The 118,438-nt window shown below is 40.5% G+C and overlaps 2 protein-coding genes, 4 non-coding genes and 1 pseudogene across 6 annotated transcripts; 2 read left to right on the top strand and 5 right to left on the bottom strand.

Annotated features, from left to right (window-relative positions):
- The first annotated feature begins 8,921 nt into the window (after positions 1–8,921).
- LOC121331150 (gastrula zinc finger protein XlCGF7.1-like) lies at positions 8,922–16,686 on the top strand. The gene is made up of 3 exons (XM_041278363.1): positions 8,922–9,040; positions 10,736–10,795; positions 15,531–16,686. Exon 3 carries the CDS (start codon positions 15,566–15,568, stop codon positions 16,403–16,405), a length of 840 nt encoding a protein of 279 aa, XP_041134297.1. The 5' UTR covers positions 8,922–9,040; positions 10,736–10,795; positions 15,531–15,565; the 3' UTR covers positions 16,406–16,686.
- A 19,074-nt stretch (positions 16,687–35,760) lies between these two features.
- Positions 35,761–47,453, top strand: LOC121331208 (zona pellucida sperm-binding protein 3-like). Its single transcript, XM_041278439.1, has 10 exons — positions 35,761–35,824; positions 38,600–38,772; positions 40,344–40,450; positions 41,212–41,303; positions 41,710–41,890; positions 42,947–43,055; positions 45,262–45,353; positions 46,010–46,098; positions 46,365–46,454; positions 47,131–47,453. The coding sequence occupies exons 1-10, from the start codon at positions 35,761–35,763 to the stop codon at positions 47,259–47,261; spliced, it is 1,128 nt and encodes a 375-aa protein (XP_041134373.1). The 3' UTR covers positions 47,262–47,453.
- Positions 47,454–92,084: 44,631 nt separating this feature from the next.
- On the bottom strand, positions 92,085–92,275 carry LOC121294242. Its single transcript, XR_005946749.1, has one exon. It is a non-coding gene; the product is annotated as a U2 spliceosomal RNA (small nuclear RNA).
- Positions 92,276–96,132: 3,857 nt separating this feature from the next.
- LOC121294245 lies at positions 96,133–96,321 on the bottom strand. The gene has a single exon (XR_005946752.1). It is a non-coding gene; the product is annotated as a U2 spliceosomal RNA (small nuclear RNA).
- Positions 96,322–102,437: 6,116 nt separating this feature from the next.
- On the bottom strand, positions 102,438–102,622 carry LOC121294233. The gene has a single exon (XR_005946744.1). It is a non-coding gene; the product is annotated as a U2 spliceosomal RNA (small nuclear RNA).
- A 5,662-nt stretch (positions 102,623–108,284) lies between these two features.
- LOC121294244 lies at positions 108,285–108,467 on the bottom strand. The gene has a single exon (XR_005946751.1). It is a non-coding gene; the product is annotated as a U2 spliceosomal RNA (small nuclear RNA).
- A 4,699-nt stretch (positions 108,468–113,166) lies between these two features.
- On the bottom strand, positions 113,167–113,347 carry LOC121294239 (annotated as a pseudogene).
- Between the last annotated feature and the right edge of the window lie 5,091 nt (positions 113,348–118,438).

Genomic DNA, 118,438 nt, shown 5'->3' with positions numbered 1-118,438 from the left:
TGAGGAAAAAAAGTTACAAGGAATGGATGTCTACAATTATTTATTTCAGCAATTTATTTTTGCAAAACTCCAAAAATGTTACTTCAAAAGTATTCGTACCCTGACAAAGAACATGAAATGAATAGCTAGTTGAGGCACCTTTAGCAATAATAACCTATTTTAAATGATTAGGATATTTGTCAGTGAACTTTTGGCATGATTCTTTAGTGATGTTTGACCATTCTACAATGCAGAATTGTTCCAGTTCATTCAAATTCTGAGGACTTCTCTTGGGCACAGCCTTCTTCAACTCATACCAAAGATTCTCAATTGGATTTAGATCGGGACTGACTAGGCCATTCCCGAACCATGATTTTCTTCTTCTTTAAACATTCTGAAGTAGATTTTGATGTGTTCTTTGGATCGTTGTTGTGTTGGAACGTCCAATTGCGCTTTAAATTAAGTTTTGTAGCGGAGGGTTTCAGATGATTGGCCAATATATTTTGGTATGCTGTGGAATCCAAGTTCCTGTGCCATTAGGGTAAAAACAGCCCTGTAGAAGGATATTACCACCTCCATGCTTGACAGTAGGTATGGTGTCTTTTTCTTTGTACGCTTCACCAGACTTTTTCCAAATGTAATGACTGTCAGTGTGACCAAATAGCTCGGTTTCTGTTTCATCACTCCACAAAACCGTTGATCAGAACTCATGGCCATTATTTAAATGTTGTTTTGTAAACTTTAAGTGATTGTGACATTTTCCTAAGATTGACTTTTTCCTTGGCCTGCGACCATTGAGACCTTCCCCGTGCAATACTCGACCTTAGGGATGGGTTGGTATACTGGTTTTTCGGTTTACCGCAGTTTAGGTACATTGCAGTATTAATACCGTTTCTTTTATTCTAAACCGCAATTATCGTAATTCGGCTATACACCGGTTAACGCATTTTTTCAACTGCAAACATGCTTCTTCTAAATCTTGCAACCTTAGCAAAATGTCTGAGGAAGATGTTTTTGTGAACTGATACTGTATTTTGCTAATGCTTTTGAAGGAAAAGGTCAACGACACAGAATACATGTTTCAGTTGCTGTGTTCTGTTACCCAGAGCTTGCTGCGCTAGCTGCTCTTGGCCGCTGTATTTCTGACCTCACACGCAGCTTTTAGAGAAACGCCTTCTCCAAACCTTGCAGCGTAGCATACAGTTCAACGTGCTATATTTGTCTGGATTATCAACAGTCAGTTTAATATAATAGATAAACATGAACTTTATTTTAAAATCACTTATCACGGATTTAGTAGTTTTTTTTTTAAATAATTGATTTATTTATTTAATATAGCGTGGACAAGGCTGTTCACGGCTTCACTGTATAATGATAAAATGTTGTTCGCCTCCGCTAACAAGGTGGCAGCAGTAGTTTTAGTGGTTATTTGCATTACGATTAACAGGTCACTCGTGATCTTTGCATCATCCCTTTGGTTCACAGCCACAGCCAGCCTTCCACAGTAACATTTCAAAGCTGCGCTGGGCTGTGCAGAATCTGCACAGATTTCTGTGGGTGTTGAGTGATGTCTACAGCGCATCTCCGAGATTCTGTGCAGCACTGTGGAGAACTGTGGAAATCTGCGCTATAAGAACACGACCGATGTCTCAAACAAAACTAGCACAGACCCACGACTGCAACAGGATAGCCTACTTATTATCAACGTAGTTTTGTTTATAGTAGTTGTAACAGTATTCCAATTTTCTTACCTATGTGAAGAAATCTTTTTTTTTTTTTTTGCAAACTCCACATGTGTAATAATCATTGAAATCTTACTTGTGCAATGTCGTAAATGTAAACCCAATAACACGTTTTTGTATGTCAAACATTTTAGTGTGTCAAATTTACTTTTTTTTTTTTTTTTGCTATACACATTTATCCGGATGAAAAAAATAAAGGACTCTTCTCTGCGCTTAAATAATAACCTGTACGGGTACATGTTTGTGACTTAAGCAAAAGACCGATCATTTCCCAATTCTGTTTGCCATCAGCTAAGCAAAGTATTTGTTTATTTATTTGTTTATTTATTTAATTTTATACGTTAAAATGTGTGATACAGGAAACACTTGCTCCCTAATACCAGCAACAGCTAGTGAAACCCCTTCAGAGCCCTCCACGTCCAGTGAGGTAAATCCAAGAGAAACGCGCAACCTCGGCAACAGGCTCTCTGCTTTCAATCTTCGGGCCGAAATGCATTTTCCATGAGGGAGTCGTCGTAAACATCTATAAGACGGCCACCAGTAAAATCTCCCATCCACAGACGAAGATGCTGTGTAATACACTGTGATTCTGATTGAGGGTGAGCCATGTTTCACAAAAAGCTACACATAGCAAACACAAACACCCGCTGAACAAACTAGTGAACATAAAACTGGCAAAACAGTTGTATATAAACAATGTTAAATATGCTCCCTACCCTTTTTTTCACCCTACACAAAAATCCCCAGTTAGTATGCTCCTGTCAGTTCATTGCACTTGACCAACTACGACTTCATTTGAAGAGAACTTTTTTCATCTTAATACGCTAATATCTGTTATAACCAAAAAGCGTCATAAATGGGGGAAGGAGTGGGGGGCCACTGCGGGACACATAACACTAAAGTACAAAATAAAATAACTCCCTCTCTATAATGCACATACAGTGAAGCAAAAATATGTAACTTTCCGTGAATTGACCACGCATAAAGCACCATGTAATCAATGCTAATATTTTTTAGAAAAAAAACCCCAAAAGGTAACAGTTTTTAAATTGTAAATAGCCTTGCTAAACGGCTGTCTGGAGTTCAGTTCGAAGTGACAGACAAGCAAACCAAATGCGAGAAGGAGACCGGGTCGGGCGAGGAGAAAAGGGAATTATGCAGCAGTCGCAAACCAGACAGAGAAAAACTTTGCTAACTGTACGGTATGAACTTCAAAAACATTTTCTTTTATTTATGTATTTACGTATGCTGTGTCGGCTATATTTAAGCAAAATGTATAAAGTCGTATTTACTATCCAGCCTTGCCTAACTTGTTTTCTTGACTGAGTCATATATTAAATATGTACTGCAGACTCAGCTATAGTGGAAAATTTAAATTTGGCCATTATAACCCCTTTACGGTAACAATAGTCTTCCCTTGGGTCAGTAATTCTCTACCGTAGCCCTCCTCTCCAGTCCATATTTACTAGGGGTGGTTATTGGGACTGAGGATCTGTATTGCAATATATTGTAGTACTGAAGACAATATTGCAGTATATTGCGATACATATTGGAATTCAACGCAGAATGATGTTGATATAAAATTTTTGCTACCAAAATAAATCTACATTTATAAACTGTGCTTTGCCGTTTTTATGGAATTTAAAGTAATGTAATATGACAAATTAAACTCTCACATGAAATGCCCAGTAACTATTTTTTGTTGGATCCAAGTACTAGTATGTGCATGTGCTCCCAATTTGAAAAATAGAAAAACAGTGCTGGTTTGAAAGCTATTTAAAATTCTATAAAAGCATTGATTTTAAATGTAATTTTAAAATTCCAATTAATATATTTACTTTCATTTTATATTAAACATATTCAAAAGTGCATTCTTAAACATGGTTTAAAGCGCTATATATATATATATATATATATATATATATATATATATCAGTCAGTGCAGAGACCCAGGGTTTGGTTTGGAATAACGACTGACCTTGCTTTTAAGATATATATATATATATATATATATATATATATATATATATATATATATATATATATATATATATATATATATATATTTATCGGCTTGTAATAAGCAATGTTATAAACTATTTATTTATGTATCTGCTTTGCTTGTTTTTTTTTCTCACAACTTACAATACCATTATTTTATTTTATGAGGTAAAATGTGGTAGAATGTGGTAGGGCCAGGGAAAAAAAAAAAAGATATTCAGAATATAGTGTAAAATTACCAGAGTTACCAGAACTGTCAGCAGATAGTCTTTAAAAATAGATGGAAAACCAATTAAAATTGCACTGATACAGCTCTTAAATTGGTGACAAAAAAAAAAAAAACGTTTGTGTAATTCATAATTTTAGTGGAAACAAGGGGGGGGGGGGCATTGCGGCGATTGAAGTTCTGCTCAGAAAATGACCTCATAATAGAATAAAATAGAAACAAACATGCATGATAAAAATAGTCAGAAAATAACCAAACCACCAAAGACAACATTTACCTGCTAGATGCTTTACCTGCTAGATGCTTTCAAAACAAGCCAAATGTGGCTGGAAAACCCTCCAATGTGGCAGCACTGATCAAGGGGGAGTAGCCTAAAAGCCGCATGCAGGACGCATGCATTACCTTTTAAATGTTACCTCAAGTTCATTCTACAAATAAAATGTGAATTTGTATCATTTTTTTTTAGAAAAATCATTATTGTAATTGGCGTTCTGGTATTTTAAGAGGTAGGACTACATCACTGTATGTAAGGTCAGTGGTACTGCCTGCATATTTTACTTTCTGTAATTCATTCCCTGCAGCACCATTTTAATATACAGTACTGGAGCGCATGCAGCACAAGGAGTGCAGTCGGCATTTGCATAGAAAGTTGTAGTCCAAACTCAAAGCCCTGAATTTGAGTTGGCTGCACCCCCTGTCAGACTAAGGTTTCTTGGTATCATTTAGTTCCATAATATGTCTAGATTCCGCCTGTTGCCTGTTGTCAGGCTGAATAATTGTCCATTTGATGCAAAACAACCTACTTGGGACATAGCCTTACTGAGCTTCAGACACTAAAACACTGTCATTGCAGATAATCAAACCAACCTTCTCATGTTAACTCGTCACACTTAGCGAACCTCAGTTCCCGCAGGCGGGCGCATCACACAGGGTAAGGCAAGTTAATGTTTTTTTTTTTTTCCTTTGTGTGCCCGTGGATAGAAAGTTATTGTGATTACGAACTCTGTTGTAGATTTCAAGAAAGAGATTTTATTAGATACAGTACAGCATCTGGGTATTCCATTTTCCTTAAGCACAAGTCATAATGGAATCAGCGATTGAATACATGTTTGCATTGTTATACCATTTGTTAACCAATCAGAGTAAGACATTACCCTTTAATGATTTAATTATTATTTCTTAACCAATCAGAAAAAGACATTCCCTTAATGGCGTACATTCTTATTAACCAATCGTACCATTGACCATGTGGGTCCACTTTTGTTTTATTACCTTAAGTGATTGTAACATCAAAACATGTTTGATGTTCCACTCAGGAAACCACAACATCATAAATTTAAGGAAGGAAGGAGATTGTGTGTCTTTTGAAAATTTTACCCCCAAAATGTTATCTAAGAAAACACAGGGTCCCCTTTTAAATTGCCATTTGGTGCACTTCAAAGCTTCCTCCTTACCGTCTGCCTTCCTGCTCCATTAATTAATATTAAACCCAAATTGTCTTCTACGGGGCATGAAGTTAAGGTCTTGCAGGGTAAGGCAATGTTGCCATCGTTGGGCATGAAAATTCAGGGGCACCAAGGCAGTTTTACGGGGCAAAAACACAAAACATAAATCCAACCCAAGGGCACCAAGGTGATTTCATACTCATTCATAAAACACCAACAAATAAACACGTCTGTCCTGTAATTAAAACCCTCTATGCCATGTTTTTCATAATTTAGAGTAAGCAAGTTCAACTGGATTTTATGTAACATGTTGTCTGCTGGTGAAGCGAACATTTGATCAGTGTATTTTTAAATGCTAAAAATAGTATTCTTTCAGAAATTTAGATTTTCACTGAGAATTGGACATTACATGGCACTGGTTCTAATTCATGGAAATTGTGAAATCCATGCAAGTAAGAGATTTTTGTGAAAAAGGATTGATTTTCAGGCAAACTGTCTGAAGATTTACGCATGTCTGGAGTGTAATAACGATGGTGGTCAAATGAGTTATTCGGTCTGCAGTGTGGCTTGCCAACCGCTGTTACAAAACCTGTATGAACAATGTAATGTGGTTTTGAAAAAATAAAATAGAAATAGAAACCTCGTCAGGCAATGGAGAGTGCTGCATCACAATGATTAGAACAGCTGCATGTACATAATGTTAGATGTTTACATTTGAGAGACTATGGTTTCACAGTTCTTGAAATTTACGGTAGCGAAGGATTTACAGTTTTTGTTATGGTGTATTGCTGGACACTCGATTCAGGGAAGAAAAAAAAGCTATGCTGTTTTAAAGCATTCACGTTCTAACCCCTTTCGTGAAAACTGAAATCAATCCACTTCTCAAGATTGTGTTCATTATTATGTTATCTCTCCTACTCTTCATAACTCAGGGAGCTGCTACTTGAACCATGTCATACATAGCTAACTTTTTTTTTTTTTTTTTTGGTGTAAGGATTTGAGCAGAACTAATAATTATCTACCTTCTTGTGTGTTTGTTTTTAATGTTGGTGTTTTGGGGCGGGGATAACACCGGATTACAAAACAGCAAAGGTTATTGTAATGTACTAGCAATGTATATACACTGAAGACATTCTGTTGCATTTTAAAGTATTGCAATTTTAAGCATAGAATCAGATCTCCTTATACCATATATGATCACGTTATATATAAAGACTTATCTACCATCACTTTTTTTATCCAAATGTAGTGCTATAATATGTGAGCCAGTTTTAGCTATCAGCACCGAAAATCATCACAAGCAAAGGTGTGATTACCAACCCCTTTTCTATCCAAACTGGTTTGAGGAGACTACAGCTCCAAGAATACATTGCAAACAGCGCAGGGACCTTTCTCAATAGCACAGCTTGTAGGCTTGTTTCAGTTAAAACGTAGAACAATTATGTTGAGTAGTGCATTAGACATGAGTCTGTTAACATGGATAAAGGGTGGTGGTACAGCAAGAAAGATTTCAGAAGAGGACTCAGAAGTGTCGATTCTTACCCTGACTATAAAAGGATTTCATGAATACAAGGAATGCAAAGCTGCCCGTATCCCCAGTGCCTTAGATCCACTATTAAAGTGATCAGAACCATCTCTATGTCAGCAAGTGAATGTGAAGCGCTTTCAGCTGCATGAATGATATTTTGTCTTAAAAAAGAAATGCTCTACCTGTCAGTAGTCTACCCTGCCTTGTAATTTTAAAGTGCTTGCCAGTCCCTGTCCCTATGTAAATTATTTTGACGGCATTATTCCCTGAGTACTTATTTTTATGATTCCATTTTAAATGTGTTATTACATGAAATACATTTTCATTGTATTTGCTGCAAACGATTAAGATACTCACAATATGGATAAAGGAATATCCGTAACACCTCATAATCCACCTACAAACCACTACATCCCATCAAAGGGCTTCAGTACTGGCACTTATTTTTTTATTTCAAGCACTGAATATAGGGCTTCTTTATTTGAAGGATTTTCATGTGTATGTGAAATAGCAGACAGTGAAGTATTGAAAACAAATTAAATTGCAGCTGCTAAAGAAATGGCCTAAAAACCCTCTGCTGTATTGATATATATATTTTTTGAAACACCTAAATGATCCAAACACAGTGGAATGCAAATTGTGCAAGTGGCTCTTATGAAGGCACAACCAATTTCTGCAGTACTTGATGTAAGTTCACGTTATTATTATTATTATTATTATTATTATTATATTATTATTATTATTATTATTATTATTATTATTATTATTATTATTATTATTATTATTATTATTGTCTTAATCATTTCTTACCTGAACATTAGGTAAATCCTGGAATGCTTCACTGCCTCTTCAGACAGCTCTTCCTCCTTTCTTTTTAAAAATTTGAGTTAGCATGGCGCTCAGACTGAAAAATCACACAGTGACACTGCCATTGAACACGTGTGACTGAAAATTCCTGGAGGCGAGGTCATATTGAGCTCAGTCTAAAAGCGTCCCTCTTTTTGCCCATCATTCAACCAATGGTACAGTACGTCTGTCTCGTGACTTAATGTTGGGAGGTGCACAGTAAGAACGGCAACAATAGTACATTGATTCTCAGTACGAGATTCGACCAAAATCAATTGAATTGTGACAGAACGGGCCAGCTGACGCTGACACTGGTGGGCGGGCGTACAGGCAACTTTTGTGGTAAGCTTTTTTTAATTTGAGAGGCATTGCGGCACGTGGCTTGGGCACTGAGGCAGTTGCTGATGGTGCCGTTTGTTATTTTGCGCCCTGCTTCTATCTAATTAATTCTAAAACCCGGATGAGCGTCCCAAGAAATTGGAGTCTCGGTACAACTGCACGTGAATTAATTTAGTGCAATTTCCCGTGCTCACATATTATTACATATTACCTGCACGTGAAGTGCTGTGCTATCCTTGTGCCTAAACACAAATATGCATTTTAAATCACTCGTGTTACACAGACCCTTTTATATCCTGTGTACCAATGACTGTACACACTGGATACTGCCACACTCTCACAGACAGGCCGCCTTCAATCACACCAATAGCAACCAGGTGATCTTCAGTACTCAAGCAGGGCATGGTCATATCTTTTGCTGCTCTTGCGTTAATTATGTCTTTTCGAATGGCTATTTATACAGATTCTTAACCAACTCATTTTGGTAATTTTAATTCAACTCAAATACCAAACACTGAGCACCTGGCGTTTTTATGAAATCAGATGACTTGACTAGGTATTTTGTTATTCCAAGGAACAATACTACCCACTATTTAAAATGTAAATAGCTTTATTTATGTGCCCAATGAGCTATTGATGTAAAACCTGATGGTTGCGCTTTCATTGTGCATCGATATAGGGGCAATCCGCGAATTGGCCAGGCAAAGTCCAGAGTGAATCACAAAGATCCTTCATTCTTGGATTTGCCTGGGCAGACCTAGGAGTGCCCAACAATATCTGGTCAAAGTCTGAAATGAATCTCAAAAATCTTTCATTTTTTGTTTTCAAGGGACAGAGACAGAGCTACGATTTAAAGAGCTTGTTTAACCCGCCTACCTGAGCAGCATCATTCACTCATAAAAACTACACAGGAAGTCAGGTTTCAGAAAATAAGGTATGTACTGTCAAACCCATTTACAACGTACCTGGGATATAACGTACACACTGATATAAAGAACCAGTATCATGGAACCCAATAAAATCGTATTAAATCCTGTTTAAATTTTCCTTTTAGGCTAGTGATTGTGAATAGGTGTAGAGGTGATGCAGTGTAGAAGAAATCACAAACAATTGTAATCCGATAGGAAACGGGGGTTTTAATTATAATCCGAGTCTGGTGACCAACAAAAGAGAAACGCTCCAGCAATACACAATAATGTGTAATGCGCGGAGCCAAACAAACGGGTTTACAGTCCCAAACAATAAACATTATCTTCCCCACAATACTAAAACACGGTCACCAGTCCCGGGTACGTGTAGTAGTGCTCGTGGTGGGTGATAACAGGTTATTTGGTGGTGCAGTTCCGGCTTCTGCTGGCCCAAAAAACGACAGCTTCGGAGCGTGTTTAGCCATCTAGTGAAACAATAAACAAGACAATTACTAACACTCAAAACAAAAAAACACTCACGAATATTTCTTGGCAGTTTCTACTGCAGCTCTCAGTCCTTCCAGGTTTACATATACAACCCAAGCGAAGGAAAAGATTAGCGTTTCTCTGGCCCCTTATGCTACCCCCCATGATCCCTTGGTAAACGATTTCAGCTGCGTCTATAGCTTTCAGCTGCTACCTCATTTACCTTCCGGGTCAATACGTTCCTGCAACTCGCTTCCATCCAGGCTGACCGACTTCCCGACCTTGGAAACGAACTGTCAGGCCAGCCCGTCCAGATACTTTTCCTTTCGCTATTTAGCACCGTCACTGGTCGAGAGGGAGATTTACAACCAGAACTCATTGTATTTCTGTCACAGTACGTACTCTGATAGTGTATACTTCCTGTTATTACGCACGCACCGCGATGGCACACAGTGGTCTGTACTGCACATATTGCGTACTCGTAGGCCTACTTGCTGTTTAAACTTGACCTTGCTTTTGATTACTGTAATTTATGCTTGGCAGCGCTAAACGATCGTCAATTTTGCTTAAGGACAAACTTCAAAATCTTAAAGGGACGAAAGCAGTCAGAATTATGTTGTCAAAGAGTTCAAGTTTAAAAAGCAGCAGTCGCTGAGGCAGTCGCTACACCTTGTCCACATTTGAGCAAAAAAAATCGACAACCTAGTTCAAAACCGATTTACCTGAACCTTAGCCCAACAATGTTATAGCATCCAAATTGTCATAATGAAACAGAGTTAGTTAACCCAGCTGTTGAAAAAACACTAAACTGGATGACTGTATCCCAGAAACCACTGTAATATGTACACGTTCTTCTTTCTTTTTTCCCCTCGTAAATATTGGTTTATTTTCATTGAACACGGGAGTAGAATGGAGGAGCTACGAGAAAATGCCTAAGTAATCAAAAGGGGAATAATTCGTATGGGGGGAAAAATGCCCATGCCGTAGTAAATAAATGATATGGGCATTGGAACAAAGGGAAAATCAGGGACAGATAAGAGTTTCTTTAATTGAATTAAAAGTCGAAATAAAGACCTTTGACTTGCTAATATGTGATGGGATCTAAGATAATTTAAGTGTTTTGTGTACTACAGTACATTAGCATATCTGACTGTACCAATGGAATATGACAAGAAACAATCCTCCTGCATTTTAATTCAGGCTTGTCTTTTCTTTATTCTCTCTCGTGTAACCAGGGGGATATGGCAATGTACAACCGCAAACCCCTGACATTGCTTGGCTTCCATCATATGCAGGTAGGGTTGTCACAATATGAATATTTTGTCATACGATTATTGTGTGTGTTATTATCACGATAATTGCAATAAACACGATAATTTGCAAAGAACTACAAAAAAAAACCCTTACAAATTTATAAGGTTTACTATTTATTAAGTTATAATAGGTATGAAATCAATATAGCCTAAACTTTAACTAAAAAAATATGGTGCTTACTTATAATACAATAGATATGTATACAATACTCAATATTTGAAATGCAGAACTTTTTGAGTTTGGAGCATTTCCAAACTAAAAATAAGCCTTGCAGAAAGAACTCAGTCATCATCCCAATTGTGTGTTTTTTTTTTTTTTTTTAACTAAAAAAATTATTGTCCAGGCTTTTTCAGTGGTGGTGATCTTTTAAATGCATAAACATATTTGTTGTGTTGCTGCTCTTGCAGAGAACACTAACTCTGTATACTTTACAAATTGGACCCCCCTCTTCAACAATCTGACCGTCGTTATTTTATTAAAACCAAAATAATCCCATATTATTGATTTAATTTGTTTTTTGGGGGGTATAGTTGGTTTCCTTCTTCACTGTCTGTCATCTTGTAGTGCAGTGGCACCGTAAACTCACACGTGATTCAAACATAATTGATCTTACACAGTGGGCCACGTAGCACGACCAATCACAGCATTAGAAAAGTAGATCAAAGTTTCTACATCAGAAAAGAGTATGCAGGATGAAGTATACAGTATGGTACTGGCAGATCACTTTAAAAATTCCATCACTGCAATTTGAACTTATTTGTATGAATAATTTATCATTACAAATTATGACGAGGTTGAGGAATCATAAATATAAATAAATAATTACCGCAATACTGAAAAATATTGACGATGCAATACTTGTCAGAATTTTTAGCACGATTATCTTTTTATCGTCATATCGCAACACCCCTATATAAGGGGTTACAGTTTTGTTAAATGGCTTTCAGGGCCAGGGCCTAAAAACCTTCTTAAAGTAGCATATAGGCAATGATTACTGTACCTGAACTTACAGGTTGTATGGTAATGTTTATTGACTGTATTATTTGTATTATCAGTTTTACTATATCTATAATGTATTACTGTACTGTATTATTTTATTAATTTGTTTATTTTATTAATTACAGTACAGTATTATTCAGTACATTATTTACATGTTTTTTGTTGTTTTTTATAATTCATTTAGATGACCATCTTTATCCAAGGCAACATAGAATTACTGTATTAAATAATTAAAATACAGGATGTTACATACTGTATAGTAATGTACAGTACTAGTTACACTGTTTTATGTTTCTTCTGTAATAAACCTTTATACTGCATACATTGTATATGTACACTAATCAATTAGTACTGTACTAAGTTTTGATTTTTGTGCTGATTTGGTGGGTATGTGCCATTTTACCTGGTTATTACATAACTTGGTTATAACATACTGTTTTTATGGTCCCAAAACAGTACGTTGTGTCAGTTTCACTGTATTTAAAATTGTATTTATTTTTTATTTTTTTGATGACATGACTATAAAATATTTGCTGAGGTGTAAGACTCATTTATTTTAAACAAATTAACATCTAGATATGTACGTACACTATCGCTCCGCTGAGTACAAGCTCCAACTCTTAGGTTGCTTGTCAAACACTGTCAAAGGTGAATCAGCTAATCATTCATGTTCCACACAGTAACTCTGTCAATCTCTCTGATTGGACAGTTCAGTTGTTTTTAACTCTTTACACACAGCCCTATTTCTGCCTATTTTTCACTGTTTTCATTTATGTATGTTTAACTACTGGATAGTTTGTACTGCATGCATGTAACGTATCAAACAAAAGGCCACAAAATTTCCTTTCATATTATGTAAGTTGCAACTGGATCACGCATACTATACATGGTAGAGATGAGAATGAATATATATATATATATATATATATATATATATATATATATATATATATATATATATATTGTAATCGTAAATGGCTAAAAAAAAAAAAAAAAAAACTGCTTCAATGACAGAGCAATAGGCTCAAAACGAAACCAATTTTTAATTGGATTTAGGTTGGGGCTCTGACTGTGCCACTCAAGGACATTTACCTTTTTGTTCCTTAGCCACTCCAGTGTAGCTTTGACTGTGTGCTTTGGGTCATTGTCATGTGGAAAGGTGAACTTACTTCCCAGTTTCAGCTTTCTTGCAGAGGGCAGCAGGTTTTCCTCAAGGACTTCTCTGTACTTTGCTCCATTCATTTTCCCTTCTTTACTGACAAGTGCCATAGTCCCTGCCGATGAGAAACATCCCCATAACATGATGCTGCCATCCCATTTGAAGAATGCAAAAAACACTTCTTTAACCATGTGGCAAAAAGTTTTGTGGTCTGATGAAACTAAAATGGACCTTTTTGGCCTAAATGCAAAACATTATGTTTGGCGCATCACCCAAAGAACACCACCCCTACTGTGAAGCATGGTGGTTTTTCTCCTTAACAGTGTGTGGTATGGTGTGTAGGTAAGTGGGGAAAAAATCCTAATTTAACTGCATGAAACTCTGAGGCACTGACAACTAAATGTGAAAAAAGTTCAAGGGGGTGTAGACTTTCTATAGGCACTGTATCGAGTGGGTGGTGTATAAAAAAGCATGTGTCTAATATAATCCAGCTACAAATAAACAGACCCAAATATGTTTTCAAACAGGATTTAAAAGCGTCAACTGTACTAGTATTCCTGATATGAATCGGGAGCAAGTTCCAAAGATTAAAGGCATTAAAACTAATTGCCATGGCTCCAACAGAGTTCAAACGAATTTTAGGAACTGTCATAGGATTTAGCATTTTCCAATCTTGGGGAAGGACCAGGGACATATGGGGTCAGCAGATCTTGAAGATAAGGTCCAAGACCATGTAAGGCCTAATAGGTAAAAAGAAGACCTTTTAAATAATAATAATAATAATAATAATAATAATAATAATAATAGCATTCAGTAGTTAAACACACCAAAATGAGATGGATGCAGTAATTGTATCAATTAAATATGAGATTTAAAACCAAGATTAACTAAGATTCAAATTTTTAATCGTGAGGTTAATCATGCTGCATTTGTATTCCTGCCAACATTGAGCTTTTCAAAATAAGGGAGCTTTTGAAAACTGAAATCTTAGTGTCCTGAATTTAAATGAATACCTACATAAGACAAAGGCATACAACCATTCCACTTTATTACTTGGTCGAATGATAGACTCTGAACGGTGCTCCTTATAATTGCTTTTAAAAAGGGAATAATGTCAAAGAGAAAAACAACCATGCCATGCCATGCTTCACAATCAAATTCTCTCTTAGCCACTGTGGTTCTTTTTGTACTGTAGTTGTAGGTGGCTGATTTGGCAGCAGCCAATACTTTGTGAACTGGTCAACTAGTTGATTTTGCAGAACAGCAAGCATACACAGTTGGTGTTGTTACTTTCATCACACAACAAACCTTGATCCTTGTCAGCAAAGCAAAAATAAATAAATAAATAAATAAATAATATCCCAGAATATACAACAGAGTGGTATTGCAATGTTATTCAATATACAACAGTGAGGTAGTGCAATGTTATTCATTACACAACAGCGTGGTATTGCAATGTTATTCAATATACAACAGAGTGGTATTGCAATGTTATTCAATATACAACAGTGTGGTAGTGCAATGTTATTCATTCCACAACAGCGTGGTATTGCAATGTTATTCAATATACAACAGAGTGGTATTGCAATGTTATTCAATATACAACAGTGTGGTATTGCAATGTTATTCATTACACAACAGCGTGGTATTGCAATGTTATTCAGTATGCAGCAGCATGGTATTGCAATGTTATTCAGTATACAACAATGTGTGTGGTATTGCAATGTTATTCATTACACAACAATGTGTGTGGTATTGCAATGTTATTCATTACACAACAGTGCAGTATTGCATTGTTATTCAATCGGCTTTCGCACTGAGTGCATGCTCCCTTAGGTCCTAAAGCCTGCTTGACACAGACAGGGATTGCAGTAACCATAGATAGTACATAACACAGTATCCATTTTAGTACCTGGAATGTTAGCCAGAAATTAAAGGATTGCTAACCTAAACAAGTTTTAACAATACAGTTTTTAGCAAAGTATTGGAGAAAACCTGTCCCTGTGTTGTCTGGCAGAAGTGTCCAAAAAAAGGAGAGTTGCATTTGTACCAAGAGTTCACAGTAAACCACAGTGATGAATAAATTAATAGTGTAAGTAATCAGAGGGCGAAATTCAACTAGCATGTCAGCAGGGTGCAAACTTCTGCACGACACACCCAGTTGCAGTCTGCGTGTCAAAACATTCACATAGTGTGAGACTAAAATAATAAATGACAAATTCCTCCCTTTTATCAAAAATTGTAATCCAGTTTATTTATTTTATACCCTGTTTGTTAATGAACAGTTTTATCCTGATGCCTCTTCAGATATTGGATTTAGGACTCTCAACAGAATAATTCTACTGATTTCTAAGTTAGGTTAATTACATTATGTATATTATTGAATTGTCACAAGCACCAATGACAGAGTTAATTGAAATCAAAATGTGATAGAGTATTTATCCTCATCATACATGTTTTGGTTATTTGGCTCATAGTATAAAAGCAACACAGAAATTCATGAGACTGAAGGTGACAGAGAAAAGATAGCAATACTTAACTTTATTTTTTGTTTTCAGGACTGCCTTATCTTGGTGAAAGCCAAGGAACAGTGATGGAGTCTGTTTACATTAAACAGGAGGATGTTCTGGGATTGGTACCCATCTGCATTAAAGAGGAAGAGACTGAACTGGAGCCTATCCACATTAAAGAAGAGGAGACTGAACTAGAATTGGATGATATTGCAACAGACATAGGGGAGCTGGGGGTTATCCACATTAAAGAGGAAGAGACTGAACTGCAGCCTGTCCACATTCAAGAGGAGTCTGCTGATTTGTTGTTTAAGGAATCAATAAAAACATCCCGGCCAAAGACATTGCATCAATGTACTGAATGTGGGAAGCTCTTCAGTCAGTTAGGAAACCTAAAAATACACCAACGAATTCACACGGGAGACAAACCGCATTCCTGTACTGAATGTGGGAAGTGCTTCAATGAGTCAGGACACCTAAAAACACACCTACGAATTCATACAGGAGACAAACCACATCACTGTACTGCATGTGGGAAGAGCTTCAGTCAGTTAGGAAGCCTGAAAAGACACCAGCGAATTCACAGTGGAGATAGACCATACCTCTGCACTGAATGTGGAGAGAGTTTTAGAGAGTCTGGAATCCTAAAAAGACACCAGCGAATACACACTGGAGAGAAACCATATCACTGCTCTGAATGTGAGGAGAGTTTCAATCAGTTAGGAAGCCTAAAAATACACCAGCGAATTCATACGAAAGAGAAGCCACATCAGTGTGCTGAATGTGGGAAGAGTTTCAGTGAGTCAGGAAACTTTAAAAGACACCAGCGAGTTCACACAGGGGAAAAGCCGTATCACTGTCCAAAATGTGGTAGGAGATTTGGTTTCTCCGGTCAAGTAAAGAGGCATAAATGCCAGTGTTAAAAAACTGCTAATGAAACTGCTAAAAATATAAATAAATAAGTATGGCTTGTCCGTTCTCCTGGGACAGTCAGAAAATGATGGAAAACTGCTTCCAATGTATTCAGTGGTCCATATTTTAACAATGAAAGCTGACTCTTCCTGTATTGGTGTGTGCCAGCATTTATTCAGTGGTCCAGTAGCTAAAGATCTTAAGTTGAGAGAACACTTTGTGGCTTTAACATGTTAATTTGGATTCATATGTTGTTTTTTTCTGACTTTATGTGAACGAAAAGACACAAATTTGCCCGTTTTCTCATTGGAAATAGTGATATTTTGAAATTTACCTGTCCTGGTCACAAAAGCAAAGTTTGTGGGGAATAATAGCCATTTTCTATACTTTTGAGGCATAAGCAATTAAGAAATAACACTTACTACCCAGGAAAAAAAATTGTGTTACATAGTGTAGTTATAACGTTAGACTTAGTTGTTGCTCAAAATGTACACATACCTTTAGGGAGATGTAAGCTGTGTGTAGAACCCAAAAAGAGGACATGGCAACTTTTGCTACGTGAGCTTCTCTTTTGAAGATGATTTTGTTCATAGTTTTTGTCGGCAGTGAATCCTGTGAGACCACATACATACTCTTGATAATTATAGGACATAATTTTAAATCCTGTTAGATTCAAAAGTTTATTATCGGATTTAATAGGATAAAAAACATCTTATAGGAATCATTTTGAAGTTCTTATATGACCCTATAGGAATGTTCAATTTCTGAAGGATTCCTATCAAATTTCTTATAGGATTTTTTCACCAGGTTATATTTGATATATAATTTCAATATGTACAGTACTGTGCAAAAGTTTTAGGCAGGTGTGAAAAAATGCTGAAAAGAATGCTTTCAAAAATAGACGTTAATAGTTTATTTATCAATTAACAAAATGCAAAGTGAGTGAACAGAAGAAAAATTTACATCAAGTTAATATTTGGTGTGACCACCCTTTGCCTTCAAAACAGCATCAGTTCTTCTAGGTACACTTGCACACAGTTTTTGAAGGAACTCGGAAGGTAGGTTGGCCCAAACATCTTGGAGAACTAACCACAGTTCTTCTGTGGATTTAGGCAGCCTCAGTTGCTTCTCTCTCTTCATGTAATCCCAGACAGACTCGATGATGTTGAGATCAGGGCTCTGTGGGGGCCATACCATCACTTCCAGGACTCCTTGTTCTTCTTTACGCTGAAGATAGTTCTTAATGACTTTCGCTGTATGTTTGGGGTCGTTGTCATGCTGCAGAATAAATTTGGGGCCAGTCAGATGCCTCCCTGATGGTATTGCGTGATGGATAAGTATCTGCCTGTACTTCTCAGCATTGGGGAGACCATTAATTCTGACCAAATCCCCAACTCCATTTGCAGAAATGCAGCCCCAAACTTGCAAGGAACCTCCACCATGCTTCACTGTTGCCTGCAGACACTCATTCGTGTACCGCTCTCCAGCCCTTCGGCGAACAAACTGCCTTCTGCTACAGCCAAATATTAAACATTTTGACTCATCAGTCCAGAGCACCTGCTGCCATTTTTCTGCATCCCAGTTCCTGTGTTTTCGTGCATAGTTGAGTCGCTTGGCCTTGTTTCCACGTCGGAGGTATGGCTTTTTGGCCGCAAGTCTTCCATGAAGGCCACTTCTGACCAGACTTCTATGGACAGTAGATGGGTGTACCAGGGTCCCACTGTTTTCTGCCAATTCTGAGCTGATGGCATTGCTGTACATCTTCCGATTGCGAAGGGAAGTAAGCATGATGTGTCTTTCATCTGCTGCAGTAAGTTTCCTTGGCCGACCACTGCGTCTACGGTCCTCAACGTTGCCCGTTTCTTTGTGCTTCTTCAAAAGAGCTTGGACAGCACATCTGGAAACCCCTGTCTGCCTTGAAATTTCTGCCTGGGAGAGACCTTGCTGATGCAGTATAACTACCTTGTGTCTTTTTGCTGTGCTCAGTCTTGCCATGGTGTATGACTTTTGACAGTAAACCTTGTTAGCTGAGTTTGACTGTTCCTCACCCAGTTTTATTCCTCCTACACAGCTGTTTCTGTTTCAGTTAATGATTGTGTTTCAACCTACATATTGAATTTATGATCATTAGCACCTGTTTGGTATAATTGTTTAATCATACACCTGACTATACGCCTACAAAATCCCTGACTTTGTGCAAGTGTACCTAGAAGAATTGAGGCAAAGGGTGGTCACAGCAAATATGGATTTTTTTTTAGAGTTTTCTTCTGTTCACTCACTTTGCATTTAGTTAATTGATAAATATAATCTATTAACATGTCTATTTTTGAAAGCATTCTTATTCTATTTATTATCCTTACAAGGTACACAGTATTTGAGACAGTTTAGGTTTCTGTGAATGGAAGCATAAGTGCGCTTTCCATCCAATTATCAAGCGAGTTTATAAGTTACTCTGTACAATTGCTACAAAAATAGTAGCAACATGAGGGTGAAAAAAATGGTTTTCCATCCATTGCAAATTCTAGGGAATAGCCTAATTTGCATATGTTGCTACGTTTTCAGGTTATTCACAAGAAATATATTCACTAAATGATGTTCCATACATTTTTTTACTCGCTCGCTAGTCTAGTGAGTATATTCTACTGAGTTAGATCTCCCAAAAAAATAAAAAATAAATCAATGAACATTGGCTGTTTCACAAAACCAACAATAACATGTACAACCAGCATGGGAAAACTGAACCTACAGTGACTGTCAAAAGTGATGTAAATAAGTGTTGCTGCGTAAAAGGTATAAAACCTGCAGCATTGTTTTCACATATTTTCCCATGAGTATATAGGTTGCTTATTCTATTTCTGCTCTTTTGTTAGAAGTCTTCCAATGTTGTGTAACACAGTGTCGACAAGGATGCATACTACTAAACTGCATAAACAGAAAGAAAAAAAAGTTATAAAGCCATTTAAAAAGTGTGTGTGTGTTTAAAAAGACTAAAGTACAACCTTCCACAGAATACAATTTTATTTTGCATGGATATAAAATCCTTGTACCCCTGTGTCCCTCATAAAGAAACTTTAGAAGCCTGTCAAAAAGCACTGGATAATAGACTAGATAAATCAATACCAGCAGCAGAGGTGCTGAACATGATCAACGTAGTTTTTAAAAACAGCTATTTTGTTGATAAGAATTACGAAACAAAAACGATGGTACAGCAGTAGGATCTAAATTAGGAATGCATTTTGCCAGTACATACATGGGGAAATGGGAAGAACAATTACTTAGAAAATCAGAAAGAGAACCTTTACAATACATTTGGTTTGTAGATTATGTTTTGGGGGTTTGGACACATGGAGAAGAATCTCTCTTCCAGTTTCATAAAATGGCAAATGAAATACAGCGATATTAAGGTGGACCTTCGATGGACAAGAAATATAATTTTTAGATACTACTAAAACTTGAAGGTTCAGCTGAGAATGACCTCTTCCGTAAACCTACTGACATGCACCAGTATTTACACATGTCCTCTGCACATACAGTTCACACTAATAGGGCAATCCCAAAGGGTCTAGGAATAAGAATACAAAGAATATGCTCTAAAAAAGTGACTGTAAAACAAAGAAATGTATTAAAAACAAATTTTAAAAAAGAGGATACAAAGAAAGAATTATAGAGACAGTTAAGAGAAGTGGATAAACTAAAAAGAGATGATCTACTAGATTATAAAAATAGAGATAAAAAGGTCAAAAGAGTCCCATTAGTAATGACTTACACTAAACATTTGCCCAATATTTCTAAGATAGTTTAGAAACACTTGCGGATTCTACATAATTCAGAAAATTTTTAAAAAAGGATTTCTTAAGGCCCCAGTTGTAGCATTCGAAAGAGAAGCTAATTTAGGTGATATTTTAGTTCACAGTAAACATAAAAGAATAATTGACAGAATAGGTTCTACAAATGCACTTGCACTAGTACATGTAAAGTGTGGACAAAAGTAAAAATATAATTAGAACATAAGAAAGTTTACAAACGAGAGGAGACCATTCGGCCCATCTTGCTTGTTTGGTTGTTAGTAGCTTATTGATCCCAAAATCTCATCAAGCAGCTTCTTGAAGGATCCCATGGTGTCATCTTCAACAACATTACTGGGGAGTTGATTCCAGACCCTCACAATTCTCTGTGTAAAAAAGTGTCTCCTATTTTCTGTTCTGAATGCCCCTTTTTCTAAACTCCATTTGTGACCACTGGTCCTTGTTTCTTTTTTCAGGCTGAAAAAGTCCCTTGGGTCGACACTGTCAATACCTTTTAGAATTTTGAATGCTTGAATTAGGTCGCCACGTAGTCTTCTTTGTTCAAGACTGAATAGATTCAATTCTTTTAGCCTGTCTGCATATGACATGCCTTTTAAGCCCGGAATAATTCTGGTCGCTCTTCTTTGCACTCTTTCTAGAGCAGCAATATCTTTTTTATAGCGAGGTGACCAGAACTGCACACAATATTCAAGATGAGGTCTTACTAGTGCATTGTACAGTTTTAACATTACTTCCCTTGATTTAAATCCAACACTTTTCACAATGTATCCAAGCATCTTGTTAGCCTTTTTTATAGCTTCCCCACATTGTCTAGATGAAGACATTTCTGAGTCAACAAAAACTCCTAGGTCTTTTTCATAGATTCCTTCTCCAATTTCAGTATCTCCCATATGATATTTATAATGTACATTTTTATTTCCTGCGTGCAGTACCTTACACTTTTCTCTATTAAATGTCATTTGCCATGTGTCTGCCCAGTTCTTAATCTTGTCTAGATCATTTTGAATGACCTTTGCTGCTGCAACAGTGTTTGCCACTCCTCCTACTTTTGTGTCGTCTGCAAATTTAACAAGTTTGCTTACTATACCAGAATCTAAATCATTAATGTAGATTAGGAATAGCAGAGGACCTAATACTGATCCCTGTGGTACACCGCTGGTTACCACACTCCATTCTGAGGTTTTTCCTCTAATCAGTACTTTCTGTTTTCTACATGTTAACCACTCCCTAATCCATGGACATGTGTTTCCTTAAATCCCAACTGCATTTAGTTTGAGAATTAATCTTTTGTGCGGGACTTTGTCAAAAGCTTTCTGGAAATCTAAATAAACCATGTCATATGCTTTGCAATTATCCATTATCGATGTTGCATCCTCAAAAAAAATCAAGCAAGTTAGTTAGACAGATCTCCCTTTCCTAAAACCATGCTGACTGTCTCCCAGGACCCTGTTACCATATAGGTAATTTTCCATTTTGGATCTTATTATAGTTTCCATAAGTTTGCATATAATAGAAGTCAGGCTTACTGGTCTGTAGTTACCTGGTTCAGTTTTGTTTCCCTTTTTGTGGATCGGTATTACGTTTGCAATTTTCCAGTCTGTCGGTACCACCCCTGTGTCAAGAGACTGCTGCATGATCTTGGTTAGCGGTTTGTAAATTACTTCTTTCATTTCTTTGAGTACTACTGGGAGGATCTCATCCGGCCCAGGGGATTTGTTTATTTTAAGAGCTCCTAGTCCCTTTAACACTTCTGCCTCAGTTATGCTAAAGTTATTTAAAACTGGACAGGAACTGGATGACATGTGGGGCATGTTGTCAGTATCTTCCTTTGTAAAAACTTGTGAAAAGTAATCATTTAACATATTTGCTATTTTTTATTCTACGATATTCTACGATTTTGCCATTTGTATCTCTTAAACATTTAATCTCCTCTTTGAATGTTCTCTTGCTGTTGTAATATTGGAAAAACATTGTGGAATTGGTTTTAGCTCCCTTAGCAATGTTTATTTCTATTTCTCTCTTGGCCTTTCTAACTTCCTTTTTGACTTGCGTTTGCAGTTCTGTGTACTCTTTCTGCGTACTTTCTTTTTGGTCCTTTTTTAATGCTCTGTAAAGTGCCTTTTTTCGCTGAATATTTTTTTTAATTGATCTATTAAACCATTTTGAAGGTCTCCCTTCTGTTTTTTTGTTGATTTCTCCCCCCTTCCTTTCTAGTTTAAATGCTTCTGAACCTGCTCGAGGATCTTTTCTCCGAGTAGACTAGTTCCCTTGTTATTTAAATGCAGTCCATCTCGTCTATACAGATAGTCCTCGTTGTAGAATGTGGTCCAATGATCAAGATAGGTGAAGCCTTCCCGTGTGCACCACGTCTTCAGCCATGCGTTTTGATTAATTATTTCCAGCTGTGCATATGGTCCTTTGCAAGGTGCCAGTAGTATACCAGAAAATACCACAGTTTTGGTTTTCTCTTTTAATTTCCTTCCTAGCTCTCTGAATTTGTTTTGCAGGGATTTTGGTCTGTGTCTTCCAATGTTGTTTGTTGAAACATATACGACGTAAAACATTGTCAATTATGAAAAAAACCTAGTTTCCAGCAAGTGTACTCAAATTTTTGACTGGTAGTGTGTGTGTGTGTGTATGTGTGTGTATTATATATGTGTGTGTGTATTGTAGCGGTGTTTTAGCCTTAATAATCACTTTAACAAAGTTGCTGTCAACCACAGCTCACGCTTCTATAAGTCAGCTTTCTCTTCTCTTTAGCTCTTTCTATCGTCTCTGTTCTTTTCTAAGTCCAACCCCAGGATCCAGCTTTCAGCTTTTGTAGGAGAGATGGAGGGAGGCGGTGCCCGTTCCAGCCAATCCAGAACGGACACCTCACCCTGCTGTAAGGTTCCAGAATGACAGGTGTATGGAAATCTCCCAGCCTAGGTGCCTCATCTGGGGATTGGAACACTCTAGATGAAACAGGGTGGGGCCCCAGCCTGACCGCAGGTAACTTCGCTGGATGGGAAAGTGCTGGCTGAGTTCTTGCGTTCACTCCAGCGCCCTGACCACGCCCCGACCCGCGGGGTGCGCTCTTCCAGGTTGTCAACAAGCCTTCAGCATGCCGGCCCCTCCCATCTCACCAGCCCGCCTCGGGATCTGCTGTTACAATAGATATATAATAATTTATTTAATATATTTTATTTATTTTTTACTTTAAAATGTTGAGGAGGCACTCCTCTAGACCATCCACTGGTATATGCACTATTTTTATTGTCCCTTTAATGGAGACAGTTTGTTTTAAAAAAAATTCAATATTTCAAAGAGTATTAAAAAAGAGTTGGCTACCTATATTGCTTTGTAGTTTGCATCAATAGTCTCCAGGCTTTATAAGAGGATAACTCACCTTTGTAACATGAATAGGATATGCAGGTTTTCTTCAGACAGTAAAAATCTGTTGCTAGCTGTGCCCCTGATGGTTTTCTGTCCTTTCAGTCCAGGTCTTTGTTTCAACCAGATTGTAAATGAATGACTCAACCTTATAAATAATTCAGGACCTCATTGGAAGTGAGGCCTACTGCGCTATACGAATCAGCAGTGAGTGTGAGGGTCCAGTGATCATTTTATAAATTTCATGTGCCAACCTAAAGAGATGTCATCATGTGTTAGTGTAAACGAGAAAACGAGTGTGTGCCAAAGCAATGTCAAATGTGTGCTTGTATTGAAATTCCCAAATTTCTTTTAGAAACCCATGTTTATTTTGTAAAGCTAAACAAAGCATGAATAATGGTAAGCTTTGTAATCATTGTGTTCTTTTAATAAAAGCCGTTTCTCTTTAACAGAACAAAAATGAATCAAACTTGTTCTGTTTGTTTATATTACTTAGAGGTGGGCAACAATATGAAAATGTGACATCAATATCGTGCATGTGTTCTTAACATAAATAAGAATGAATGTGTGCCAAAGCAGCTGTCATATGTGCACTTGTATTGAAATTCTCTGGACTAACACGGCTACCGTTTCATATAAACACAACAGACGTTAACAGATATTTACATAAGAAAAGCTAACTTACTTTAACTTAGTGATCCATTGCTTCATAATATCCATGGAGTAACCCTAAGAACGGCCAACAGAACCAAACTTAATGCAAATAATGTTTGGTTTGGTACCTAAATGCCAATCAATGAAATAGAATGCTTAAATAATACTTTAGTGTGTGGTGTTTCTCCTACGAGACTGAAAGTGATTGTATGTATTGGATTTGTTGTATCTCAATATAAAATAAACTTGATTATCCTGTGTTAGTATATAGCGGTATGTCTCTGCTAGTTGTGCGTGTGTCTATTTATGGAGAGTTCTTGTGCTGGGTGATATTTCCGGTTTTGCTGCGCTGAAAAATGAATCCACTACAGCACTGCAAATTGATATTATTGTTAAAACTACAAGAAAACAGATGCTTAGCTTAGTAGTTAGATACACCATGTTTATTTAAACAAAAGCTCTCAAATTTTTATCAAAAGTTATTGATGAAGAAAAATCCCGCCCAGGGGATTTGTTTATTTTAAGAGCTCCTAGTCCCTCCAAATCCCATGATATCGCAGTAAGGAAATTATCTATCAAACAATATCGGTATCAAAATCGATATCGTCTCCACGAAGCAAGCCCATCTGCCTTGCCTTTCAGTGACTGAGCAATCTGCTGAAGCAGGAGAGGAGTGGAGCTCTAACAAATAATAAAAACAAGTTAGTTCTGTTTAATTATCTAATGTTTTGTTCTGTGCATATTATTTTTACTCGTAAATTTATGCTATAAAAGTCTGTGTAATACACTTTTATATGCTGCGTTTTCCATGGTTTATTTGAGACCATTTTTAAAATTTGTGTAGGATCTTTATCTTACAAGGTATAGCTGCACTGTGACCAAATGTTATTTCAATTAAAATGTTGGTAACCATGGTTTTGTTTCATGTTGAATATGATAAAAGGGGTTTTGCTATTCTTTCTAAAATATACTTCGATATTAATCGTCGATTGGCCAAAAAAAAAAAAAAAAAAATCATACAGTAGCATGCAAAAAAGTCGAACAGAAAAGTCTTGAGTCTAATTTTAAACAAAAAGATTGTGGGAACACTCCTGGTGTCTGGGAAGAGAGTTCCAAAGTTAAGGAACGAAACATCAAAAGGTGCCTGCACCAAAAGGAACTGTCCGAAAAGAAGGTATACAAAATAAGTAGGCATCAACAGAGCGCAGTGCTCGATTTGGGACATAACGCTGTATAAGTTCAGATAAATAGTCTCTTCCTCTTTAATTCAGAAAGACTCCAGTCCAGTCCATCCCTCTTTGATCTAAACAGACTTCATCTTTGAACCAAGATAAGCCAGTTTGTATGTGTTATACTTTTCACTGGAACTATTTTCTTGTCCATAGTGATTTTTTTTACTGTTATTGGAATTTTTTATTTGTTGTGTTTATTTAAATAGTAAATAAATCTACTAATTGTATAATTGTTTTATAGTAGTATAATACTGGTGCATGGTGAGCCAAGGACACCCTGGCTGACCTAGCCTGCTGTCCCTCCCCCCTGGGTGTCGGTTGGCCAATTGGGCACCGCCCCCCTAGGAGCTCCTGTCCTTGGGCGGCAAAGGAATAGCCTGGCCTTGAACCAGTGACGTCCAGAGTATAGGGCACATCCTGCACTCTACGCAGAGCGCCTTTACTGGATGTGCCACTCGGGAGCCCCCAAGTCTTGTTCCTGATGCTATCCTGCTACAAACAGCATTAAGGCACTCTAGGGCTGTGGTACTCAACTGGTCCTCTAGATCTATTCCAGTCCAGATTTTTACTCCAAGCAGGTTCTAATGTAGTTATTGAAATTGTTAAGAGGCAATTTAGGACCTGCTTGGAATAAAGACCAGGGCTCTGTTCCTCGTAGCTGGCTAACTGACTTAGCTGGATAACTCTCAGGATAAACTCCAGCGCAGGCTAATTAAAGTTAGCCGGATCTGTGTATAAAAACTTGTACTTCTACCCAATGAAAGCACTTGACACAACCCTCTAAAATGGCAACGGCCTTCCTCAGAGATCCCATAGATCAAGGAGCAATTTTAATTAGATTAGCTTTTCGTAGGGAAAGAGTATTGAGAGATCACCAAGATCCTTTACATCATTCAGATGTTTTGTATTTGAGCGCTTGTGACAGGATAGCGTGTGTGGGGACGTCAGACCAGAAATGAACACACACTGCACTGCAAGGGGATATGGTGAGTGAAATGAATGTGCTGCTGTGCGGTTTATTAAATACAGAACAATAAATGGTTTGAACAAAAACACATTGTAAAATAAAACGGCACAGTAGCCAAAACGAACAGACAATAAACAGACAGACAAACGAGTACTGTGCTGGTTCTCCAGCAAGTAGTAGCAATTGTAATCTTGAATAAATCTCCTCTCTCCCACCCATTCTCCACACACCGAACACACAACCCTGAGTGAGTGAAAACATACTGCTTTTATGCAGCTGTACCGAGACTCAATTGCTAATCAATCATTCAATTGGAGTCTCGGTGCAACTTCATGTGAATTAATAAAAGTGCAATTCCCCATGCTCAGATATTATTACATTTTACCTGCATGTGAAGTGCTGTGCAATCCTCGTGCCTAAATATAAATATACATTTTAAACACTGGTGTTACACAGACCCATTTATATCCTGTGTAACAATGACTATACACCAACATTAACACACTACACGTAACAGGCAACACAAATAAATAGCCTAGGGGCAGGGCACTTTGCCACTGCGCTATTGAGTTGGTTGGCAAGGTATCATTTACCTAATAAATCTACTTGAGCAGTACATTACCCATACCACCCGACGCAGCCGTGCGTTGACAGTAACACAGACTATAGTAACACAGACATAGGGCTGCGCTTTTTTGCTAGTGGCGCATTCCTACACTCAGTTGGCAATGCTGAAAATATCGGCCCATCAAAGTGGGCTTCTATGCAGTCGCAGATAATTTACTAGGTTATATGCAATTTAATGAATAGGTTATCCCATCGTTATCGTTTATTAAGTAGGCTACATTATTATGCAGAGTTCACCCTCAGGACAAAATGAGGCGGATTTTGTGAACAGGAAATCCTTTCACAGCATTAATGTACAAGTACTTGTGACATTATCACTTACATGAAATTAAAAATGAGCTACAATTCAGCAACTGATGCAAATAATCCAACATTTTAATGACAGTTATACAATGCCAGTGCTAGACAGTAGGTGTCAGACTATGGATAATACTGTATATCATCCATGACTTGACCTCAATTATTCTCAGATGATCTGTGACATCATTGTCGCATGTGCGTTGCTCCACAAATTAAAAAAAAACTTACGCATTTAGCGTATCTGCAATTTTTTTCCATGCTTCCTCTCTGGACTTGGCAGCAGCAGTGTTGCATTTAGTTGTGATAATGCTTTTATATTCCTCAAAACTTTCAATTATAAGCTCTTGCTCAGTCGAGCAAATCGAGTTAACGAGACACTTTTAGCCTGTATTCGCCGTCGAGGAACGGAGATCGCCTGACTTCAGTTATCGGGTTAATCGGATCTGACTAACCTCTGATTAGCCTGAATAAGTTAAACCAGCTACGAGGAACAGGGCCCTGGACTGGAATAGATCTCGAGGGCCAGAGTTGAGTACCACTGCTTTAGAGCAGGTGTCTCCAACCCTGGTCCTGGAGAGCACCTATCCAGCAGGTATTATAGGCGGTTACATCATCAGTGGCTAAAGATCGAGAACACCTGTTAATCTTCACTAATTAAGCCAATAATTGGTTCAATTAAATAACTGAGTGTGATTGGTTAAAATGAAAACCAGCAGCCACAGTAGCTCTCCAGGACCAGGGTTGGAGACCCCTGCTCTTGGGGATGGGTTCACATGATATAACCGCACTCCACTTTGCGTCATCCCTTATATCGCTTAATAGTTTTTCTCAATCACTTGATTACATTTCTCGAAACATTATCGAATTTTTCAAAACATTTAACAAAACCCCCCAAACTGTAACATGTTTTGTGAAATGACACATTTTATTTGCAAAAGGCTCTCAAAACAGCAAATACATGTTACAAAATCAAGTAAGTCCATCAAAACAGTATCATTTGTCATCTAATGAAAAGTTCTTTCTATCAGCCATTTCACAATGGCACAATAAATACTAACTATGAGCATCAATATGACATGGTCAACCCTGAGTACATGCTCTCTTTGTCTATGGTCTGCTTGTTAAGTAAACATTTCACCACAGCATGAGCTGTATTCATGTTCTCTGGGTTGATTTATATCAAGAAGATCAAAGTAGAACGAATTTCACTCAACAGGAAAAAATACTTTGACAAAAGATTTTACTTTATGCACTTACAGTAGTGTTCCTGATACACCTAATGATAAATCAAGTCCACTGAAGATACTCGGGACCAAGCTGGTAGTTATGACAAAAAGAAATATTACATAAAAAAAGCAACACCAAAAAACCCAGTGCAATTGTTTATTTATGTAATCCACTGTTTGCTGTCTGTCAGGCCACATATTCTCATCCACGTCATATTGAATAGTTTCCCTTGCAATACAGTGAGGGAAAAACCTTGTGGCATGTCAGAGCCATCCTTGGCAATCTTCTGCGGAGATTGCCAGACAACCCACATTCATGGCATTGAGAAGCAACATTTTGTCATACGGATGGTTGTCATACACCTTCCATTGCCAGGCCAAAAATAACTCCTCAATGGGGTTAAGAAAAGGCGAAACTTTTATTTAAACAGTATTACATTGTGGAAAGTAATCGATCTGTAACGCCTTTTCTTTTTCTAGCTCCATATAACCAAAGACACAGAACATCTTTATTTTGACTTTCAAATTCTTAACTGTTTCATCCATTCAGTCACAAGGTGTCTTTATATATATATAATATAATATATATATATATTTATATACAAAGTTAAAATAACCTGAAAATTTGGACTCTGCTAGGCTTTTAAACAAGACGCTGTTCTGGTATTTGCATTTCTACACATGGTGAGCATGCCCCTACCAATACAGTCAAACTGACCACAAATTATGTACAAGAGTTCCAGTGATGAGATGGAAGAGGAAGAATTTCAAACTAAATGGTATGCCGTTTACCAGTATGCAGTTCATTTATTAAAGAACATATTGTTCCCTTTCAATTCGAAGATGGCTACCAAAACATCGTTATGGGATATACTCCTGCCTATTGGTGGGTGTCACTGAGCTCTTTCTATCAAAGCTGCTGATAGGCCCTCTCCCCTCTGTGAACCCCTTGGTCCCGCCTACTGAGGGTACTTAACCGTCACGCAGGGGAGACTCGCTTTCTTTTTGCTTCTCAAGATTGGTATGGTAATACCTCTCTGTGTTGCATTGAGCCCTTTTTCTTCTAAAAAGCGCTGCATAAGCTACTGCTAGTTCCCCTGAAAGCCAGCCTTCGCCGCTTTTCCCGGAATCAGTAGTTTTAATTCGTATCCTTTATTCTGTTTCTAACTATCAGCACCTGCTCGCTCCGCGTGTCAGGCTGCTTCCCTCTGCCTGTATGTCTTAGTATGCTAAGTATTATTGTTAAGGATTGTGTGTGTTTTTCACCCTTTCTTACTTGGGAGAGCGCTATTACTCCACGAGGCTGGGCTTGCCTTGTCCCTGTTGTCGAGTTAGCCCACCAGCCACCTGCGGGTTTTTATATTTTAAAACTGTTTTTATATTACTGTGTTGTAAAAGTCAATCGCCCACTCCGGCTTCGGCCCTTTCCCCCTGTTGTACGCTACACGCTGCTCAGGTGTGTGACCACGCAGTCATGGTAGGCACCGTGCATAGCTGCTCCAATGTTTTTTAATACCGCGGTGCGTAAGACTCAGCCCGTGCTACTTCGGTATCATGGTGCGCAAGGTGCTTATTGACTCGCTGTACTGATATAGGCTAGCGTGCCGGTGCTGCACGGTACTCGGTGCACACGTTGCACATTATACATGGTGTTGCACGGTACTCGGTGAACGCGGTACTCGGTGCGCATTAGACCCGGTGTCGCAGGATACTCAGTCCACACGGTGCACATGGTATCTGGCATTAGTGTGGGAACGCAGTGCTGCACGGTACACGTTGTACATAGTGCACAGTACTCTGTGCATGACGCTCGGGTCGCACGGTGCATGCAGTGCACAGTGTTTGGCCACTGCTCAGACCTAGCGCAACAGTGCCTCGTTGCCTCTGCCTGTAGACGGTGCTCCACTCCAGTGTAGGCTACGCGCTGCCCAAGTCGTGTGACTGCACGTAGTCCAGGCTAGACACCACTGTCCAGCTACTTTGCTGTGTTTACTCTTTTTCTGTGTAACAGCCTGCATCGCTTTGTGATTGCAGTCTGCTTAAACCTCAGAGCGTTCGCTGTTTGATGTTTCCTCTGCTATTGCTGTTTAAAAGAAAGAGACGCATGATCGTCCATCGGACCCTGGCTCTGCCGTGCTCTGCTGTGGAGTTGACTCTGCTGGACTGCCTCAGCCGCCAACTCGGTGCGCCGTTTTTAAGTGGGTGTGTGTATATGTGTTTTCTTTACTGCCTTGCAGTTTAAAGAGAAAATGTAGTATGATTTCTACCGGGACCCAGCTCTGCTGCGCCTTGCTGTTGTGTTGCATACGCCGGCTTGTTCAGCCCGCCTACTTGGTAGGCTGCCGTGGTGACTGTTATTTTACCCTCACAATTGCTGCTGGGTGTGTGTTTATGTGTTTTTCTTTACTGCATTGCAGTTTGAAAAGAAAAAGTTGTAGCAACGTGATTCCTCTACCGGGACCCAGCTCTGCAGGGTCCCGCTGTTGAGTTGAATCAGAAGGCTTATTTTAGCCCGCCTATTGGCGTGCTTGGTTACCTGCCTGGCATGGGGAATGTGTTACTTTATTCCTGCATAACTCGCCGCAGCTCCATGAGCCTGTGATCCACTCTGGTATACGCTATGCACTGCCACGTGGTGTGACTGCAGGTTGAAATCCCTGAAATCACCATGGTGCAGCATCGTGTGCTCCCCTGTACTGCTCTCCTGATTGCCTACCACAGTGACTCAAACTACGTATTCACCCCAGTGTGTGATATGCGCTACCCCGGGTTGTGCTGGCTTCACGCGTCTACGCCTCGGTGCTTGGTGCCACAGCACAAGGGTGCTTCAGGGCACCAGTAGTATTCTACCTCATTCAGTGCCCTCTGTGTGTGAGTGCTTCAATACATGGCTGAGCCATCTGGTGGCTCGTCAGACTGTTGGCCTGGTTGGACAGGAAGAACCTGTTCCATGTTCCTATGGGTCCAGCGCACAGGAGGTATCTCCGCTCCGCTTCACAGGGGAGTGTCCAGTTTCCGTGTGGTAATTCGGCCTCTCCTTACCCCCGCATGTTTCAAAGTGCATGGATGCCACCCTCGCTCCCTTGAGGCGGCATTAGCCTATAAGACTGGTTGATCTGCCCAGTCGCAGGAAGGAGCAGTGGTCCACACAGTTATTTGTGATGAAGCATCTGTTTGAGACTGGGTCTCACCCTCAATGATGCTACAACCAATTAATAGCAAGCTTACCTGTCGGACGACAGAGAAGCAGCTCTCCAGCACCAACCCTCCCTGTTTCAACATGGATCGAGGGTGCCCCTTGACTTGTGCAGCAGCATTATCAGCATCAGGCTGGACTTACTGTGTATGCGCCCATAGCAAGCGTGGCTCAATTCCATCTGCATCTCAAGTGCGACAGACACCGTCGGCTGACAGTGTGTCTTGCTTGCTCAGCTTCCCTCCGCTGGTGGAGGGCTTCCTCTCACCTGCCCAAAGGAGTCCGAATAGGAGTAGTTTCCAACCGCGGGACAGTGACGATGGACGGCTGCAACTCAGGTTGGAGTGTGGTCTGCGAAAGCAGAGGAGTCAGTGGACCCTGATCGGGCCATTGGACGTCCCTGCATATCAATATTTTGGAGCTGCAGGCAGAGTTCCTTGCCAGAGAAGGCATCAGTTCTCCTAGTGGCCCCCAGGTCCCAGGAGAATCTGGTTTTCATCCCTGTGCCAGCTATTGAACGGTACGTCCTGGAAGATCCCGCTTCCCCGAGATCTCCTCAGGCACACTTGGCACCCGGAGCCAGGCAGGCTCCAGTTGTGGGTCTGGCCCCTGAAACGGACTGCTGGTCAGCCTTAGGGCTGTCAGACGCGGTCGTGGGTACACTGCCGAATGCTAGGGCACATTCCACTAGATCGCTGTACGCCTATAAGTGGAAATATTTTCAAGATTGGCGCCGTACTTACGGTCATGATCCAGTCTCCTGTCCTATGCCCGTCATCTTGCAGTTCTTCAAGATCTGCTTGAGGCTGGTATCTCACACAGGCCCTGTTTGAGCCTATATTCTCTATTGAGTTGAGCCACCTGTCCAAGAAGACAGCCTTCCTCTTGGCTATCACCTCCGCAAGTGGGTTAGTGAGCTGCAGGTGTTATCTGTGCATATCTCCTACATGCGGACTTGAGATGACGGTAGCAGAATGTCACTGCCTGCTTTTCTCCCCAAGGTGGTTACAGCCTTCCAATGAATCAGTCTGTGGAACTGGAGTCCTTTCATGCTCCACCGTTGCTTCAAAGGAGGACAGGAATTTGAACCTTCTCTGCCGGGTATGGGCATTGAGATGTTATGTGGATAGGACGAGAGTGCTGCGTCAATCTGACCAGCTCTTTATCTGCCATGGAACATGGACCCTGGGACAGCCCCTTTCGAAGCAGCAACTGTTGCAATGGATTGCGGACATGGTCTCGACTGCGTATGATGGTTCTTGCTTACCCCCACCTGGAAGGGTAGCTGCACATTCCACAATCCCTCATTGCCCTCTGTGGACACTAGGGTCCTTCAGGTTGCACGCTTGCACCGCTGACCTTGGTCAGGCAGGGCTAAGCGTCCCTTATATGATGCTATTCTTTTCTCCCTTACGACGGCTCTGGTACACGTTTTCCCATAACGATGTTTTGGTGGCCATCTTCGAATTGAAAGGGAATGTTAGTTTACCTACCGTAAACCTGGTTCCCTGAAAGAGAAGATGGCCACCAACTGTGAGGTCGCATAGGTCGACATCATGGTTTCGTCACGAAAAGAAAGCGAGTCTCCCCTGCATAATGGTTAAGTACCCTCGGTAGGTGGGACCAAGGGGGTCACCGAGGGGAGAGGGCCTATCGGCAGCTTTGATAGAAAGAGCTCAGTGACACCTACCAATAGGCAGGAGTATATCCCATAATGATGTTTTGGTGGCCATGTTCTCTTTCAGGGAACCAGGTTTACGGTAGGTAAACTAACGTTATTTACAGACCAGGAAAGAAACAGGAGGACCTGTACTGTGCAACAGTATGTTTCCCAACGCAACGCTACCTTGTCATTCATGAATAGTGAACATATTTAAATGTTACATAATTGAAATGTATTGCTTCACTCTGTGTTTCAGATGTCTTAGTTTCATGTTAAATAAACGGCAAAGAAAGAGGTGTTCATTTAGTGGAAATCCTTCATTATTTATTTATTTTTTAAATGCCTTATATTTCTGAAAGCTTCATTTCCAACCAGATGTCAAGTACCATGCAATCCCATATCAACTATCCGATTAGTTAGAGCTAGAGTTGCTGCTGCTGGAAAAAAAAAGTCTCAGCTATAAAATTGTGCGCTGCGAAACATTTCCGCTATGCTCGGTATTTTCTCGTCACTGTGAGTTCAGACTCGGCGGGCACTGCTGCACTTCTTCTGATTAAAGAAAGTTGGTGCATGCCATCTAATAGCAGATGATGAGTGCCCTCAACCACCCTTCTATAATATCATCTAGATACTCCACCCTTCTATAATATAATCTATACATCACCCTTCTATAATATAATCTAGATACATCACCCTTCTATAAATTAATCTACACATCACCCTTCTACAATATAATCTATACATCACCCTTCTATAATATTATCTAGATACACCACCCTTGTATAATATCATCTATACATCACCCTTTTATAATATAATCTAGATACAGTACATCACCCTTCTATAATATCATCTAGCACATCCCATTTTTCCACTAGTCTGAATCTGTTTTTCTTTCCAGTTTTGTTTTCCTTTAACTCTCCTTCAATACAATATATATTAATTTATTATCCACCTCCAATGCATTCAAATCATTTATTAACTACCGGCCTATCTCTATTCTGAGTGCCCCGTCTCGCAGCGACAACTTGTGTCAGGACGGATCAATAACAGTACTACATCAATCAATTTAAACCACTTTTATACAGTAACTTTGTTAACCCTTTCCAGGGCCATACACTTAGCATACTATAAGAACATAGTATACAGTTAAGAATGTACTATCCATTACGAAAGTAGAATGACTGTATTTTGTAAACAAATCAAAATAATTAAATATATATTTTTAAGCACATTGATGGTCTCGATTGTATCTCTCCATTTCTTCTAAAACAAAATAAAACGTAGTTCATGTTGTAACCATTTGTGATATTACAATACCAAAAAAATTCAATAATCTTGCAAACTCAAGCTCTGCAGCAAAATTGCGGTGCGTATTTGTTACGCATTCAATGTAAATATCATACCTTATGAATGTGTTTTCAGTGCGTAAAACACTTTATGCGGTTTATCGGGATCGCTGTACATATTAGGCTCCAAAAAAAAAAAGGAATAAGGAAAAAAATAATGAATTACGTCAACCGGGAATCGAACTGAGCATTACGAGAATACTAATGCATTCATTAGAGTCAACGGCAGCCATGGTTTCTAATACACGGTTTAACATAACGCACACAAACGCGCATTCGGGACATTTCAGCGGTGATAAACGGCACACGAGGGCATTAACACCAGTGATTTTAACCGAGTTAGACTACAATACCGGGGAGAGAAATAATACCCCTGTTCCATTGCAGTGTCATCCATTCTAGGCTTCACTACGAGCTTGATTAGCCCAGGGAACAAGCTCAGGTGTCCGATTAAACTCTCAGTAAAACCAGTACCGGCTCAAACTGCTATGCAATAGTGATAGAGGAATCGAATTTTCTTTTTATTACAAAGCTTTCTCCCCCCAAAACCAAAAACATCTGGATATTTACAGATTTTTAAGCATAACCATTTGCTATATTGGATTTTTTTTTTATTACATTTTTTTATTGTATATATTAGATTGAAAGAATCAAAATAAAACGTATAATTTATTATTATTATTATTATTATTATTATTATTATTATTATTCATTGTGGGGGAAAAATTGTTTAAGAATACAACTGATAAGATAACTGAACACCGGAAAAGACCTGAAGTCGTTTGCCATTAAGTTTATTAAGTTTCTTTCAGCTTTTCTGAAATTGACTTTTCAAACATACAAGTGACTTCAGTAGTATTGGGTCGTTTAAAACCCTCGTGTTGAATGCACAATCCCCGTTCGGTTTAATTAGTTTCGCTTTGTCTTCCTCTATAAAAAAGCTCTGGTGGGATCGCGTCAGTGGTTTTCCCAAAATGGCATTACTGAAAAGCGTTCTGCTGTCCCTTTGCTGTGTCCTCGCCACCAGCGCTCAGGACGGTAAGTTATCTTTATAGTGCGGGCATAGGCGGCGCGGGAATTTTTCGTCTGGGGAGGCTAGTATTTCACGCTTTCTCCTGCATCTACTGTACAATAAGATACAATATATATATATATATATATATATATATATATATATATATATATATATATATATATATATATATATATATATATAATTCTAGAGACTTATTTATATTTATTACTCTGTTACCAGCGAGTCTGAATACTAAGTTTCATTCATTGTTTTGAGTTGAAAAATAGTTGGACTGATGAACACAAATAAAAGCTGTAAACAGGATTCATTCTCCTGCGTCTTTTTGAGAAATTATATAATGTATAGCACAAAACAGACCTCGAAACTACTCGGGTGCTACATATATATTTGCCATTATTGGGGATAAAAACAAAGTGGCCAAATAATTTAACATGGCACTAGCTTGTACTTTAAACCGTGTTATGCCCATTTAAGCAAATTAGAACAGTACAGATAAGCATCTTTTTTTAAAAAACTTTAAATCCGTTAACCTGTTCCGCAGTACTATATAAAATTTCGAACACCATTTCCACCACTCCACACCAATTTAAATCAATTATTAATACTGACTATTAAGCTTTTAAACATGCATTTACTATCCTATATAATCAAGGGGCATTTGATGTATTTCATAAGGTATATTTAAAATAAATAAATAACTGCACTCTTACTTTTGAAAACTTTTGATATATATATATATATATATATATATATATATATATATATATATATATATATATAAAATAAATCTATATGGGGCTCGGATCAGTGGAAAAATGGACGTTAAACCAGCCAAGCATGTCTCCTTGAATGACATTGAAATGCAATTAAATCCTGTATTTTGACCCCTGGTGGTACTGCAACAGGACCATCATAGCCTTGTTTACCTGTGTATCTGAACTGTCTTTGGTAAGGAAAACCATGAACTTTCATCAGTATATTAAAATACATTTTCATATTTAGAGTATAGTAAGCAGGCAAATGTGGTTTTCTGCCTTTCTTGCAGACACTTTTTTCAGAAGTTAAAAAGACCCTGCTTTCTGAAAATAGAGTGAATGACTGGAAAACTTCAGAGAAATTCATAATTTGGCATCAGTGTTCTGAAAGGTGACATTTGTTCAAACGGTCGAAGGAAGTATGTTCTGATTGTAGCGTCACGTGCAGTTACAAATTCTCACAAAACGGTGGTGCGTTAAAACAAATAGTATGCTATGAAAATAGTCAAGTTCTGTAAATTCACATGAAGTTGTTTGTATATATAACCGCAATTAGAATAGATGTTCCAGGCAAATGAAATGAGTGAAGAGGAGTTGTGTTTTCATCATCTGCCTCCTGCAGAGGTACGGGGGGGGGGGTTCAGATCTGTGGGAAAAATTGATGTTAAACGAGCACAGTTTCCTCCAATGACATTGAAATGCAACTAAATCCTGTGTATCGGTCTACAGTGTTGATTTTGATATGCCAGCTGCCCTACAGTTGCTGTAGTAGAAACAAGAAATGTTTGACCTGCTTTGCTCGCTAGTGGGGGGGTGGGTGTATCTCTTGCATATTTTTGTTGGTTAGAACAATTTCTTGAGGGTTTGGGTGATTTTATTTTGGGGAGGCTTCCCAAGCCTCTTATACGTGCCACCCATGAGTGCGCCGTTAGCGATGGTCAACTGCTGCTATCCTTTCATGAGTTCTACAGCTTTGTTTGAAAATATTTGGTTTTTATATTAACTTTGATTTTTAGCCTGTTTGTGTGTGACCAGATAGCTTAAATAGTTTATCCTTTGTGAACAACTTAAACTACTAAAACTCAAGATTGCCACCGCCTTATTTATAAAATATCCTGCCCCTATTGACAGTCGGCACGGACTGTTCTAGTATAGTTTTGTGTTCAAAAGCAATGTAAGAAGTTGCAGTGCCCTGTGCACACAGGTCATGAAATTCACAACTATCAGGATTTATCATTGCAGGTGCACAGTACCCCTGTACTTCAAGCCAGCCCAGAGGTGTGCTACTGTGTCCCTGCAGTGCCTGATTGTTCAAACTCCCAGTAACTGATTGTGGTAAAGAGGCTGGTGAATTGTGAATGGGTATAGAGGTGATACCATTGAAATCAAACCATTGTAATCTGGTAGGAAAAGGAGGTTTTAACTATAATCCGGGTGTGGTGACCAAAAAGAAATGCTCCGGCAATACACAATGGAATGCACGGAGCCAAACTAACAGGTTTACAGTCCCAGACAAGTGTTATACGTCCCACAATGCTAAAACGGTCACCAGTCCAGGGTGTGTGTTGGTGCTCGTGGTGGGTGATAACAGGCTATTTGATAGTTCGTGAAGTGCAGTTCCGGCTTGTGCTTGCCCAAAAGTGACAGCTCTTGAAAGTGTGTAGCCGTCTGATTCAACAAACAAGACAATTGCCAACATATAAAACAAACTCGGGAGTATTCTTGGGCAGTTACTGCTGCGGCTCTCAGTCCTTCCAGGTTTATGCACACAACCCAAGCGAAGGAAAAGATTAGTGTTTCTCTGGCCCCTTTTGCTACCCTGCATGAACCCTTGGTAAACTCTTCCAGCTGGATCTATTGCTTGTAGCTTCCCGACCTTAGAAACTGTCAGACCAGCCTGTCCAGATACTTCTCCTTTTGCTATTTAGCACCCTCACAGGTCGGGAGTTTTACAACCAGAACTCCTTGTATTTGTCACACTGATCCATTTCGGTTACTTTTTTTTTTTTTTTCTCTCTCCAGCCCTGACTGTGGACTGTGGAGTTGACAAGATCACTGTTGGCGTCGAGCTGAACTTCTTTGGCTTGCCACTGGACCCCAACGGGCTCTCTCTGGGCAGCTGCCCCGTGTCCAATGTGCAGGGGTCTTCAGCCTTCTTTAGCTACGGGAAACTAGACTGCAGATTTATGCGTATGGTAAGTGCAACACAGAGCGTGTAATGCAAAGCAATATAATGAACAATGTATGTTGGTTGTAATAACCGTAATTGTATTTGCCATCTTGCTCTGTATCTCTATCTGAAACAAATGAAAATGCAAAGTTAAAGTGCCCAGCCATCTAAAGTGGATAGTTTCGAGAAGCCATTGGAGTAACCTTGCCCAGCACAAAGCAAGCAAGCACAACTGTAAAACCGAAGGCAAAATCATTTGAATGGAAAGTTGATTGTCTATCTCTCCAACCAGTATTGAGAGGAAACCATTCTTCCTTGGTCCAATGGGGATCACAATGATAACCAGGTAACCAAAACTGACAAGTAATCGATTTTGAAATTCTGATCGTCCTCCTCAGATGACTTTAAAAAAAATCTTCGTCCCAAGCATCTTGGCTGATTGACTTCATCTTTCAAAATACTGCTTGTTTTCAACTAATAGTCTAGCAGTTTACCTAACCGTTGCAAATTGAAGGTTAAAGGTTCAAAGCCCATGTATACCAAACCGTTTTATTTTTAAAGATCTTTTTTTGCAGGCAAATGTTCCATTTTTGAAACTGAAATAAATCATTCACATAAATGACTTGTAGTGTTTCAATGTTGACAAATGTCACTAAACTATGTCCTGTAATGTACATATGCGTGGATAAGTGCCTGGGATCTGCAAAATTTAATTTTACTCCCCCCCCCCCCCCCCCCCCCCCCCCCCCCCCCCCCCCCCCCCCCCCCCCCCAAGTGAACTACAAATTAAAGTGAAATGGTGCTTTTTTTTTTTTTAAACTTTTGCTGCACCAATACCCTGAATGTGTGAACTCTTTGCTGTATAGTCTGTCAGTTCTCGTGCTTTGATAACTTGGCGCGAGGAACTACCGTTCCCCTCTGTTTTAGTGTTCTGGTCAACTGCAGAAATACTTCAAATTGCAACCCACAATAGGAAAGAAGAGTAATTTCTGCGCTTTTATTAAACTGGAACAACCACTTTACAGAAACTACCATCTCTGTGCATAGAGTGCTGCAGCCTTTCAATATTCTGGATAAATTAAATGCTGTGTTTAGCAATACATTCCAGCAAATGTGTACAAAAATATATACATTTTGTGGAAGATTACATTAGTTAAAATTTAAGACCATTTGGAACCACAGCCCACTCCCAGGTGTGTGTGGTGAGGCATTATCTTGCTGGCAGTGTTACTTGCATTACTTTTGTATAACTGGGGTGGGGGGTTCTTAAATCTGTGTAAACTTTTAGATGGCATAATCTGGCTGTTACGTTAAGTTTCCTGTTAATGCTGTTAACTACTGTCAAGTCTATTTTAAATCTACCTTTGTCTTCCGAGTTTTTACCTTTTAAGGTACATGTATCCCACAAATAAACAATGCTTGTGTGAAGGGGAGGGTGAAAACTTTGCTGTATCAAACACCAAGTCTCCCCTGGTGTGCAGTGGCCTAAAACCTGATCTCCTGAAACAACTTCTTCGCCTGAAGTGCCTTTGTGTTCCCTTGGCTTCCAATTTGTTAATGTGCGGAAGAGTGACTTATTTTTTTTTAAATTTTCAGATAACTTCCAATATCAGTTACATAAATAATGTGGTTTACGAGCCCACGCAAAGAGACGGCTTCTTCAAAACTACATTTGTTGCCCCCGTTTTGTGCATCTACAACAAGTGAGTATTAAGAGCTCTCTGACTGTCAACCTGTTGAGTGCCGTGGGCCTTGTTTTGAGGACAGTTTTTTTTTTGTAATGACACATTTAAGTGATATCTACCTATTAATTCTCAAATTCCTAATTGCAAAAGTTAATTCTAACTTTTTTTTTTAATGGCAAACATCTGAAGCCTGAATTTGCTATTCCTACCTATAGTTTTTTTTTTTTTTAAATTCAATTTACCCCTCTTGAGCTTCATAGATAGTGTAAAATTTCACTGTGGGTGTTTTTACTTAGTTCCACAACTATTGGAACACCCCATTGCTTCTGTAGTTTTGACTGTGCATATGAAGTCAAATCACCAATTAAATCTTGGAATAGTTGGTGAGTAAATTAATGATTATGTAATTGGCCACATCTGCAATCTTAATGCTAAGAAATGGAACACTGCTCAAGAGGTGACTTAAAGAAATTGTTTTAAGATCTAGTTAAAGCACAAAGTGGTTTAGCATTTTACAACTGCCTAGTTCTGTTGACAGAACTATTGTGGTAGCTTAACTTGCACTGTACTATGTTCTATAAAATCTTTCAATATGGGAGTGTTCAATGTAGTCCCCCGTTTTGATGTATGTAGACTAGAGTGACAATCTGTCCCATACCCACTTACTTCATTGTCATCTATTAAATGTATTTGAGATGTGCTGCTAAACCTTGACTCAAACCTAAGACTACTTGAATTCCTCTGCTGTTCTACCTAAGCTTTCCTCTCCCTCCCAACAGACCCTCTGCTTGGCTGCCCCCTGTCTTCAGCCCAGCCACTGGAGATGCTGCTGGGATGGGAAAACTGGAATTCTCCATGAGAATCATGAATGGTCAGTTGCTCCTCCCCGTGCACTCTCTTATAAAACTAACTAGTAAATAGCAAGTTGGTTTGAAATGCTACTAAAAGCATGTTTTGGATCTGCACCTAAATTGTGCAGTGTTAAGTAATCTTCCATAAAATGATGGTTTTGGACTTAGAACTGTAACACAATTTAAATATCTTGGTTTATGGCTTGGTGCTTCTGGCTTTCCTTTTAAAGTTCTCAAAGTGAACCAATTAATAGCTTATTTTTCTCCAGGTCTTTAGCCATTGATTTAAGAATCCCGGACGACTTGCAGATTATGGCTTTCCAGGACCAGGGGCTGGCCACCCCTTCCTTGACACTTGCATAGCAAGTGTGACTGGCCTTTTTGTAGTCAATATCTGGACTGACTTGTCACCTGTTTTTGTTTCAGATGATTTCTCTGCCCCCCGTGTCTCCAACCTCTTCTTTCTGGGATCCCCCATTCAAATCTCTGCCTCTGTGAATCCGCAGTCCCACATGCCTCTCATTCTCTATGTGGATGAGTGTCTGGCAGCTTCTACAGCTGAGCTGAGTGCTTCATCACACACCTACCCTCTCATCACCAACCATGGGTATGGTACATCCATACAGGGATGAATACACCATAGGTGGACAAAGTTGGCCCTTCTACTCCTGGTCTGTTCCTGGCACCTGTTCTAAATCATGTAATTGAATCCATTAAACCTGTCCAGACCAGGGTTGGAGATCTCTGGGGGGAGGGAGGGAGAAGCCAAGTGGGCTTGAAAAAGACAAACAACCCCTGTGTCATATGTAAATTTTACAGGCTGTATTCTAGTCTACCTAGAAAATGTATTACTTAATAGTATCAATGACACATTGAAATTTCATTGTACACAGTGAATATGTCAATTTTATATTTAAAGGATTATATATTGTATTTTAGTGATGCTTTTCACATGAAACTGGGTTATGCAAGCAAACCTTTTCGTTTCAATAATTCAGATGTCATTGCGGAGAATAATGGAGCTATCTTTGTTTTAAAATGTGCTGTATAAATGTAGGATGAGTAAGCGTACAAAGTTAGTCTTATTTTATAACAAGTTAGTCCACCTGAACAGGATCATCTCGAGTCAGATTTGGTATGCTGCAATCATGGTCTTAGTCTGATTTTAGCGGATGAGCTACCTGTGGTGGTGATAGTCTGGTACGATGCAATCTGGATTAACAAGTGCAAGTGGACTAAACCTCCTTAACCCACTAGTAGGATGTATCAAAAGGACTAAGTTTGGTATGCTGCAGTTAACCCCCTATGTCTTAAGGAGAAAACGATGAACATGATTTGGAACGGTGCTTGAATCTCCAGTGCATAGGTAACCATCTCAAGTGTCAAACTCTCGGTGAAACAAGGAGTGGCTCAAACTGCTGTGCAGCAGGCATCTTCCCACTGATGCATTGTAATTACAATCTTTAATTGCTACTGTAACTGCATTGCAGGGATGGGAATAAAACTCCTATTGCAAAGCAGGTTTTACTTTGCGCTTAATTAGCCCCAGTGTATAGGTAACAAGCTTGGGTGCGTTTTTATTGAACTTGTAAAATCAGCAGTGGCTGAAATTGCTGTGCAACGGGTATTTGTCTATGCTTTCCTGTTCACTGTCTTGTTGCAGATGCTTTGTAGATGGCCGGACAGCCAACTCCAGATTCTTGCCCAGAATCCAGACCTCTGAGATTCGCCTTTCTGTACAAGCATTCAAATTCACGCAAGGTGACTCTGCTGTGAGTATTGAGCAGACTCCCCATGACATTAGGCATCCTGACCTGAGGACCTCTAAACAAATGAGTACTGTTTGTGCTGATGGAAGTACTACTGCTTTGTGTTGTATGTATCACCTGTTTGAGAAACGGCTCCATAATTCCTGTACTCTGAACACTGTGACTGCAAATGCAACATAAACTGCCAGTAAAGACTACAGGGAGTAATATGATTTTATGTAGGAGGAAAAAAATATACAAGTACTATAAAGTGGCAGAAATCCTATCCATTCTAGTTTGGCTAGACGACAGATGTTAAAGTGCATTCATGCAATTGGCTAGTCTCCTTACAATCTCCCTGTCTTGTATAAAATGCTGTTTGTGGAAGTGTATGATAAGTGCTGCCAACTGGGTGGCTTTTTATTGTTTTGTGGGAGATGCTAGGCGGGTTGCTTCTCATTGTTTTGTGGGAGATGTAAAGTTTTTTTTTTTTTTTTTTTTTTATGGGGGGGGTGGTTTTAGCAAATTTCTTCAGTTTTTTTGTGTGGGGGGAGGGGAGAAAGGATAGACAAAAGTAAAGCTCTTGAGTGATTTAGTAAGATGCTCTTGGGTCCACCAAGAGATGTTAATTGTGGGTGAAATATAAATGTTGCATCCTGTTTGAGGAAGGAGTTTTTTTTTTTTTTTTTTTTTTTTTTTTTTTTTTTTTTTTTTTTTGTTTAAGGGTGAGGATTTGTCTATTGGCGTGTGAACAATGTACAAGATCTGGCATTTCATCGGCTACAACCTTACTAACACTGGTTTTACTTGATTTGTATTTAGAGTGAATGTTTAGTAATTGTGCACAATGCAATAAAGTACAATTGAAAATCTAGCTGCTATTTGTTTACAATGGAGAACAGATGTAATTTACATCATAACTTGATCATGATTGGGCAGGTTTTTGTAATGGTTGACAGCCCTGATTGTGTTGCTGTAGGGCAGAAGAAATGGACTTGAAACAAGAAATTGATGTGGTACCTGTAGAAGAGTAACATCTATTTTTTTGTAAAATTCTTCAGAAGCATTTTGTATGCTATTGTCTATGCTAGAAAATATAAATTCATGAAATATGTAGGTTACACACATTTGACCGATTCACAAGAGTCAAATTGCAGATCCTACTCGGTGTAGGTTCATTGAGTGCTCTGCTACTAGGCAGTACACGCTGACGAAGTGTCTGCACTGTCCTTACTGATGGTCTGGTCCCGTCATTGATGAGGTTAAAGGCTCTAAAACCTGACTGCAGATGAACCTGGCTCTCTTGCATGGTGGGTAAGACTCTCTTGTGGTGCATGGGGCTGCAGGTTCATATCCAGCCTCATCCCTGTTGCATAGGGAAGTGTAAATCTATAGAGCACCAAAGAACTTAACCCATTTATTTGATAAACAAGGTATATAAATGATGGACATTGACAGGCTTGAGTGACTAGGACTGAAGCATGTGCACTTAATGAGACAGTTGATTGAATATGGAGGGACTTCAGCGGTTTAATTGTAAGCTTCAATAAAAGCCACGTCTGAGCAGTGCAATCGGCATGTTGGAGGCTGGACTAGGCGAGCGTACTGTGGCTCGCTGTCTTGGGTGCTTACAGCCAGAAACTTCAAAACTGGCGATGGTATAACCAGACAATCTGTCAATAACAGGCACTAAACTGGGAGACCAAGAGTCACAACACCTGTCCAGGATTGATGGATCCATTTTGTATCTTTGTGATGTCAATTAATAATTGGCACAATAGTCACTGCACCTGCTCTAAAAGTGTTACTTTGATCAATTTGTTGTGAATTTTATCCAAATATTTCTTTTAATGCTCTTAGTGAAGCCAATCTTTTAGGCTAAACTAATTCACAGGGAACTCTTGGAGCCATACTGAAAATAAGACTTCAGTTTACTACAGTGCTTCAGTAGTCTTGCCCTCATTCACGGTTGCAGGCTTGTGAACACTAATTTGCTGTATTTTGACTACTACAGGTTGTCCTGGCGGTGTCTTCAAATCCGTAAAAATAAATCTTATGTTGCCACATGACTCCAGCACAAGGTCTTGATCAGCCCAGGGCTATAGATCCATTTAGTGCAGAACAATGGCTATATAGTGCCCTCTAGTGGTGCTGATTTGATGTGCACTAAAATGCTTTGCCCGCCCCCACCCTGTTGCATGTGCTAAACAGTGATCTCTTTGCTCCTTAGGTGTTCATACACTGTCAGATTCTCGCTTGGGACCCAGCCCAGCTTCAAGACCCCATGATGAAAGCCTGTTCCTTCAACATGCAGACCAATAAGTAAGGACTGTGCTCTCTTGTACTCTTAATCTTGCATGTCCTCTCTTAAATGATTGCCAGTACTAGCACCCTGTAGTGTAGACCCTTCCATATAGTATAATATGGAAGCCTCTTTTGAATCTATTCCAGCTCCTTTTGTCATTTTGATTAACATTGAAGTCTGTTGGTCAATTTTAAAATAAGCTGCAAATTTTAAAGTTGTCTTAATTTCAAGTTCCTTCAAAGGAATAGACACCAACCCTGTAGATGTCTGATTCTTCCATGACCATTTTATTACATGCTTCTAATTATGAAGTTTATGTAATCTTATTTATCATGCTTGTGAAAATAATGTGCTTGAGACAATTTTGGTATGTTGAACATCCCTTATCAAGAGTTTTAAGACTAACAGTGGTGGTACTTGTAAGCTTGCTTCTATTTTGTGATGTCATTTACTGCATGGGTAATGAAACTATACTACTTTATTTAAACCTTCAGGTGTCCTGGTACAGAGTATCCGCTTGGCTTCCTTTTTCTTCTGTATTGTACTTTTTATAGCTTTAAATTTAATTTGTAGATCACTTAACTTTTTGCAAAGTCTTTAACATTTGTTTATGTACAAACAGCCTGGCAAGGATGTACTTTAGCACATGCTGAGTCTTTGTTTCTGGTTCTAGATGGGAGCTGCTGGATAACCCTGACCAAAGCACACTGGTGTGTGGCTGCTGCAATTCAAAATGCACTGCTAGGAGGAGGAGAGACATGGGTAACAGACTAGGAGGCTTCTCCCTAGAAAGTTAGAATTTATTTTCATTTAACGAAAAGGACCAATACATTCAAGATTTACTTAATTTGAACGCTTGCTTGGGATGACTGGGGAGACCCATAGTAGTTCAATCCATGCCAGGCTTTTGCAGAGTTTATAATGTGCTCCTGAGCCTGTTCCCTACAATGGCTAATCAAGTGTGTAGTAAAAATGAATGGCTAAAACTGCCATGCAAGTAGTCTTATTTCCATCTCCCTCTTGTGCAGATGATGGACTGAGACGCACTGCAGTGCTGGGACCTCTGAGGATTGCTTACAGAGAGGAGTCTACTGACAGTGATGAACCCCTGGACCAGGGTAAGCGATTGACCCCATTGTCAGTACTGAGCAGGTCTTAGTCCTGCATACTGTAAACATTAAGAACAGACTGTTCTGCCCCTCCTTGTAGGATTATGCCTTGACTAGGTGACCCATTCTATACCATCTGCACTCTTACCCCACATGTATATTTGTATATACTGCAACTGGAAGTCTGCAGCAACTCAATTTTGTGGAGGCCTCGCTATGGACTTTTACACATACTATGAACTTTGTGGCATATACAGTGTACATTTATTGGACACCAGGATTTGCCTGTTTTTGTATATTTTTTTTTATATAGCCTCCTGCATGAAGCCTTCATGAAATCTGATTGCTTAAATCTGATTTAGAAACAAGTCGCTTGTGAATGTTGCACCACTTTGCTTTAATGGAGCATCTTGCTAAATGACTTAAGTCCCGCATTTTACTATGCGGTGGTGTTCCTTTTCTCTACTACAAAATTTAATTACATGTCTTGTGTCCATTAAATTTTAGCCATTGACAATTTTCTGAGATTCAGTTTGATTTCATATGCATTGCATCAATTACAGAAGCAATGGGATGTTAGAATAAAATTGCACTCTACTGTAACTTGTGGATTAAGTGAAGTTGTTTCAGGTATTGCAGTAATTTTTAAATATGTAACTCAAATTTTCCTCCCTTGTTCCCACAGATGAGGACCTGAGCCTGGCTTTGCTGCTCCTTATTGCCACCCTGCTGGTAATGGCTGTGCTGGGGGCTCTGTCTCTGGGGTACTATGTCTGTGTGTGGAAGTGGAAGAGCCAGCCCCAAGATCAGCTATGACCTGCTTGTCCCTCAACAACAATCCTGATTCTCATTGAAATATGTGAAGAAATAAATCTCCTTTTTCAAAGAGTTTACTCAGATTATTTCAATCTGCTAGTCAAGTCGCTGGTGTAGTCACACTGGTACATGTGTAATAAGAGTTAAGTCTTCTCCCACCCAACTGTCGGTACAATAGTCCTTGATGCAATAAAAACTGCATTAGGAACTTGTATTGTGAGCAATGTCTTTGAAGGTTAAATGCTGATTTAAGACAAGTGAATCGACTAATACTTGCTGCAAAAGTTGCCTGAAAGCCTACCTGTGGGCACCAGCACATCTGCTCCAACATGTTCCCAAACTTTTTTTTCTTGGCCATAAGCGCTAATTCTGCTCATTTTCATAGATGTCCTGGCAAAAGCAATATGTCTAGTTTTCACAAAAACACCATAAATACAATCAATCAAACATGAAAGCAGTTATGTAAAATCATACAGGGCTCAGATAAATACTGGTAAGACAGTCTTTTAAAAATTTACTGGGAAGCCTCTGATCTAAGCTTAACTAGCAAGTGCAGCCAGTCAGACTGCAGCAAAAGCAAATTATATTTCTACCCACAACTCTTCACTGTAGGTGTTCCAAGATGTTTAGTACCACTGACATTGTGCAAACTGTACCTACTAGAAAACTCGGGGGGGGGGGGGTGGCATGTTGTGCCCCTTTAAGGAGTCAGATACCAGTGGTAGTTTGTTCTGTTTTGCAGGTGTCTGTAAATTTAACCTGGAGTATAAGCTGCGATGATGCTCTAGTGGGATAGACTGGAGTACAAATCTACAGATCTGTTAAACATTGTATTGATCTTTTTCAATGACTCCTTGTTAGCTCTCCTATAGATGACATCATTGTAATCTAGAGTGAGGAATAGTTGTTGCTGGGCCAGTCTAAGCCTTGCTGTAAAGCTTAAACAGTGGGGCTGACCATACAATCACCTAGCTTCCTTCCAATTTTACAAATACTACTTTGTTTTTTGAATGTAAGTGTTGTCAGTATAGACCCCTAGATATTTAAAGCTATCAACTCCAGTAGCATAGTCTTATGTGTGATGGGGGGGGATGTGTGCTTTTGTTTTGTATTGATTTCTCTGTGCCAAATAACATATTTGTTTTTTTTTTTTTTTTTTGTTTAAGATCAGACCATTATCAAACCATTTTAAGTTCCAGAAAATCGCTCTGTAGTATCTTGCCTGGGGTCAGTTGGCCCGGTCTGTCACAATTACTCCTGTCTTTGTATAAACACAAATGTGTAAATAAGTTGACTAGTATAATGCTTTATTATGCACTGATTTTGTTTCTCCTGTTTGTGTGCTTCATTACATTGGTGTAGAAGTTGAGCTGTAGGCACCATGTCCTGTCAATAAGACAATAATAATAAGGTACGAAACAAAATATATTTGTTCATCAAAAATGTAACATTTTTGGCCCCTTCTGTTTTCTTAGTTGTTTGGTTCAGTGTTTGTTTTTGTCTTTTTGAATACATTCATGTACTATGTGCCACAGACAAGCAATACATATGAAAATGAGATATTGCAAGTTCACAGCAATAATAATGGTACATGAGGTAGACATTTTATCCAGTAGACAGTGGGTTTACCGAAAATGTTACATTTTGTTGTTTAAAAGCGAGGCTTTTAAAGAGATTGTTTTCATTTTTTTCTTCTAACCCCAAGTACAGGGAAATCTTCCCCCTGAAACCACCAAACATATTACAAACCCAGCACCATATGGATATGTGTACATGTGAATTAACAAATATGAACATATATATTCATGACTGTCATTTTGTTTCTGCTGTTCTGTGCTATCTGTGCCCTGAGAGGAGTATCTTTGTCATTCTCTGGTACAAAAATGATCTGTTTAACCTGCAATTTGGTCTTAAACCTTCAGATGTCCTTATAGCCACTAGAGCTAAACTGATTGTTGGAAAACATGGATCGAGAATTGATTAGCAGTTTGCTACGCATGTGGACTGGCAGAGCTATATTGGTGTTCTTTTCTGAAAAGAGACAAATATTGCAGATAGCAGACTGTTTGGTTCAAATTGCATGTACTGCTAACAATTGATAGAGACCTTGTGTCTACAAGCTTCTTGCCCAGCATTGATTGCAAGCTAAAAAGATAACAATGCTGTGGACGAGAAGGGGCCAGGCTCTAAGAATTTTGGAATGCAAAGCATAAAGGGGCTAAAAGGCTCCCAGGGACTGCCGTTGGACCCAAAGGTTCTCAGGAAGAATAAGAGATAATGTCACTGGACTCAAAGGGTCTCAAGCAAAACGGAGAAATATGAACAAGGAAGATGACGAAAACTAGATGTATGGACCTTTTGGGGCACCAGGGGTCTGAAGAATGCCCCGAGTTCAGAGGTCGTCACACTAGACTACACACACACATACATACTAAATTAAATACATATAGTATATGGTAACAGAATAATGTGTTGTATCTTTGCTATTGGTTAAATGTCAGAGAAAGAGGGGGTTGACCAGCTATACAGAAGGCTATATAATGTCATGCAAAAATTATAAGAACGAATACTCTGTTTGTCCTGTACCTGGGACCAGACTCCCTGCATATTTCAATAAACCTAACAACTAATTGAAGAAAAGGACTCTGTGCATTTTCTTGAATCTACTTACTCACCATCCTTTTTTTTAAGTTACATCACTGATCAAAAGAATAATTCAGTAAACCCATGAAATTCTGGCTAATTAGAAAACACCCCCTAAACATGGGAATTACAGCCTTTCTAGAAACTGATGTGTTTAAAGAAAAAGCGTACCTCGAGACTTTAGAACAAATAGATTCACAAATAAACTTAAAAAGCCGTAATGTTAGAATTCAAACGTATAATAAAGCTGCAAAATTAATAAATGCATAGAGAGCACTGGAATAAGAGCTGCACAACACAGATGGCATAAAAAACTTTCCACAATGTTTTTGAAAAATTGACAAGTTTCTACAACCTGGATCAATGCAGAATAAAACCACATTCTATTTAACCAGCTTACTAGTTTCTGTAGGCAGTACGGATTTTAGACCCACAACATGTTTGTAATTTGGATAAAGAACCCATCCTGTAAGACTGCATTCCAGGGTTTGATGCTCACTGTAAATCAGAAATGGAGGGATATCAATTATATGCAAAAGAAAATGCAGTGGAATTTCTTAGACAAAATTTTGGAGAAATGCAGAATGATTTCCCAATTTAGCAAGAAAGGCTAAAATATATTTGTCACTTGTAACATTTTCACAGAGCAACACCAACCCATGAAAGAAGATAGACCGGCTTAACCAACTGATGATGCTCAAGTTTAACAGCAAAATGTAATGCTCAAGAACTGAGACTGCATGAAAGACAAGAAAAATCCAAGCATAAGCATCTTATGAACAACTTTTTAATTTTTTTTAACATTATATTTAGGATGTCCTTGGCTCTGCGCTTTCAATTTTCCCTGTCAGAGAAAATAGATTTTGTACTGACAATGTCTCTTATACAGATGATATTCAAACATTTTGCAAAAAATAATGCCTAAGCAGCCACTAGAACAAAAGAACTGTGAATTGAATAGTGAAATAAGAACTCAAATAATAGCTCTTTGCAAAGAAATGTGTATCAAATGAATATTGCAATGCAGTGCAATTGAAACTAAAACATTACAGTTTATCCCCTCTTGAGTCAATGCACCCAAGGAAGACTTCTGGAAGGCCGGATTCTGTTATTTGCTCGTCAAAGGAGGATATAGGAAAGTGGCTTACTTGGAAAAGATGCAGCCGAAAAAAACGTAATATGACCCCCTACAAAAATGACAAAGAAACTGGAGCTTGCAATAAAACAGACTGGGTATAAATGTACAGTGTAATATTATTTAGCTAGTTAGAAACTTACATTGGGTTTACAGAGTAATCTAGTATTAGAAACAGTCCTCCTTGCACTTGTGCATTGAATTCAGAAGAAGTGTTGAAACAATCAGAAATAGCTATTCCCCTAAAAGCACAGCCCTGCTTTCCATAGTCTCCTGGCCTGGCCTTGCAAGGTGGGTTAACCCATTATGTTCCCCATGCACCCAAAGAGTGTTCATGAAAAGTAGATCTGGTCCCTTTATTCTTTCATGTTTTTGGAGAGATTATAAAATACAATAGTAAAACACTGGTCTGGAGCTGTGGGAGGAGTTATTTGCCATATCCTAGATAATACTGTGGTGGGTCTATATTTATCAGAGTGTGAATAGCTCTCCCTGAGTAGAACACAAAGTGCTTGGCATATGAACAGCAGGAGCTCATTGCTGAGTCATGGGTGTGTTCTTTCCAGTCCCTGACCCAGGTACTTGAATAGCCAGTGCTTATGTAGAGCAGAGTAGTCCACAGGTATTACTGTGCTGTCAGTGTAAGTGTATAATTATTTGAGAAGAAACAAGAGTGGAACAGCTGTGCTGCAGCCCTGCAGAAAATACCTCAGGTAAGTGTCAGTGTATTTCCAGTAATATCAATGTATTTTAATGAGATTTGTATTTTAGTCCTCTATCATTTTCTGTAGATTGTTTCAATTGTCCAGACTTTATTTAACTTTGAATTGGGTGTATTTATCTTGCCACAACATGGTTGATTCTCACCCTGTCCTGAAGGCACTTGGATTCCTCTGATTCCACCTAAACACTCATGTGCACAGAGAGTTAGCTAATGTACTGTGTGGCAGCAGGTAAAATGGACTTAAAAATAAAGTCCTGGAATCTCATGATATGGAACTCACAAAAACTTTATTAATGAGAGATAAGAAATATGTAAAACCTTGTTTATTATGCCATTATTTAAGAATAATCTTATGATATGTGTAATATATATATATATATATATATATATATATATATATATATATATATATATATATATATATATATATATATATATAATGAAATCAAGTATAAATTACTTTTTTGTTCAAGGTGAAATATATTTTAAAATAGAAGATTTTATGAAAAAAGTTTGTATTCTTTTGAGGAAAAAATATATAGACATGTAATTTGTGATTTTCGTTATTCAAGAAAAGGTTACTGAAGATAAATATATAAGATGAAATGTGCATGCATTAATGAAGATGCTCCTGATCTCAAACCTGTCCACATTAAAGAGGAGACCCCTGATCTGGAACCTGTCCACATTAAAGAGGAGGTTCTTGAACTGGTATCTATCCATGTTAAAGAGCAGCTTACTGAACTAAGCTCTGTCTTTACTAAGATAGTTAACCATTTTAAATGGTTTGAACCAAAACACCCAGAGAAGCACCATCTAATTCACACAGAAGACAAACCATATTGCTGTTCTAAAAGAAGGAAGATCTCCAAGGAGTCGGGCCCACTGACAAAGCGAAATCACGTTCACAGAAGGGGCAAAACACATAACTGCAGTGAATGTGGGAAGATTTCCAACCTGTTAGGAGACCTTAAGCGACATCAGAGAATTCACACAGGTGAGAACGCACATCACTGTACTAAATGTAAACAGAGCTTCAGTCGGTTAGGAAACCTTAAACGACACCAGCTGATTCACACAGGAGAGAAACCACATCAATGCGTTGAATGTTGGAAAAGTTTCATGCATTTTAGCCAGTCTGACACACCAGCTGATTCACACAGGAGAGAAACCTTATCATTGTACCAACCTTCATTCAGGAGACTTCAAAAGACACTAGAGAGTTCACACAGGAGAGACACCATATCACTGTCGTGAATGCGCAAAGAGTTTCAAGGAGATTGGAGCACTAAAAACACACCAGCGAATTCACACTGGTGAGAAGCCATAACATTGTACTGAATGTGGACTAAAAAAATAGGAAGTGCTTAACAAGATGGACAATTGTAATCACACCAGCAGATTCATAATGAAGAGAAACCATACTTCAAGTGCATTTAATTTGGAAAGTGTTTAACCTTTTCCAATAAACTGTAAATTCACTTTGGATGTTTGAGTAAATAAATAGATTTACTTTGCCGCTCACTTTGCAGAAGACCTTTTACATAAACGTATAAATGTAGATATCCTTTTTTAAGTAAATAAAAATCATTATCAGTCTTTATATATACACCGATGTATAGATCATTTTTATTTTTTGCAAAGAACAAAGTTGATTTATTAGTGCAGCATTAACAGGCTAATAAAAAGGAAAACATTGAGATGATGATACTATTTTATCTATATTCATATTTTAGTTTTATTGGCCCAAGATTCAGAAAGTATGCATTCATTTTGACAGAAATGATACTGTATTGGGAAACATTATTTTCAGGAACAGTTGAGTTGGGTTGAGGATTCTCACCTCCCTCACAAACCTTCATGGCAGGTTGCCATCTGAGATACATTTTAAGAGCTTCAAGTCTGCCTGGTGTTCCCTCTTCCAACTGTGGCAAGCAGTGCATAACTCAGGTTGTCTCCATGCTCAAAATAATCTGCTCAATAATCTGCACATGACAGATGCAGCTATTTGAAGCAAATGTGTCTCAAACAAATCTATGAATTTTTCATACTGTATCATCATCTTGTTGCATTTTCACTAGGTCAAAATCTGGCTTATCTGTATGAAGATGTGTTCCTGTCTCAAGTTTCTCATTAGTTGCCTGCTGTCTTGTAATTACATTTATCTCAACTGTTCAACAGGACATTCACAAAAATCACCAATTAGAACTCCTCCTTTTGCTAAAGAATCAGCTAAATAATGTCCCATTGTATCTGTTCCCTGCTTTTCAGAATGTCTTTGCACCCCTTTCCAGTAGATATTCAGACCATATTCTGAAACTAAGTGATCATTGTGTTTGAAGGTTTCCATACCATTAGCTTTCTAAACATTATTATTATTATTATTATACCGTGTAACAATTTTTTATTTTTTTTTGGTTCCTGAGTAGTAAGTGTTATTTCCTAATTGCTTATACCTCAAAAGTATAGAAAATGGCTATTATTGCCCACAAACTTTGCTTTTGTGACCAGGACAGTGATATTTTGAAATGTACCTATTTTCCAGAACATTCCAGATAGATTCATTGCTGGTAAACTTGGAGTAACTTCTACAACTTTCTAGAACTTTCCAGTAATATAAGTAGTAGTATAAATACAGGGGCCTTAAGCCCACCAGTTCAGTTTAGTTCCACCTAAGTGGATACATATCTGCATTTTTCTGAGATGGCATCAAGAGGCTGCAAGCATCCGGCAGACGTCTGTGCCAATTTATCAAGACAAGAGCGAAAAAGTACTCAGTGGAAGCATCTGCTAAGATGTGTGAGGCCTACAAGGCATATTTCGGCATGCCTGTCGGGGATCAAGACAAACCCTGGGCACCTCATTTCACCTGCGAGCACTGCAAAAAGACTCTGGAAGGTAAGATGGACAATTGTTGCTCGGAATTTTATGTTATAAAATTTGTTAAAATTTTTAAAATTGTAAAAGTTTTTAATTTTAAAATGTTTCAATGTTATTGAAAAAAATATATCAATGTGGCAGGCTGGTGAGTGGATAGAGGCCCAGAGACAGTCTGCAGTTCAAAAAAATAACAATTTTATTATAAATAAACAAAAATAAAGTGCACAAGGGGATCAGAGACAAACCAAATGGGCACCTCAAAAAAAACAAACACCAACCTGCTTCCTCAGCTCCCTGCAAATGAGAAGCAGAGGCCTCCTTTTATGTCAGGTGGCTGGGCGCTGATTGATCGTTAATTAAGTTAATCATTTAATCAACTAATCAACCCCAGCCACCTGAACATAATAAACCCAGGCAGATAGGGGAAATTTAAAAAGGGCAGAGCTTTGCTCTGCCACAATATCATATATGAAAAATGTTGCGAGAATCTCTTACACATTAGTCATGGGTGAAATAAATGTATTTTTGTAGGATGGTACAGAGGGGAAAAGAGAGCCATGAAGTTCGCTATCCCAAGAATTTGGCGGGAACCCACTGACCACTCAAGCAACTGCTACTTCTGCATGGTGGACCCTTCCAAACATCGGACTGGCAAGACTGGCATCACGTATCCGGACCTTCCTTCATCCATCGCCCCGGTGCCACAGTGCCATGAGCTTCCCGTACCCACTCCTCCGGAAAGAGAGCAGTCGTCTTTAGAAGAGAGCAGCAAGTCAGAAAGCAAGGAAGACGTTGTAGATCCAGATGACAATTTCAGAGGTGGAGCTGAGGAGAGAAACCCATACTACCCCAACCAAAAAGACCGCAACGACTTGATTAGAGATCTTCGTCTCACCAAGTCCAATGCCGAGCTTTTGACGTCTAGGCTCAAGCAGTGGAACTTGTTGGATGAAAGTGTGCAAGTCGCAGATCAGAGGAAGCGTCACCAACCTTCTTCCAGCTTCTTCACCCGTCAAGATGGGCTCTCAACAAAAAAACAGAAGGGAGACCGCATCAAAACAAGAACAACAACTCAGGTAAGACAACCATTAAATGTATTTATCTAAATGCTAGAAGTATCAGAAACAAAATTCTAGAACTTGAAGCTACTGCACTAACAGGTAACTATGATGTGATAGGTGTTACAGAAACGTGGTTATCTGAGAGTGATGGGGACGAATATAATATTTGTGGGTATACACTGTATAGGAAAGACAGGCAGGACAGAAGAGGAGAAGGGGTAGCGCTATACATAAGAAACAGTCTTGAAGCCCAGGTGTTAAACCTGGACAAAGAAAATAAAACCGAATCAATATGGGTCAGAATAACAGACAAAAATTCAAAAGGCATAATAATAGGAGCATGCTATAGACCGCCAGATTCAGACGGTGAGCAAAATAATCTGTTATACAATGACATTAGAAATGTGTGTAGCAAAGGAGAAGCCATACTAATGGGGGATTTCAACTTCCCCCAAATAAAATGGGAAAACCCGGTGGGTAGCGCGAAGGATGAAATAGAAATGGTGGAAATGACAAATGACTGCTTCCTAACACAATTTGTGAAGGCACCCACTAGAGGGGAGGCATGCCTTGATTTAGTCTTTTCAAATAACGAAGATAGAATAATTAAAACAGAGGTCAGAGAACCACTGGCAAACTCAGACCACAACATGGTCTCATTTGAAGTGTTTTTCAAATCCCCAAAAGTAAAGACTAAAGCTAAGGTTTACAATTTTAGAAAAGCAAACTATGAAGGTATGAAACAGAGACTAACAGAAGTAGATTGGAGTAAAATAGAGAAAACACCCACAGAAGAAGGATGGTTGTTCTTCAAAAATGTAGTACTAGAGGCGCAAAACAATTATATCCCTAAAGTAGACAAATCTAAATGTAAAACTAAATTGCCAAAATGGTTTAATAGATCAATTAAAAAAAATATTCAGCGAAAAAAGGCACTTTACAGAGCATTAAAAAAGGACCAAAAAGAAAGTACGCAGAAAGAGTACACAGAACTGCAAACGCAAGTCAAAAAGGAAGTTAGAAAGGCCAAGAGAGAAATAGAAATGAACATTGCTAAGGGAGCTAAAACCAATTCCAAAATGTTTTTCCAATATTACAACAGCAAGAGAACATTCAAAGAGGAGATTAAATGTTTAAGAGATACAAATGGCAAAATCGTAGATGAAGAAAAAAAAATAGCAAATATGTTAAATGATTACTTTTCACAAGTTTTTACAAAGGAAGATACTGACAACATGCCCCACATGTCATCCAGTTCCTATCCAGTTTTAAATAACTTTAGCATAACTGAGGCAGAAGTGTTAAAGGGACTAGGAGCTCTTAAAATAAACAAATCCCCTGGGCCGGATGAGATCCTCCCAGTAGTACTCAAAGAAATGAAAGAAGTAATTTACAAACCGCTAACCAAGATCATGCAGCAGTCTCTTGACACAGGGGTGGTACCGACAGACTGGAAAATTGCAAACGTAATACCGATCCACAAAAAGGGAAACAAAACTGAACCAGGTAACTACAGACCAGTAAGCCTGACTTCTATTATATGCAAACTTATGGAAACTATAATAAGATCCAAAATGGAAAATTACCTATATGGTAACAGGGTACTGGGAGACAGTCAGCATGGTTTTAGGAAAGGGAGATCGTGCCTAACTAACTTGCTTGATTTTTTTGAGGATGCAACATCGATAATGGATAATTGCAAAGCATATGACATGGTTTATTTAGATTTCCAGAAAGCTTTTGACAAAGTCCCGCACAAAAGATTAATTCTCAAACTGAACGCAGTTGGGATTCAAGGAAACACATGTACATGGATTAGGGAGTGGTTAACATGTAGAAAACAGAAAGTACTGATTAGAGGAAAAACCTCAGAATGGAGTGTGGTAACCAGCGGTGTACCACAGGGATCAGTATTAGGTCCTCTGCTATTCCTAATCTACATTAATGATTTAGATTCTGGTATAGTAAGCAAACTTGTTAAATTTGCAGACGACACAAAAGTAGGAGGAGTGGCAAACACTGTTGCAGCAGCAAAGGTCATTCAAAATGATCTAGACAAGATTCAGAACTGGGCAGACACATGGCAAATGACATTTAATAGAGAAAAGTGTAAGGTACTGCACGCAGGAAATAAAAATGTACATTATAAATATCATATGGGAGATATTGAAATTGGAGAAGGAATCTATGAAAAAGACCTAGGAGTTTTTGTTGACTCAGAAATGTCTTCATCTAGACAATGTGGGGAAGCTATAAAAAAGGCTAACAAGATGCTCGGATACATTGTGAAAAGTGTTGAATTTAAATCAAGGGAAGTAATGTTAAAACTGTACAATGCACTAGTAAGACCTCATCTTGAATATTGTGTTCAGTTCTGGTCACCTCGCTATAAAAAAGATATTGCTGCTCTAGAAAGAGTGCAAAGAAGAGCGACCAGAATTATTCCGGGCTTAAAAGGCATGTCATATGCAGACAGGCTAAAAGAATTGAATCTGTTCAGTCTTGAACAAAGAAGACTACGTGGCGACCTAATTCAAGCATTCAAAATTCTAAAAGGTATTGACAGTGTCGACCCAAGGGACTTTTTCAGCCTGAAAAAAGAAACAAGGACCAGGGGTCACAAATGGAGTTTAGAAAAAGGGGCATTCAGAACAGAAAATAAGAGACACTTTTTTACACAGAGAATTGTGAGGGTCTGGAATCAACTCCCCAGTAATGTTGTTGAAGCTGACACCCTGGGATCCTTCAAGAAGCTGCTTGATGAGATTTTGGGATCAATAAGCTACTAACAACCAAACGAGCAAGATGGGCCGAATGGCCTCCTCTCGTTTGTAAACTTTCTTATGTTCTTATGTTCTTATGTTCTGCCACAATGTGACCAGTCTGTTCGAGGCAATCGGAATCGCCTGTAACCAGAATGAGTGGCGCCTCTTCATTGACAGCTCATCCAGGAGCCTCAAAGCCGTGCTGCTCCATAATGGTAACAAGTACCCGTCTCTTCCCCTGGCTCACTCGGTGCACCTCAAAGAAGATTACAACAGCATCAAGACCTTGCTGGACGCCTTGAAGTATGATGAGTACGTCTGGGAGGTCATAGGAGACTTCAAAATGGTGGCATTCCTGATGGGTCTCCAAGGCGGTTTTACCAAGTTTCCCTGCTATCTTTGCCTTTGGGACAGCAGGGACACCAAGGCGCACTACCACAGGCGGGACTGGCCACAGCGGACCGAGTTCTCTGTGGGGAGGAACAACGTCAAGTGGGAGCCACCGGTGGACCCCCGGAAGGTGCTGATGCCACCACTGCACATCAAATTGGGCCTTATGAAATAATTTGTCAGAGCTCTAGATAAGAAGTCGGCAGTCTTCAAGTACCTTCAAGACTTCTTCCCTAAGCTGTCTGAGGCAAAGGTCAAAGCCGGTGTCTTCGTCGGACCACAGATAAAGAAGATCCTGGAGTGCAATGAATTCCCCAAGAAGCTCACTAGTAAGGAGAAAGCAGCTTGGAACAGCTTTGTTGCAGTGGTTCGGGGCTTCCTGGGCAATCACAAGGCCGAAAACTATGTGGAGCTGGTTGAGACTCTGGTGAAGAACTATGGCACAATGGGCTGTAGAATGTCCCTCAAAGTCCATATCCTTGATGCTCATCTTGATAAATTCAAGGAGAACATGGGAGCGTACTCGGAGGAGCAAGGCGAGCGCTTCCACAAGGATACACTGGACTTTGAACACCGCTACCAAGGACAGTATAACGAGAACATGATGGGAGACTACATTTTGGGGCTGATTCGTGAAAGTGATTTACAGTATAATCGTAAATCTCGAAAAACTACTCACTTCTAAATCTTTTGTAGTCATTTTTGTATTACTTTAGTATAAATACATGTTAATTTGGATTCATATGTTGTTTTTTTCTGACTTTATGTGAACGAAAAGAAACAAATTTGCCCGTTTTCTCATTGGAAATAGGTAAATTTCAAAATATCACTGTCCTGGTCACAAAAGCAAAGTTTGTGAGGGAATAATAACCATTTTCTTTTGAGGCATAAGCAATTAGGAAATAACACTTACTACCCAGGAACAAAAATTGTGTTACATAGTGTTATTATTATTTAATTTATTTATTTATCAGCAGACACCTTTACCCAGGGTGACTTACAGTTATATATAAAAAATACATATCAAGAATTACAGTACAACTAAGAGCAGGATACAAAATACAATGACTTCAGTCCTAATAAGAGCAAATGTAAAACACAGTATGATTTGACAGGGCAGTTCAAGAGCAGATAACAATGTTGATAGATATATCAGGATTAGATATGAGTGCAAGTGAAATACAAAATACAAGAATGGGTTAAGTGCAGGATTAAATAGAGTAAAATAGGGAGCAGATAAGTGCATTAAAGGCAGAGTGCTATATTGTCCAGAAGGGAAGAGTTGAGTTTTACAGGTGTTGTCAGAAGAGGTGTGTCTTGAGGAGGCGCTGGAAGGTGGTCAGGGACTGGGCAGTCCTGACATCCGTAGGAAGGTCGTTCCACCACTGCGGGGCGAGGGTGGAGAAAAAGCGGGCTCTGGAGGCAGGGGAGCATAGAGGAAATACAGCCAGTCTTCTAGTGCAGGCGGAGCGGAGGTGTCAGGTGGGGATGTAGCTGGATGGAGTCTGGTCCAAGCATCGATAGTCGAGTAGAAGAGTCTTGAACTGGATACAAGTGGTGATGGGGAGCCAGTGGAGTGAGCAGTGCAGTAGCGTGGGAGAAGTGAGTGTGGGAGTTGCTGAGGAAGGGTCGGATTCTTTGTATGTTGCTCAGGAAGAACCGGCAGGTGCGTGCTAGAGTGGAGATGTGCTGGGAGTTGGAGAGGCAGGGGTCCAGGGTTACTCTGAGGTTCTTGGCTGAGGTGGAGGAAGAGTGTGGTAGATGCCAGAGGAATGGAGATAGAGAGATCAGAGGAGGGGAAAGATGAGGAGGGGAGGAAAAGGAGGTCAAATTTAGAGAGGTTGAGTTTGAGGTGATGTGAGTGCATCCAGGAGGAGATAGGAGACAGACAGGTAGAAATACAGGAATGGATGGTGCTGTCGGGGGGGGAAGCAGAGGAAGATCTAAGCATCATCAGCATAGAAATTTTATGACAAACCAAAAGGATTTGATGAGGGGGCCCAGGGAGCAGGTGTAGGCAGAGAACAGGAGAGGACCCAAGACTGATCCTTGGAGAAATCCTGTTGAAAGAGGGTGAGGTGTGGAGGTTGAGCCATGCCAGATTACCAGGTAGGTGTGTTCGGAGAGGTAGGAGGAGAACCAGGCCAGAGCAGTGCCAGAGATTCCCATGTCAGCGAGAGAGGATTAGAGAATAGAGTGATCGACAGTGTTTGACACTGCAGAGAGATCGAGGAGAATTAGCACAGAGGAGAGACAGGCAGCGTGGGCAGAGTTTAGCGAGTTAGTAACAGATAGGAGAGCAGTTTCAGTAGAATGAGCAGAGCGGAAACCAGATTGGAGAGGGTTGAGCAGAAAGTGGTTAGACAAGAAAGCAGAGAGCTGGAGGTGAGCTGTCCACTCAAAGGTTTTAGAGAGGAAGGGTAGGGAGACAGGATAGTAGTTCCGGGAAGGTGCGGCCAAGAGTAGGTTTTTTGAGGAGAGGGGTGATAGAGACTTGTTTGAAGGCAGAAGCAAAGAAGCCAGAGAGGAGAGAGGTGTTGAGAAGGGAGGAGATGAAGAGGAGTACAGCAGGAGCAGCAACTTGAAAGAGGTGAGTGGGGAGGGGGTCCAGGGCGCCTTGTTGCCCTGGAGGAGAGAGGAGAGGTCAGAGTCTTAGAGGGGAGAGAAGGAGGAGGAGAAGGGTGAGTAAGTAGGTGAGACAGAGAGTGTTGGGGTTGGAGTGGGGGAGGGAGAGATTTTAAATAGTTTGTGGATATCAGAGATTTTAGAGGAGAAGAAATAGGCAAAGTCATCAGAGCAGATAGAGAGGAGGGGGGACACGAATCTACAAATAACTAAGTCTTGCAAATAATATTCAATAGCGCTTTGTATTGCAACCATAACTGCAGCTAATTCAGCATATTGGTTTATTTTAACTCCAATTTGTAGTTTTACGGGTTCACATGGTACGTTATCTTGTTACCTTTTTTACAAATACACACAACACAATAAATACATGTGTGCTTCAAACTTAGTCAGCAGCATACAAAAAAGAACAACATAAGACATATCTTTGCTTTAATGTGGAATAAAGAAAAAACAATGGCAAGAGGTGCTAAGCAAGTCCCAAATACGACCTTTACAGCCAGAAAAGGAGAGATTGTCAGATTCCATCTTCATACTGTAAGTAAAAGAGTTTCACATTTTTGGGAGCTGACCATTGAATTCTCCCAAACGTGTGCGAACCCTTGGGACTGCCAAACTAACAGAATCCTGAGAGCGTCCTGTCCACAAGAACATTCAGATAAGGAGGCACCAAACCTTTAAGAACCTTAAAAACAAAACAGCACCAATGAAAAAGCCTACAATGTGTTAATGAGAGCCAGCCTAGTTGTATATATGTATGGCAATGGTGTGTCAAAGAGGGACAATCTAGAACAAATCTGCAGCATGAACTATATAATACATCCAATTGGTGTAAAGACTGCTTGGAAGCAAACTGGTAGATATAGTCACCATAATCTAGGATAGAAGAATAGTAGCAATCACTAACTTTCTTATTCCTAAAAAGGAAACCTAATTTATGTCCTAATTTGTAAGCCAATTATTAATACACATGTATTTCTTAAGTATCTCTCCATGCAATGTAACAATAACCCTGGAGAGATTTCTAGCCTTCCTCCTATTAGAACAGAACAGCATTGTTTGTGTCTTAAGCATGATTCGCACTGGACAAAATATAAGGTGTTTCAGGGAATGTCTAGTAACCTCCCAGACGTGGATTAGTTTTCATCAAGAAAAATCAGTAAATTCAAAATGAAATGCAATGTTGGTCCAGAGAGGGCGCTTGTGCATGATTTCTAAACCGGCTGTAAATAACTAATTTTGTTGTACCTTCTTTTCCAAAATCTAGAATAATCATTCCGTCCTTTGAGATTTCTATACATACCTTCAAAGGCACCGTTCAAATCATCAATTTTTTAAGAGTCGACAAGTTTTTGTGTTTTTCCCCGATCCCCAATCGTTGAGTTTTTCTGAAATGTAGAATCTTGGGACAGATCGTACCAATTTAATATTATATTATGTTTTATTGTAAAGTCTGGTGTTGCTTTGAGGCAAATACCCCCAAAATACAGTAGCAATTGTATCAAATAACTCTGACATGGTCGATTCGAACAGGAGTAAAAAGAGTTTGAAATTTGAAATCCTGTAAAATAAACAGAGCACTTCTGAGAAAATTATCTGGGATAAAAAGAAATAGATGGTTTGCACGAGACTAAATTTTACAGATGTCTGTAAAAAAAATATGTACAAAAATAATAATAATATTTTTCTATACTAAGCGGTTTGTTTTGGAAGTATTTCTTACTTTTATTATGTTATAAAAAGGAGTGACGGGGTCGCATTGGCAAGGAGAAAGCTTACAGTTAAAGCGCTCATGCACATTTATTTACAATACATACAAACAATACAACAACATCAAACCGCACACCGCACAGCACAGCACAGCACTGCACCTTCACCAGCACCATCACCATCCTTCCCTTAACACCATGCAGGGAGGAATTTAATCCCCCACCCTGCCACAAGGAGGTAGAATTATTAATAAAGTTAATAATGTTTTCTTAACATAAATGTAGAGTATTTAGGACATTAACTGGCCATCGTCAACAATTCCCAGTGAATCTCGGGCAATGTGTGTAACTATGTCAATCTGTAGCAAACACCTCATAATGTGGGACAATAAGTGTCCCACCTGCTGTCTCTTATTTTTAGCAGCAGCAAGCCTGGCCAGGCAACACTATTTTTTTAAGAAAAAGATATGCAGAAAGAAAAAAATGAGCCCATTGTTTGGTTTTCCATCCTTTTAAAAAGGACGTCCTGGGTCATGATTGTGAAGTTTGTAATCCATTGTAGTTCAGTCAGCATAGCTTTTAGAAAGATGCAAAAAAGCTGTAAATAACAACCATACAAACCACAGTGCAGCTGTGTTATTACTGTGCACGCCTGACCTGCTGTGGATCTTCATTCCTAAGCCGTGATCAGCAAGAATATTATCTCTGAAGAATAAATCTTCTCGATTTGGGTTACCGGTGAGACCAAGCTTTTTCTTTTTGCATTGCACCACCCCAGTTATTTTGGGACTAAAAATACATATTCTGGGGGACTAGATATTTCGCGATGTTTAACAAAGATAATTTATACAGCATTTAGATTTCTGGGACTATTATTTAATTTTTTTTTTTCCCCAACTGAGAAGAGGTGAGGCAATTCATTGTGTATCAATGCATCGCGATACTTTATAACACGATACGATACACCTTTGTGTATCACGATGCAAGCTTGAAATGAGTAGCTAATATGCCCCATTTATTAAACTGTAAATCATGAAAGAAAAGGTTTTGGTTGTTTGAATGCAAGCTCCTCTTGATCCTAGACATATCCCATTGTTCAATTACCTGGCCAGACGCTTCCAGAATTTAAGCGGGTATAGAGGAAACAGAAATGTTTTTTTCTGTATTCCATTGCTAGTAAGCAGGGAATACTGACATTACTAAAGGCTTCAGAACACACTGTGTGGCCAATGGGAGTTGAGACAGCTGTGATTCTGGCCAATGGGAGTATAGAGAAAGCGGAGCCAGCCTGCCTTGCTTATGGAGAGAGAGGAATCAGGAAGCGCGCAGTGTCTGTAGAAACTCGCTGCTATGGCTAATTTTACTAAAGTTGATAGATTTTATATTCAAATTTATTTGACTCCTTTTGTGAGAGAGCATTTATTTCATATAAATAGATAGCTATAAGTTTTTTTTTTTTTGTTTTACCAGTTTTAATGTATTGCTCTCCTTTTAATGTTTCCTTATCATAATCCAGTGTAAATACAGTGCCTATTGAACGTCTACACCCCCTTGAACTTTTTTCACATTTTGCTGTGTCAGTGCCTCAGAGTTTCATGCATTTAAATGATGATTTTTTTCCACTTATCTACACAGTATACTCCACATGTTAAGGGGAAAACATTTTTATTAAGAAAAAATTATATATTAAAAATACAAAACTGATAGATCATAACTGGCTAAGTCTCCACCCCCGAGTTAATACTTGGTGGAAGCACCTTTGGCAGCAATTACAACTTTGCACACCTAGATTTGGCAATATTTCACAATTCTTCTTTACAAAACTGTTCAAGCTCTGTCAAGTTCCTTGGGGAGCATTGATGGACAGCAATCTTCAAGTCATGCCACAAATTTTCGATTGGATTTAGGTTGGGACTCTGACTGGGCCACTCAAGGACATTTACCTTTTTATTCCTTACCCACTCCAGTGTAGCTTTGGCTGTGAGCTGTGGATTATTGTCATGCTGAAAGGTGAACTTCCGTCCTAGTTTCAGCTTTCTTTCAGCAGCAGGTTTTCCTCAAGGACTTCTCTGTACTTTGCTCCATTCATATTCCCTTCTATTCTGACAAGTGCCCCAGTCTCTGAGGATGAGAAACATCCCCATAACATGATGCTGCCACCACCATGCTTCACAGTAGGGATGGTGTTCTGTGGGTGATGCGCTGTATTGGGTTTGCGCCAAACATAACACACTGCATTTAGGCCAAAAAGTTGCATTTTAGTTTCGTCAGACCACAAAACTTTTTACCACATGGCTACAGAATCTCCTGAGTGTTTTATTATTTTTTTGCGTACTTCAAACGGGATTCAAGATTGGCTTTCTTGAGTAAAATACAGGCCAGATTTGTAGAATGCTTGCGATATTGTTGTCACATGCACACTTTGACCAGTCTTGGCCATAAAAGTCTGTAGCTCTTGTAAAGTTGCCATTGGCCTCTTGGTAACTTCTCTGATCAGTTTCCTTCTTGCTCAGTCATCCAGTTTGGAGGGACAGCCTGACGTAGGCAGGGTCTTGGTGATGCCATACACCTTCCACTTCTTAATAATCGTTTTGACCGTGCTCCAAGGGTTATTTGAGGCCTTTGATATTTCTTTATACGCATCCCCTGATCTGTGCCTTTCAACAACTTTGTCCCGGAGTACTTTTGAAAGCACCTTGGTGCTCATGGTTGAGTCTTTGCTGTGAAATGCTCTACCCAGCAGAGGGAACGAACAGGAACTGCTGAATTTATCCTGAAATCATGTGAATCACTACAATTTAACACCGGTGAAGGCCAATTAACTTGGTGTGTGATTTTGAAGGCGATTGGTTACACCTGAGCTAATTCAGGATTGCTATTACAAGGGGGGTGGACACTTATCCAACCAAGCTAGACATATCTTTTTAGACTATTTCTTTCACTTGGAAGTTGTGGGATAGGATGTGTACATAAATGAAAAAAAAAAAAAACTATTTTAATTCCAGGCTATAAGGCAACAAAAGGTTAACATTTTGAAAGGGGTGTAGACTATAGGCACTGTATATGTGTGTCTGTGTGTGTGTGTGTGTGTGTGTGTGTGTGTGTATGTATATATATAATATATATATATATATATATATATATTGGTATGTGAAGGCATTTACAAAAGTAATTTTCATTAAAACAAAGTATAGAGTATTTTTGAAGAACCTGGAATCTGTGAAGAATTTCACATTGGCGATGATACTTTAAATTTCAACAGAGAAAATTATTTAAATGACCAACCACTTTTTGAAGAATCATCAATTACAGTTTTGGGGGTGGGGGGGCTATAGTTATAATAATGTGTTTTGTTGTCTGCCATAATTTGTCATGGCTTGCGCTTCAGGGACTGCTTTCTCTACTCTGTATTCTAATGCCATAATCATTGATACCGAGTACAAAGCATGTTCGAAAAGTAGTTTAAGCTACGTACATGAATTATTGAACTTCATTTATGCTGTCCTGAATGTTCATAATATCTTGGTTCAGATATTCAAACTACATGTAGAATTTGTGAAACAGAGTTAAGCAAAGATAATCTGACAAAATTATTTTTTATTGTTTTTCCACTGAAAAGTCAGTTAGTTAAAAGAAATGTTTGAAAACAGCAGACTCTCTCAGCTATTAACATACCGCTTTCAAAGGCATTTGTGATTGTAAGACATACAAAACTATACAACAACTATATGATGTCTAAAATGTGTCCATCACATGGAACTGTGATGGTGCTGCTGTTTTTAAGTCTTCTGCTATGAATGTTTGACATTTAAACAACTTTTCAAGGGATTTATCTTCTAATATTCATTTTATTTAATCTTGCCAAAGTTTCATTTGAAATGTTATATTGAACCTAGGGCTCAGATAAAAACAGAAAATAAGGTGCTGCCATAACCACTGTGAAGTACTGTATATTGTAGGTGATGCCATCAGTTTAACTCGTTTGAGGCTAGTGGTTAGAACTGTAAATCTTAAGCTTAAAGATTTGTCATTACTTTAAACACAATTAGAAGTTGACAGTCAGAATACGCATGTGTAATGGTTCAGGTTTTTGTTTCTAGGGGTTTTTTTTTTTAAATTAAGTCAAATGTGTTTTTTTCAGATTGATCTAGGATTTTGGATATCTGTTCTAAAGAGAAGTTTGCCATGGTTAACCTTTCTAATTGTGATGGAAGTTCTCTTTTCAAAAAAGGAAATGGCTACTTCTTTAGTTACTGGGAGGAAGTCAAACACTGAAGAAAATGCTGCAAAAGTACTCCAAGAAAATTTGTATTTAGTCAAGGAAAATTACTAAAACTGACATGGAGCATTCAAATAATAAAAACATCAAAATAAAATGAAGTAGCCATTTATAAGAAATATAAACCATTCGACCTTACCGTTTCTTTGTTTTTTATTTCAGCAAAAGTGCAGCAACAGTTTCTGACTGCGGAGAAAACTGCCATAAAGACCACAATGGCATACAAACTAAAAGACACAGTCACTCACTGCAACGCTAGAGTCCAGCAATCTTGTAAATAAAAAAGGAATCTTTTTTTAATGTTAAATAAATTATATAAACTAATAAATCATAACAATCCAAAAAGCTTTTTTTTTTTTTTTTTTTTTTTTTACTGTTTACCTGTTTTTTTTTTCAAAATAAAGTATTATTTAACTAGATGTTCATTTTGCAATTAAATATAATTGAACTGAAAAACTATTGTATAATAGGTGTTTTAAAGTTTTATTTAGTGTATAGGTAAGAAACCCTCATGTACCCCATTAGTCCCAAGACATACCCCACAGAAACACATTGCAAATTAAACAAACACATTTGTCATTCACTGTGGTAAAAAAATAAATAAAATACTCCTCCTTCCACTCAATATGGAAATGGTAGGTGTTTGCCTTCTTTGCAGCAGATGGCCTTTCACTCACTGTACCAGCTTCTTCTTTCAGATGAAAAAAAAAAGTTGGTAGCGACAGAAATAAAATACAAATGCTGGTTTATTCTTTGGACATACAGAGTATATTCTCAAATCAAACATCTACTATTTGTAGAAATACAAGACAAAGTGTGACTCAGTCTGAATGTATGATACTGTAGTGTGCACAGGGGAAGGCAGCAGCAGGAGCTAGCTCTTTTGTACAGCAGTATCGGCGCTCTGCTTTAGTGCGAGAGGTCCCGGGTTCACGCCTGCCCTCGCCCTGTGTGATGCGTCTGCCTGTGAGAACCGAGTTAGCTACAATACTATTAATTTATGATTTTAACCTTTGACCACTTTACAATATAAACTTCTGGGCTGACTTTCTGGAAATAAGGCAATGAATTGCTGTAATTTGCTATTCTTTCTAACTTGATTAAGTAAACATTAAAATAAAGCATACATTTTAAAATATGGAAATGTTTTGCAATCTACTGGGTGAGGCTCTGAGATTGACCAGTAGCTCGCGATCGACACCAACACCTCCACTTTTTTAGCAATTGTTTTTATGCTGCAAAACACAAAATCTGAATATTATCACAGAGCAAAATAGCCCCAGTATAATAACATTCAATATTACTCAAAACATAAAAACTGAAATATACAGTAAACAACCATAATAGTGCACAACCTACAATCATGGGGTTTTCATGCAGGTCAGTTTACATGTGAAATGGTGATGCGTGTGCACATTTGGGAGAATTGCTTGGGTAAATCAGGTTTGTGACCGGAAAAAACAGCCAAAGAGAGGGATAGGGTAAATCTCATTTACTCATGTAAATGACGAAAGACACAGGAAAATCCACGCCCAGTTTCACATGGAAACCCGCATTTCACGTGTAAATGTTAATGAGCGTGTTTATCCTTAACTATACAGTGCCGAGAAAAAGTTTGTGAACCCCAGTGATAATTACGGAAATTTCATAGTTTTACCATGATAGCCTTCTTGAATCAAAACCTTTTCTTAAATAACCAATAGGATTTACATTAACTAATTCCATGTTTGATGTACGAGTTACACAAACAATGAATAATTAAGATTCAGGGTATGTGAAAAAGTAAGTAAACCCCTTGTTTTATCAGCTCAATTAAGGGGATAATTAGAATAAGTTGTTTAAATAATTAGGTAGATCTTCAGGGGTGAGTTTGGGAGGCCCCACCCTATATAAAGATCAGAAACTTTGTGAGTCTGGTCATCATACAGGTGTGTGGAAACACGTCATGCCACAGTCAAAAGAAATCTCTGAGGGACTCAGAAAAACATTTATGGATGCTTATCAATCTAGAAAGGGTCACAAAACCATTTCTAAGGATTTGGGGCTCCACCAATCCACTGTCACAGATAGTTTACAAATGGAGAAAGTTCAAGATCTACCCAGGAGCGGTCTTCCCACCAAAATCTCCAAGAACAAACCGGAAAATCATCAAGGAAGTCACAAAGAACCACAGAGTAACATCCAAGGATCTGCAGGCCACTCTTGCCTTGGCTAATGTGAGTGTTCATGGCTCAACTATCAGAAAAAGACTGAACAAGAATGGTGTTCATGAAAGGATAGCCAGGATGAAACCACTGCTCTCTAAAAAGAACATTGCTGCCCGTCTGAAGTTCGCCAAAGAGCACATAGATGATCCACAAGACTTCTGGAACAATGTTCTCTGGACAGACAAGTCAAAGGCAGAACTTTTTGGCCTCAATGAGAAATGTTATGTTGGCGAAAACCAAACACTGCATTCAAACATAAGATCCTCATCCCAACCGTCAAGCATGGTATTGGGATTGTGATGGCTTGGGGCTGGACGGCTTGCCATCATTTACACAATCATGAATTCTGCATTGCATCAGAAGAATCTAGAGGAGAATGTCAGGCCATCAGTCTGTGAGTTGAAGCAAAAAGAATCTACAAAAGAATGGCTGCAGAAGAAGAAATTCCGCATTTTAGAATAGCCTAGTCAAAGTTCAGACCTAAACCGCATCAAAATGTTGTGGCAGGACTTGAAGCGAGCTTTCCACGCAAGGAAGCCCTCAAATGTCACAGAGTTGAAGCAGTTCTGTAAGGAGGAATGGGCCACAATTCATCAAAACCCATGTGAGAGACTGACCAACAGTTACAGGAAATGCTTAGTTGAAGTCATTGCTGCTCAAGTGGGTGCCACCAGTTACTGACTCGGTTCACATACTTTTTCACACATGGATATTGAATTTTTAATGATTTGTGGATAAATAAATGTTGAAAAAGTATCATGTTTTTGTGTCATTTGTTTAATCAGGTTATCTTTATCTATTATTAGAACCTTAGATTAAGATCTAATAACATTTTGAAATTTCTGAAATATGTCAAAATCTTAAGGGATTCACAAACTTTTTCTTGGCACTGTAAATATTGCAAAGAAGCAGGTCAGACGGCAGAAGGTAAGTGGCTGATGGGTGGTTTTATAGTTAGCAGTGGTGAAGTTCATCTTAATAATGCGGGCGGCTTTTTTGTTATTCTTTTTTGCTGTGTCTGTCTGTCATGTTGTATATCTCTTGTGGGTTTACAGTTCTGTATAAAACCACTTACTGTGAACTGCATTATACCCTTGTTATAATATTAAATCAGCTGTTTGAGAATACCCTTGCTGTAAGAACTAAGCTAAAGTTAAACATGAAGAGCAAGTGGGCTACTTAAATGTCTAACTAAATTAATCCCTGTCTTTTTTTTAATCTCAGCTATGTCCTTCCACGTCAATAAATATAATTGGTAAACTGGAGCCAACTTGATCGCCCAAAACAGCGCAACAACATTCAACAAGTTGAATTGACCAAATAAAATTGCAAATGAGTGTACTGATTGTGTTTTATTTGTTTGCACCATTAATATTTAACAAAACCTAAAAGAAAGGAGAGACTCTCTCTGACAGCACAAGCCTCCTCAGATTGCTGCTGTCCAGTTGGAAATGACGGCTGAGGTAACCACAGTTGCCAAGTCCGCTTATAATAAGTGGGATTGGGCTTGTTTTGGAGAGTCGTGGTTGTAATTTCCATAAACACCGCTACTCTAACACGGGTTTGCTTTTTTGGGCTTGTTGTGAAAGGCAGTGCTGCTTTTTTTTTTTTGTGAGACTTGGCAACACTTGCAGTGTTGCCAGATCTGAGGTTTCCAATTTGTTTTCAGGGAAATCTAGAGAGCAGAGGTTTTTTTTAAATGTAAACTTTCATTTTCAAACTTTCGTTTTTACGTTTGCAAACATTTTATCTATCTTTACTAAGACAGCAGATGACAAATAACACGTGAATTGAATTGACTTGTGTGCCAACGGCACAAACAAAGTTGGAAATCACAGATGATGTAGCAAAACTTACAGCCAGATTGCAGTAGATGAACTAGCGTGCAGTTAGCATGTGCACTGCGAGGTGAAATCAAAGAACTGTCACTGCAAGGAGCTGAGGCACCAGAAAAAAAGGTGCCCCAAGCTCCAGCAGGGCGCCAAGCCACCCACGCCGGCACACCGCCCTTCCAAGTCCACCTCGCCCCCGGAGCCCTCAAAGAGGCCCGCAGAGGGGGGCAAAAAAGTACCCGCCCTCCTCCCAATAACATCAAAGGGGGGAGGAGGCCGCCGAGTGGGCTGCCGTCACCAGCAGGAGGAAAAAGAAGGCGGCAAAGCCGCCTAAAAAACAAAACACCTCGCCCCTGGGGGTGAGGAGAGAAACACTGCCGAAGGTGTGTTTCCAACCGCCGCAACTGGGCGGGGGACCATCTCCGGCGGCATCAGAGGCAAAAGGAAGGCGTGCATAAGTGCGCGAAAACCGGCCTCAAGGCAGGAGTCTCCTGGGGGGACGAAAGCAAGCCCCCCAAAACCAAAGCGGCTGCCTCGGCTTCCCCCCTCTGTCGTGGGGGGAAAGAATCCATCCCCCGAAGTGGCCCAGGGCTCTGCACAGGTAGCGGAGCCCATGGAAGAGGCTCCCTGCGAGGGGCCGGAGGGAGGGAGGGAACCCATAGACCCCCTCCAAGGAACAACAGAGACCCCAAAAGCCAACCCCGAGCCTACCATCGAGGGGCCGGCCACAGCAGAGGTCGACGAGGGGGTGCAGGAGGGGACCGCTTTCATCCGACATCGACACATGTCCGGAACCATGTGTTGCCGAGGAGGGGGAAGCTGAACCAGCTCCCGAGGCAGAAGCGGGCTCCGCAGATAACACGGAGCCCATGCCGGCGACTCCCGCCGAGGGGCCAGAGGGGGGAGAAGAACCACCCCTCCCAGAAGGGGAGCTGCCTCGGGCTCCCTTATCCGGTGAGGAGACGGTCTTGGCCCCCGATGCTGAAACGGGCTCCGCAGACAATGCGAAGCCCATGCAGGCGGCCCCTGCCGAGGGGCCGGAGGGGATAGAAGAGCACCCCCAAGAACAAAAGCTGCCTCAGGCTTCCCTCTCTTGTGGTGACGGGGGTTCCGGCTCTCGTGTTACCGCGGAGAGAGACGAGGAAACACCTCCTGAGGCAGAGGTGGGCTCCGCGGAGCCTGTGCTTAAATCGGACGCTGGAGCGCAGAAGGGAGGGGAAGAACCGGAGAGGGCAGAAGGTGGTACCCTCGAGGTAGATCCCCTCCCTGACATGCAACAGGGTTGCGAGACCGGTCTCCGACCCACCACCGAGGGGCCGGCCACAACTTGCGGTCACCGAGGGGCCACAGGAGGAGCCCCCGAAACAGCTGCCGCCTCAGGCTTCCCTTTCTGTCGGTGGCGAGGACCCCGGCCCTTGCGTGGCCAACAAAGAGGAGACCGTAACATCGCCTGAGGCAGTCCCGGTGACCGCACCCAAGGGAGGGGAAGAACCCGAGAGGATAGATCCCCTCCCTCCGAGGACGGGCCTAAGGCCGTGCCTCTGCCCTCAAAAGAGGGACCCAGACCTTCGGGCTCGGCGGTGCACGATGAGCACCCGTCTGTGCCCCCTAAATTGAGGAAGCAGACTGTCCCCGCGAGGGTCCCTCTGCCGATGTCTCCCGCCGCGTCCCCAGGGGGTGGGGTGCCGGAGGGCTCTGTGAAAATAAAAATCCGACGCAACGCGCTCACCCACCAACGTGAGTGCGTCGTGCTTCTCCATCTCGAGGGGGGGCGGTGGAGAACCGGAGGAGAGGGAGGAGGACTCGCAGTCCACGTGCAGCGTGGGCTCAGAGGGTCTGTCCGCCCCTTCTCCGGACATCCCTGCGGCGGAGCTCCTGGACTTCCTGGAGGCCACTATCCACCACAGGGACAAGGTACAGCTGGCCCTGGACAAATGGGGGGATTTCCAGAGGATTCTACACTCTGTGCGATCCTTCCTCAGGGCCAGCCATGCCAACAAAACTTCGGGCATGAGCGTGCACATTCGTTCGGCTCAGGTAATCTTCTACCTGAAAAAGGGAAATTACTCTGTGTGCTTCCTGCAGGAAACCCATTCGACTCTGCAGGCCAAGGCCAACTGGCTGCTGTAGTGGGGGGAGAGTGTCGTTCAGCCACCTCACCGAGTCATCTTGTGGGTTGGCGATGCTCTTCTTCAGGACCTTCGTTCCCACGGTACTTGATGTGGTCAACATTGTGCTGGGCCGTCTCCTACACCGGATCCAGGACAGGGATGCTACCGTTCACCTTTTGAACGTGTATACTCCATCCACCAGTCTGGCGAGGGTCCATTTTTTCCGCCGGATATCCACTCACCTGAACACCATTGGCGCCGACGAGCTCGTGGTCCTCGGGTGGGATTTCAACTGCACCCTTGAGGCCGCGGAAAGGGTAGGGCAAGAACCCTACTCGCTCTCGTCGGCAGCTCTGAGAGAGCTGATCGCTTGGCTCTCTCTGGTGGACATCTCACGGTGGCAACACCCGGACGCCTTTGCCTTCACCTACACCCGGATGAGGGAGAGGCGGGTGTCTCAGTCCTGGATCAACAGGTTGTACATGTCGCGGAACCACGCTCATTGCATTCGCTTCTTTGACATCAGGCCAGCGCCGTTCACGGAACACAACCAGGTGGCCGTGAGGGTGTCCATGATGGCACTTCAACAGCAGCCTGTTGGAGGATGAGCGCTTTGAGTGGTCTTTCCGGGACTTTTGGACGGTCTGGCATGGCAGGCGATCTCGCTTCCCCAGTTGGCGTCAGTGGTGGGACGTGGGGAGAGAAAGTGCAGATCAAAATCCTCTGTCAGGAGTACACGAGGGGCGCGAGCAGGCGGAGGGACTCACAGATCGAGCGGCTGGAAAGGGAGCTGCTGGATCTGGAGAACCACCTGGCTCGCGGGGACCAACTCGAGCAGAGCGCGTACGAAGAGAAGAAGAGCACCCTGCGGGACCTGCAGCTCCAGCAGTCCCGGGAGGCGTTTGTGCACTCACGGGTCCAGTTCCTTCGGGAGATGGACTGCGGCACACACTTCTTCTACACATTGGAGAAAAAGAAGGGGGACCGTAAAAACATCACCTGCCTACTGGCGGAGAACGGCTCCCTTCTGACGGATCTGGACAGCATGAACGAGAGGGCCAGGGCCATCTACTCTGCCCTCTTCTCTCCGGATACCGTCGACTCCGACGCGTGCAGGGTTCTGTGGGACGGGCTTCCCACGGTCGGCGAGGGTGTGCGGGATGAGTTTGAGGGCCACCTGACCCTGGCCGAACTCACCGACGCCCTCATTCAGATGCCCTTCGTGTGCCTGTTCCAGATGCTGTACGCCTCTGCTGAGTGCCTCTTGAAGGTCAACTGGTCCTTGACCGCACCCCTCGCCTTCAGGAGAGGAGTGCATCAGGGTTGCTCTCTGTCTGGACAACTGTACACGCTGTGCATCGAGCCCTTCCTCTGCCTCCTTCGCAGGAGGCTCATGGGGTTGGCGCCCGGCGCGCCGGACACGAGGGTGGTCCTGTCGGCTTACGCCAATGACGTGCTCCTACTGGCCTACAATCCGGTCGATCTGGAGAGGATGCGGAGCTCCCAGAGCGTCTACTCTACCGCTTCCTTTGCCAGAATCAACCGGACCAAATGCTCCGGGTTACTGATAGGTCCCTGGCAGGTGGACTCCCTCCCTGCCGTGCTCCAGCAGTTCCAGTGGAGCGCGGACAGCTTCAAATACCTGGGAGTCCACCTAAACCCCGCGGAGGCCTCGGTCGCAGCCAACTGGGTGGAGCTGGAGAACAAAGTGGCTGCGCGACTGAGGTCGTGGTCGGATCTGCTGAAACTGCTTTCCTTCAGGGGCAGGGCTCTGGTAATCAACCAGCTGGTGGCGTCGATGCGTTGGTATCGGCTCACCGTTCTGAGCCTGCCCCCTGAGTTTCTGGCCAGGGTCCAGAGGAAGCTGACGAACTTCTTCTGGGCCGGAAAGCACTGGGTCTCTGCGGCAGTTCTGAGCTTCCCTCTCTCCGAGGGAGGACAAGGGTTGGTGTGCATCAGGAGCCAGGTGCACACCTTCCGCCTTCAGACCCTTCCGAGATACCTGTACGCAGACCCGGCCCCACAGTGGTGCACGCTGGCGTCCCTCCTTTTGCGCCAGTTGCACGACCTGGGCTACGACCGGCAGCAATTTTGGATCGACCTCTGGGGAATCCGTCTCCCCGAGCTGCCGGTCTTCTACCAGGACCTGCTCAGGACCCGGAGCATGTTTTCCATCGGCCGAGACGCCGTTCCGACCGAGGGCCAAGGACTCCTTCTGGAGCCACTGCTGCACATGTTGGAGTCCCCCTCGGTGCGGCTCGCGCTGATCTCGGCCAAGGTGACCAGAGTCTGGGATCTCCTGGATCGCGAACGCTCGGAGTGGCTGACGCTCGAATCACTCATCGCCAGGGTGGCTCAGGCAACCGTCTGGACAGCCGGCCGAGCGATCTGGGAGTGCAAAGCAGCGGTGCACCCAGACTCTGTCAGGTATCTTGAGGGAGTTCTCAGGACCGGGGAGCCATCTCCCCCCCCACTCTTGGCTCTCCGGTCCTGCTGAACGAACCCAAGGCCCGAGCCCCTTTCCTTGTTTTATCAATTTTATTTTCAGTGCTTTTTAATTTTATAATAAAAAGCACTTTGTTTAGTTTCTTTTAAAATTATTTTTAGTTTTAAAACTGTTTTTGGTTTTGTTTTAAAAATCGTTTTGTTTTAAAATCCCCTGCTCTTGCCTTGTGCAGAGTGGGGGAATGGCAGGCACTTTGTCTGCCTTGGTTATTTTTTAGTTGAAGGTTTTTAATAAATTGTAAAAAAAATCTTTGACTGTATTTACTTAATTGTTCTTATTTTATTTTATTTCGTTTTATTCCCTTGGGGGGGGAGATAAAACAAAATAAAACAAGTAATAAAAAAAAAAAACTACTGGCAGGTCGCACTGTTTCAGAGCTCCTGTCTTTCCTCTTAAAATCCTTTAAAAACAGCAGTTTAAACTTTTATTTTTCTACTCTTTGTATAAAATCACTTATCTAAAGTAGTAGGTCACCTTTTGATTTAAAATCTTTGCTTTTTATCAGTTACTTTTATTATAATTAATGTTTGTTTGTTTGGATTGTTTGTTCTCCCTGCACTTGCCTTCTAAGTGCAGGGGGCGGCCATTTTGATTTTCCTTTTTGTTTGTTTGTTTGTTTGATTTATTTTATTTTTTTCCTTGTTTTGTCAATTTTATTTTCAGTGCTTTTTAATTTTATAATAAAAAGCACTTTGTTTAGTTTCTTTTAAAATTATTTTTAGTTTTAAAACTGTTTTTGGTTTTGTTTTAAAAATCGTTTTGTTTTAAAATCCCCTGCTCTTGCCTTGTGCAGAGTGGGGGAATGGCAGGCACATTGTCTGCCCTGGTTATTTTTTAGTTGAAGGTTTTTAATAAATTGTAAAAAAATCTTTGACTGTATTTACTTAATTGTTCTTATTTCATTTTATTTCGTTTTATTCCCTTGGGGGGGGAGATAAAACAAAATAAAACAAGTAATAAAAAAAAAAAAAACTACTGGCAGGTCACACTGTTTCAGAGCTCCTGCCTTTCCTCTTAAAATCCTTTAAAAACAATGGTTTAAACTTTTTTTTTCTACTCTTTGTATAAAATCACTTATCTAAAGTAGTAGGTCACCTTTTGATTTAAAATCTTTGCTTTTTATCAGTTACTTTTATTATAATTAATGTTTGTTTGTTTGGATTGTTTGTTCTCCCTGCACTTGCCTTCTAAGTGCAGGGGAGCGGCCATTTTGATTTTCATTTTTGTTTGTTTGTTTGATTTCTTTGATTTTTTTCCTTGTTTTATCAATTTTATTTTCAGTGCTTTTTAATTTTATAATAAAAAGCACTTTGTTTAGCTTCTTTTAAAATTATTTTTAGTTTTAAAACTGTTTTTGGTTTTGTTTTAAAAATCATTTTGTTTTAAAATCCCCTGCTCTTGCCTTGTACAGATTGGGGTAATTGCAGGCACATTGTCTGCCCTGTTTTTTCTTTATTTTTTAGTTGAAGGTTTTTAATAAATTGTAAAAAAAAAAAAAAAAAAACCTTTGACTGTTAATAATTAAGACAAACAAAGTTCACTTAATCAAATTAAGTTTTATTCCCCCCCTCCCGAGTGGGACTACAGTGGGACAGTTGCTTAACTATTATTATTACTCTCCTAAGATAAATTGGCAGTACGCAGAAACTTAGTTTTTAGCACTCAAGAGAAGGCAAAATCTGTGTTAGCAGAAAGCTACCATATTTTGTATCATTGAAATGCCTGCATCAACCCAATACAAACAATTTTACGAAACCAAAACATCTACTCGAGACATGTTTTTTCTGTTTAACGTGGATATATATGTTTTCTGAATTTCAGTGTTTAAAAACAAAATATCAAACAGAACGAAATTTCAATGTAAAAAAAAATATATAAACAATTAGGTCATTATACTGCCTATATATATATAATATATAGATCGATATAATATATATATAATATATATATATATATATATGTATACTTACATACATATGAATGTAGCGTGTGAGACCAGACACAAATGCGCACCTGTATACATTTGAGTGCTAATTACAATTGATCAATTAACTGTTTTGGACCAAGTAAAAGCCATGCACTTCAGCTGTGTTGCACAAGCTTTCCTGTTGGATGCAGCTGTGACTGTATGTGTGTTTTTCCCCCGTACTAGTAGGATTACTGGCAGGTCACACTGTTTCAGAGCTCTTGCCTTTGCTCTTAAAATTCTTTAAAAACAGTGGTTTAAATTATTATTTTCCTATTCTTTTTATAAAATCACTTATCTAAAGTAGTGGGGCACATTTTGATTTAAAAATCTTTGCTTTTTATCAGTTACTTTTATTATAATTAGCTTTTGTTTGTTTGGATTGTTTGTTCTCCCTGTACTTGCCTTGTAAGTGCAGGGGGTGGCCATTTGGATTTTCCTTTCTGTTTGTTTGATTTATTTTTTTAAATGTTTTCCTTGTTTTATCAATTTTATTTTCAGTGCTTTTTAATTTTATAATAAAAAGCACTGTGTTTAGTTTCTTTTAATTATTTTTAGTTTTAAATCTGTTTCTGGTTTTGTTTTAAAATCCCCTGCTCTTGCCTTGTGCAGAGTGGGGTAAGGGAAGGCACATTGTCTGCCAATGGTTCTTTATTTTTTAGTTGAAGGTTTTTAATAAATTGTTTAAAAATCTTTGACTGTATTTAGTTATTTCTGTCTGTTTCATTTTATTTTGTTTCATTCCCTTTGGAAACTTTTTGTTTTTTGTGTGCCCCTGCACAATTTGAGTACAGGGGTGTGTCTGTTTTGTTTTGTTTGTTTTAGAAATAAACAAAAATGAATAAAAAATAAAAATGAGTGGACAGGCTCCACAGGCTCCCAAACAATGGGCAAAGGTGGCTACAGGGGAGGCTGCAGCCCCTTTTAAAAACATGACCAGGAGGCACCCTCTCCATGGAGGTCATGGTTAAAGCCATGGCCAAGGTGGTTAGCTCGGCGACCATCGTGGCGGCCTCCAATATATACGGCAAGGCTGCCTTTTTAAAATTTGAGGCCCCCACGCATACCGCTATCGAGAGGGGTCTCACGGTTGGGGGGATTTATATCCCTATAGAACCCTTGGAGGGATTGGGCAGCAGGGTCATCCTGTCCAATGTGCCACCATTTATACAGGATCCCCTGCTTAAGCCCCACTTGCCGGCCCTGGGGGATATAAAGACGGACATCCACCCCATCCCCCTGGGCTGCAAGGACCAGTCCCTCCGCCACGTGCTGTCCTTCTGCCGCCAAGTAACCAATTACGTCATTTTTTATTCATCGGTGCTTGGTGCTTATTTGTATGACAGGACTTCAGTGGGGAACTGTGAGGCGTGTGAGTACAAATGGATTTTCCAGACAGTGATTTACGTGTAACAATTAAAATTTTATTTAATATTACACGAGAAAAAAAATACAAATAATAAAAAAGGATGTGAGGGAGGGAGTGCGGGAGTAATCAAAAATAAAGGAACGGAAGCCTCTTAGTCCTCTTCGCGTTCTGCTTCACTCCAGAAATAAAACAAAAGGAATAAAAACAGAAAAGAACCAGTTAGTAAGGTCTCCGTTCATGACACAGTCCAACCTCCCAAATACTTCCCTCCAGCCTTTTTTTTTCCCCGCCTCTATTCCTTAGGACCAACCCCGAACACAGTAGCACGTTCCCTTTAGTATGCAAACCCCGCCCCGGTAGTCAGTGGATCACCAATCCCAAACTGACAGGTATCCTTAATTTCACTTGACTCCAGTGGCTGGAATTTACATACTCGTACTTCCGCCCCTCACCAAGGTGCCGCCCCTTAAAAAGATGACTTTTGTCATGGTCACAAGACCTTGGTAAGGGAAGTCCCGAGTTGGTTTGATGCCTTCTACTGTTGGGAGGCTGAATTGCAGACCGAAACCCCTTTGACTCATCACAGGAACCTAATAACCTGAACTTTAGTACCTCATCGAAAGAGACAACTTCATAACAGGTTGCCGTTTATTCAACGAAGGGCGGTGTATTGCTTCCCGCCACATAGATATATATATAGATATATATATATATACTTTCGAAGGTTCATTTGAATGTACGCAAGGTTTAAATTATTAAAAAAATCACTTATTACAAAAAGTTTTGGACAAAAGCCCTTCAACTGTGTAGAAAGAACAGTAAAGACGTTATTTTTCAAGACATTATTTTTCAAGAAATATGTACTATACATAATTAGCATTAAATTATTTTAAAATCGTGACATGTAGGCCTAAGCCATGTGTCCAGCAGAAAAAAAACAAGGAGCCAAGAAAGACAAAGCAATTGAAATTGGAAATTTTATACAAAGAAATGTATGTTGTCATCTTTGAGTGCTAGTTCATACTTAATAAATGTTTCTACAAGCAAATGCGTTGGTGAATATTCTATTTCACACTGATACAAATATACGTATAGCATATTTGTTAACTCTCCTGTTATTGCCAGGAGGGACCCATATTTTTTGCCCTTCTCCTGGGACAAACTTTCTCCTGTATTTTAAACTTAATATTTTGCCAAAGTAATTTTTATTTGCTAATTTTTCAAGTTCTAAATCATAGTTCCCTTAGCACAATACTGGAAGATATTTGTCATAGTTTAGGACTCAAGGGAAGCCAATGGAAGGCAACGCATGCGCATGTCAGGGTTGGTAACATTGGCGAAGCAGCTTCAGGAGATGAGAAAGCGTCCGCGCCAGTGCTGTCTCTCGGCTCACAGTATTCTTGTAAATTCCAATCCTGCTGGATTACAGTACTTACACTTTAGTGTAACTAGTGTTTTTAATTGTTGCAGTCAAATTTGATTAGACGTTGTCTTTCACAAATTACAATAACACTACTTTTTTATCTATCTTTTAAGGATTTCAAGTTGTTTACTAAATTACTGTTAGTTCATTCTGTGACACTAAAAATTATTTCAGCTTCTTTGTTTTTAATTAAGTTTTCTGTATTTTTATTTGCAGTGGTGAGGTTAGCAGAGACATTTCCACAGCTGAAATTTGATAGACAGATTGAGAGGTGAAATGATTGAGTTCCAGATAACAGATAGAGCATATATCCACAAAGAAGGGAAGGTAGACAGATTCTGTGAACTTGTGGGAAAGCAAACAAGTTTTAGGCAGTTTTATCATTAACGAAGGGACTTCTTTGCATCCTTCATAGCAAAGCAAGCAGTGAGAGAAGTTTCAGCATGGTTAGGAAGACTGTGAGTGAGAACAGGATGAACTTGGATAACTCTACTGTATGTGTTCTACTGTCATGCAGAATTAATGACCTTGGACCAGTACACAAATAACGTCCTTCTAGCAAAGTACTGGCTGCTGCCAAATCTGCAAGCTATGCTTGCAACGAGAGCCTCAAGGGCATGGAGAATGTTTGAATTTGATGGCTGTGAATTTTGGTTACCTCTGATCTGACCCAAAACCTGGGACAAACATATTTAGCCTGAACTCGAACCTGCGATCCCCAGGCTACGTGAAGAGCTTTTGCTGGATGCACCACTCGGGAGCCCCTCTAATAGGGATATTTGAGTAAGTCGAGTCTCTTGTAATCTATATAGATAGACTATTTTTTCCTCTAGCAGTCACCATGAAAGAGAGATGTTGGGATTGAACCAAATAGTGAGTGGGCGCACAAAAATTACCAAAAAACTGTTTGAAATTTGGAAGGGATAAACCTCCTGATACTTTTTCACGTTACAGAGTAGAAAGTTTGATACAGGGTCGTTTTCCTCTTCAAATAAATTTGGAAGTCAGGGGAATGAAGTTTGTCCCAATATCCACTTGGGGACATAAAGGGAGCATAGAGCTGGAAGAGTTAAATGTGGAAGCACTATCATTTTAACTATAGTGATGCGGGCCTGGAATTAATTAGTAAAGTGTGACCAGTTGTCCAGATCTGATATAACCTGAGCAAAAATTTTGCTGAAATTAGTAGATACGGTAGAGTACAGAGAGGGGTAAATGTCAATGGTAAGATATATGAAGTGTCTGACTGTTGGAATATCTGAGGGAAGGGTGTCCTTGCCACACAGAGTTTAGGGGCATAAGAGCCGATTTAAGCCAATTCTTTTCATATCCCGAGATTGAACAAAAATTGTTAAAGATATTTAAAAGGTGAGGAAATGAGTGGGGAACATTTTCAATAAACAACAGTACATCATCGGCATATAACGAGATATGATATTGCGTAGAATTAATATTGATGGGGTAGAAAGAGCTGACTGAGGGACAGCTTGGGCGAGTGGCTGTAGTGATAATACAAATAATAAAGGAGAGAGGGGGCAGCCCCGGCATGTGCCCTTAGAAACAGCAAATTGGGGGAAGCATTTGTTTCCTGTTAACACCATTGCAGAGGGGTTAGCAGGATTTTATCATATTAATGAAGTCTGAGCCCAGGCCCATGTGATCCAGTACCGACCAAAGGTAACCCCATTCTAGTCGGTCGAAAGCCTTCTCTGTGTCCGTGTGGGGTCTTTATCTTTTTTTAAGTAATAGAGAAATGACAGCTGTGTTTGCATTTCCAAGGAAAGAGCCTGTCTTGATAGCGTTCTGCATCATGTCTAATAAAAGGGGGACCCAACCAGTCCCAAAAAGTCAAGAAAAACTCAGGCTATTGATTCATTCACGCTATTTTGTTATTGTGTGCACTTTTGAGTTTTGATTTATTCACTGATTTGTATATGTTGTTATTGTATTTTACATTGTATCACACTTTTTGTGTGATCCTAGTCGTTTTGGATTTTCTTTTTTGTTGTTTATGTACATGCCTATGGAGAATAATTTGTGCCAAAATTTAAAAAAATAAATAAAATCGAAATAAATGTAAAAATAAATAAATAGAAATTGAAATGTATTTATTTATTTCATGATTTATTTACGTATTTAATTTTTGTTTCATTTTTTATATAGTCGTGGTGCTTTTGTTTATGGAATCTACATTTCTCTGTATTGTCAATGTCGTAATGTTTGTATTGTTAAAAAAGGCTCAGACATGTAATATGCCAATTTTATTTATGTTTTTCAAATAATGAATACATCATCATTGCGTTCTAAATACATCCTTTAATCATCATTACATTTAGAAAGACAGTATTAGTTAATGCGCTTAAATATTGCTTGATACACTCTGATTAATATACTGCCCTCCGCTTCTTTGGAAACTGTTCAGTTTGTTTCCATTGCAACAATACTGTTAGAACGGAACCCTATAAAAATGTACCACTGGATTTTCGAACAAGGAACTTTTTTTTTGAAAGTACAATTGTATTGTATAATATAGGTATACAAAATAAAATATAGGAAGCGGAATTCAAGTAGTTTAGTTACTCATATTATTTGCATCCCAGTTTTTTGTTGTCCTTTTAAGCTGATTTGCCAGTTGATTTATCAAAGTTGAATGATTATCCCTTTAAGTCCCTTTGGTTATATCATGTTGACCTGCTTTATTTCTCTGAGTATCCCACAAGTATCATCCCTTCCACAAGAGCATGTAACCTGGCCCAACATGGATTTGTGTGGCACATATGGCAATGAAGTTTGTACAGCATAGCTAAATATCCCTGTGCCATGTATTTACATATCCTAAAAGAAATACAAACTGAAATTAGAATTTAAATGTAGATGTAAAAAAAAGGCCTTAAAAAATATATATATATATATATATATATATATATATATATATATATATATATATATATATATATATATATTCCACAACTTAATTTGCAGCATGCACAAAGTGAATTAGATGTAGGGTATATTCACCCCTACACATGTTCACATAGATATACCAGCATGTGAATTAGTGTTTAGGGGCTCTTGACCAGAGGGTTGAGGGTTCAAACCCAGGTGGGGCACTGCTGCTGTACCCTTGAGCCAGGTACTTCACAGATTGCTCCAGTAAAATACCCAGCTCTATAAATGGTTACAAATGCAAGTCTCTTTGAATAAAAGCATCAGCAATTTAAGTCCATCTGTTAAACAATACAGCAATTTATCATGTAGTCACACAGAGATGGTGATTAAATGGGTCTCTTTTAGCAAGGTGCAGTTGAAAGCGGTTGTCTGTTGGTACAGTTGGTGGCTAAAAGTGGAATTGAAGACAAACCAACCCTAACCTTAACCCCAAACCTTAAATAACAAGTTGTGATGCAAATAAAAATCCAACTATGGCCTCGTATTAATGTTTGCATGTTATCCACGTGTTCGTGTTGGTTTTCACCAGGCACACCGATTTCCTCCCCTCATCCAAAAACATACTGGTCAGGTTGATTGGTCACTCTAAATTGCTCTCAGTGGGCGTGCGAAGTGTGATTGTGAGAGCTGGCCAGTGATGGACTGGTGCCCCATCCTGGGTGGAGTCCTCCCTTGCACTGTGTCTGCTGGGTTAAGCTCCAGCTCACCGTGACCCTGTATTGGATGAAGTGGTTATTGATGATGGATGGATGGTTAATATTTTTAATAATGCATTTATTGACATCCACATGTTTTCAGATTAATAAACATTTGGACTGAACGTGTAATTTTCCCCACATAAATTGTCAAAATCCCACATCCCACAATATACATTTAGTGGTGCACAATTCTGCTCCTTTAGTCACAGTCAGTCCAGCAGGGTTTTGTAGCTGTCTGTAAATCTCTAACTGCTTAAGAGCAAATAAAAGGGTTAAACTTGTCCAATTAAGCAAATTAATTCAAATCAGGTAATGAAGGCCTCAAGGGGATCAAAAAATGAGAACCTTCTTGCTCCAGAGTTATGCACACCTGATAAAGTAGATGTTAACACAGTCATTCATTCACAGTTGTCTGAAGGTTTTTTTTTAATTTTTTTATTTCAAAGCACTTATTTATGTTTTGATTGAAGTCTTGCTTTCCTGTCAAAAGTCCTATGAAAACAAACAAGGAGATCAAAATTCCAACCAAAGAACGTTATTACAAATATAGTGCGTTTGGATGTAGTATTTACTTTTGGTTTCAAGTTAAACCACTGAAACTATTTTTATTTTCAATGAACTAGATTTGTCCCAGGTCTGTTGGGGAGTCACCCTGGCTCTTTCCTATATCTTCATACTGCATGCCAGAGTCCTGTGAGCAGTACCCAATGAGAGAGTGGTCACTATAGAAGCCCCTGAGGATTCCTCTTTTACCACTCCCTATTGTAACAGATATAGCAGGACAAGGGGCCTGCAATCATAAGAATGTTGTTTTATGGTAGGGAAGGGGTTAAAAAGCTTTCCTCCCAAGCTAATTGTTTAATTTAGTTGTTTTAATAATTGTTAATTATTACCTGCACCTGGCCAATATTGATAATTAGAGCCAGGTGCATTGTTTAAAAGGAGTGCAGCCAGTCTGATTTAGACTGCTGCTGTGCGAAGAAGCCTGACGTCAAAGGTCGTAAAAGGTATTGTGTGAAAAAATCTAATGTTTGGTTTTTGTTTGAAAAGTGTGTGGTATTGCATTACATGTCAGGTAAACAGTTTAGCTGTCCTGCAAGTTAGACAGGAACCTACAAGTGTGTAGTCAGTGCTCGTAAGAACTAGGTTTTTGTTTGTTTATTTTCTGTTGTAATAAAAGTGCGCATAAGCGCTGAAAATTCAAGTTTTCTTCTCTGGGTCACGTTTTTAAAGGGCCACGAACCCAAACTATGGCCAAGCTTGATCACACTACATAACCTGGTGGAGTGTCTTTAAATGTGGTGCTGCAATGCAGGCACCCAGAAAAAAAAAATCCTTGTAATACATAGCTTTTTTTTTTTTTTTTTTTTTTTTTTTTTTTTAAACTTTGTCTAATCTGAAATGCCTGTAAGTAGGAAATATATACATATTAAATTGTTCATGTTAGGCAAGAGTCATCATTAGGCATCAAGAAATATGAGTTCGTGAATCATTACCAACACATAGCCATTACCTACACTGTGGTAATTCCCTACTATACCTGTTAGACCCAAAACAAGCTTCGCTTCAACTCGCTAATACATAGTTGATTTTCACTTTTAAACAACTTGTTAAGGAACAGACAGTTAATCAGGGGCATTATAATAACACAAGACATTCATGAATAGACCATGCAGCCCATCTGGCTCGCTCGGTTCCTATGGCTAAATTAAAGCAGTATATATATTTTACTCAATGGAAGTATTGAAACGTATTATCAATCTAATCTTACTGTCAAGCCATGCAAAGTGGCACAGTCTTCTAAACCGCTGTGTCCCTACACAGCTCTGAATCTTTCACATATTAAGGACAGATTCAAATATGCAGGATCACCCTCCTCCAGCACCATCTCCATTAATATTTTGTCAGAATTTCTTCCGGAAGCTGTCAAAACAAACAATTTTAGACTTATTTAAAACTTAAAATAAAAGCTTACTTATTTCTGAAAGAATTTTTAAAGTGATTAAACGCCATTATCAATGTACCCATTTTAGTGATTTTACATTGTGAATTATGCTGTTTTGGCTTTCAATAGGAAACTAAGTTTAAAATGTCAACCATGTACCTGTAATAGATACAAGCCTTGCAGCAAGCACTGCCCTTGGTTTCGGAGAGGATCCTATTAAAAAAAAAAAAAAGTGATGCTACCGTTTTGGCTAAATTGACTTTTACATGAAATTGTAAAAATGTATGAGCCTCAGACTGTATACACTCACCTTTTCTTAAAAGAAAGTACAGAAAAAAATAATTAGGTATTAGACTTAAATCTAAAATAAACAATCTTAATCCAGATACTAGATTCATGTGTTCCACTAACAAAAATAATATACAAGATACATTTTATATTTTCTGCAATGCATGGCTTAACTGTACATTTATTTTTTATGAATAATGGGAAGTGTCCACCATGTAGGCCTGGTTTTCTTTGGTAACATGTACAATCTGCTCCGCCACCACTAGCAACATTTCATTAGCATCGTCTGGCCAGTGCGCAAAACGTTTTCCATGCCAGTTAAATACAAAGTGCAAATAAATCCTCCATAACTCCAAACACAGGCACTCATTCACCTCCTATATGTCATGCAATGGTAAAAGTACAATGCCATTTTTTTATTTTTTTTTTTATAAATATGTTTTTCTAAAACCTGCATATACTTTTTCCATTAACTTTGCCGCTATACACTGGAGAAAAAAAAGGTATACAATTACATATACAAACCTAACATTGTTTTTACTACATGTCCTAAAGAAAAATATTTTTCAAAAAAACAAAATAAATCATCTATATGTTTGAAAAAAAAATATTGTCCCCTGCCCCCCTCTTCCACAGGCTGATCCATCTGGACCCTTGTTATATATTCATACCCCCCCCCCCCCCCCCCACACACACACACACACACAAAATCAAATATTATTTGTGTCATAACCTTCCTGAACTGTGCTGGCACAGGAAACACATATGATAAACATAATAATGAAGGGGACACGTCTGCTTTAATAACCAAAAACTTCCCACTATAGGACAAGTTCCTGGTTTTCCACAACCCAATTCTAACTCTCAGCCGAGATATTCTCTCGCACCAATTCATCATTTCATTTCCCTCATGATCAAAACTGACCCCTAACAATTTAAGTGCCCCAGGACAAATTTTGCAGACCACCCAGGTCATCCTTCCTACCTCTCCATGTCCCAAAAAACTTCACGGTAGAATTTGTGATGTTTAACTTGGACCCCGAAGCCAGAGCAAAACGCTCAATGACCTGCAAGGCCCACATCCAACTGTACTCTGTGCTCAAAAACAAAGTTGAGTCATCCGCATACTGAGAGATTTTTACCGTGCTCCCCCAACTCCCAGGAACTGGAGCCCCTCTATATTTTGATCTTCTCTAACCACTACTGCAAAAGGCTCCATAAACAGGGCATAGAGCAATGGAGACAGGGGACACCCCTGCCTTACCCCCAACTCCTGCCCGATCAGCTCACCCAAAAACCCATTTAAATTTACTCTACTACCCGCACCTATGTACATTATATTTATTCACCTTAAAAACTGTTCACCAAAACCAAATCTTCCCAAAATACGAAATAAAAACCTGATTGACCCAATCAAATGCCTTTTCCTGATCAAGGCTGACCAGCATCAATGGGAGCGCTCTATCCTGAGCCCAAGAGATAGCATCTCTGATCAACTGGAGGTTCCAGAGGATCGACCTCCCTTCCGCTCCACACGTCTGATCCTCATTTACAATCAAAGGCAAAGCCTTTTTCAGTCTGCCCGTCAGCACCTTGGCAATCAGCTTGTAGTCGACCCCCAAGAGCGTGACTGGCCTCCAATTCTTTAGCTCCTCAGGATCTCCCTTCTTAAATAAAAGTGAAATAATCCCTTCCTTCATTGAAGCGCCCAAACTCACAGAAATAAAAATTTCATGCACTACCTCCAAAAAATCCTTACTTAACATACCCCAGAATGTAACATAAAACTCCTTTGGTAACCCATCACCACTTGGAACCTTATTGTTTTCATTCCCCTCAGTGCTTCTGTTAATTCCTTACTACAGATAGGCTGCTCCAAACCCTGCCTGACCCCCTCTGGAACTCGGGCCTCCACCCTGTCCAAGAAGGAGTCCCCTACCCCCTTATCCACCTCCTTTGCCTTAAACAGGACCTGATAAAAAGCGGTGGCCTCTTGCAACATACCAGCATTATCATGCACAGTGATCCCATCACCTCTCTTTAAACTATTAAACACCCTCTTACCTTGTGCGTTTTTGATCTGTTTAAAAAAAATAGGAGCTACACGTCTCATGCTTTTCAAAAAACTCCTGCTTCCCTTTAAACAAAAACACACTGGCCCTCTTCTCACAGTGCTCCCTTAATTTGGCTTTCAATACAGCACATTTGTCCCAATTAACCTCACCACCATTATTTTCCTTACTATACAGTGCTTCCAATGCTCTCTGCAACCTGAAAAACTCCCCCTTATTCCTAACAGCCCTAGCCCTACAATATCCCTGCGCTAGAACCTTTATCTTTATTTTCACCCCTTCCCACCAGTCAGTCACAGAACTGTAATACTTTTTTTAAATCAACCCATTGCTTATAAACAAATGCAAATTGCTCTCTGAAATCTTTTTCTCTGAGTATGTCACAATTTAGTTTCCAGACCCCCCTGCCAAAACCAGGCACTTTGAAACTAACTACTAAAGCTAAGCTAAGCTATGGTGGTCTGAAAACCAAACAGGAGACACTGTAGATAAGACAAGCAACAAACTCCTAGACACAAAAAAATAATCAATCCTACTTTTAGAGACTCTAGAATTCTGCCAAGTCACCCCTTCTTTACCAGGATTACAATGTTGAAAGCCATCCACTAAGGAAAATTGAGAAATTAATGACTTCAAATGAGTTAAATTAAAATCCTGCGATTTCTCAAAAGAGACATTAAAATCCCCCCAAAATAATATGTCTATTGGTCATACAAACAGTCCCCAAATCCACCAATAAATACTTCCGCAACCCTGGCTCAGAGGGAGCGTACACATTAATAAACCTTAACCTCTGCCCTCTCCAATCCCCATCTACAACTAGAACCCTCCCCTGAACTAAAGAAAACCTATCTGTCACTTTAACATCCCTATCCTCAAACAAAATCCCTAACCCTGTAGAGTGTATCCCTCCCACACTCCATCTAGACTCCCCCCTCCCCCATTCCTTAGAAAACAAACTAATATCCCCACTATCCTTTAAATGCACCTCCTGCAGAAAACAAACAGAAAAAGCTAAATGCTGTAATGAAGCAAAAACAGCAGTCCGCTTCACTTTATCTCTTAACCCCCTAACATTCAAAGACATTAGGTTAAAGACAGACATTTCTAAAAAAAAAGAGAAGAAAAAAACAAAAACAAAACAAAAACAATTAAACTAGATGCAGTTCAATTCAAAGTCCCTTTTTTCCTCTTCAGCAAGTGCACACTCCGCTCCTCCTTCCACTGTACTGTCCTGGTCAGGGCTGCTCTGCTCCTGACTGCTATGCTCTTTACTAAGGGCAAGACATTCCGCTTGAATTATATCCAGAGTATCCCCAATGACAGAGCTGCCTGAAGCACAGTCACTCCAATCCTTTTTAGTCTCTTCCTCTGGCAGTTCATCCAAAGCCTCCCCCTCCTCCCTGGCTGATAAAGCGTCAAAAGTGTTAACAGAAAGTGGGATTCCCCCTACCTTCTTTTTGCCAGCAGTTTCAAATGGAGTCTCTGATGGTTCCCGGGTGCTTTTCCGCTTGCCCTTTACACTTTTCCAGTGCTCCTGGTTCCCTGGAATTGATCCACTGCAGCTAACCGCAGATGCTGAGGCTTCCTGACTGGATCCGGCTTCTGTCTCTGGCTCCTCTTCCATCGCCTGTGTGAATGCCAAATCCAGCTGCGACCGGTCCTCCTCCACGCCCTGACCAGCTGGTTCTTCCTCTGTCTGCTCCTCACTCCAGACCACATCTGCATAAGTAGATTGCCTCACAGGACACTGTTTAAACAAATGCTCCTCTGAGTTGCAGATGCTACATATGTTTGCCGCTAAACAGTCCTTAGCTTCCCGTCCAGTGCCCTGACAGTTGCAACAGATAACATCGTCACATGAGCCTGCCAGTTGCCCGAATCTAACACACTTTCTGCAATACTGAGGCTGCCCACTATAGAACAGGTAGCCTCGATTCGGCCCAATGGAAAAGTTGGCCGGAGGGTGTTTAAAACCATCATAACCATCTGCATCAGGTTTTAAGTTCACATGGAATTGTCTCTTGCCTGTCCAAATCCCATTCCTATCTCATTAGTACGCCACCAGCAACAGACGTACAATATCGAGAAAGAAATGTTCAACATCATAATCTCTGACATAGGGATTGAACATGTGAACAGTCATTATTCGATGTTCTTGATGCCACAGTGACTCCACAGTATAAAAAGACAAAGGTTCCACTGTTGACTTTTCTTCATAGGTTTATAAAAAAGTTTCAAAAACCCACCTTGTCAAAAAAAAAATGCATGAGCCTCAGACTATATAGACTCACCTTTGTGGCTCTGGCCTGGATTTCTTTTTCTTTAAAAAAAAAAATTAGTAAAGTACAGAAAAAAAATAATAATTAGGTATTAGACTTAAATCTAAAATAAACAATCTTACTCCAGATACTAGATTTTGGAACTTCTGATTGTTGTTTATCTGCAGACAGAAAATCTGAACAGGCAAAAGCTTCAGTTGATCCATAAGCACCTTTGCACGAACTGGTCCCGATCCAAGAAGACCTCCTTGTTCTCTTCCTTCCATCAGAAACGCATGGTGTTCTTTAGTCCAGCCCCATGGGACGACCTGGTTGAAGATTTCGCCACCATCCTCACGTCACCTTCTCTTTCTCCGGAGATCGAGCTGCGGTCAAGCCACACACTGGATCTTAGCCAAAAGGTCGAGAAGCGATGGCGACTTGGCCCTTGCCCGGGGCCCCCCAGCCCGGTCGGCACAGGGGGATTCAAAGGTGGGTGCAGAATTCCAAGCACATGCAGACTCCAAAAGAACTAGCTGCAGCTTCCAGAGGGGAAATGTGCAATTTAAGCAGGAGGAAACAAAACAAAGCACACACACAACACCAAAAACAAAACAAAACATAAACTGGCGGACTGCGCCTTACAAATAGTCTGGCCACGCTGCTATGCTGTGCAAGGTGCCTTTGATAACTACAAAACTGTGCCTCGCTGGCAGGCTGGCAGGCTGGCTGAGGACCTGGGCACAGGGATGTGTTCCACCACACTTGTCTGGTTAGCTGCATGCTCCCAGGAAACAGACTGCTGCTGTCTACATCATCACCCCATGAGAATCAAAGAAAGAAAGGAGAAAACAACGAAAGGAGAAAAGAACAACAAGTAAAACGGCGGGAAAACTTGCATCAACACCGGCACCTCCCCTCCAGCAGGGGTAGACAAAGCGCCCACAGGAGGAGATCCAGATCTGACTTTGACCAACGTTAGAGAAAGGTGTGCACCGTTCCCGGAGGCACTGCAATACCGGGCCGATGCGTGGAGTGGACGGAGCAAGCCCCTGTTCCATCTCCAGATTCCAAAAATCAATTTAATATATGGTCCCCTGATAGGGGACGTATCAGATATTAAACTGATAAGAACAGATTTTTTTTTATTTTTTTATTTATTACAATCAACACAATACACAATTACAAAACTGGCACATACAATTCACAATACCATCAGTTAACAGGCACCTTTTAAACACTTTTGTACAAGAGAACGCATGTCCTTAAATAAAGTCCTCATCCTGCCTTGACAAGTCCAGACACTCCAACCTGACACCAGCACTGCCCGGCCACCTCTCCCACCGCCACATCCTCTCCGCTTCTCCACGCCCCCTCCTGTTGACATCTCGCAACACATAGTCCCGTATTGCCCTTAGGCCGATCTCATAGGTCTCACGGCAGTTCAAGGTCTCAGATTTCAAGACAAGGATATTCCTTGCCTTCCACAGGGCCTCCTTAAAACAATTCATCACACACCAGAGCTGCCATGAGCCTTCCACCTTTTTCTTTGGGCCATACAGGACCAGCCGTTCCTCCAACAGGTTGCCTTCCATCCACACAGCCAATAGGGTGGTCGCATTTCTCCACAAGCGCCTGGCAGACACGCACTCCCACAACAGATGACCCACCGATTCCTCCGCCCCACATCCCTGAGAAGGACATCTAGGGGTCTTGCACATCCCTCTGTCATGCATCACCGCTCTCACTGGCAACACCTCATGCATGGTCAGCCAGGCCAGGTCTTTATGCTGGTTCATCAAGGCGCCTTCTCTGGATCACCTATTGCAACCCTCTTTATAGGACATGTGGTCACACTCTCTTGCACAAAAGAAAGCAGTTTTCTTGGTTTTAAAAGCATGTCTTTGTCTACCTTCCCGTCAGCTTCACCTTTAAAAACTTTTTTAAAACTGCATACACAAAGGGAGGATCAAAAGCAATCGGGACAGTAAGGGGGATCTTTAAAATTCCAAGAAACCTTAAAAACGCCCCCATAAAAAACCTCACAAACAAAGCCCCTTGACACTCCCCTCTTAAAACCAATTCAACATGCCTGCAGACTGCGTGAGCATATAAAAACGTTTCTAATTCTGGGAGCCCCTTGCCACCCTTTAATATCCCTTTACTCACCACCTCCCTCTTCAAACACTCCCACTTGGCACCCCAGAAAAACCAAAACAGCTGCCTTTTTAAAACTGTGATAACAGTCCTGGGGGGTGGGAAGACCACGCTCACATACAAAAGCAAGTGGAGAATGACCGCATTGACAATGAGCACCTTCCCCTCCAATGTCAGGCTCCTCTGTGTCCAAAGCCCCATTTTCTGGCCCGCTTTCTTTGAGACCTCCACCCAATTGCTCAGACCAGATCCTGTGGTTTAGTCCTAAAACTTTAATAAAATCAGTTTTCACGCATACCTCAAGCGCACCCTCTCATCCCCCAAACAACATGCACTCCGACTTCTCCTTATTCAACTTGGACCCGGAGGCCACACAGAAACACCCACACTGCCACAACACTCGTTTAATTGCTCTCTCACTCACACACAACACATTCATATCATCCATATACAATACACACTTTGCCTCAGCTCCTCCACCCCTGGGATCGCCAGCCCCCTGATCACCTTGTCTTTACGGAGGGCCTGAGCCAAAGGTTCCATACAACAGATAAAAAGCAGGGGGGACAGCGGGCAGCCTTGTCTTACTCCACACTTGAAATCAATATGACCGGACAACTTCCCATTAATACTCGCTCTACTCCCTATATTACTATAGAGGAGACTTACCCACTTAACAATTTGATCTGTAAACCCCATTTTTCCCAAAACCTTGAGCATAAACTCATGGGAGATCCTATCGTATGCCTTTTCCAAGTCCAAATTCAAAAGGCATACCGGCACCTTACGGTCCTGTGCAAAAAGGACAGCATCTCGCAGTAAGATAAGGCTATCCGTAATCTTCCGCCCTGGAACACCACAGGTCTGATCTGGATGGATCACCTCTCCTATCACCGTCCTCATTCTGCAAGTTAAAATCTTGGAAAAACATTTATAATCCACATTTAAAAGAGTTAGAGGTCTCCAGTTCGCCAGCTCCTCTTTGCAATTCTTTTTAAACACCAGGATTATAATCCCCTGCCTAAAGGATGCCGGCATCTCCTCCTTCAGCAAAGTCTCGTTGAACGCCCTGGTTAAGTCCGGCCCAACCAAGTTCCAACAGGTCTTGTAAAATTCTCTGGGCAGGCCGTCCCCTCCAGGCTTCTTCCCTCCAGGCTTCTTCCCATCCCTGAACGACTCCATAGCGGCAGCAGCCTCCTCCAGGGAGATCACCCCCGTTCAATACCTCACCCTCTTTTCCCTCCTTCCCTCTCTCACTCCGTCCCTCCCTGTCCTCTCCTTCTCTCTCCTCCCTCTCTGCCCTCTCACTCTCCTCCCTCCTCCTAATCCTATTTGCAAAAGAGCGAGGACAATTACTAAAAAAAATGCTCTCCCCTCCCACACAAATTACAAGTCCTTTGCATCTCACGCTCACTCGCCACGTGCCCCTCCTTCTTACAAACATTGCAAATGATTTTTGTGCATCCAGCTGCTAAGTGACCCATCGCCCCACACCTCTTACACAACTTAGGCTGCCCAAAATAATGCACACACATACCCTCGGTTATGCCCCAAGGAGATCTCCGATGGTATAATCCCATATCTCTCATACCCCCACCTATCCCTCTTCAAACTTGCACGCACCCTCCAGGCTCCTGTCCATATATTATCACTATCAGTTACCTTTACTGCTTCCTCCACTGAATTACAGTACCTTGCCAGCCATGTACATACATCCTTACCCTCCACCATCTCTGAACCCATTCTAACTATCACCACCCTTTTTGATGTGTCTGTCAGAACTGTCAGCTGAAACTTCTTCAGAACCTCACTTTGAAGAGACTGTTCAAACAGCCCCTGGCACCTCTCCATAGCCTCTCTTCTACAAAAACTAACATCTCATTCATTCCCCTTCCCCACAAAAATCAAGCAGTTCAACTCCTCAGGCTTAAATCCTAATTCCTTCTGCAGAATTTGCCGTGAAAACTCAAGCCGGTTTAGTTCCATTTTCTCCTCCCCAACCATATACTCCGCTTTGATCCCTATCCTCAAACAATTAAAGCGACTCTCCGAAAACTTCCGGAATGCCATCTTAGTCTACACTTGACAACAAAAAAAAAGAAACATAAATATAATAGAACAAAAGGACCAGATAAGGTGCCCTCAAGGGTCCCCCTTACCTGAAAAGCAGCAAAATCCTTATCTAATCAGCCCCAACAACTCTCTCCTCCCTAGGACCTCAGCTACCAGCAAACAATATTGCCACCGTTTACCTTACCTTACCTTACCTTACCTATCTCTTCTCCAATCAGCTGCTGCGGACAAGCCACACACACCTGATCGAGCCAAGAGGCCGAGAAGCGATGGCGACTTGGCCCTTGCCCGGGGCCCCCGGCCCGGCCGGCACAGGGGGATTCAAAGGTGGGTGTAGAATTCCAAGCACATGCAGACTCCAAAAGAACTGGCTGCAGCTTCCAGAGGGGAAACGTGCAATTTAAGCAGGAGGAAACAAAACAAAGCACAAAAACACACAACACCAAAAGCAAAACAAAACAAACTGGTGGACTGCGCCTTACAAATAGTCTGGCCACGCTGCTATGCTGTGTAAGGTGACTTGGGTAACTACCAAACTGTGCCTCGCTGGCAGGCTGGCTGGCTGGCAGGCTGAGGACCTGGGCACAGGGACTTGTTCCACCACACTTGTCTGGTTAGCTGCTGTTGTCTACATCATCACCACGTGAGAATCAAAGAAAGAAAGGAGAAAACAACGAAAGGAGAAAAGAACAACAAGTAAAACGGCGGGAAAACTTGCATCAACACCGGCACTTCCCCTCCAGCAGGGGTAGACAAAGCGCCCACAGGAGAGATCCAAATCTGACTTTGACCAGCGTTAGAGAAAGGTGTGCACCGTTCCCGGAGGCACTGCAATACTGGGCTGATGCGTGGAGTGGACGGAGCAAGCCCCTGTTCCATCTCCAGATTCCAAAAATCAATTTAATATATGGTCCCCTGATACGGGACGTATCAGATATTAAATTGATAAGAACAGATTATTATTTTAAGAATTATTATTTTAGAAAAATAATTTTATTTAATCTTCTCACAAAAATACAATATTGTTCACAGTTACAATATTACAAAAGTCAATCATTTCCAAACAATGTACTTTACAGTAGTCTTCACTATGGTTACATCACATAATCCTCGTTCATTATACATGCAATTACAAACATGACAGTAAGACATCCTACTTTCTAACAGTTTAAAAACCACAGTTAAACATCTTACATTTCATGATACATCAACGATTCCACTGCACAAGTAAACCCATAGTCAATTCATTGCAAAAATAAAAGCACTTTAATACAGGCAGGTACAGTAAAACTCTTTAAAACCGTATTCTCTCAATTGTGAAAACCAGAGTATGCGTCAGAAATAATCTGCTTCACCCCCTATTGTGAGCCCCCTAACCAACTCCAGACCGGCCTGCAGGGGCACACCAGCTGCCACGCCACTTCTTCCTCGCGCTGTCATGCCCTTCCAGTAGCTCATCCCAAAGCTGGTACTTGCTGAGGCTGCGACAGGCCAATTTCATACACTCCTTTCCATCCATGTATTTCTTCTTGAAGACCAACACGTTTCTTGTAGCCCACAGAGCATGATTGACACAATTGATGGCAATCCATAGACACACCCCATCCTTCTTATTTGTTTTGCTTGGGGTTATACCGTACAAGACATGTTTGCTCTCCAATTTGTCATAGTCCATGAAACTCCCGATCAGCCCCCTTGCCTCCTTCCAAACTTTCTGGGCCTGCCCACAGCCCCAGAGTAGGTATTTCACTGTTTCTTGCCTCAAAAGGGCATCACGGGTTCTTGGCGAGCGATCTTCGGTGAATGACAGCTCTTGCCGGGAGAATCTGGTGTACCACCTGCCAGGCCTGGTCCTTGTGTCGGTTCAAAAGGCTCGGGTGAGCCACCTGTCGCCAAATTCCTTCCACAGTCTGTGGGTGAAAAAAGGAAATATCACACATCTTATCTCTGTCCTCCACAATTGCCAAGACCTTCCGAGATTCTTTCCATGTCTCTGGTTCAATTTCTGTTAAAACTTGTGTCTTTAAAGTTTTCTTTATCCTGTTATAGCAGTAGGGCAAGTCTTCTGACAAGGAAGGGTGAAACATTTTAAAAGCTCTTAAAGATCCCCCCAAATAAAAATTTACAAAACAGGCAGTCTTGCACTTCCCGAACAAACTGAAGTTCACATGAACCCATGTAAACCTTAGCAGCAAGGTTTGTGCCAAGTCTGGGATCCCCTTTCCTCCACACTTCACACTCCTGTACACGACCTCCCTTTTTAGCATCTCGCACTTCATTCCCCAGAAGAAGCCCATCACTTTTCTTGTTAAAATTATTAAAATGTCTCTAGATGGGGGGTATGCAACAGCCACAGACAATAGCATTGGTAAAATCACCACCTTTAAAATGAGTATTTTACTTTCGAAAGATAGCTCCCTGAGACTCCACAGACCCAGTTTCTGGGACACCTTACTCGTCACCTCTTCCCAGCTCTTCTGTCCAGACTCCTGTGCATTCAACTTGATTCCCAGCATCCTACAATCGGTTTTAAAACACAAATCTATGCTGGGTACTCTGCCCCACCTTCCAAACAGAATACACTCACTCTTGGTCCTGTTCAGTTTTGACCCCGAAGCACTGCAGAAGTCTTCGGTCCGCTCCAATGCCTTCACAATGGAAAGCTCATCTCGACAGACTATCGATACGTCATCCATGTATACCACACACTTTACTTGATCCCCTTTGCTTCCAGGTATAAACAGTGCACTGATTAACCTTTCAGCCCTGATTGCATGTGCTAGTGGTTCCATACAACAAATAAATAACAGAGGTGATAAAGGACAGCCTTGGCGCACCCCACTCCGAATCTTAACTGGTTTGGTCGTGCTCCCATTTACCAAAATAACGCTTTCTATCTCGGAATACAAGATTTTAACCCAATTCACGAACCTGATCGGAAACCCTATTTTGAACAATACACCAAACATGTACTTGTGTGCAATCCTATCGTATGCCTTTTCTAAGTCCAAATTCAGGATGCAAAATGGGAGCTTCCTCTCCCTGGCATAACAGATAGTGTCTCTCATGAGTATCAGGCTGTCCATTATCCTCCTACCCAGGACTGCACATACCTGGTCCGGATGGATGACTGTATCGATCACCTTCTTCATTCTGCAGGTGATGAGCTTTGCCTGTAGCTTGTAGTCTGTGTTCTGCAGGCTGATTGGATGCCAATTCTTTGGGTCTTCTCTGTCACCTTTTTTGTATAGGAGTGTGATGATTCCCCTCCGAAAGGAAGGGGGCATTTCCCCAGCATTACAAATCTCTTTGAATAAAACTAATAAATCAGATTTTAAGACATCCCAAAATTCAATATAGAATTCTATTGGCAGTCCAATAGAAAAACTGTGAAAAAAACTGTGAAATCCACACACATACTTTCTGTTTGCTCCTCCTGTAAAACCTTATTAATATTTTTTAAAAGGTCATTACATTTCTCCTCGTCTATTTCTTTCTCTTCATACAGCTGCCCTTAAAAGTTTTCTACCACCTCCAGTATTTCCCCCTGCTCTGTCCTTGTTTTTTCCATCCTCCCCCTTCAATCCCGCCATGCCTTTCTTTCTCTCCACCACCTTTTTAACAAAGAACCTCGTACATTTCTCATTATTTTCCAGGCACTCCGCTTTACTTAAGAATATGACCCTGTCACATTTCCTTTTAAACACCTCTTGTATTTTCCTTTTTGTTTCTGCAATCTGCTGGAAAACCTCTGCCCCCGCCCTTGCCTGTGTAAACAATCTTTGCAGCTTTGTTTGCAGTATTTTGTACTTCATTTTTTCCTTTTGCACTTTACTTCTACTTTCATCAATAAAAAATTTCTGGATCTTTGTTTTCGCCATCTCCCACCACTCTGCCTCTGTGTTATAAAATCATTTTAAGCTCCTCCATCCCTCATACCATTCTTTGAACCTTTTCTTAATTCCTTTCTCTCTTAACAGTTTTGTGTTTAGTTTCCATGTTCCACTTTTATTTTCTACTACCACCCCTAAATCGAACTTCCCACTCACCATGATGTGGTCAGAGAAAAAGACCGGTGTCAACACGCATTGTGTACATTTTATATTCCCCGTCATAAAAACCATATCAATTCTTGATTTGCTCTAACCCTGGGGGCTAAACCAAGTGAAAGCTCCCTTGACATTTAAAGAGCTGTACACATCTATTAATTTAAAGTCTTTTATGATCTGTAATAACAGCCCAGATGTCTTGTCTAATTTAAAACCTTTCAACTCCTCCTGCCTATCCTTTGAAGATAGGACACAGTTCCAGTTCCCCCCCATTAAGACTGGTAATGTTGTAACTAAAAAAGGTCTTAACCTGTTAAACAAGGCAAATCTCTCCTCTTTGTCCGGTGATGCATAAACATTAATTAAGATCAGTTCTTTCCCCCCCATATAAAACTCTCACCATTAATGCCCTTCCATCCATTATAACCATGCTTTCTTTTATTGCACACTTCTTAGTTTTCAATAAAATTGCCACCCCAGCATTCCTATTTTCATTTGTTCCGGACCACACTGACTCCCCCACCGTCACCTCTCCTCCCGATGCTTATATTCTTTACTAAAACCAATTCCACATTCCTGCAGAAACAAGATATCTGCATCGATTCCTTTCAAATAGTCTAAAACAGATATACTCCTAACTGAGCTAACTATGCACCTGACGTTCACAGAAGCCACAGATATTCATAAACATCAGAAGATATAAAATACACAGTCATCTCTACTACATGTGTAAAGACCCTGCCTGTATCACCTTCTCAAAATTCCTCTCATTCTCACTCCCCACGTACTCTTGTCCCCCATAATCCTGTTTCCCCAGAGAAAACATCCTCTCACTTAAAGGAGAGTCTATAGTGGGAGAGGAAGCCAGAAAAACACTCTCACTTCCCTTTTCCTGATCACTCCCTTCTGTCTCTATTTTCTTTTTACGTCCCTTTTTGGTTTTCCCTCTCTTCTCCTGCTCTTCCTCCATTTTCCTCTTCTCTATTTTCTTTTCCTTCCCACTGACCTTTTGTCCTGTCTCCATCTCCACTCCCTGTATCAGACACATCCCCATCCGAACCTTCCTCCATTTAACTAAATTCTGTTTCACTATCCTCCCCCTTTTCTTCAAACATCTCATTTGCATATTCATCCTCTACCCTAGTCCCACTTTGCTCTCCCACTTCCTTCCCTTCCCCCACAATCACACCCCCTGTATTTACATTCCCCTCCCCTCCCACAAACACCCTCTCTCCCTCTCTCCCCTTCATTGTTGCATCACCACCCTTCCCATCAGCTCTTTCACCGCTTCCTCCACCAATCACCTCCCTGTGTGCAATTTGAATCTCAACTGCTTCATCCTCAGATTGAGAAACACACAAATTATCCCCCAACAAAGAAGCTGCTTTACTGGCTTCGTCCTTTGCCAATTCTATTCTCTCCAGCTCCTCTGCCTCCTTCTCCTCTACATTCTCATTCCCCATATCTTATTCTAACCTTATTCGCAAAAGAGTTTGGGCACTCCCTGAAAAAATGTTTCTGGCTGCCACACAAGTTACAGGCCCCCCTTATTGTGCATTCAGAGGCTACATGTCCCAGCTCTTTACAAATATGGCATGCTATTTTATCACAGGCTACTACCAGGTGCCCCATCTCTCCACACCTTCTACAGAGTTTTGGCTGGCCCTGATAGTGGACAAACCCCCGGTTTGCCCCTAATGCAATATCTGACTGAATGTGCTTCAGGCCTCCATACCCCCCTGGCTTCGGATGCAGCTCCACTAGCACCCTCCACGACCCATTCCATATTCCGTCCACATCCTCCACTCTAGCTGGAGCCCTCAATACGTTGCAGTACCTGCATAGCCATGTTCTTACATCTGCCCCTTCTACAGACTCATTGCACATTCTTACCACCACCACCTTTCGTCTATTGTCCGACAAAGCCGTCACCTCAAATTTGCTTAGCAATTCATGCCCAGTTAACAGCTCATACTGACCCCAAAACCATCTCAACACCGCCTCTGAGCTAAAACTCACCTCCCACACGTTCCCCTTCCCCACAGAAATAATACAATTCACCTCACATGGATCAAAACTAAACAAACTCTGCAAAACATTTCTTGAAAACTCTAATCTACTCAACTCTAACTTCCCTTCACCCTCAAAATAACCCTGCCTCACTGCAAACCTAACACCTAAGCACCTCACACCAAACATATAGCTAGACGTCTTAACAGAAAACTAACCAAATATACAACAAAAAAAAGACAATAAAGGAAACCCCAAAGGGCCCTACCCCCAAAATGCAAAGACTCCTCTCCTCTGTTCTTTCTCTCCTTTCCTCCAAAAAAGACTCTGGGGCACCTGGGAAAAATACTAACAAAGAAAAAGTTAGCACCAAAAACCACCTTCAATAATTTTCCAAAAATGCCTAGAAAGCGCGATCACTTCACCAACAACTGCTGCGGTCAAGCCACATACACTTGTTTGAGCCAAGAGGCCGAGAAGCAATGGCGACTTCGCCCTTGCCCGGGGCCCCCTGGCCCGGCCGGCACAGGGGGATTCAAAGGTGGGTGCAGATTCAAAGTCGGATGCAGACTCCAAAAGAACTGGCTGCAGCTTCCAGAGGGGAAATGTGCAATTTAAGCAGGAGGAAACAAAACAAAGCACAAAAACACACAACACCAAAAGCAAAACAAAACATAAACTGGCAGACTGCGCCTTACAAATAGTGTGGCCATGCTGCTATGCTGTGCAAGGTGACTTGGGTAACTACCAAACTGTGCCTCGCTGGCAGGCTGGCAGGCTGGCTGGCAGACTGGCTGAGGACCTGGGCACAGGGACTTGTTCCAACACACTTGTCTGGTTAGCTGCATGCTCCCAGGAAACAGACTGCTGCTGTCTACATCATCACCCCGTGAGAATCAAAGAAAGAAAGGAGAAAACAACGAAAGGAGAAAAGAACAACAAGTAAAACGGCGGGAAAACTTGCATCAACACCGGCACTTCCCCTCCAGCAGGGGTAGACAAAGCGCCCACAGGAGAGATCCAGATCTGACTTTGACCAACGTTAGAGAAAGGTGTGCACCGTTCCCGGAGGCACTGCAATACCGGGCCGATGCGTGGAGTGGACGGAGCAAGCCCCTGTTCCATCTCCAGATTCCAAAAATCAATTTAATATATGGTCCCCTGATAGGGGACGTATCAGATATTAAACTGATAAGAACAGATTTTTTTTTTTTTTTTTTTTATAAAACTTTATTCAAGCAAAAACCACAAAACCATAATAGAGGTCACTAACATCCAGTACTTAAACACACAAAAAAAACAATAACACAAAAACATTTTCCAAACAACAGTTTCACAAAATTATAAGAACAGGTTTTTTCCTTAATACAACACAAACACAATACAGGAGAGAAAAAAAGACAACACTGTACATTACAATTCAAGAACTGATCTCCATTTCCTTTTAACAAAATCTAACCCACACTTCCTTTCATCTTTTAACAAATAATCCTTTAACAAAGACATTATTAATTTCTTGCATGAACATAGACAGATGTTTTCTTTTCATTATCAATACATTGCGAGCAGTCCACAATACATCTTTCAAACAACAAGCTATTATCCAAGCACACATTCTGTTCATTTCATCATAAGGCTGCTGGAGAATACCCTAAAGAAGGAAATCACTAGTTAAAACTTCCTTTGGTAAAAACTTGTCAAATAAACATTGTACAGAAACCAGCACCTGTTTAGAAAAAAAAAACATTCAATAAATAAATGAAACACAGTCTCTTCACATTTACAACCCTGCCGGGGACACACATTTATAGGAGTGAGACCTCACGAATGAAAAAAAGCTCTAACAGGCAAACATCTGTGCACTGACATCCATGCTATGTCTTTCTGTCTGTTAATCAAGACTTTAGCAGACACATTCTCCCACATTTTTAATACTGTCTGCTCTATAAACACTCCTATCGGAGCTACTTCATCATTCCCATTAATCTTAGAAGTGACGATCCGGGGTTTCCAATCTTCCACTGCTAAACACTCCAGCTTGTTTCTGTGGACAAACTTCAAAACTGTATTTAAATAAAAAGGAACCGTCCAACAGTGTGGTAATGACAGTGACAGGGAAACCCAGCCAAACTTTCTCAAAGAAGCATACATATAAAATCTCAGAAAGAAGAAACATTTAGTAGACTTGTAACACGGGAGTAAACAAATCTGCAAAACATTGCATGCAAAGGTGCTCATAAGGATGGACACACAGTCTGGGACATTTTTACCCCCGTTCTTTGCAGGTGTAAACATAATAGCCCGACTGAGCCTATCCATTTTAGACCCCCAAATGAAATAAAACACTGCCTTATTAATGGCCCTAATACAGGCATATAGCAAGGGCCACACTTGTGCAACATACAATAAAACAGGTAGAATCTCATTTCTGAGCACAAGAGCTTTACCTTCTAAGGTCAATACCCTTTGCTGCTACAAACCAAATCTTTGATTGACCTTGGACAACCTCTCCTCCCATGATTTTAAAATAGCCCCTTCACCCCCAAACCAGATCCCCAAAATTTTTATAAAGTCTGTTTTCACAGCAAAAGTTATTGAAATACCACTAGACCACAACCCAAAAATCATAGCTTCACTTTTCTCAAAATTAATCCTTGCCCCAGAAGCTTGACCAAACCAATCACACACCTGGATTAACTTATCTACTGAAGGCTGATCTCTACAAAACACAGACACATCGGCCATATAGAGGGAGCATTTAAGCTGAGTCCCCCCACTTCCTGGAATCACAATGCCCTGAATACCTTTATCAGCCCTTATAAACCCAGCAAACATCTCAATACAACACACAAACAATAATGGGGACAAAAGACACCCCTGTTGGACTCCCGATTTAACTAAAAAAGGGTCAGTTTTCCACCCGTTCACCAACACAGAGCTAAAAAGATCATTATATAATAATTTCACCCATTTACAGAATTGCTCACCAAAACCTAAACGTTCTAAGACTTTAAACATAAATGCATGTGATACACGATCATAAACTTTCTTCTGGTCCAAAGAGACCAAAACAGATTCTACCTTACGGTCCTGTATGTAACTAATAGCATCCCTGATCAAACAAAGAGTATCTGAAATTTTATGACCAGGGATGCCACACGTCTGATCTAGATTAATCACTCCAGCAATTACTGTTTTTAATCTATTAGCCATTACCTTTGCTAAAAGCTTATAATCTATGCATAACAAAGTGATTGGACGCCAATTTTTTATGTCCAATCTATCCCCTTTTTTTTTATAAATTAGTGTAATCACACCTTCTCGAAGTGAAGCTGGCATTTTCCCACTATCCAGGAATTCATTATAAACTTCTAAAAGATCAGGCCCAATTACCTCCCACAGAGTCAAGTAGAGCTCCACCGGCAGCCCATCACCACCAGGGGTCTTATTCTTTTTACAAGACTTGACCGCCTCCCCCAACTCTGACAGAGAAAGTGGCCTGCCCAAAAATATTTTAGAATCCTCCTCCAAGGTGTTAGGGATCTTGGAAAAAAAACAACTCACATAAATCTGGATTAGATGTTTTCTCAGAATATAAAGATGAATAAAAATCTCCAATAACATTTAGAATATTGGTCTTAGATTTCATCACATTCTGTTGGGAGTCATACACTTCAGAAACACTAGACACATTTGCATGAACCTTTTAAAAAAAAAAAAAAAAAACCTGCTACAAGTTTCATCTTTTTCTAGTGTTTCGACCTTAGATCTAAACATGATCTTTTTGGCCTCTTCTTGAAAAAACTTCTTTAACTCAGCCTTGGCACCCTCTATTTCTTCCCTCCCCTCCCAACCAGACTCCAACAAAACAAAGAAAGATTGTAACTGGGCTTGCACTTTAACAAAACCCCTCTTTTTTATTTAACTGTTTACTTTTTTTAATAAAAAAACTCTTAATTTTCATCTTCACATGTTCCCACCAATCTCCCAGACATTCAAAACAACATTTAAGTGACCTCCAATTTACAAAATACTCCTTAAGTTCATTAACATTTCTCTCAGACAAGAGGTCCACGTTTAACTTCCAGACCCCATGCCCTGAAGAACAGGAGGAGGGAATATCAGCTATAAAACATAAAGCTTTGTGGTCTGAAAAGAAAACTGGTAAGGTTGAACAGCTTTGAACGTTAAACACAGGAGAAACAAAAAAGAAATCAATACGTGAAGCTGGAGACCCGTCTGCTTGGGCCCAAGTAAACATCCCGGCCTGTTTACCCACATCCACCAATCGAGCAGACTTCACCATGTCACTTAAAAAGAGAGATGATTTATCCAGCATAACACTTGATGAACCAGATCTACCATCTGAATCAATTACACAATTGAAATCCCCCACCAAAATAACAGGCTTAGAAACCACTAAATAGGGAGGAATCAACTGAAATAAATCATATCTTTCATTTTTAAAGGGGGATGCATATACATTAATTAACCTGGAAGGGACATCCTTGTACAGAATATCAACTAATAATAGACGGCCAGGTACAACTTCTTTCCTTTCCCAAGTGTTGAAATCTTTCCTTTTAAAAAGAACTGCCACCCCCGAAGATTTACAATGATTTCCCCCAGACCAGAAGGAAGACCCATAAGACCACCACTTAGATAGATTCCAAGCCCCATGAGGAATGGAACACTCCTGTAAAAAAAAGACATCACAATTCTAAGAGGCTAAGAAAGAAAGAACAGAGACCAACCTAACAGTGCTTTTTACACTGCGAACATTAATGGACATATACTGTAGGCTGATCATTAAAAAGAAACAAAGAAAAAACCACACAAAACAGAAATTATTAAGAGTCTGGCCTACTCGGGGCGCATTTAGGTTACAAAAAACCTGTACATTCCCAAAACACATGTCCTCCGAGCCACAGAGGCAGGGGAGACAGCATCAATTTCAAGACCTGGACTGGCATCTCCACCTGAGCCAACTGAAGAGTCAGAAGTCCCGAACTCGAAACCTTGAGAACATCCTGGCACCCCACCAGAGTCTGAAGACTCCGTAAAGTCTGAAATATCCTCATTACCAACATCAGCAGAAACTGACACACTAGAATCAGATCTGCTGATTTTTGCAGGCTGTTCATCCTCCGAGGCTATCTCCTTTCTGCTGCTCTTCGCTCTGGGATCACGGATCTTTGAAGAATACCTAACCTTTGACTCCTGGGTATCCATCATATCACCCCATGAACTACTGCCACCAGCAACCCCCGGAGGTGCTCCAGCAACAGCAGTCGCAAGGACACAGGACACCTGGCTGAAATCAGCATCCCTACCAGCCTCGGCCACGACGCCAGTGGAACCTGCAACAGAAACAGAAACCACAGGGGCCACGGCAGCAGCAGCAGCAACAGGAACCACAACAGGGCCAGCCACTGGAGCAGCAGGACCCGGAGCAGCGCCCACAGCCTCGGACACCTCTCCAGATATGGAAGTCCGAACAGCCGGAACAGAACAGGCAACCTTTGGATCCTCCAAAGCCGAACGAGCAGCCTCCGCATAACTTCGGACTCTATGTGGACAGTTCTTAAAAACATGCTCCTGAGAACCACACAGATTACACTCCACAGGAGCCACACATCCGGATGCTGTGTGACCCTCCATCTGGCATTTCCTGCAGAAATCAGCCACACAGGCCTCTGCGGTGTGTCCCTCCCTTCCACACTTCCGACATCTTATCGGCTGACCCGGGTAGTATAAATACCCTCTGTTCCCGCCAATTGAAAAAGAGGCCGGTGGATGTATCACCCCTCCTTCCACTGTACTGCAGGGCCGTAGCCTTACACGGAACTGTCTCTTGGCATTCCAAATCCCCAGTGTGTCTCTAATTTTGGAACCAGAGCTTAAAACGTCACAAAACCTTTTAAAAAAGGTAGCAATGTCCGCATCTTGTACAAAAGGGTTGTACATATGAACCGTTAAAGGTCTAATCTCCCTTACAAACAATGGCTCAATCACAAAATCCGACAAAGGAATAGAGTTTTTACCTTCAAGGCAGTTCTTCCATACTTTTGAGCAGGTACTTGCAGTTGAGAACGTCACATCGAATATCCCACGAGAGGTAACATCCTGGAGGCAGTAGATATCCGCGGTAGAACATCCAAGATTTCCCAGCACGATCTTCCTTGCAAAATCCGTCCTTCCCAGCACCGGTAGCACTCAATCTTTCTTCTTCAGGTTAAACCTGACCGTGTTCAGCAATCGCACCCCTTGGGCCGATGAATCTTCCGCCGTCGCCACCGCCTTCTCCTTCTCCTTCTTCACACAATCCTCTGCTGCGTTCACGCCACATACATTGGATCTGAGCCAAGAGGCCGAGAAGCGATGGTGACTTGGCCCTTGCCCGGGGCCCCCCAGCCCGGCCGGCACAGGGGGGGATTCAAAGGTGGGTGCAGAATTCCAAGCACATGCAGACTCCAAATGGCTGCAGTTTCCAGAGGGGAAATGTGCAATTTAAGCAGGAGGAAACAAAACAAAGCACAAACACACAACACCAAAAACAAAATGAAACATAAACTGGCGGACTGCGCCTTACAAATAGTCTGGCCACGCTGCTATGCTGTGCAAGGTGACTTGGGTAACTACCAAACTGTGCCTCGCTGGCAGGCTGGCTGAGGACCTGGGCACAGGGACGTGTTCCACCACACTTGTCTGGTTAGCTGCTGTTGTCTACATCATCACCCCGTGAGTATCAAAGAAAGGAGAAAACAACGAAAGGAGAAAAGAACAACAAGTAAAACGGCGGAAAACTTGCATCAACACCGGCACTTTCCCTCCAGCAGGGGTAGACAAAGCGCCCACAGGAGAGATCCAGATCTGACTTTGACCAACGTTAGAAAAAGGTGTGCACCGTTCCCTGAGGCACTGCAATACCGGGCCGATGCGTGGAGTGGACGGAGCAAGCCCCTGTTCCATCTCCAGATTCCAAAAATCTATTTAATATATGGTCCCCTGATAGGGGACGTATCAGATATTAAACTGATAAGAACAGATTTTTTTTATTTTTTTTTTGGAAAATTTCTTCAATTTATCTACAGACATTTCTCACAATACATATTACATCCATCAATATATACATACATTTCTCAGAATACATATTACATCCGTCAATATTTACAGTGTATACAGCTCCTTCCACCGTTCCTTTGCTGCATTAAACCCCCATTTCACCACATCCCTTTTAACTCTGCCTCTTATGTCATTACACACTTTTTCCACTATTACCTCCCCTTTTACCTCTATATTGTTTTTGACCAGTTTATTCCTACATCCCCATAATTTAAGCTTAACTAAACTCAGAAATAACCATAGCAACCATTGTTGTTTTATTCTTGAGGCACTCTTTACAAATCCCTTCAACAGCACTTCATAAGACATCTTGTTTCCTGGTAACACCTTGTCAATGATCTGCTTTGTTTTCCCCCATACAGATGCAGCAAAAGGGCATTCCCAGAACACGTGTTCCTGAGTTTCCTCCACAAAACATGTTCCTCTAGGACAAAAGGGTTTTTTAGTTAGTTTATGTCTATATAACACTTCTCTGACTGCCATCCTCTTATGAACCATCATCCAATTTAGATCCTTTAATTTATTGTCTAGGCCCTTTGGCTGAATATTACCCCAAGTCTCAGGGGCCACTGGACTATATTCTTTATTATAAAATAGTTTTACTGATTCTTTATACATTTCTTTATGATCTGTACAGATGTCCCCCTCTTTGCACACCGGATTCTGCTTCAGCCATTTAACTGCATGTTGGTAATGCCCCGGTAATTGCTCTGCCCTTGGCCCTACGTTATTTATTTTAACCACGTGTCTCATTGTAAATGAAAAGCATAGTCTAACAAAAAACTGGAAATTATGTTTAAATTCATTTTTAAGTGCTTTACATAAATCTGCAGCAAATAAACAATCCAATTTTACTGGGATGTGAGGAACATCCCTCCCCCATTCTCCACAGCTTTATACATTTCCCCTCTCTTTATATACTCATATCCCCCTCCCACATAAACTCAAAGATCATCCTATTAACCGTTCTCCTGTATCTTGGAGGCAACAGATATTATATGAAAGATACAGCAGAGAAGGCAACACATCTGTTTTTATCACAAACACCTTCCCCATGTAGGTAAGTTTTCTTACTTTCCACATATTTAACTTTTTATTCATTTTAGCAATTTTATCTCCCCAATTCTTTAGCTCACTTCCCCTGTGATAGAAAGTGACCCCCAATAATTTAATACCATCTGAAACTCTGTTCAGCCCCAACAGTGTATCCTTCCTATTTGCCCAAGCTCCTAAAAACATTGCACTTGTTTTGCTCATATTAATCTTTGATCCAGATGCTAGTGCAAATAAGTCCATTAACTGGAATGCTCGTACCATATCCTTATCCGACTCTAAATATAAACTTGTGTCATCTGCGTACTGTGCTATTTTTAATTCCACTCCACCACTCCCTGGAATAATTAACCCCTTCACCCCCTTATCTGCTCTCAGTGCTGCAGCATAAGGCTCCATAAACAATACATAAAGCAGAGGAGATAACGGACACCCCTGTTTCACCCCGAACTTTGTCTTATCAACCTCCCCAAATGACCATTCACATTCACCCTACTCACCACTTCCCTATGCATTATTCCCAACCATGTTATAAAATTACTCCCAAAACCCAACCTACTCATTACCCTAAAGAGAAACCTATGGTTGACCCTGTCAAATGCCTTTTCTTGATCAAGGCTTACTAAAATCAATGGTATATTTCTGTCTTGCACCCACCAAATTACATCTCTTGTCAATTGCAAGTTTCATTGTGCTGATCTTCCAGCTACCCCACAGGTCTGGTCTTTATGTAGAATCGTGCCCATCACCCTCTTTAACCTATTTGTTATTGCCCTTGCTATTATTTTATAGTCGAAATTTAATAATGTCACAGGCCTCCAGCTTTTCAAGTCCCTGGTGTCCCCCTTTTTATATAGTAAAGAAATAATCCCCTTCTTCACTGAATTTGTCAGTTCTCCTCTCTCAAACACTTCCTCTATTACCTCCTGAAAAGCTGGACAAATAATGTCCCAAAAAGCCCAATAAAACTCCCTTGGCAGTCCATCTGACCCCGGCACCTTATTGTTCTTCATCTCCTTTACAACCCTTGTTAGCTCACCTAATTCAAAAGCTTTCTCCAATTCATTTTTAATCCCTTCTGGCACCCTAGCTTCAAGGTGATTTAAAATTATGTCTCCTGCTTTATCTTCAATTTCTTTTTCCAAAAGCAGCTCCTCATAAAAATCACTTGTGCTACCTACCATGGACTCACTATCCGAAACCTCCTTCCCCTCTTTGTCTCTCAATCACCTTTTTCTTTTGTTTCTCCCTCAGTGGCTTAAAGAACTGATGACAACACTTCTCGTTAGTCTCGTAAAAGACCAGTTGGCTCCTAAACATGAATGGCAGCTCTGTTGTTAAAAATCTCTTAGTTTTTCCTTAAAAAACTATATTGCTCCCAATCCATATTACGCCCGTTATTATCCATCCCTCGCATCTCCTCCAACTTCTTTTGTAAACCCAATATCTCTTTTCTTTCCTCTGCGGCTTTTGATTTACAGTATCCCTGCACTAACACCCTAACCTTTTGCTTCACATCCTCCCACCATTTATTCAATTCTCCCTGGAAACTCCATTCCCATGTCTGCTCTCCATCGCAGTCATACAGTATTCCGTAGTCCAGCCCTCGAAGCCGACCTGCTTGCAGACGTCCTGTCCATTCTCACCTTCTCGTATCACTTTCTGCGGTCAAGCCACATAAAAACGATCTTAGCCAGGAGGCCGAGAAGCGATGGCGACTTGGCCCTTGCCCGGGGCCCCCCGGCCCGGTCGGCACAAAGGGGGATTCGAAGGTGGGTGTAGAATTCCAAGCACATGCAGGCTCCAAAAGAACTGGCTGCAGCCTCCAGAGGGGAAACGTGCAATTTAAGCAGGAGGAAACAAAACAAAGCACAAACACACAACATCAAAAACAAAACAAAACATAAACTGTCGGACTGCTGTGGCAAACACGACATATCGATACTGTCCGTTTAAAAGAGAACTAATTGCGTATAAAAGGGGAACAATTAGCTTGTTGAGGGGGGTTCGCTGGAGGTCACATCGGGTGCTGTATGGAGGTTGGCGGTTCCTGTTTGCTATGCACTCTGGGATGGAAGGCATTGTGTGATGTCATCAGGAAGTTTTGGAGCTGAGGGCTGTGACTGTGATGGTGTGTTCGAACGAAAACAATTTGAAAAGAAAAAAGTTTTCTATATTATCAGCGGCTGTATGAGGAAAACGTTAACTACACTACTTGCCAAGTACTTGGAACAAACTACGTGCTGGAGGCCAGATGAACAAACAAGGTTAACTAACCTGTTTGTTCCAGCGGAACAGGTCGTATAGTTTTGAACATGGGTAGTTTGGTTTTAAGTTATTGAAAGGATTCCCGCATCGTTGTTTCGATTACTAAAGGGAAATTGACATTTTTGTGATGGTTAAATAAAATCCAATACAGTCTCTGTAAGGAAGAGAAAGTAACTCGAACATAACTGACTTGCAGCATATTAAATGAACATTACTCTGTCTATCAGAACTGCTAAAGTATTACCGACAATCCTTGTGTATTATACAGACTCGTGTGTTGTTTTCTTTATTATTTTTCCACTATTTATTTATTTTATTTTGGCCAGTAAATAATGTTAAATATTGCTTTATAGTATACTGGTGTTTTTTGTTTCTGTATTTTATTTTAGTAAATTGTTAATTAACTTTTGCTTTGTTGATTAATTGTTGGGTATGTATATTGCGTTGTGTGTGTTTGCTGAGACTATTGAAACCAGGCTTGCAGTTTAATAGTGTAATTTGGCTCGTGAGGGTATATTCCTGCAACCACTGGCGTTGATTACTAAAGAGGTGTCTTTGGTAATACAATGGTAAAGTTAGTTTGTCTCTTTTGAAGGACTGTATTTAAAGCAGGTTTCCAATAGGGATGAAAAGCTTTTCATTGTCTTGTACTGTTTGTTACTACCATAGCAATTAACTTATTTTTTTATTATGTTTGGTTAATTAATATTTTGTTCTGTATATATTTTTTGTTTCTTTATTTTGTAATTTGGTTTAATTATTATGGGTAAATGGACTTGAAGCTGGAGCCATTTAAATATATATTTTACCTCATAAGCAACTTGTTTGGTTATTCAATTAATTAAGTCAACTTTTTCTCTGGTTGACTATATAGGACTTGATAAGGATGATGGGTTTTCTAGTCCTGGTAATGTGGTTAAGTTAAATAATTTGATAGGACATTTATTACTATCTGGCACCCTAGAGCTTGACGCCGTTACACTGCGCCTTACAAATAGTCTGGCCACGCTGCTATGTTGTGCAAGGTGACTTGGATAACTACCAAACTGTGCCAGGCTGGCAGGCTGGCTGGCAGGCTGAGGACCTGGGCACAGGGACGTGTTCCACCACACTTGTCTGGTTAGCTGCATGCTCCCAGGAAACAGACTGCTGCTGTCTACATCATCACCCCGTGAGAATCAAAGAAAGAAAGGAGAAAACAACAAAAGGAGGAAAGAACAACAAGTAAAACAGCGGGAAAACTTGCATCAACACCGGCACCTCCCCTCCAGCAGGGGTAGACAAAGCGCCCACAGGAGGAGATCCAGATCTGACTTTGACCAACGTTAGAGAAAGGTGTGCACCGTTCCCGGAGGCACTGCAATACCGGGCCGATGCGTGGAGTGGACGGAGCAAGCCCCTGTTCCATCTCCAGATTCCAAAAATCAATTTAATATATGGTCCCCTGATAGGGGACGTATCAGATATTAAACTGATAAGAACAGATTTTTTTTTTTTTTTGCTCAGAAATTAGTCTCACTTTTCCCAGAAATTAAGACCGTATCTTCACAGTTTTCACAATTATTCACATTACTTTATTTACACAAATTCCCCTTTCCAACCTCCCCCAACCTTGGTTAAATGCCACCTCCCCCATATTCCTGTTTTCCAACTTACATTCTACCATCACCCGTGATTTCACTTCCCAAACCAACTGTGCCACGACTTCCCTTGTTTCTTTTTTTTACACTGCTCATTTTTATTCCTCCACACAATTTCTTTCCCAATACTAATAACGCTCCAAATTACCCTCCCTACTTCCCTCCCCATCCCTTCCAACCCTTCCCCCCCAAAATATAAACTCAGGATTTAACTCAAGATTTTCTTTAACTAACCTTAATAACGTTTTTATTTCTCCCCAGAAGCCATTAACCACATGGCAACCCCAAAAGGCATGCCACACCGTCTCTTCCTGCGTACACCCCCTTGGACACCTGCCGTTGAGAATCTGACCTTCTCGATGTAGTCTCTCCCTTACAGGTAACCTATCTAAGGCCGCCAACCAATTCAAATCTTTTATTTCATTAGGCTGACTTTTTAGTTGTATTGTTCCCCAATTAATTTTCCTACCACCCACCTTGACCACCCCTGATAATAGTATTTTCCCTTTTAAAACTTTATACATTTTCTTATGCTCCTCTACCAAATCATCTTTGAGCACCTCTGGGTGTGCTCTTAAAAATAATGACATCTTTTCATAATGCCATGGTAACTGCTCAGCCTTTGGTCCTGCATTATCCCATGACACTAAACATTTAACTAAAAAAGCCCCCCACAGTTTCATAAAATAATATGCCTTATGGCGTACTTTTTCCTTTAGCATTTTAACTACAAAACATACAAACAAAATCTCCAATTTCAAAGGAATAAACACTATACCCCTCCCCCCCTCTTCAATCTCCAAATACATTTGTTCCCTTTTAACTGGTTCATACCTGCCTCCCCAAATAAAAGAAAACACTAACCTGGTTAATATCAATTTATACTTAGTTGGAACAGGAAAGATTAAGGCTAAGTAAATCAGACCTGATAAAACATCAGCTTTAATAACTAACCCCTTACCTGTAATACTAAGCCTTCTAGTTCTCCATAAATCTAATTTTTTTTTCACCCTTTCAATTTTTTCCTCCCAATTCTTTTCAGCTGAATTGCTGTTATAAAATTTGACTCCCAGAATTTTTAGCCCATCATTGCAAATAGAAAAACCGTGCCTTACGTCTTTCCTGTTCCTCCAACCACCACAGTACATTATTGCTGATTTCCCGACATTAATTGCAGACCCTGTCGCTTCACAATATAACCCCAACACCTCTACCAGTTTGTCCAATCCTCGATCTGTGGTGAAAAACAGTGGTGTCGTCTGCGTACTGAGCCACTTTTGCCCTCTCTCCACTCCCCCCAGGGATATGCACCCCCTCAATCCCCTTCTCCTGCCTTAACATCTCTGCCAAAGGTTCAATGAATAAAACATATAACAAGGGAGAAAGAGGACACCCTTGCCTAACTCCTCCTTTCTGCTCCACTAAGGCACCCAGAGTTCCATTAATTTTCAGCTTACTAAACACATTATTGTACAAGACCTTCACCCAGGCCAAAAAATTATCCCCAAAATTCATTTTCTTTAATACTTTAAACAAAAAATTATGATTCACACGATCAAAGGCTTTTTCCTGATCTAAACTTAATCCTCAATGCCAAATCCCTATCTTCTGCCCAACTAATCAAATCTCTTATTCAGGATAAATTATAAGACCCCGTCCTACCCCGCACCCCACAAGTTTGGTCCTCACTTGCCACCACTCCCATCGCTCCCTTTAATCTGTTAACTAATATCTTACTTAAAATTTTGTAGTCCACACACAATAATGTTATTGGTCTCCAGTTTCTGATTTCTCTCTTATCCCCCTTTTTATATATTAAATGAATAATCCCCGACTTCATTGACTCACTGAGTTCTTTTCTCTTAAAAATGTCCTTATAGACCTCCACCAAATCCCTTTTAACTAAATCCCACATTGAAACAAAAAATTATTTTGGAAGCCCATCCCCCCCCAGGGGTCTTAATCCCCTTCATAGAGAATAAGGCTCTCTACTTCTTCCACTGTAATTTCCCCCTCCAATTCAAACTTATCCTCCTCACTCAACCTCCTCCCTAATTTGCTTAACAGCAGCTCACCCTTCTCCTCATCCACAGCTCTTTCAGCAAACATCTCCTTGTAAAAAGAGCACACATAATCAAAAACTTCCTCCTTCCTACTCACTACCTTCCCTTCACCAGTAACAACACCCTCCACCCATTCTCTTCGCTGTTTTTGTTTGAGTGTCTGAAAAAAATATTTGGTTATTTTCTCATCTTTCTCTCTCTCTTCTTCTTTAGCTAAGAAGGCAAATTCTTTGACTCTCCACATAAAACTCCCTAATTTCCTTCTTTGCCTCTAATTTCTTCCTCCACCTGTAACCCCCTATTCCTTTCACCTATTAACCTTTGTAACCTCCCATTTACCCTCCTCGCCGCTCTTTTCTCTCTGGAGTACCGTCTGCAGAATTGTGCTAAATTAACTTTCAGCCTCTCCCACCATACTAAAATACTGCTAAACCCCCCCTTAAATTCTTGCCATAATTTGTAGAATTCTCTCACCTTATTCACAAATATCTCATCCTGTAATAAACTAATATTAAATTTCCAAAACCCCTTCCCAATATTCACTCCACCCCCTCCATTGACATCACTATCATATCATGATCAGACCCCCAACATGGTAATATCTTACACTCTTTAACCTGAATTTCCTGTGAAACAAAAAAATAATCTAACCTACTTTGCCCCCTAGTGTTCCTCCATGTGTACCCCATTCCATCTTTATACAACCCTCTGTATGCATCCTTTTAATTTATAATTGAGTTTCTGGTCCTCGTTAACTAGACTGGGCATTACTACTTTGTCTATTTGTCATTACTTTACCCAGAATTTTATTATCAACATTTAACAGGGTGATAGGCCTCCAGTTTTTTAGTAGATTCTTATCTCCCTTTTTATGTATCAAACTTATTACCCCTGTGTGGTCAGGTGCAGTGAATGAAGCAGGTCCACACAATCTTTCTCCCAAAACAGTCTGTGTTTTAATAATAACAAAAATAACAAGAATAACACCAACACAAATAAGTCCACCCCTTAACCAGCAATGGTATTGGGGGGTACACGGCAGCTCTTCTTAATTGAAATAAAAAGTAAACAAAAAAACAGGACTTTGTCCGTCCCCACGTTCTCCGTGCACGCAGTGCTCTTGGTGCTTAGAAGCGTGGTGCCGTGAGTGGTGCGGTGTTGTGCAGGGACGTGCTCTGTATTTTGCCGGTCCGCGGCTCACTCCTCTGCAACACAAAACGCACGTAATCCAAAAAACCAAAACAAATCAATACAGGCTCCGGCCATCTATTTTCATTCTTGGCGTAAGTGGAGGTTTTGACGTAGCTGCTCCCCTTTGTACCCAGCAAACTCCTCCCCGCAGTCACCGCGTCTCCATGGTTTCCCTAATAGGGCTGCCCCGCAGCTGACTGCAATGGAATTGTCTTGAGTACTTGCAGCTACGCGCCCGTCCTAATATGGTAACCTTCCGGTTTCCACCTACCACCGAGGTGGCAGCTCTAGGAGGCAGCTTACCTTCCCCTTTAAACAGCTCCCTTTCTAATCGGGAGGGAGATTTACAGCATCGATCCTTTCTCTCTCTATCACACCCTGTCTTCATGGTTTCCGGCATCACTCCATCCACCAAAATCTCTTTATACACCTCAGTTAGATCGTCTCCTTAAATATCCCAAAAACAAACATAATTCCTTTGGTAATCCGTCACATCCAGGAGTTTTATCAGCTTTCAAGGATTTCAATGCCATCTCCATTTCATCTTTGATTATGTGTTTTTTCTTCATTTAACTTTTTGTTTATTTAACAATTTCTCTGCTTTTGCATGATCTATCTCTCTTTTGTTAAAAAGCTCCTGATAAAACTCCTGAGCATGCTTTAAGATATCCTCTCTTTTATTGATTCTCCCTGTCCCTATTTCCAATTCAGAAATTACACATTTCCTATGTTTTTCCTTAATAATTTGAAAAAAGAATTTAGAACATTTTGTCTTGTTCTTTTTCTGTTACCTTTGCCAAAAATGTAAATTCCTTAACCTTTGTTTCGATGTTATTTTATATTTCCTTTTTAATGTTGTATGCTTCTAAACTAACCTCTTTCCCCGCGTTTATTTTAGAATGCATAATCTCTAAGTCTTTTTGCAATTTTCTCAAAGTATCTCTCTTCTTTTTCCTTTTGCTGTATATTTAGCAAAAACATCTTAACTTTTACCATCTCCCACCAATCAGCGATGGTTCCGAAAGCCCACTTCATGTCTTTCCATGTATTATAGAAGATCTTAAACTCCTGCCTGAATTCATCACACTTTAACCGCTTCATATTCAATTTCCAATACCCCCTACCTATATCCTCCCCTTTAATTTCAAAAGAAGCCCCAATTGTCATGGTCTGAAAACCAGTTGGGATACATGAAGAAATCCAAGCTCTTAATATTTTTAGATAAAAAGAAATAATCTAACCTTTTACATGCTCCTCTTGAATTTCTCCACATATGCCCTACACCTTTTTTATTGTGTCTCCTATACACATCCACCAAAGTATAATCCCCCAATACCTTTTTTAATACTGTGCAGAAAAATCATAGTCACCCTCTAGACATAGTTAAAATCCCCACCCATTACAACTGTGCGATTGGTGCATAGAATATCAGGTAAGTGCTTAAATGTGTCCAACCTTGACCCTTTTAATGTAGGTGCGTACATGTTCACCAGGCAGAGTTTTCTATCATTGAGCCTACCATCAGTATACATTAACCTGCCTGGTATGATCACTTTTGTTTCCTCAATGACAAACCTAGTATTTTTAAATATCTCCACCCCATCTGAATGTACATTACCAATGCTCCATACTGAAGCACCCTCTTTCCAGTCCTTACTAAAACGTTCAATGTCTTCCGAATTCTTCAGGTGGCATTCCTGCAAAAAACAA

Source organism: Polyodon spathula, chromosome 18 (assembly GCF_017654505.1).
Source record: "Polyodon spathula isolate WHYD16114869_AA chromosome 18, ASM1765450v1, whole genome shotgun sequence".
Taxonomy (NCBI): domain Eukaryota; kingdom Metazoa; phylum Chordata; class Actinopteri; order Acipenseriformes; family Polyodontidae; genus Polyodon; species Polyodon spathula.
This window is presented reverse-complemented; position numbering and strand designations above follow the sequence as displayed.

Bases quoted from the DNA above. Each gene is read 5' to 3' on its own strand.
- LOC121331150 (XM_041278363.1), top strand. From the start codon at position 15,566: ATGGAGTCTGTTTACATTAAACAGGAGGATGTTCTGGGATTGGTACCC.
- LOC121331208 (XM_041278439.1), top strand. From the start codon at position 35,761: ATGGCATTACTGAAAAGCGTTCTGCTGTCCCTTTGCTGTGTCCTCGCC. The intron at 35,825-38,599 runs GTAAGTTATCTT...TTCTCTCTCCAG, and splicing joins CGCCACCAGCGCTCAGGACG to CCCTGACTGTGGACTGTGGA. The intron at 43,056-45,261 runs GTGAGTATTGAG...TTTGCTCCTTAG, and splicing joins TCACGCAAGGTGACTCTGCT to GTGTTCATACACTGTCAGAT.